Below are 144,179 nucleotides of genomic sequence, written 5' to 3' on the forward strand. Positions count from 1 at the left end.
ATGATATGTATAACATGCGAATGTAAACGATTGCAATTACGTAAACCCTGTGAAATTATGGAGTCATCGCTAACATTCAATTTACCGATATTAAAAAAAACAACTAATATTATCAGCTAAATAAAATCATTTTCAAAACAGTCTATTATATAAACGATAGTTGTCTGTGTGCCTGGCTAAAAATAATAAACTATAAACCAAAGCTTCACAAGGTTAGCATACACTTGATCGGCGTTGTCCGAGATAGATAATATCTAAAATTTAGAAAAAAAGAATTTATCATTTTATCCTAAAGTGCTGCAGATTCCATCAAGGGAGAGTTACTTTTTACACAAGGGAGGAAACTCTGTTTCATAAAGGTGTTACTTCCCTTATGCTGACCTTTTTTTAGAGGGGTCTACATAAAATAAAAGGTATCTATGTGTAAATGTATGTGTATGTTAAGAGAGAGGAATGGAATTGGCTCGGGAGAAATAGGGTTGAGAACAAAAGGAGAAAAGCAGAAGAAAGGGACAAAAGATCGAGAGGGATAATTAGATTGATGTTAAATACACAGTGGCAACACCAGGTTACCCTGCTAGTGTTGTACATCGATTATATTGGAGGAGAGTATATATTAAAACATGTCATGTGTTATTTAGTGGATGTGAGATATTGTTCTTTTAACAGACAGATAAAAAACGTATAAATCGTATGTATGTTGTTTAGCCACGAGCATATGATACTGACGTGTAAACTGAGTCATGTTGTATCAGACTTATCACACGGGATATTTTTCAGTTCATATGTAAGAAGAATAATATATGCTTCAAACCTTATTTCTTGGAGAGTTCTTCTGTATCTTCCCGCTGCTCAGAGACGAACCATGGAGCGATCACCATCCAATTGAGACATCTGTTCTTATTTGTGAAACCATAACACACCGTTTATATTTTTATAATATAAATGTATTACAGTTGTCTCAAATGATTTTCACAGGATCTGCAGTTCGTCTACATTTTCTTTTCTTACAGCTCGCTCCTTAGCTGTCTGTCCACCCCTGTCTAGACGTCTGTCCGCTTTGGTGGTCAGATCTCAACTCCCTACATCTCTCCAAAACTAACTACATCACGTGTTCTCTTATGTCACCTAATTACGTGTCTCAGCCCAACCTAATGTCCCCATCTAGTTATATGTTTATCCAAATCCAAAAGAATGTTTACATCTATTTTCTATTTTCGCATTCCTTTTGCGATTCACACGTCAATCAATTTAATTGTTTATTCTTCTAATCATAATAACTGATCCAGCGATCATCCGTCGCTCAAATCAATTAATAATAATACAATAACAATAATAATAATAATGTTTAGCTCCTTGGCCCCGATTGCCACAGTTAACAGATACTACAGCCTAAAAGGGTCATAACATTACACTAGTTTCAACATAACCAATTTTCACGTGTAGAACGCAATTTTTAAACCCCATATGAAATAGAGAGATACTTTTTTAGGTAGCATCTTTAAAAATGATATAGTGGTTAAAAAAACCATGGCAATAAACATTCCACTTTCATTTGACTAGATTTCTACCTCAAGAGTCCCGGTCCTGAATATGACCTTAAACTATATCCGATGGTGAGGCCCCAGCTTGTGGGCTTTGGGGAGTGTGGAGCCACCCTTTAATTGCCATTGCTCCCAGGTCCACTCTGATCCGGAGTCGTAGTACCTGTTAGGGTCCCAACTATGGCTTAAATAGAAACCGACTTAAAAAAACAAATATACTCTATTAAAAAACTGTTCTTCAAAATCACTGGATTTGGCAATTAATAACCCAAAAGGGTTGATATGCCGTAAAACAAAATAACCAACCAACCAACCCAAGAGTCCCATGGACATGTTCAAGCGTAATTGTAGACATGCTAAATACTGAGTTTTACAAAAATTTAAGAAATCGTGAGTAGAGTTAATAAAAGCTTTAAACAGGAGGGAGCAATTTTGAATCTTTCGTTTGACTCGAACGAGTATTGAACTCTGGTCCCTCGATCTATGACCGAACCTTTTTAAAACTGTTTTCTTTTTCAATAATGTGATATTAGTGAGGTTTCTTTACTTGTATTACTGAATGTTTAGCATTAAGACACTAGTTGTCATTTTAAAGTTCTCAATATGACTCCGCCGAGTATATAAATCTTTTTCCTGATTCATTCTCTTATTAACATGTCAATGACTTTAGTGACACAATAATTAAATTCTTATCGGTAGGAAGTGTAATTTTGAATAAGCTTCAAATTCACCGGACGATAACCCCCCGCCACAAATACTTATGCAGAGTGATATGAAGTATATCTCTATCAAAATAATCTGTATACTTGTCCTGAAGATTAATTTCAACCCAAATGTGAACGAACGGAGTTTTAAAATGTTAATAAAGTTTTTGTGAGTGACATATTTAGTGTGTGAAGGGGAGGGTAAGTCTATTATATTATTAATATTTGTAATTTAAGATTTTTAGTGGGTTATTATTAATTATCTGATATTTTTTGCAGATTTCTACCCCAAGAGCCCCATGGACATGTTCAGGTGTGACTACATCAGCGATTGCTTCTATGAAATCATGCACGATTACATGAGGTACTACCACTGGAAGAACGGAAACTTCAGGGTGAGTCTATTATTTTCAAATCCTTAAAATTCTATATTTCCGCGTATTTCTTTATTTAGAGTGGTTTTATAATTGTTCTTTTAAGAATATGAGATTGAATGTATTTTTAAGGATATTAAGACAGACTGTTTGTTTCGGTATGATTGGCCAGTCAATGTGAGTCTTCGCCTCATCTAAAATCTGGCTATACTCCTATAATTTATGTGTGTGTGTGTTGCTATTAATATTAAAACCCATTTTTTTCTATTTATCTTCTCTTCTTTCTATATAAATAAAATGAACTCATTTTTCCCCGTCTGATTTTGACATTAATAGGATTAAAAATCAAGATATTTCATGCAAATATAATATGCACAAACTGCAGAACAATATCTGAGGTGTGTTATCGGCTTATTATTTCTCAAATTCCTCGATAATCTTAGATTTCTATACTTTTTCGGCTGAGAAGTCACGGCCAAAATCGGTTAAGATCAATGGAAGTGGTAAAATATTTTCTTCTATTCTTTCTATTCTATCTGTTCTTTCTATCTTCTTCTTCTTCTATATATATTATATATATATATATATATATATATATATATATATAAATAAAATGAAATCATTTTTTCCCGACTGATTTTGACATTAATAGGATTAAAAGTCAAGATATTTCATGCAAATATAATATGCACAAACTGCAGAACAATATCTGAGGTGTGTTATCGGCTTATTATTTCTCAAATTCCTCGATAATCTTAGATTTCTATACTTTTTCTGCTGAGAAGTCACGGCCAAAATCGGTTAAGATCAATGGAAGTGGTAAAATATTTTCTCTCTAATAAATTCCTCCTCCCCCTGCCACCACTTAACACCGTTTGGGGATCGTTCACAAGGAACAGTTGAGAAGAGAACACCGGTTTGACTTCGTAGTTCTTTCATGTGAAGTTATTTAAAATCACTAAACTAACTACAGTGCTCTGTGGCGTAGTGGTTAGCGTGCTGGAGAATTCACATTATATTTTCACGTTCGCGCCGACCTACCGTAGTCGTTTTTTTTTTGTTTTTTTTCCTAAACAACTGGAATGGACTTTTCTTGGTGGCCGACCTGTTAACGTTGAAGATGTTTTTTTTTTTTTTTTCACACTTTATTTTCCTACTTTTACTCATGACTCCGGGTTTGATCCTTCCTACTTACCTACCATAACATTTTTTAAAACTCCCCCCCCGTCCCGGAAACAAACACTCGGGCAACGCCGGGTACCCCCGCTAGTTTAAAAATAAAATACAACTTTGTTATATATGGGTCGTGGATTTGCATTCACTAGCAAAAGATCTAGCTAATTTGCATATTCTCTTAAACATTCATTTTAATTAATTCCCTATTTGTTTTGGGTTTTTTTTTTCGGTTTTCTGATGGGATGATCATCTTTAGTTAATTATTACGGGTAATTATATTCATGCACATATTCTATATGATTTATACTTGCGTAATATTTGCGTAAAAAGTTTATAGTAAACACAAACCTCTTTCTATATATATTTATTTATGCGTTTATATATTTGCTTAAAAAATTTGGCCTACCAAACTCCTCTCTCAGTTTTTGGACTACAGACATGAAATTTACTATATAGGGTATTCGAACCATGCGAAACTTTATATTTGGGCTTTAGTCGGAGAAAATTGATGCAAATGTGTGAAAATTAAAAAAACTGAATTTGACAGGTGATGGTCAAACGACGGCATTACGAATATGCATGCGTAACGTAATAGCTATAGGTTCGTGCTTTGATAGCTCAGGCATTAACGTCAAAGGAAAAAGTAAATTGTAAGCTAAATGTTTTGGTTTCGATTCTCGGTGGTGGTGGACGACTCATTTATTTTTAATCGTTACTATAAATTGGGCCCAATATAATATAATAATAAATACGAAATTTGCATCAATCAAAATATCACATCTAAGCGTATTTTAAATCCGGGCAATGCTTCGCAGATTGCTAGTTTTTCTATATATTAATACCATAGTACCTTTCACTAACGTACGTGTGTCACGGGTTCCAGATTATAAATTATTCGATCGGAAGATTCTATTTATTAAAAAGGACGATAGAACTGTAATAACATACTACGAACATTAAATTATTAATATATAGATACGCTTATTTAATATTCGTCGTATGTTTTCACCTTCTATCCTCCTTTTTTAATAAATAGTATCTCCCGATCACCGAAGACGCATTGTACAAAACAGAAATTTAAATAAGAAAAAATGTATGTCGCTTTTGGACTATCGGTGGAACTAATATATACTTTCTTGGTCTTCTGTATAGCATCTAAGGTAGTATCTGTCCTGTATATTATAATGATATCGTGATGTTTCGGTTCGTGCCGGCCGTCCATACAATGGAAATATGTCACAGATTCCTATAAGAATATTGGCGATAAACTGTAATAACCAGATATGTTCGAACACAGTACGGCACGATCACGTTGACACACCGGTTCTCGCTAAATCACCGTAGTTAAGCAACGTTGAGCCTGACCAATACCAGATGAGTGACCATTTTGGAAGGCTAGGCGCTGTATGTACCTTCTGGGAAGGTTGGGCGTGGGGCCAGCACCCCACCCCGAAAAAAGAAGTCTTCGCTACAAAAGCATCTACGAAGTTTTGGATGGTCTATATCCCTCAGGGACTCAAAGCTATGGATGGATGTTCTAAGACTACATTAATCAGATTACTAAGATAAATATTTTTACAGTTTTAACAAAAGGGCTTCAATAATATCGCGGGGGTCTCCAATCATGCTGAACGTCCACAGAAAGATGCGGCTGTGCAATTTTCACAGGTCTTGCTAGTAAATAATAGTTTTTTTTTTCCTTCTTGTCCACAGTACAACATGAACGACTATGGTTTCGGAGGTGAAGGCAACTGCAGCAACTACGATGTAAGTTTGAATCTTGAGTTTCTTTTTTATTTTATCTAAATATTAGCAGGAAGAACCGACGTTGCTCAGGATTGAATGTACTTTTTCACTATGCCCATGATACAATGTTCCTTTTTGATCCCCCAGAACAGGAGGGTTTGACCTGTAAGTTTATCTTTGTCCGTTCGTCCGTTCGTCCGTTCGCCTATCCGCACTTTTCTCAATAACTACGATATCTTGGAATTTTTTGAAATTTTGCACAAACATTAAACATGATAAACAAAGAGTAACAGAACGGATTTTCCGGGAAAGATGGTGGTTCAGAAAACTTAAAGAGGCAGCACATATGAGAGGAAATAATAACATCATTAGCTTAGTGGGAGATGCCCTTTTCTCTACCCTGCAACCTCTCTCCCACAGAAGAGACGTTGCGAGCCTATCCTTGTTTTATCGTTATTTCCATGGCAGGTGCTCGTCTGAACTCTAATCTCTGGCCCCCCTCGCCAATCTTTCACGAAAAACACCCGTCTAGCTGAATCCACAGTGAAAAATTTCCCCCACTCTATATCTGTGCCTAAATCAAAACGTGGATTCCATGAACAAAGCTTCTTTCTTAGAACTGCACGCCTGTGGAACTCTGTTCCGTCTGCCTGCTTCCCACCGGACTACAACTTGGATGTCTTCAAGCCCAACGTTAACAAGTTCCTGGTGAACCGCCCCCTTAAGTAAACACGTCATCAAATCTCCACACTAACGTAATGTACTTGCAATAACCCTTATCCCTGAGTAGCTTCCGGGCCTTGATAAGTGGTGATCACTATGTAAAAAAAACATCACAGAAAAAGAAAACATGATATATGCCCATCCCAAGGAAGGTCACTTCACAATAACAAAGGAACTCTTACATCATGTTTCTTAAAAAAAAAAAAAAAAAAAAAAAAAAGTATGCATGGGTATCGATCCTCTGTTTCGTAAAAAAAACTTTTTTTCATTAATATTAACAATTAGTATAGATATTCGGAAAAATTGAGCTATAGAAAAACATTTAACAGATATCTTAGTGACTCCCGATGATTGAATCTTCTTTATGATCTACGAACCCACCCTCAAACAAACGGTTCGAATTCTTGTAATGCTGAGACAACCCTTTTTTTCATTAATAGGAAAAGAAGCATGCTCTAAAGACCCGAAGAAGGTCGCTGCGACCGAAAGTTTGTGCTAATAACACACAAGATAAGAATAATAGAAAACTTAAAGAGGCAGCCATATGATAGAAAATAATAACATCATTAGTCACCCCTGCATAGATTTAAGTTGCATTTGGACGCCTCTAATTACAAAATCATTGAAAAGGAAAACATGATATATACCTATCCCAAGGAAGGTAACTTCACAACAACAAAAAAGTCTTACATCGTGTCTCTTTTTTTTTAAATGCACATGGGCATCAATCCTCTGTTTCGTGAAACACTTCTTTCACTAATATTAACAACAAACGGTTCGAATTCTTGTAATGCAGAGACAACCCTCTTTTTCCTTACTAAGTTGCTGCGACCGAAATGTTGTGCTAATAATGCCGACGATGAGAATAATAATCGGATTAATAACACAATCATTCACGTCTTATCTCAAAAATTCAGAATTTCAAGCATTTTGACCATCTTATAATTAATTCCTTTAATTCAATTGACTTTTACAATTCTTGACAGTATCTGTTTCGTAGCGCAAAATCAATCACTTAATTATTATATCAACTAGTGAATAAATTTTGCCCTTAACTCATCAGAAGAAATAGCAACAATCAATCCATCAAAAGGAAATAAGATAGTCAACATTATGAACTTTGGAATATAGACTTTCGTCATTCATTCACCCTCTTGCTCTGTAATTACATTGAACTTCTTAAATAAGGATTGGTGTATATTATAATGAAATAAGATATATGTCCACAGATATATATATATATATATATATATATATATATATATAGTTAGTAAGTTATAAAATATATATGGCGATTAAGCTACGCTGAATATTCCGCGTTTCATCCACTCCAGGACCTTTCAGGTTTATGCGCATAAGCCTGAAGAGTCCTGGAGTGGATGGAATGCGGAATATTCAGTGTAGCTTAATCGCCATATATATTTTATAACTTACTAACTAGCTCTACCTACGGATTGAGCACTTTTGAAGTAAATAATTAAAGTTTACGCATAAATTTATACTTTCGTATATTAATTTTATGTGAGTAAATTAAGTATATATATATATATATATATATATATATATATATATATATATATTAGTGTTTTCCGTGTTAGGAGCGTTGATTGAATTTGAATATTAATTGAAAATATTTATGAAATACGTTTGAAAGTCGATTTCAACGCAATATTATATAAAAAAAAAACAATTATTTACATGTTTAAAATTAATATATTTCGGAGTTATATTCCTTCGTCAGAATTTTTTTTCCTCGCCATGATGTTAAGTTGAAGACAAAAAAAATTAATGCAAAGTCCGCATGTTGTTATTTGATGTTTTTGAAACGCCGGAAGAATTAAACTTTACATCATGGCGAGGATTAAAAGAAACAATATAAAATTCTAAGAATATAACTCCCAAATATATTCATTTTTAGCAAGTAAAAACTTCTTTCTTTTACTAGTTTATTAAAATAATTTCTAATTTGTTTCCGATGAGTATATGCACGAAAATTAAAAATATGAAATATTTGAAAAGGCTAATCTGTCAACACTGTGAAAGAATATGCGAATGACCTCCATGTGACATCATCTTTCTTTCTAATATCATTATAACAATGTATGATTATTGATGTAATGCTGTGAGAAAAGAATTCATAGTCGTTTCGGCGTGCAGTACCTATTGGATTTGAGACTCTCTTTTTGGATCCTGTCAAAGAGGGAGAGACTAGTGGTAGAAAAAAGAATCAGCAAAACGTTTCGTAAAAAAAGAGGGCATTCGAAAAGAGGGCAAAAAGAACATTGTCTACAAAGAGAATCAGTAAATTATGGAATTTTTATTTGTATTGAACTATGTAGCACAATATTACTTTCCGGCCATTTGTTAGTCCTTATCAATTTGCCTCATTTGGTTCAGTTCTATATTTAAAATACAATGGACAATGTTTTTTATAGAAATGTTAATAAATTCATAGTTGCTTCGCGTTATTGTATTTTTCTGTTCAGACAACTAATTTCTTGCATAACACAGAAAAAATATCAGCTTGGTTAAAACACATTTGTTGATTGAATATATTGCTCGTTCCGGGGACATTCCACGGGTCCTGCTAGTATGTACAATTTTAATAAATATATATATCATCATGATGTTATTGTGGTATGAGTATTTTTTTACAATGGACTCGTCGTGAAAAATATCATATACTTTAATCTTTGGTTATACAAGTTTTTATTTCTTTATGATGTAACTGTCATCTTTCTTTTTTTATTTCAGAACTACATGTACTGGAGATACATGAACACCTTCAACCGCGTTATGCCCTTCATGGAGAGAACCTTGTGCATGCGCAATAGCGGTAGCCAGTATTTCATGGGTGATCAGGTTTGTATTTCTTTTAAACAAAGCTTCTTTCTTAGAACTGCACGCCTGTGGAACTCTGTTCCGCTTGCCTGTTTCCCTCCCGACTTCAACCTGGATGTCTTCAAGTCCAACACAAACAAATTCCTGATGAACCGCCCCCCCTAATTCATAACACCTTATCTGTTCTCCAATACTATTGCTACACTATCCCATTTATTACTATACACACAATAACCCTTATCCCCGAGTGGCCATTGGGCCTTGATAAGTGGTGAACTCCATGCAAAAAAAAAAAATATATATATATATATATATAAGCTTTTCAGCCGTTTCCCTTTACTAATCCAATTTACCAAATTTTGCACTATTTACGATTCCTATGGTATTGTCCCATTGACTACTGTACACTATTTAACCCTTATCCTCGAATGGCCTCTGGGCCTTGATAAGTGGTCTCCTATGCAAAAAAGGATTCAATACACACAGCATAAAGTTTCTCTACCAACTACAACATGGTTATCTTCAAGTCTAATGTAAACAAATGATTATTGAGCAATCCTCTTGAAAAATCAGTTGCTATTAATTTATCATTTACAAATTCGATTCATTTATATAAAGCATCTAGTCGTGCCATTCATCGATTTTATCCAAAATGTCTTTAACTTTTTCGAGTAAACCTGGAATCATTAGTATACAGTGTTGCTTGAATATATTTCCAGACTTTTTTATACAGGCATTTTAAATTGTCGTACACTCTTGAAAATTCAGTATGTCATTGCTACATATCTTCTGAGATGACTGACTAACTTTTTTATAATTTCAAATTCAAAGGAACAGCTACAACAGGAATCGGAATACACCCTACTTAAGCCTGATTGTCAGTTTCACAGTGGTGAATTTCAAAAATGCAATCTAAACGTGATGTCACTTTAGAATACCGATATGCAATAAAATTTTTGTTTTAAACTTGAAAAAATTACACAGAAATGTATTCGGATTGCTTTCTGACCGCCTTCCATGAATCGAACATCAGTTTTTGAATGGTATAAAGATTCAAGGTAGGCAGTGAGTCTGTGATTGGTTGGTTGTTTTTGTTTTACGGCATATCAACCTTTTTCAGGTAATTTAATGCCGAATCTAGTTATTTTGAGGAAGGATTTTTAATGCAGTATATTTGCTTTTTAAGTCGGATTCTATTTAACCCATAGTTGGGACCCTAACAGGTACTACCATTCCGGGTCAGGAGCAATGGCAATTAAAGGGTGGCTCCACACCCCCCAAGGCCCACAAGCTGGGGCCTCACCATCGGATATAATTTTAGGTGATACCCAGGACCGTGATTCTGTGAAGAATGAGGAAAGTTGTAGGAGTAGTAAGGAAGTCAGACCACCAGAATTTATTGGCCAAATAAAGAATGTTATGGATAAAAACTGTCGTGTCTTAATAGCGACAATAAGTAGAGAGTTGGATGTCAGTGTAGGAACTGTACGCAGAATGATTCACACGGAACTGAAGATACGGAATATTTTCGTGAGGTTTGCCCCAAGGGTTCTCAGAGACAGCAAGAGGGGGTCGAGTTGCTCAATTAAGATCCCACAGTTCTTGATGCTCTGGTCATTTGCGATGAAAGCTTGATCTACTGCTATGACCCGGAGAAAAAGGGACATAGTTCTCAGTGGAAGCATGCGGGCTTTCTCAGACCCAAGAAGGCCAGACAGAGGAAATATATCCAAAAACTACATGCAGTGAGTTTCGCACTGGACACACAGTCACCAAGAAATACAATATTGAGCTTTTAAAGGAGTTCAGGAAAATATTCCGTCGGAAGAGGCCATTAATCTTCAAATCGGGTCAGCGGCATTTTCACCATGGCAATGCGCCAAGGAAATGATGAGGATAGTTGACACGCTTACAAAAGAGGACTTCCATGGGGGCTTTCCAAAAGTTGTTGAAACGATACAACAAGTGTATTGCAGCCGGAGGAGATTACTTCGAAGTGGACTAACTTCGTGTGTCTACTGCCAATAAAAGTGCCTATATCAAAAAGGTCTGGAAACTTATTTAAGTAAATTAGTACATAAAACTTTTATGCACCAACCGTTGTAAAGAATCGCTTGAATGAAACAGAATTAGTATTCACTATTCGTATAAAAATTTTTGTCTCCTTGTTATTTTTTTTTATTCTTTAGAATGAGTTTTCCACATAGTCACAACTATACTTAATGCACTTTTGCCATCGATGGAGTGGTAACTGCGCATGCACGTTTGGAGTGCGCTTTGTTAGTAACATCTCTGTCGCCACATTGAAATCGACGAACGCGTCTCCTTACTGTGCTGGTATCAACTGCATCAGCTTCGTAAATGTTCAACAAGTGCCTACTAATGTAGATCGGTTCAATTTTTTACTGCATAAAGGAATTCAGTGACGCATCTCTGCTTCTGACGTCATTCTTGAAGTTGTTGGAACGGTACAACAAGTGCATTGCAGCCGGAGGAGATTACTTCGAATGGGACTAGCGTTTCATGTGTGTACTATCAGGGGTTGCTTTCTTAGAATATCCAACCGTCAATATCCGCAACAGAGAGACGAAACGTCTATCTGTGCAAAAGCCAAGTTGGTCCAAGGATGGAGTACTGCTGCCACATCTGGGCTGGATCTGCTAAAAACAGCCTATCGTGCCTTGATCGAGTACAAAATAGGCTTCGTGGCTTAGTGGGGGGTGCTCTTTTCTCTTCCCTGCAACCTCTCTCCCACATTAGTTCTTTTAACACATAAGAGGAAGAATCATTACTTATGATGGAGGGACAGGGGACACATTGCTTAGGATGGGGTTTATACAAAGTTCATTAAAGATGCTTACATATTACCTTCAATTGTTTAGTGACGACACGAAGACAACAGTTACAAAAATCGATGATGTCCTTTATTTCATTCGACCGGTCGAAATGATGATTGCTGTCAGGAATTCAAGTTCGTTTCGACATGGTTAAATGTTCTCCCTTCGCTTCTAAAGGGACCCTCCTCTGCTTGACTGCCTTTGCTGAATACTCGAATCCGTCTACCCGATTCTCAACTCCTCGATCTGACTAAAACTAGCTCTTATATTGAGAATTCTTTTTGCTATGACGTCAGATGTGTGGTTCAAAACGTGACAAACTCACATTTTTAAGCATACGTTTCCAAAACACACTTCTGCAACAAAGAATTCTCACTAACCTATTTTCAAACTAACCTATTTTTCAATATATTTTTAAATTGTATTGTTCATTATTTTTAGATGACCTTTTTAATTCAACTTCCATAAAAGAATAAACAATTAATTCTTTTTACAAACAAACTATCTAAACTATTTTATATGAAATGTAACAATAGCGAAATTCTAACATTCCATTTTCTGAATCTATCTCAGAACCTTGCTTACCAGGTTCGAGTCTCGGCTTATCCTAATCTTATTTTCCACTTATCTAATGTTTTTTTTATTTACAAAAAAAGGGGACAGCATTTCTTGTAACAGTGGCAAACGCCTTTTTGAAATAAGTTCTTTATTTTCTCTTCTTCCAGATGATGTGGTGCGACATGATGTTCTATTGTTGCATGGAAAACATGTTCAGAGATTTCCCCAACATGTTCAGCAGCTACCCCAAGATGATGGGTCTGTACAACCGTTTTGCCACCCACCCCAAGATCTGCAGTTACTTGAAGAGCCGTTGCAACTCACCCTGGTAAAGCCGATACTAGCACCAAAGTACCCGCCACAGTTAGAAAGAAATGGTACTTAAATAGATAACTAAATCGGGAAGATGGAAATCTTTATCAGGAAATATGACTCAATTGTGTTTGATGATATTTTCTTTTAAACCCTGTACGATTTTACTTTGAATAAAAATTTATTTTACGAAATACGAGTTTTTTTTCTCTCTTTTTTTTTTTGAACACTATGGACTTCTCTGGCGTTGTCCGGGTTTCGGTGGATATTTTTTAATCTCTGTACACCCCCCCCCAAAAAAAAATATATATTGTAAATCATCATCATCATCAGAAGCAGCAGCAGCATCTCTTACTCCTTCTCATATGAATTCGAAGATTTTGTTGTTGGCATTTGTTTCCACGATATTTTTTCTAGTCAGAACTCCTCCTATTTAGTTGATGCGAACATAATGTTGTATTTCAACGTTTAACATGTAAAAAAACGCCATTATTTTGGCACCAATCAAATAGGAGGAGTTCTGACTAGAAAAAAAAAACATTATTTTGGCACCAATCAAATAGGAGTTCTGACTAGAAAAAAAAAACGACATTAATTTGGCACCAACTTAATGCAAAAATATCAGGCGACCAAGGGAGAGACAAGGTGAATGTGGCCAACATTCTAAGTGAAATTTTTGTGGAACAAATTCTGTTTGAACTTGGAACACCCAGGTTGTCAGTCAGTGTCGTTAACCACTTGACCGTCTTCACCTCTTATATTGCCAATGAAGCGTAAAAAAGTTAGAATAAAAGGGGTCTGAGTTATTAGAGGCCACCTGGACGGAGAGCAACAACCTAATTTCCTGATATACTTGGTTTCTAATTCGCAAGGCGGACATTTTTTACATTCATTGTTGTTATTAATTTCATTTTTTTTTTTTTGCAAATATAATTTGTATATTTGATAAGAAAAGAATAAACACAATATATTTTGGCGGAAAAAATCTTGATAAATGTGAGTTTTCCAATTCACCAACGTCTTTAAAACAGGAAACTAATTAAATATCCCTTTCAGCACATGCCAAGTGCATTTCTGGACTTTCTATAACAAAACTAAACAACATTGAACAACAATAAACGAATTTTTACCATCTTTCCACGAAGTGAAAACACTGTTCGTTGCAACTCTACTTTCAACAGAGTCGTTGTTTGTCTCGTTCACCACACTCTTTTCTTCTACCTCTTCTTTTACACACGTCCGTTCGCTTTAGTGACTAAAAATCGTCTGTCCTCCCGCTTTCCTTTCCTCGTTATTTATGGAACCAAGGTACGAGATTACCCGAGATTCCACGAGACTTTTTTCCACATAAAAGCCTGCGGGCGCCATCTTGATTCTCAATTTGTGCTCTGCAGGCACAAACGCGCAGCCGCTTTAACGGTAAGCCACTTCTTTCTCCACAACCACCATGTGGCGTGAGAGAAAAAATCTTGATGAGAGCAAGTTTTCACCGAAATATATCGATAAACATTCCTTCAAACGAGTTTATCCTTTACGTTGGATAGCTTTTGAAACGTATTTTACATGTTTCTGTCTTAATTTCTAATTCACTAACGTCTTTCAAACAGAAAACTAATAAAATATTTCTTTCAGCACATGCTCAGTGCATTCCTGGACGTTATAAAAAAAATATTTTTTGTGTTGGATGACTTTCTAAACGTATTTTTACGTATGTGTTTCTATTTAAGTTTTTTTTTACATAGGCATCACCACTTATCAAGGCCGATAGGCCACCAAGGATAAGCGTTAAAGAGTGTACAGTAGTCAAAAGGACAATATAGTAATCGATAGTAATCGAAATTCGGTAAATTTGTTAACTTAAGTGGAACGGCTCATCAGAAACTTGTTCACGTTGGACTTGAAGACAACCATATTATAGACAGCTGGAAAGCACGAAAACGGAAGACAATTCCACAGGCGTGCAGTTCTAAGAAAGAAGTTTTGATCGTGGAATCTATGTTAAGGTTTAGGCACAGATAAAGAGTGGGGGGAATTATTGATAGTGTTTTCAGCTAGTCGAATGTTTCTTGTGAAAGTTTGGCGAGGGGGGACCGTAGATTGAAGCTCAGTCGAACACTTTCCATGAAAATAAAGATAAAGCAGAGACAAACTCGCAACATCTCTTCTGTGAGATAGAGGTTGCAGCGAAGAGAAAAGGACATCTCCCACCAGGTCACGAAGTCTATTTTTCACCCTATCAAGGCAGGACAAGTCTTTTCTAGCAGCTCCTGCCCATATTTGGCAACAGAATTCCATCCTTGGACGTATCTTGCTCTTATATAGATAGAGAATTGCATCAGCAGTGAGATATCTACTGGATCGATAGAAGGATCCGACCATTTTTCCAGCGGCCTTGGCAACAGATTTGAGATACGTATTCACTTTAAGATCAGGAATAAATGTCAAGCCCAGAAGCTTGTCAAAACTTGAGGCCTCCCCAAGACGAGAGCCATTCATTTTAATTGATGCCAGATGGGGATCAGAACGTTGATGATGTAAAAATAGAAGCTTGGTTTTAGATGCATTAAAAGTAACCAGCCACTCCTTTCCCCATAAATTGGTATAATTTTCAATCTCGAATTTATGTACAGTAATTCCTTAGTATCTCGGAATAAAAACGAATTCCAAAATAATTATTTCTATTTGAATTAGAAAACGCATAATAAATTCGTCTGAAGGGTAAGAAATTTATTTAAGCCAAATTACCAATTATCAAGAAAGACTGGTAAATACAAAGTAATGAATACAATAATAGTGGTAATTAAAAAGGGTAAGATTATGCCCAAGTAAAAATGTTGTGACTTAAAGATGTGACAAAAGAACGGATGAATATAAAGACGAAAACAAGTGAAGCATGCATGGTCCGCTGTGAATGCTAAGTGAAAGAGGTATAAAAAATATGACGAAGTTCAGCATTTCTCCACCCCCTATCTATTTAGCCCCAAAAGTCTCCAGGGGACGTCAAATCCTGATGAAAATAAACAAACAGTGCACTTTTAAGTCTTAATATATGTAAATTGAGATTTGCGCCCTAAAAGTATATGAGTAAAAGTATATATATATATATATATATATATAAAGTTATATATATATATATATATATATACATACATAAAGTTATGAACAGTACATAGGGCCCGAGCAAAGCCGGGCTGAACTGCTAGTATATATATAAGTATGTATATAGTAATATACAAATTACCTTTAGCATATGAAGCGATGTTCTTGGTGCAATCAAATAGAGCTTAGGTACTTTGGACAATGTCAAAACTTTGTTAATTCACTGCCCGCATAGCATCAGCCGTATAGCGCAACGGTTAGAGTCTTGGGGTAATTGGTTTTCTAGCCGTTCTTATGATCTGTGACAAATCGAAACAGTACTGTATGTGGTGACAATATATATATATATATATATATATATATATATATATAATGAGTAAATGACAAAAGGTTGTATTCCAAATTTCATGATAACCCCCTTCTTACAATTTATTCCCTTACTTCAGTTGACACAATCCTTGAGAGTATCTATTTTGTAGCACACAATCATTCACTTAATTAAACACACACACATACACACACACACACACATATATATATATATATATATATATATATATATATATATATATATATATATATATATACTTTTTCTTCTTTTTTGCACGATCTCGTTTGACTTCTCTTTGAGCTGTTGCAATGTCCGGAAAAAAAAAACAATTTCCATTACTTCAGCTGTTTTGAAAGCTTTCCAATCGGATTATATGCATCGTCGGTCTGGACTTAATTTTGGACTCCATTCTCTCTAAAGAACTAATTTCGCAGTTCGCATCAACTTGAGAGAATTTTCCCGCAAGCTAAAACATTATGCGCGGTTTGTTTATATATATATATATATATATATATATATATATATATATATATATATATATATATATATATATATATATTACGTATCCAGCATTTTTTTCTCTTCTTTTCTTGGCAATTTATAACTAAAATAAATTGCGGTTTGACTTAATGTCATAACCAGCAAATTCTTGCATTGGTACAAATATAATTTGCTGATTTTTTTATTTCCTCTGACGAGAAGAATAGCAAGAATAGTATTCTTTGAAACTCCGCGGAATAACGACTTTGTAAATGATTTTTGGAGTATTCAGTCGAACAATAAATTTTGATTGTAAAGTTCAACTTACAGTCTTAATATTCTTTCTCTTATAATAAGCTCTATTCTCTATTGCGTATTGAGCGTTTTTATTCGGTTGGGATTAAATTTTCTATATATAGATATTGGTATTTATATCAAATACTGTTATTTATATTAGTTTGAAGTTTACCATTGGGTATCTCAGGTAAACACTACATCCCTTTGATTTCGTTAAATATATATATATATATATATATATATATATATGACTACTTCATTTAATCACATAAATTAATGTACAAAAGTATACATTTATGCGTAAACTTTAAGTATTTACTTCAACAGTGCTCAATACATAGGTAGAGCAAGGTAGTAAGTTATGACATATATAGGTGCGAACTGGAGGTCAACTGGGCCTTTGTCCTGTAAGTGTCTGCTCATTGGCTGATTAGGAAGGGTGCTGTTGAAACTAGAAACTGATTGGCTAACTAAAAACTCAATAGAATGTGCGTATATAAAAACGCGAGACAACCACAACTCCTCGCATAAGCTGATACGCGGAATATTCTGTGTAGCTTAATTGCCATATATATATTATAACTTTATATATATATATATATATATATATATATATATATATATATATATATATTATTGGGGACGCACCCCAATTAGGGGGAATAATGAACTATTCCATGACGTCATTTACGTCCATGACGTCACTTTCGGGCACGAACAGCGGTTTACGAGAGTTTCGAACCACGACCACCGAGATATAGAAGGCCTGTTAACTAAAAAGAAATGCCTTCTGGCGATTTAGATAAGTTTTTTCAAACTATCACTACCGATACTATATGAGGGCTTTTTTTTAAAAAGAGCATTAAAACATATTAAAAAAGAAAAGAAAGGAACCCAATTCGATTAATGATGAAACTGAACTTTATTCAATATAAAATATAAACATTATGTAAAATTACGTAATTTTAAAGCAGTATACAATCTAATAATGATAAAACTGAATTATGAATTTAGGGAACAAACAATTAAAGAAACATATTAACCACAAACATTTCTTGGCCTTCGGAACAAGATCACAGTGAAGTATCTGCTTCGATGCTACACTTCATCTTTTCTGTCCTCGGTAGGTGGAGGTAAGATCTTTAATGACTGAGATTATTTTTGTTCCTATCCAGAGTGTCCCTTATTAGGAAGCTGGATTTTCTCCACAAGATTATATGTTGAAATATTTAAATAACTTTTACTTTAAATACAAAAATTATATTTAAAGTTATAGATTTCTGTTCTTCTGTGTACATTTTTCTCTCGTGGTTTTCATTAAAATGTGTAGCATATTTTAATCAATTACATGGTTAGGAATCCTATACTCCGCTATAGTCTTCAATAACTCATGTCCACTACCGATCCAAGTTATGACAATAAGACCATTGCAAAAATGCAAATGCGGACGGTTCAACGCTTGAAAACACAGCTCAACAAAGGTTTTGGTCACCATCAAAGTGTACCTGGATGTGCTGAAGAATCGTCTGGTGTAATCAGGTGACCGCTGGCAAACTCTGGGTTTGGCAGTAGGACTCGGCGTCGGCCCACAAATCCAAAGAGACCCAGAAGAAGGAGTGCTACGACTTTGTAGCTTTCTCTCACTGGTATCGCTCTTCTCCTCCGACCTGAACCCGCTGGACAACTTCGTTTGGTCAAACGTCGAGAAAATCACCAACATGACTTCCCACAACACCAAAGGCAGACTGATCACAGTCATGCGCCGAGTATTCGCTGAGTTTCCGCAGGCGCTTGTAGAAAGCATGCTCCCAGTTCCGGACCCGTATCGAGGCGGTGATTAAGGCTGGAGGCGGCTACATTGAAAAGATGTCAGCTCTACCACATAATCAAGTTACCTTAATTGATTTTTCAATAAAATTTTAAAATAAACGTTTTCGAAATCGTTGTATTATTATAACTTTATATTTTATATAGAATATTATATGAATATTTGTTTTTATGCTGAGAACAAATAGTTCGTAGTATCTCGTTATGCAGCAGTTTTTTCACAAGTGAAGAAATCAGCGAAACGTAACGCAAAAAAGAGAACATTCGTAAAAAAAACCGGCAAAAAGAGGAAACTGTCAACCAACAGGTGCTTTTTTTTTCTTTAGCGCGTCAAATTTTTCGTTCCATCCCAAACTCCGATAGAGCCACTGCTTTAATATGATATTTGTTCAGATTTAGTATATATAATTATAATGTCGTGATTTCAAAAGAAAAAAAAGTATTTAGGTGCCACTAGCTTGAATCAAAACTATAACATTCAAAGGTGGTAACGTTACCACTGTAACACCTGTTTTAAAATCAAAAATTAAAAATATTCTAAGATGAATGGTAGAAAATGCATGAGGATTTTTTTAAATTTTGATCCATATTTTTCCCCTTAAAAACAATTTTAAAACTCGTCTAAAGACACATAAAAGAACGGTCTGAAAATTTCAATCATTTGAGGCCTTGAACGCCGCTCTGCGACTTTTAGTTACGAGGGGGATAGAGTTTGAAAATATGGAGACAGACAGACAGACAGACATATAGTCGTTTATATATTAGATTTATCAAATGTTTTTTAAGTACACAAATAGTATTTATGAACACGTGTTTCTGGGTATCACACACACACACACACACACACGCACACACACACACACACGCACACACACACACACACACATATATATATATATATATATATATATATATATATATATATATATATATATATATAGGAAATTTATTACTGTGAGTCCAGAATGAGTTTACATATTGTTTCAACTAGAGGAAGATCCTCAAAGAGAGGAAATATCCAACTAGCATCGTCAGAATTCATAGATGGACTAAATTATAAAATCAAATAAGAATGGAAAAATCGTAGATGAAGGGAAGTTAGAAAAGAAGGGGGAGTGGAGGGGAGAGGACGTTGGAATTTAAAGTAGTAGGAGTGTATACGATAAGAGAGGGGTTTATAATTAAATATTAATTATGTGTTAATACTTATAAAAGTTTTTTTAGTTTATAACGGTTTAAAATTAAAAGACGCTATTCATATCTATAACGGCATAAGTAACAGTTAGTTTAAAGGATCATCATGGCAACAGGTTGGAGAGTTAATGTTAGTGGACATGGTGGGAGAAGGAAGGAACGGGTTGAAAATGGGGTTTAAATTGATTTAGCCGGGCGGGGAGAGATTGAAAGATATTTATTGTTTATAAAAAAGGAAAGAAAAAGAAACGGAAAAATAGAATGATAAATTAATGAATTATACGTTACAGGTTTATTTTGATGGTATAATGATAGGTAAGAGTATCAGTAAGTAAATAAAATAAATTAAAAATGAATAAAAAATTAAAATATTAATAAGTAATTGTTTATGATAAGTAAATAAAACACACACACACACATGTGCCTCCGTACGTTATACTGGTGTACGCGTGTATGTGTATTTATGTGCATAATTTCGTATACTAATTCGTGTGATTTAATGAAGTGGTCATATATATATATATATATATATATATATATATATATATATATATATATATATATATATATATATATACGAGCAAACAGTTAATAAAACATGTTAAAAAACAACTAGCATGTCGCCCGACGTTACAGATTGTAAAATTGGCAATCTGGCAATCCTGGATGAGAATATGTCAGTGCTCTCCCTTTGATGTAATAACGTTTTCGAAATTATTATGTTACTAGCGGGGGTACCCGGCGTTGCCCGGGTGTTTGGAGGTGTGTGTTGGTAGGGGGTAGATTAAAACAACCCTGTGAAAAAAAAAAACGTTGGCCGGTTGTTTGGGGGTGTAAAAGAAAAAAAAATAGTTTTAGTAAAAAGGTAGGCTTGAACCCCGAACGTTTGACACGGAGGTGGAAAGGAAATGTAAAATAAAACCATGCGACCTAATCATCTCGACCACGGGAACAGATGACTTGATAAGTGTGTGAAGTTGACGTTTATAAACCGAAATTAGAAGTGCGACAACGTCAAGTTGCGGAAGCCAGTTTCTGTTTTCCCCGCTACTAGGCGATCAAACAATAAGAAAAAACACAAAAAATAACGTAAGGCAAACGAACGATGAAAACAGTAACGAATACGTAGAAAATGGCTTAGATAAGCGTGTTTCGATATTAAAATTTAAAAAATCGGTGGGTACCCGGGTGTTTTTGGGTGTCGCTAAGAATAAGCGAAGTAAAAAAGAAAAAGCAGAAAAACGACCGTTACGTGAAAATGGCTTAAATAACATTGGTTCAATATTTAAATTTAAAAAATCGAAAAAAAAAACCATCTCACCACGATTCGAACCCAAAACGTTCCGATAATGAACCAAGGTATTAACCAACTGAGCTAACGTGACGTACATGAAATTTGTTCGGTTTTCCACCAACTTAAAGTAAATCAAGTCACATATGCTGGCCATTTTGTGGACGTTCAGCTTGAATGGGGAACCCAGGATATTATTTAAGATATTTTTTTTTTAATTGTAAAATTATTTATCGAATTAATCTGGGCATTCATGTTTATCTGTAATATCCTTATAGGACTCTGTGACATATTTCCATTGTATGAACGCCCGGCGCGAACAGAAACCCAACGATATCATTATACTTTCTCTAGACAGAAAAGATACTACACTTTGACTCTAGTCAGAAGAGCCAGACGACATATTTTAGTTTTACGTATAGACAAAAAGCGATATCATTTTATTTTATTTATTTATTTATTCACTCATTCATTTATGTTTACATTTATTTATTTATTTATTTTTACATTTATTTATTTATTTATTCATTCATTTATTTATTTCTACATTTATTTATTTATTTATTTTTACATTTTTTATTTATTTATTTTTACATTTATTTATCTATCCATTCATTTATATTGATATTTATTTATCATTTCATTATTTTTTACGTTTATTTATTCATTCATTTATTTTTACATTTATTTATTCATTCATTTATTTTTACATTTATTTATTTATTTTTACGATTATTTATCTATTTATTTTTACATTTATTTATTTATGCATTAATTTATTTGTACATTTGTTTATTTAGTTTTACGTTTATTTGTTTATTTATTTTTACATTTATTTATTTATTTATTCATTTATTTATTTTTACATTTATTTATTTATTTATTTATTTTTACATTTATTTATTTATTTATTTTTACATTTATTTATTTATTTTTACATTTATTTATTTATTTTTACATATTTTTATTTATTTATTTTTACATTTATTCATTCATTTATTTTTACATTTATGTATTTTTTAATTTATTTATTTATTCATTTATTTATTTATTTTTACATTTATTTATTTATTTTTACATTTATTTATTTATTTTTACATATTTTTATTTATTTATTTTTACATTTATTCATTCATTTATTTTTACATTTATGTATTTTTTTTATTTATTTATTTATTCATTTATTTATTTTTACATTTATTCATTCATTTATTTTTCATTTATTCATTCATTTATTTTTACATTTATTTATTTATTTTTCATTTATGTATTTATTCATTCATTTATTTTTACATTTATTTATTTATTAATTTATTTATTTATTTTTTATTTATTTATTTATTTATTTTATATTTATTTGTTTATTTATTTATTTTTACATTGCGTCTTTTGTAACCGGGAGATCCTATTTACTAAAACAGAAAAAAGGATGGTGATAACATACTACGAACATAAAATTATCGTATCGATATTTTAATATATTTTAATATATTAAAATATATGTTAATATATTATATGTTTGTGTTGTGTTATCACCTTCTATCCTCCTTTTTAATAAATAAGATCTCCCGATCAAATAAGTTATAATATGGAAACAGTGACACACGTAATTACGTTAATGGTACTATGATATTAATATATAAACACTATTTTATTTAATTTGTGTCCATTCTATGTTTAAAATACACACTATTTTGATAGAAATGTTTATAAACACTTATTGGATTCGTATTTTGTTTCTTTTTTTTTATGTCCTGAAAAATTATATTTGGTGCTATCCAGAAAAATAACAGATTTATCATAACATATCTGTTGGTTCAATATATTTTTCATCCCGTGAAATTAATATGTGTTCTGCTGGTTAAAAGTAATTTACTTTGTCCTGTGAAGTCGATAATCTTAAGGCTTTGTCCAAATTCCTTAATATCTCTATCTCTAGAGGGTTAGGGTTAGGGTTAGGGTTAGGGTCGAATGATAAAAGTGTCCTCTTTAAGAAAACAATATTTCAGCTTTATTTTAAAATTTTATTGAAAAAATCAATTCAGGTACTTTTATTATGTAGCAGAGCTGACATCTATTCAATGTAACCGCCTTAAGCCTCCATCACCGCCTCGATAAACGTCCGGAACTATGAGCATACTTTTTCACAAGCGGCGGAGAGAGCTCGGTGATTATTTGGCGATCAGGCTGGCTTTGGTTTTGTGAGAGATCATCTTAGCGATGTTCTCGACGTATGACTAAACGGAATAGTCCAGCGGTTCATGTCGGGGGAGGAGGGGACCAGAAAGTTGTAGGACTCTTTCTAAAGCCAAGCCCGGGTCTCTTTGAAATTGTGGTCTGGCGCCTAGTCCAGCTGCACACACCCAGGTTTTGCTAGCAGCCATCTGATTGCACCAGGGGTTCACTACACTCTTAAACACATCCAGGTACTCTTTGGTGTTGACTTTCAAACCGATTTCGAAGATGTGAGGTGGCACGATATGGCCCTCACTTGAAACCACACCTAAGACTATAACCGATGCCGGAAACTGTTTTCATCACTATGGGCACGTCCCTGTTATTCGTCGCAATCGAGCGATGCATATTGAAGGTGTTGGTAACGGTCCTGTTTTCACAACTTTGATCGGTAGAGAGCATTAGTTGTACAGTGGCGCATCTTCGATCTTGGTCGTTGGACATGATTGAAGACTCCTGTCGCTCTTTGGATTTGTACACAACTGGTCAACTAATAGATGGTTTGCAATAAAAAAAGTAAATCGGTTGTCAGAAAACAGAAATGGAACCATGTCTTCTTTTTTAGGGCGACAATTTTATTGGCCATCTTGCACAATTATATACTTAATAGGAACTCTCTGTGTGTGTGTGTGTGTGTGTGTGTGTGTGTGTGTGTGTGTGTGTGTGTGTGTGTGTGTGTGTGTGTGTGTGTGTGAGAGAGTGAGACTTCTCTATGGGCTCGAAAACGGCAGAGCCGATTTTTATGAAATTTCACACAACGGTACTTCATGTGTCTGGCAGTGTTCTTGGATAGGTTTTATATCGGAATGTTTTCGAAAAGTATCGATAATCGATAATCAAAATAATCCGATGAATAAAGGAACAGGCGATATTGACCAAAGTTAACACCTTACACAGCCTAACATCGCAAATGCATTTGAGAAGTTTTATTACCACACAAGCCGAAAGGCCCGACATATAAAATCAACAGTTGGTTCTTTGATATGACAGGGGCGCGTTCGAAATGAATGCGCCCGTCTAAATCACACTCGCACCATGATACATGAGTTTTTCAGCCATTATTGCCACACAAGCAGTAAAGTCATGCATATAAAATAAACATATGTTCTTTAATATGACAGGGGCGCGTTCAAAATGAATGTTTCTCTTTAGAGCACAATTGAAGAACGATACTTGGCTTTTGGATTTTAAACTTTAATGCAAACAACTGTAGGTTTTCTGCAGTGCACCACGATGTGTCCCTAACCAGAGCAGGAAACTAATCGATTTGATTGAATAATAGGAGATTTCGATGACAATAAAGATATGGGAGTGTCAAACATTTGTTGATTATCATTCAATGCCGTGCAATGTCGGGTCTCCCTGCTATTCTTTTGATAAATACAGCGTTCTTTATAGATCTTGCCAAATTCGAGTCTTTGAACAATACCGTGATTTCTATATAAAATAAAATCTTGGCTAAATGCAGTAGTTTTTCCGAAGAGTAATTGGAGCACCAAATTTCAGCAGACAATAATTATTTCGGGGAACTTGTACTCTTAGACAACGTGAAAAGTGCCAACAAAATTTACTCTCACAAACGATAAAAAAAAAATAAACTTAAAAGCAATATTGGAAACATTCCCGTTTTCCTATTAATGAGTACAAAGAGCTTGATTAAGCTGAGAGTATAAATACGCGTGGGTTTTCCTTCCTTGGACGTCAGAGAAGATTCGTCGTCAAACGAACCACAACAGCTCCTTCTCCGTTTTTGGTTATTTAGAATCAGAAAACCCCTCCACCATGCCTAACTACACCCTCCATTACTTCAACGGCCGCGGACGTGCCGAGATCCTTCGTATGATGTTCCATATGGCCGGCGTCAAATACATGGACAAGAGATACGAATTCTCTGACTGGGATCGTTGCAGGAATGGTAAGGAACCTTAACATTCTCTCTTTTTCTCCGTTTGTTACTAATATGCCCTGAAAAGAGATATATTTGTTCGAAGTTGCTGAGTGGTTTTGGCTACTGTAATTAAGCAGAGTAGAAAGTGGGTCTTGGGTTTACTTTCGACGTAACTTTCGCTTCCCTTACTTTGTCCTTTAGTTCTTATATTCCAAGAGCGATCTTCCTGACAAAGGGGGAAGACTTGCTTTTTTTGGAGATCAGTATCTATTCCTCTAACACTTATCGTTAAATTTGAAATACTGTTTTTGTTTGGCTCCTTACGTCAATGAAGCCTGGGCACTTTTGGACTTGTGTACTGGCGCCGAGTTTTGCTGCCACACCTAGGATCTGCTGGCGGCCACCTGACTGCATAAGAGGATCACCATATTCTTCAGCACATACAAGTACACTTTGATGCTGACTTTCAAGCCGAATTCGAAGATGGGAAGTAGAATGATCTGACCCTTAGTTAAAACTACAGGAAAACCATAATTGTTTTGGGCACATCCCTGTTATTCGTGAGAATCCAGCGACGCATTTTGAGGGTGCTGTCAATGGTCCTGTTGTCATAATTTGGATCGGTAGATAGTATGAGTTCTACAGCGGCGCATCTCCAATCCCGCTCATTTAACATTTGTCACTTTCAGATATGATAGAAGCTTCCTATCGCTCTTGGGATTTGTACATAACTAGCCAGCTGGTAGATGGTCGGCAACAAAAAAAAACAGTTTTCATCAAACGGAAATGGAATCATGTCTTTTATATATATATATATATATATATATATATATATATTATTTTCAGAGCGTTAGAGATGATATAATTATTTCCGCAGTATATCAACATCGCAGCTCACAAGAACCATGAAAACCAACAAACCGGAAGTCTAAGAATCGAGTTTACGAAGTGCCTTAAATAAGATTCCAGCCCTGTTTTGTACAGGCATTTAAATTTTTCGTAGACCCTTGAAATTCCGTAGATTATAGCTATACATCTGATTAGATGACTGGCCAATTTTTTTAATTTCATGTGCAAATGAACAGCTACACCAGTAATTGGAATATAGTCTACTAAAAACTGAAAACACTCTACAAAAACAGCTGCTGAATTTCAAAAGTGCAATGTGGGCATGAGGACACTTTAGAAGAAAGATATGGAATAAAATTCCATTTTAAATTCCATATGGAATGCTTCAGACTGCTTTTAGATACTCTTAAATGAATCCAGAATCAGTTTTTGAGTGGAATAAGGGATCCAAGGAAGGCACGGAGTTTGTGTGGAATGATGAGAGATGTGTGAGGAGAAAGGACGTCAGAACACATTACCTTAAAAATAGTTTTATATGAGCTTAGCAATTATATATGTATTCATATACAAAAACACATTACCTTAAAAATAGTTTCATATGAGCTTAGCAATTATATATGTATTCATATACAAAAACACATTACCTTAAAAATAGTTTTATATGAGCTTAGCAATTATATATGTATTCATATACAAAAACACATTACCTTAAAAATAGTTTTATATGAGCTTAGCAATTATATATGTATTCATATACAAAAACACATCACCTTAAAAATAGTTTCATATGAGCTTAGCAATTATATATGAATTCATATACAAAAACACATTACCTTAAAAATAGTTTCATATGAGCTTAGCAATTATATATGTATTCATATACAAAAACACATTACCTTAAAAATAGTTTTATATGAGCTTAGCAATTATATATGTATTCATATACAAAAACACATTACCTTAAAAATAGTTTTATATGAGCTTAGCAATTATATATGTATTCATATACAAAAACACATTACCTTAAAAATAGTGTTATATGAGCTTAGCAATTATATATGTATTCATATACAAAAACACATTACCTTAAAAATAGTTTTATATGAGCTTAGCAATTATATATGTATTCATATACAAAAACACATTACCTTAAAAATAGTTTTATATGAGCTTAGCAATTATATATGTATTCATATACAAAAACACATTACCTTAAAAATAGTTTTATATGAGCTTAGCAATTATATATGTATTCATATACAAAAACACATTACCTTAAAAATAGTTTTATATGAGCTTAGCAATTATATATGTATTCATATACAAAAACACATTACCTTAAAAATAGTTTTATATGAGCTTAGCAATTATATATGTATTCATATACAAAAACACATTACCTTAAAAATAGTTTTATATGAGCTTAGCAATTATATATGTATTCATATACAAAAACACATTACCTTAAAAATAGTTTTATATGAGCTTAGCAATTATATATGTATTCATATACAAAAACACATTACCTTAAAAATAGTTTTATATGAGCTTAGTAATTATATATGTATTCATATACAAAAACACATTACCTTAAAAATAGTTTTACATGAGCTTAGCAATTATATATGTATTCATATACAAAAACACATTACCTTAAAAATAGTTTTATATCAGCTTAGCAATTATATATGTATTCATATACAAAAACACATTACCTTAAAAAGAGTTTCATATGAGCTTAGCAATTATATATGTATTCATATACAAAAACACATTACCTTAAAAATAGTTTCATATGAGCTTAGCAAGTATATATATATTCATATAAAAAAACACATTACCTTAAAAATAGTTTTATATGAGCTTAGCAATTATATATGTATTCATATACAAAAACACATTACCTTAAAAATAGTTTTATAACAGCTTAGCAATTATATATATATTCATGTACAAAAAGAGTTGAAACATAAAATACTGTCATTATTTATTTTAGTTTCCCAAATTCAAGACTAATTACAAAGATTATACGTACGTTCATTTCCGAGACGATAAAGAAGGTTTATTTTTTTCATTTTTAGTTTTTTTTAATTCTCGGAACTGAAGCAAATAATACATATTTCAACGTATTCTGATTTTAAATGTATTAGATTGGCGCAAAAACAATGTCGTTTTTAATAAATATATATATATATATATATATATATATATATATATATATATATATATATATGATAAAAAAACGACATTATTTTTGCACCAACTTAATAAATCACTTTGCGGTGTTCTTTTCAAACTCAACTAATCACTTAGCATATATTCTTCTAAATTGTCTACTTTATTCCTTGTTTCCTATATGTCAACTTGTGCGACTCGTTTATCTAGTGGTCTCCGTTCATTTTCTGTTTTCATACGGCATTATAATACAGCTTCCGATTCCAGTAGCTTCAAGAACTGCAAACTTATTGAACTGTTGACTGTTTTCCTCCTGTCTATAACTTTGAGCTTTTCAAGATTACAGACAATAAGCATTTTCTGTCTTTCCGATAATCATATTTTGGTCTTGTGAATTCCTTACATAAACTGGCTTCACGTCTTGTCTGGAGTGATTTCCATAGAAAATACTGATATTATTACACTTAAAATCCAATTGATAAAACAAATTGTCGCTAATTGTCGATTGGTGCCAAAAATGTTGTCATAATATTTTGTAGCAACTTTATTTACATTTTTTGTCACTTGCAGATTTTCCTTGCAATTAACTACCCATAATTTATCATGCTTATTCGTCATATTCCAAAAATTCACATACATTATTTATGCATATTTGTCATATTCCGAAAATCACGTTAATTTGACTGTAGTAGTGCTCTTCCATACATCATTATTATTATACAGCTTCCGATTCCCGTAGCTTCTTTCCAAGAACTGCAGGCTGTTGGAACTCTCTTCCTGCTGACTGTTTTCCTCTTGCCTATAACTTTGATCTCTGGAAGATTTCAGACAATAGGCATCGTCTGTCTTTACTATAAGCATGTTTCGTTTTTGTTAATTCCTTATATAAAGTGGCTTCACATCTTATCAGGAAAGATTTCCATAAAAATAATAAATAAATTATTTACATGAAAATGAAGTTAACGAAACGAATACTGCTAATCACCGTCTAACGCCAAAGTTGATGTCATAATACGAACCCTTGTTTTTTGTTGTTTTTTTTTTGTTTTTTTTGTTTATTTTTTGTTTGTTTTTTGTTTGTTTGTTTTTTTATAGCAACCTTATTCATTTACTATTTTGTCTCTTGCAGATTTCCCTTGCAATTACCTCCCCTGTATGCAGATGGACAATGGCGACATGATGCCTGAGACTATGGCCATTTGCAGGTACTTGGCCCGCGAATACAGTGAGTATCTTATCACTTATATTACTATATAAAACAAATTCAGATAATCTGTTTCTCCGGAGTAAATATAACGTCTCTATTAAAATAAACTATGAAATGCATTAAATGTTTGAATTCCCAATTTTGCAAATAAGTGAATTTTTGTATTTTCACTGATTTGATCGTGACTATTCTAATTTATCATCAACAGATTTCTACCCCAAGAGCCCCATAGACATGTTCAGGTGTGACTACATCAGCGATTGCTTCTATGAAATCATGCACGATTACATGAGGTACTACCACTGGAAGAACGGACGCTTCAGGGTGAGTAAAACATTTTAGATAAGTCAATACACCACCCTTAATTTCCCATTCAAAATTCTTACCTTGCAACACAAGTTGACTCTTAATTATTTAAAAAATTAGAAAAGAAAACTCAAAAGTTGGAAATGAGGCTATTGTTCAGATACTGATTAGGTTAATTGGTTGTTTTTGTTTTACGGCATATCAACCCTTTTCAGGTTATTTAATGTCGAATCCAGTGATTTTGAAGAACAATATTTTAATAGAGTATATTTGTTTTTTGTTTGTTTTTTTTTTAAGTCGGTTTCTATTTAACCCATAGGTGGGACCCTAACAGGTATTACCACTCCGGGTCAGGGTGGACCTGGGAGCAATGGCAATTAAAGGGTGACTTCACACTACACAAAGCCCGCAAGCTGGGGTCTCACTACTGGATATAGTTTAAGGTCATATATATTTTCTTAGTCATTTGGGTGTTTCGTTCTTAAATCCTCGAGATAATTCTTCATGGTAAACACCTGATGATCCGTACAATAATATTAAGACTAGCGTAAATTCTTGCAGGAAACTAATGCAATGATTGCGAGTGAGTAATTGATTTGACAAAGCTTTTTTCATATACAGTTTAAAAGAGTGAAAAACCTTTCATGACCATAGCAATGTTTAATTACTGTAATTTCGCATTCTAATCTTAGCATTTTTTTATATAGAGGATGTATATATATATATATATATATATATATATATATATAGTGTTATGTAATGAATGGCTGGAACCATCATACATAACTGAAAAGAAAAAACTTTAATAAAAGATTTAAAAGAGTGGGCATCGAATAATCGATTGTCTACCTGTTGAAAAGAGGAAGGGCTTACGTCATAAACAGAGAAATCGGACGACGATTTTTTTGTTTACAAAACAAATAAACGTGACATTCCTCGTAAGCTCTGGAATTACAGATATTGGCATGAGTGGGTAATTCACGTGTCGCTGTGTGAAGACAAAATCGAATGATTTTTTGAGGTCAAAACGTGACTTAAGAACACATGTATCAACCGATTGACAGAACGCGTGGATAGAAAAAAACAAAGAGACAAAATGCCAATAAAAACGGTGAATCAGCAGAACAGAGATAGAGGAGAGAGAGAGAGAAACACGGAAAAGCATGTGTTGCTGAAGACCGTCTTGTCGAAGCGTCATTTTTCCCTCCTCAGAGCACTGTGAGAAAAACTGCTAACTGTGAACTTCAGAACCACCAAAAGAAAAAAGACGATTTGTTTTAAATTGTAACTATATTGTAAAATATAATTTTATACAAAAACAAACACAATTGTGACTTACGTCTTTTAATGCATGTTTTTAAGTTACAGCTGATCGTTCTAAGTCGTCAACCGCTTTGTTTTCAGGTTCAACGTTGTTATGACATTTTTGACAATTGACGAGAGGCAAGATAAAGAAAAAGTGCCAGTCTAAGGTGAGATAACTCACTAGTCTTAACTCGTTGTCATCACAACCGCCTAGTAAACAAATGAACCTACGGACGATCGACGTAACTAAAACTGCTATGTACCATTGTCAGGGAGTCCTACGCACTATTACGATTTCCCAACCTGGGAGCCACACCATAATACAACAATAGTACATATACATATGATATAATTTAATATATATATATATATATATACATATATATATATATATATATATATATATATATATATCTTTTACAGCAGTCGGATACGAGTATATATTTTTGCTCAGTAGGATTGAGCTAACCCAAACTACGATATGAAAGGTATATTGCAGCAGGTTTCCAGTACATTATTACGTGGAATACCACCTTGTCATCTACCCACTATATATATATGCTCATTGTGTAAACAAATAGAACTTAGGAATTTGGACGATGTCAAAACACTGTAAATTCACTACGCGTACAGCCGCCTCCGATTAGCGTAATGGTTATAAGCCTTGACTGTCGTGCGGGCGGTCGGGTTTCGATCCTGGTTTATGGTAATTGCCTGTCTAGCCGCACTGATGATGTATGTATGTATATATATATATATATATACACATATATATATATATATATATGTAGATAGATAGACAGCCGCACTGATTATATATATTACATATATCTTCTTTTATTATAAATTTTCCTAATGTCTGTCTGTGGGGGGGTGTATGTGTGCGACGCGGTTAATCTCAGCCTACAGGACATCTACCCAGGTAAGAAAGGTACCGAAATGAAGTTTATGTCTCAGCGGATATTTTAGTGATATTTATATCCATGTTTAGTGTATGGAAATGCAAAAAAATGCAAAAAAATACAAAAAATAACGACTTACTAAACAACGTTTTATTTACTGGATATTTTTCCGGTACAAGGACTCAAATTTGCCCAGCTGGGCAAACGTGGGTTCTTGTCAATAAAATAAGATATAATTGTATGCGTAAATTTTCAGTATTTAGTTCAACAGTGCTCAATACATAAGTAGAGCTAGGCAGTAAATTATGAAAATATATATGCCAATTAAGCGACAAAGAATATTCCGCATTTCATCCTCGTGAGAATTAAGCCTGATTAATATATATATATATATATATATATATATATATATATATATATATAGAGAGAGAGAGAGAGAGAGAGAGAGAGAGAGAGAGAGAGAGAGAGCAGACCCCTGGCATACGAACTTAAAAATTAGTAACAAAATACAGTACAGTATATATTACACTTGTATATAATCAAGTAACGTTATAAATAACACCGTAAGGCGAGGTAAATACAGTAACCGGGGCCGAAAAAACATCGCATTCCACATGGTAACCTGAAAAAACCATATCTTAGGGTAACCATATCCTAGAGTTCTACTGTATATATATATATATATATATATATATATATATATATATATATATATATATATATATATATATACAGAGAGAGAGAGAGAGAGAGAGAGAGAGAGATACTAGCTCTCATTTTTTTCTAAAGTTTTTTTTTCTTTTTCCTCCACAGTACAACATGAACGACTACGGTTTCGGCGGTGAAGGCAACTGCAAGAACTACGATGTAAGTAATTCGCCATTCCAATAACTTCCAACCAAATTCCATCTCTATTTTAATTATATATATTTAAAAAATAGATCGAAACATTTTTAAAACCGCTGGAAAGATCGAATGCTAGTTTCATTAAAGACTTTCATAAATTATGAATCCAGAACTATATTCATGTCTCCTTCTTTTCCAGAACTACATGTATTGGAGATACATGAACACCTTCAACCGCGTGATGCCCTTCATGGAGAGGTGTCTGTGTATGCGTAATGGTGGTAGCCAGTGGTTCATGGGTGATCAGGTTCGTAGCATATTATTTAGTCACCTATATACCGCGTATTTAATCTTGTCAATGTTTGAACATTTACACATTTATTTTTACTTCTATACAACCAAAACAAGGAATACTGCCACTTAAACATAAATGGCCACTGTTTGGGACCATATCTTCCGGGACACTATGTAAAGAGTTGAGCAGTAAGATGTCTGTTCACATTACATTTAAATTTCTGTACGTTGGTACAGACAGGATAGCAAAAGACCTGGAGGGAATTTCAAAACTTCGAGGGGATAAACTATTAGGGTATAAGGCTTCCCGGCAGCTAGGCATTTACATACACTAAAGGGGTGGGATTTTGCTGCTTGGTTTCGTTATTAGTATTAGTGATTACATCATAAGGGTACAGGTATTACGAATTTGTAAATAATTGCAAAATAATAAGGCACAAAGATTATGAAGAAAAACGAAAAAAAAATAGTTTCAAGAATTCATTTTTATTAATCCTGATCTGTTTAGGTTTTTGCTTCACGACGTTTCAGCCAACTATTCTTCTGGCCTTCGTCGGGTGGTAACCGCGACGGGAAAGGAAATGCGAATCTCTTAACTGCATCGTCAGCAATTACTGCCTTCCATAGTTGTCATCTCAACACGTTTTGGCCAAGTAAGCCTCTGGCCGACTTTGAGGATTGAAACCGCTATCTTCAGGCAATGCTCACTTGGAACCGTAGAGATGCAACGTCTCTATCCACTGTGCCACGGGCTCCGAATGGCAAAGGAATTCTTCTTCTTCTTTTTCTTCTTCTTCTTCTTCTTCTTCTTCTTCTTCTTCTTCTTCTTCTTGTATCGTGGCATGTCCATGCCGTAGATGAAATCATGGTTAGTGTTCTCCATAGGCTTCGGTCCATTGCTTTTAATTGGGGTCCCATGGTACTGTTGACACCCATTGCCCTGCACATCCAGTCTAATACCTCTATTCTTTGCCTACCTCTGTCTCTCTTTCCGTCAATTTTGTTCTTCAAGATGTGCCGTCCGATGCTCTCTTTTTCGCGGAATAGGTGCTCAAGAAAGCGGCGTTGCCTTTCCTTTAAAGTCCGCATCAACAAGCAATCGACCTCCATTCTTTTAGTTACGTATATAAAAAGAGGTTGCAATACAAATTAAGAGTTAATAAAAATAATCGATGCGTAATTGACTCGTGATTCTTGTATCGTGGCATGTTCATGCCGTACATGAAATCATGCTTAGTGTTCTCCGTAGGCATCGGTCCATTATTCGTCCGATTCCTCTGAAGACATTATATGATTTGAACTTAGCAGAATACATGGAGTTGGTTGCGATTACCTTTTGCAGCAAAGTGACATCTGACTTGTGGGCCGGCGCCGAGTCCTTCTGCCAAATTTAGGATCTACCAGCGACCGCCTGATTGCACTAGGGAATCACCACACTCTTCAGCAAATCCAGGTACATTTTGGTGTTGACTTTCAATCTGATTTCGAAGATGTGATATGGCATGATGTAGTTCTCACTTAAAACTATAAAACTATAACCGCGACCGGAAACTGTGTTTTCATCATGAGCACGTCCCTGTTATTCGTAGCAACCCAGCTATGCTTTGAGGGTGCTGACAATGGTCCTGTTGTCAGACATTTGATTGGTAGAGAGCATGAGTTGTACAGCGGCACATCCCCGATTTCGCTCGGTGAGCATTGTGTTATTTTAAGACATGATAGAAGCCTCCTATCGCTCGTGGGATTTATATACAACAAGGCAACTAGTAGATGGTTTTCATAAAATGGAAATGGAATCCTGTCGTCTTTTCTAAGGCGACAACTTTATCTTCTTACCCATAATGTAGTATATCATCATTTGTCATTATACCACCCTCCCAGGTATTACATCCACCTCTGTAAATGTGAGCATGTAGTGTAATTTTATTCGCTGTGGCACCATTCTATCACGACTATAAAAGTATACAACCGAAAGCGAAATGTACTTGATAACTATCATTGTACTAGAGAAGCTGACGCTGACAGAATCTACATAATGATATGCAAATGACCAAGCCGGCTGCGGAAAGTTCCATAACAACAAAGGCAAAAGGACACATGTGTTTGGAGAAGTGATGTTAGAGACTTGATGTGGGAAGCAAGCGTTCGAGATGGGACCAGTGTTCAGGGAAGAACGTGTTCGAGACACGTGCGTGACGTTATAGACGAGACGAAAAGCCGCACGCGGCCGGAGGACAAATAAGCTGTTTAAATATTTTTAAAAATTGTGTTGTTAGAAATATCAGATATAAAGGCTTTTTTTTAAGAAACGAGTCAAGTTATTTTACTTTCATCTATTTACTGGCGAGGAAGTCTACAACGTGTTGGAACCGTTAAAATATAACAATACAGCTAAGAAAAGGTAGGCAACATTACTTTATAAACATTTATCAAATATTAAAACCTTGTAAATAATTTTGCCTAGTACATGGTACATTCTTAAACTAAAATGTTTCCTGATAAATTCACGAGAAACACCCGTCTGGCTGAAACTACTGTCAATAATTTTCCCCACTCTTTATCTGTTCCTAAATCCAAATGTAGATGCCATGAGCAAAGCTTCTTTCTTAGAACTGCACGCCAGTGGAACTCTCTGCCGCTTGCCTGTTTCCCACCTGACTACAACTTGGACGTCTTCAAGTCCAACATAAACAAACTCCTGACAAACCGCCCCCTTAAGTAAGACACTCTATCAAAACCCCAATACTAATGATTACTACAATACTATCTCATTGATTAATGTACACGCAATAACCCTTATCCCTGAGTGGCCGTCGGGCCTTGATAAGTGGTGACCCCCATGTAAAAAAAAAATCACATGAGCATATTATAGTTGTACAATTTGTAGTTGTTTGTAAACAAAAATAACATTTCTCTTAATTATGTGGCACTTTTTATTCTTGTTTCAGATGATGTGGTGCGACATGATGTTCTACTGTTGCATGGAGAACATGTTCAGGGACTTCCCCAACATGTTCAGCAGCTACCCCAAGATGATGGGTCTCTATAGCCGATTCTCAAAACATCCCAAGATCTGTGGTTACCTGAAAAGCCGGTGCAATTCTACCTGGTAGACATCCACTCAGTGAAAAAAAAACACCGTCATCTTTATATTTGGCATGTAAACTACCAGACCTATTTTATGTTAAATAAACAAAAGGGATATTTCACATGATTCTTATTTGTTTCTTTTTTTCTTCGCCCTTTTTCATCTGTTATAGACACATATATATAAAGCTGAACGTCTGTCTGTGTGTGTGTGTCTGGTCAGGAATAGGCTCCTATATGGTTGACTATTATAGAAAACTGATCACATATAATGATATATATTACAACCCTTCCTTTTCATAACCTAGCCCTAGCATACTTTCATAAATCAAAGTCCATTTTCTGTAGGCTATTTTTGAACCCAGTTAACTACGGATACTTTTGCTATTATATATATATATATATATATATATATATATATATATATATATATATATATATATATATATATATACATACTCGGGGTTTTTTTATTCAAAAGTAATGGACTAGTGAATTCAACGAAGTTGTTAGATATTGCTCAATAAAAAGAGCTGATAATACTTGTTTAATAATAATAATAATAATAATAATAATAATAATAATAATAATAATAATAATAGATTATTCAATGAACATTTGAATAGTCAAGTCGCTGCCTGATGATATCTGTTGTTTGATTGAAGCAAGTAGCTGTTTGTAGCAGCGGGATGTGAGCATGTTTATATAACAATAAACAAGTATATATATATATATATATATATATATATATATATATATATATATATAATCTGGGGTATTTTTTTGTTTATTTCCGTTAGAAGCGCTGAGTAAAATTTGAAGAATAAAATACGTATTAAATACGTTTGAATCCAAAACTGCAACGCGATTTTTTTTTATAAAATAAACGAGTGTTTAGTTTTTAAGAAATATATTTCGGAGTAAGACGCCTTTGTCAATCTTTTTTTTCTCTTTTTCTTCGACATGATATCGAGTGGAAGATAGTTATACTTGCAAAGTGACGCAAAATCTCGCTGCGTTTTTATTACAGTAGAAGACCAGGATACGCATTAAAAATTACTAACAAAATACAGTACAGTATATAATAAACATGTATATGATCAAATATCATTATAAATGAAACCGTAAGGCGGGAAAATACCGTAACCAGGGACCGGAAACATCGTAACCCGAAAAAACGTATCCTAGAGCAACCGCATTCCGGGGTTCTGCTATACTTTTTCCTTCCTTTTTGTGTTATACTCATTATTAGAACGATGTATATAACAAAACATAAAAATACTCCTGCATATATATATCTTCATACACACACACACACACACACACACACACACACACACACACACACACATATATATATATATATGTATGTATAAATATATTTTCTTATAATATATATCAATCAATCCTTATTTAAGATGCTCAATATAATTACAGAGCAATATAGAGAATAAAAGAGAAAAAGGTATATTCCAAAATTCATGATGTTGGCCATCTTATAATTCATTCCTTTAATTCAGTTTACCTATACAATTATTGGCAGTATCTGTTTCGTAGCGCAAAAGCAATCACTTAATTATTACATCAATCAGTGAATCTATTATGCCCTTAACTCATCAGAAGAAATAGCAACAATTAATCCGTCAAAAGGAAATGAAGTGTGATTTGACTTCATTAAAATCCGAAAATTGGAAGAGAAGCTGCAAATACCTATACATTTTTCTATTACGCCATATTGATTTTTTATCAAAAAGAAGACATTAAACCCAACTATTGGTACTAACAATTTTAATTAATTTATGAATCTTCTACCAAAATGTTTATTTAATAATTAGTAAATTTATTAATTCTAATTTGTGTATACATACTTATGAAAATAATATCAATAAAGTATAAACATTAATACATGTTTGTATATATGATACTCAAGTAAGCTAAAAAAAAATCGATTGATCATTTCAGTTATTATAAATAATCAATTGATTTGAATTGAAAACCATACATAATTCAATTCTGTTAGCTATTATAATCAAGCTTATTAATCCTTACAATTATAATTTTTAAAATGATACAATTCAAAAACTATATTTACCTTTTGTTAAGTTTGAAATTAATCTGAAAACTCCTTTATATGGTAAGTGTACATAATTAAATTTACTTAATTAAATTGGGGCAGAGTTACCTCCCTTGGGACAAATCTAACTAAATATTAACTTTACTTATATTTATTTATTTTCACAACGCATAGACACACATATTCAGCTAATAAGTGATTTTAATATAGTTTTAATGTCTTTCACTTAATATTATTTTTTTTAAATTAGATCGATTTATATTATAAATTAATTCACTAATTAATCCAATTTAAAATGTTAGTATTAAAAATTAGTTCAATCGATGGTCATAAGTTATACTTCATATCTGCTAATGTTGAATTGTAAATTAATTAGTTACATATGCTTTCATTTTTATTTATTTATATATTTATTCATATTATTATCAATATCAGCACCATCAATTATTATTTATATTGAAATTAATATTTTCATTTTTACATTTTACAAAGTTTACTCAATTCTACATATGACAATCTAGTTTTAATTCCATGAACAAAGCTTCTTTCTTAGAACTGCACGCCTGTGAAACTCTGTTCCGTCTACCTGCTTCCCACCTGACTACAACTTGGATGTCTTCAAGTCCAACGTTAACAAATTCCTAATGAACCGCTCCCTTAAGTAAACACTTCATCAGATCTCCACACTAACAAATGTACTTGCAATAACCCTTATCCCTGAGTGGCTTCCGGGCCTTGATAAGTGGTGATCACTGTGTAAAAAAAAATGAAAAAAATAAACATTTTTCGAACTTGTTCCTTATTTAAGTATAATTTTTGTTTATCATTGTGTATATCCTGATTCTCTAAGTATGTTTCAGAGTTTCTTACTCTGATAACATGCTATATTAATTATAATTAAATAAATAAATTCTAATTTTAATTCAACTTAATAAGATTTATAAATATTGTTTGGACCTCCAAATTATAGACCATACCCAACTCAGATTTTCCTTATACGTTAAACCCTCGCTCCTATGTACTTTAATTATTTTTTTATATTTTATTTATATTTATTTATTTTATTAAATTTAACTAATAATTCCGAAATGAATTAATAAACGTTTAGTTAATGAATATATATATATATATTAAAAAATATATACTTTATCTTAATAGATGTTCAATATATATATATATATCTTATTATAACTATAACCTTGATTTTTACATTGATTCTAACAAGTAAACCATTTGTCTCATACCTTTGAAACCACTTATCAATCAATTAATAATAACTTGTTGCATCATATACATTTTATTTTTAGATCCATATTTGGAGTCTGATTACTATAAATACATTTTGAATATTATGATTATTACCATTTAGCTTTTCTAATCAAGAAATTACTTTACTTAACAAACTAAACTTTAGGATTTTTTTTACACGGTGGTCACCACTTATCAAGGCCTGGAAGCCACTCAGGGATAAGGGTTATTGCAAGTACATCCATGTTGTAGTCAGGTGGGAAGCAGGCAGACGGAACAGAGTTCCACAGGCGTGCAGTTCTAAAAAAGAAGCTTTGTTCATGGAAACTACGTTTTTATTTAGGCACAGATAAAGATTGGGGAAATTTTTTCACAGTGGATTCAGCTAGACGGGTGTTTTTCGTGAAAAATTGGCGAGTGGGGGGGTAGAGATTGGAGTTCAGACGAGCACCTGCCATGGAAATAACGATAAAACAAGGATAGGCTCGCAACGTCTCTTCTGTGGGAGAGGTTGCAGGGTAGAGAAAAGGGCGTCCCCCAATAAGCCACGAAGTCTATTTTGTACTCTGTCAAGGCAGGATACGTTGTTTTTAGCAGCTCCTGCCCAGATATGGCAGCAGTATTCCATCCTTGGACGTACTTGGCTTTTATATAGATAGAGCATTGCATCAGTAGTGAGATATCTTCTGGAGCGTTAGAAGGATCCCACCATCTTTCCAGCGACCTTGGCAACAGACTTGATGTACGTGTTCTATTTCAGATCAGGAGTAAAGGACAAACCCAGAAGCTTGTCAAAACATGGGGCTTCTCCTAGACGAGAGCCATCCATTTCAATTGATTGCAGATGGGGATCAGAGCGTTGATGATGTAAAGATAGGAGTTTTGGTTTTAGATGCATTAAAGGAAACCAGCCATTACTATTAAACTAAGTAATAATATCAAGAGCCATTTCTATTCCCTATACTAATTTAATATTTAATTCTTCCTCCACTCCTAATTGTATAATATAGATGTACGCTTGTTTTATCACTCCACAGTAAAACAATATATTATGTGTAAGATATTAACATACTTACCTTCATTGTTCATATTAAACGTTATCATTATCTAAATTATAGGTTATAAAGTTTTATTTATTCTGTTTATTTTCATTAGTAAATTATATATAATTATATATATATATATATGTGTGTGTGTGTGTGTTTGTGTGTTTGTGTGTGTGTGTGTGTGTGTGTGTGTGTGTGTGTGTGTGTGTGTGTGTGTGTAAAAGAGATTTAGAAGGCTGCCACAATGCGATGCGAGGAATGAATTATAGTCGCTGTTGGTAAGAGGAGACGAGAAAAAGTGGCGATTTACAAATCAATAAGTACATAAATATATATTTTTTTTTCTTTTATATATATATTTATTCAGTTGTCTTGCTTGTAAGCCTATGCGACGTATTCCATTATTAATTTCGGAAAAATTTTCCCTTTTCAAATGGTGTGCGTAACAGGTCGATTCAAAGCATGCTGGATGAAGGACCTATCCCGCACAATGCTTCAAGCAAACTACATATCAACCATATATATATATATATATATATATATATATATAAATATATTCCTAATCTATTTTCCGAATCTTGTTTCATTGTAGTCCATTAGTTACTAATTACATCTAATTAAACCACTTATAAATTACTTTTATAGAATCTAATACTATTTATATTATATTCTAACATGATAATTTGAAATCATACTAAATAGTACAGCCTAAACATTCATATCCTTTCCTTTTTATTTACTGTTTAAATTATCTTTAAAATCATTGTTATATTTAATTTATATTTAATTGTTTACGAAACCTTTATTATTACTTTAAATTTATTATTTTCATTTTTATTCTCAACTTAATTTATTTATATTTTAGTCTCAATAAATCAAAATTAACTTTACTTGCTAAGTACGTTAATTCAATTACAACTTAATAATTTTGCTAGTCAGGTTTTAGTCACGATAATGCATATTTTGATTTATGTAAACAGTTTAGAATTACTTCCTGGTTTTCTTTAGATATTAAATATATATGTATATATATATATATATGTGTGTGTGTGTGTGTGTGTGTGTGTGTGTTTGTGTGTGTGTGTACATTTTACTTGCAGACATTTTGACACATATAAACAAGGGAATAAACTATTTTTAAGGCTTTTTCTTGTGTTTATATTTTCCAGGGTCTGGATTTGTTATTAATACAAATATACTGATCCAGTTTAATGTTATTTAAATTATTACTCTTTTCATATATATGTGCGAATAAGCTTTTTTCATCCTTTATTCAACGTTCTGAAAAGAGGACAATTGTTTTAAAACGAATGTAATTTAAAAGATTAGATAGAGCAGAAAACGCTATTTAAAATCATATAAAGTAAATTCCACAATACCTTTTTCAACTTAATATATATATATTAAAACGAAAACGTATTTGAAAATACATCAGTTGAAATTAAACTGAACAATTTCACAAGAACTTTCTTCTCAAATTAATACAAATTAGACAGATTTAACAAGGAATCCTCGAGTACAATGAAAATTTATTTAAAATATACATCATTTGTAAATTCAAATTCAAAATTCCGCAATAGCATTTAACACTTTATATATATATATATATATATATATATATATATATATATATATATACATATATATATATATATATATCGATGCCTCCGTTTAGTCTCGAAAGACAAGGAATACCCCTATAGGAGTAGGTGCGCGTGTAATTGTTAGGCTAGGGTTGAGCAATCACAAACCACACCTCTCCTGGATCGGCACTGCTTAAGTTCAGTGGCAGAAATCCAGGATGACTGAAAACAATGCCGATATAAGCAGAGAGCACATATAGTACCTGGAAGTCCCAAATGGTCATCCATTTTGTACTGACCAGGTTCGGTGATCCAACGGGAACCGGTGTGCCAACGTGATTATGCCGTGTGTTTGTGTGTGTGTCTATCTGTATATATATATGATGATTGCAACGTCTTGTCAGACGAGTGCCACTCCCTAAGATATTTAAAATCCATGAGCCCAAATGTCTGAGGGAGTATCTATACAAATATGATGTTACAGAGTCTTAGCTTTGTACGACAGCTAAGTCTCTCTCTCGGTTCAAAATGTTGACATCCAGCAACAAGCAAGAGCAAGATAGCCAGCAACAAATTAAACTGCAGACCAGCTTAATGCGGGTACAGGTCTTCCGCTTTATGGTTTTTTTTAAATCAGAGATTTGCTTCTCCTAGATAGGTTGCCTTCACCACGGCTTACGGGAGCCCTCTCTACCCCAATACACACACACAAATATGCACGGTGCTAGTTGGCCGTTGACCCAGAAAAAGAGTTCATTCGCCCTTTGAAAGGTCTTGTTTTTGATCCTTCAGGGAGACTAGCCGCCCTCCTCACCAAACAAGTCTGGTGGTGAACCAGTTTAGTCGCCGGTGACCCGACCATGAGGCAGGTAGTACTGGGTTACATGGTACCAGTAGCATATGACATGACCTGATATATATATATATTATATATATATATATATATATATATATATATATATATAATATATTTGTAGTCATCGACATACAGTCCTGTTTCCGAATGTCTATTTAAATAAACATCCGTCCGCTACTTGTAAAGTGCTCAAACGATTGTTTGTAAACAAACCGCGAGCTTCGCATTTTTCATATATATATATATATATTATTTAATGCGGACCATTATCATTCTTAGCTGTTTTACGACGTTTCAGCCAACTGTTCCTCTGAACTTCGTCAGGTTGTAACCGAACGTGATAGGAACTCTGAATCTCCTGACTGCATCCACTGCTATTACTTCCTTCCGTAGTTATCTTAATAATGAATTCCAATTAAATACATATCAATTATATACATATATATATATATATATATATATATATATATATATATAAATTAGACAGATTTAAAAGTATTTATAAAAACATAAAATAACGATCGACCTTGTTGTCAAAATTAACATGGAATCCTTGAGTACATCCAGTTGAAAATTTTTAAGAAAGTAAGTATGTTTGGTCTAATTGTATCGGTGCATGAGCCTACGAAGGGTGCTCTCGTGTCTTCAATGGAGCAAAACTATTATTTTTATTATATTTTCTTTTGTTTTGTTCCGACACGATTTTAATGATTTACGCTCTGGAGTTGAGTTCTAATTTTGCACAAGTGGTAGTCTTTTAAACAATCAACGATTCAAAGCTAAAACCAAGGTTCGACCGAGGATCACTCCTGATATATTCGCAGATGAAGCTGGCTCGTTGCAACATCTCTGGAAGAAGCTCAGGAACCGATGAATTAGCATAAATAAAAAAACATTTTCAAAGAGGGGAGATTTAGAATAGTTGACAGAAATCCCTCCTAATGTTAAGAATGCTTTTTTAATTAATACGTATGTAGACATATGATGCGCTTTCTCAACTATTCTCTCTTACACTGCTTTCTTATGTTTCATACGAATTCTTTTTTTGGACGCCAGCACGCCAGAAAGACCGGACGCCAGTACCCCAGATTTCAATTTGCCATTTTGGTTCACCAAAAAGTACGCCAGTGCACCAAATTCCATTCCGTCATAAAAACAAATTTCTACAAGAAAAAACAACTTATTTTTGCATTTTTATCTCCCAATACACGATAAATACAATACGATAAATGTAATACACGATAAATACAATACGATAAATGTATACACAATAATACACGATAAATACAATACGATAAATGTATATATAAAAAGCCCCGTTTATTCTATTAAAATAATCCAACAACGGAGCTGAAGTTGATGTTTTGCTTCTAAAACAAAATTAACTTTTTTTCATAAATCGCTTTGTGGCGTACGGGGAAAATATTTTTCCTAAAGAATAAATTCAATAAAGTTTATTTTTACAAGAATCTTTATACATTTATCTGCAAATAATCATAAAAGTATATGTGAAAACCCAGATTTATTATTTTGAAAAATTCAACTTATGCAACGAAGCCTAAGTTGATGTTTTCGATTCTAAAATAAACTAATTTTTTGATAACTCTCTGTATGGTGTTGAAGAAATGCGAATTCAATCAAATGAGAAAAGGTTCGAATCAGGCAGCGAATTAGCAACGATGACCGATGAATATATGATAGCCCGAAAGAGAAATAAAAGCAAACCAAATGAAATGCCTATGAAGAGAGATGACTGGAATAATGGCTGATGGACGCTATTACAGAAGGCAAATCCAGTTACGTTCTATAAGTGCGGGAAGGCGAGCCATATAGCAATACAATGCCGACTAACCCGAGGAATAAAACAGGCACGACGCTGCAAGGAGTAATATCGTCACAAGGGAAGGAGTAATTATGAACGGAACGGGAATCGAGATACCAGTGAAAATACTGAGAGATAAAGAGTCATTAATTCTGAGAAAGAAGGTGCCAATAAGTTGAATAATGCGGGAAGGCGAACCGTGTAGCAATACAATGCCGACTAACCCGAGGGTCCGATTGGAATAAAACAGGCACGACGCTGCAAGGAGTAATATCGTCAACACAGGATAGCAAAATTTATAAAGCTTTCACAAGGGAAGGGGTAATTATGAACGGAACGGGAAGCGAGATACCAGTGAAAATACTGAGAGATGCAGGGGCCGCTCAGTCATTAATTCTGAGAAAGAAGGCACCGAGAAGTCGAATAATGGGGCACATATCGATCGAGGGAGTAGGATGAGGAGTAATGATAAAGGTAGACCTGTAAGCGGGCAGGGTAAGAAAGAGAATAGAAGTCGGAATCGTGGAAAAACTTCCCATAAATGGTTATAGATTTTCCTCCTATGGAAACGAAGTCGATATTGAACTGACCGACATAGATGCAATTCAGTGTAAAGAAAAAACTTGGAAGTGTGCAGCAGAAGCTATACTCGGTTATTGAGAAGGAAACTCTGGCGATTATATTGGCCGTGGAAATTTTCGAAATATATATTACGTCAGGGACGGCTCCTGCGGATATATATAGCGATTATAAGCCATTAGCATTTTTGAACAGAAGGGGGAATAAAATCGCTGGTTGCAAAATTGGTTTCTTATGCTGCAAAGGTTGTGCCTTACAAATGAAACATATGGTGGCAGATACGCTTTTTCGATGTAAGATGACAAACGTGCAAGAATAGAAAATTCTCGCTTTAGTAACAGAGCGGAAGCGATTAAAAACAATCTAGGGTCTGGATTTAAAAAAAAAAGTAAGATAATTATTTTCTCTTGAAAGTGACGATCCAAGATCGTTATCACCCAAAATGGGTACACAGCAGAACATTCTAATGAAGGAGGGCCAGAGATTAATAAGCGCAAAAGATAAAAGCAACCATTATTTTGGGCATTAGTCAGTCAGTCACCTAGTTGCTGGTAAGATTCCGTCCCGCCTACACCTGTTGATTGGTTTGGGACTCTGTTATCAACAAGCAAGTGTTAACGTAGACATTAGAAGAAAATAAATTACGAAATTCTTTGGATGGATGGGCTTTAGTGTGTTCGTACATACATTGCATGAACCATCTTGAAAAAGACAGTCACCTTCTTCATGCTTTTCTAGGGTTTGTCATTGGAAGTTGAATTGTCATATATATATATATATATATATATATATATATATATATATATATATATATAACTACTTAATTTACTCACATAAAATTAATACACGAAAGTATAGATTTATGCGTAAACTTTAAGTATTTACTTCAAAAGTGCTCAATACGTAGGTAGAGCTAGTTAGCAATTTATAAAATATATATGGCGATTAAGCTACACTGAATATTCGGCGTTTCATCCACTCTAGGACTCCTCAGGCTTAGGCGCATAAGCCTGAGCAGTCCTAGAGTGGATGAAACGTCGAATATTCAGTGTAGCTTAATCGCCATATATATTTTATAAATTACTATATATATATATATATATATATATATATATATATATATATATATATATATATATATATTACGAGTTTCAAAAAGAATAGGATTATGTTAACGTTTCTTTTTCAACCAAAGGTGTCGTCTTTACTTTCTCTAGTAAGATATTGTTATGCAAACTCTATTTTAAATGCACCGATAATTGACCTATTCTACAAGTATTTTAATGGTGAATGATCTGACGATCTACAAGCACTCATCGACGTAAATACCCCTGAGAAAACCGACAAACAGCTAAATCCCACACCTACACTGTAGAGAACCATAGGTGTAAGAAAACCTTCTACTCCAATAGATTCTTCTCCAGAACTGATAGACTTTGGGACTCCCTTCCGAGATTCTGCTTTCCCAACTATACTGACATGCAGAAATTCAAGTTTAATGTGAACAAATATCTTGCTGGTCATCTCCCTTTATAATATTCCTGCAACTTATGTCCCCGATAGTAGTCCCCTACTTCAAAGTGGCAGTGTACTTTGTTGTGGTTGATAATAAAAAAGACTATATGTTGAATCCTTCTTCCTATAATGTGTGACACAATCATGTTGACACACCGGTTCTCACTAGATCACTGAAGTTAAGCAACGTTGAGTCTGGCCAGTACCAGATAGGTGACCATTTGGGAAGGCTAGGCGCTGTATGTATCTACTGGGAAGGTTGGACCTGGGGCAGCACGCTCACCTCGCTTCAAAAGCATCTACAAAGTTGTGGATTGCAGATGTCCCTCCAGCGGCTCAATCTATGGTTGATTGTTCCTGTGATAAAAATTTAAAAAAATACAACGACAACAGTAAATAGTAATCAACTCGGACACAACGTTTGTATATTTGTGACCTTTTGATGATCCCCTAATGAGGATTCTCTTGTCAGATACGCGACAATCCTTGGTCACGGACCCCAATGTGACCAGGGGAATAAGTCGATCTGACCGGAATCACTTCACCTTCGGGTTGATAGGCCGCTGCCTCGTCGATCTGTTACACTGGAAATGAATCGATTTCATGCACATAAAAGAAAAACAGACTCCAATATATCTATTCTACTGGTTAATTCAAGATATATGTACAAAAATATAAACTTATATCCAATTTTTAATTACATTTTTACCCCAAACAAGGCACATTGCCACTTTGATATAGGGGGCTACTATTAGGGGCATAAGCTACAGGGGTACTATGTGGGGAGTTTGGAAGCAAGACGTCGGTTCACGTTACACTTGAACTTCTGCAATTAAGTACAGTTGAGGAAGCAGGAACACGGAAGGGAATTCCAAAGTCTAGCGGTTCTGGGAAAGAAACTACTGGAGTAGAAGGCTATCTTACATTTAGGGATCTCAACCGTGAAGGGGTGGGATTTTGTTGCTTGTCGGGTTTGTCGGGGGTATTTACGTCGAGGGGGTACAAGTGCTTGCAGTTCATCGAAACATTCACCGTTAAAGTACTTGTAGAACAGGCAGAGAGATGCTACATTTCGTCGATGGGACAGAGGCTGAAGGTTGGATGACAGTTCAGGACCTATCAGGTTGGCGACTCTCTTTTGAACCTTGTCTAGGAGTGAGAGACTAGAAGCAGATGCACCAGCCCAAATGTGACAACAATACTCCATACATGGGCGAATGGTGGCCTTATAGAGGTACAGGATACTTTCGGGCGTTAGTAGCTTTCTAGCACGGTAGAGAGAACCTACTTTTTTCGCAGCGGTCCTGGCAATATTCTCAATATAATTGTTCCAACTCATGTTTCCTGTGAACGTAAGGCCGAGGAGTTTGAAAGATGTGCTTTCAGATAAAGAGAGTCGTTGCCATTGCTATTGGTGATAGAGAAGGTTTCTTGTAATTATTGAAGGAAACAAGTTTAGTCTTGGCAGCATTGAATGTGACCATCCATTTTTGTCCCAATTCCACTACAGATTGGAGGTCTTCCTCTAGTGTTTCTGCCATTTCTTTAGATATGTGTTCATTTGTTTTCATGTCGTGTCTGTTATAAAGCGTGGTGTCATCAGCATATATACCCATCTCACAGACAATTTTGTCAGGGAGGTCATTTATGAATATCAGGAATAATAGAGGCACTCCCGCATTTATATCATATTGTTTAGATGTACGACTATCGAGGACAACCTGGATTTTTCTCTTTTCTAAGAAGGATTTAATTATGTTAAGTATTCTTCCAGTGATACCGTATGATCTGATTTTCCTGAGAAGACCTTTATGCCATACCCTGTCAAAAGCCTTAGATATATGTAGAGCTACCGCTCTACCATCCCCTGCTTTGTCAAGTGAATGGTGTATATACGCTCGGAGATTACAGTTACGATGTCTGCTCTGGAACGGGCTTGCCTAAATTCATATTGTTGGTCGGTAAGAAGTTTAGCATCTGTAAGGTGATGGACTAGAGCTTGGTTAATTATGGTCTCAAATATTTTTGCCAAACGTTGGAAGAGACTAATGGGGCGGTAATTTACTGGGTCAGTTCTTTCGCCAGAATTCTTGAAAACTTATACCACAGAAGCAGTTTTCCAGCAGGCAGAATGCAAGATTCATTAAGACATTTGTTATAATGTTTGGAGAGGATTGGAGCTACTTCGGCTAAGCACTTTTTAATAGCACGGCCGGGATGAGATCAGGTCCACATGCTTTTGAATGTCAATATTTTTTATGATAGCAGGCACCTGAGAAGGGGTGATTTTCATATCGTCTAGTGTGGCATCTGTCCGCAAAGAAAAGTCCGGGAAATGGTGGTTAGCAGGGTCCAGTGTGGAGTTGGAGGCAAACCGACTGGCAAGCATGTTAGCTTTCTCGGTTACTGAGCAAACAACCTCATGATTGTTGGATAGTGGGGGAATTGTTGACTGACCATTATTTATTGTAAATTTTCCAGAAGTCACGGGTTCCTAATTTTTGTGCTCTATGCGTTTTTGATGGTTTCAGTAAATTCTCTCTCAGCTGTCGCTATTTCTTTCTTACAGTTACTTCTGGCTGCTATATACTTCAGTCTGTTTGAACTGGATGTATGTCGGTTATACACTGTACGCATGCTGCCTTTGCGCGATGGCAGCTGCAGATGTAGAAGTAAATCACTGGGGAGAGTGGGGCTTGCTATAAAATTTACTCGTGGGAACATGTGTTTCAATTGCTGTTTTGAACCATTCAGTGGTCTCATTTGCACACTGTTCAGCAGGAAGTGAAAAGGTTTTTGGCCATGGGGCGTCTCTGATGGGATCTCTGATGGCTTCACAGTCAGCCTTTTTATAATATCTTATAGTTTTGACCAATGGCGCATCCGTTTTGACTCTAGAGTTTAGGGCGATTTCAACTATTATCACTACATGATCAGCATTTCCAAATGGGCTGTGGGCGTTCGTAACACAATTATCAAGAACAGTGGCCAGAAACATATCTAAAAGTGATGCGTGTTGTTCTTGCTGGTCAGGGAAACAGGTTGGAAACGTAACCACCTGTGATAGGAAATTGTTCGGATGTTGATATTGACAAACCTCTAGTGAGTCTCAATTAGATTTAATTACTCTCAGTTTTGCGGGGGTAACGGTTCGGGTAGAGAGGAGTGACTTTCAAATCCCAGCTCCAACTTCCGATTTGGGCGCGGGGGGTCGCTTATGTAGTTAGATAATAGGGTAGGTCGGGCTACCGCCTGGACCAATCGTTACTAATTACGTTACCTCAGGGAAATCCCTTATTCTCCATGTGAGTGCTTGCGGTCTTCAGCTTTCTCAGGTCCCAAAAGGTCAAACTCATAACCTCGATTTCCGTTACCTATTCGCAAAGTGACATAAGTTGCCAGTTTTTCACTAACAATAAAATTTATCTTCTTTCAGTAGGGTTGGATGCCGTTGCTCGGGCATACAACATTACTTAGTAAATAAAACAAGCATATCTGCCCGGTATTCTCCAGTGTTTCGGGAGTTTCAGCCTCCCCCCCAATGAGGATCCCTACCACTCCCGGAGACGGTCAGGTCATATAATAAAATAATATTTTTTATTTAACCAAAGTAGATTCATGTAACGTATATATAGAGAGAGATGTGGTATATTGATTACGTTTTTTGTTACTTGTGACCCCCTGTGATCATATAATTTAATTCAATTAAAAGCATTTTGGATATTTTAAGCAAGATAGTTCATAGAGTAAATGTGGTATTGTGGTGATTTCTGATGTGAAAATGATCGATAAATTGTGAAAGAATTGAAAGAAAATGCTTATCGGAACGAATCGAAATGTGTCACATTGAAGAGATAGATAGGATGATTGTACAAGTAACCGCTGGATTAGAATCAGTGGAATAGCTGCGAAAATACAACGACTAACGATAATAAAAACGGCTGAAATATTAAGGAACACCTTGAATGCGGAGAATAATACAAGAATACAATATAATGAAGAAGCGTTACAAGGGAATGAAGACCACTGAAGCTGCATATCTACAAGCTCTACACCCCCAAGACGCATAACCGCCCCCCCCCCAAGAGAAAAGTGATACCAAAGAGCCTAGAAGGATCAAGGAGGATGGAAAGACACAGTAGAGAGCGTTGACCAGACCTCCGCTCGAAAAGCGCGAAGAGAACTGGAACCTTGGGAAGGCTTAGTGCCACTCAAATTTCAGTATAGACAAATGGACACTTCTAGGCATAAATTAATGGTAAGAGGCTGTTGCGATGACACAAATTTATTTGCAAATGCTATCGAAGGAGGTGGAGAGAGGTGGACGTCTGAGGAGACTTGTTGTCACTCAGCTTCCAGAAAGCACCGCAAGTTTCCAATCACATCGTTTGTTGACTTGTTTGAAGGCTCTATGTGAGCCAATAATAATAATGATATTATTATTATTAATGATAAAGATAATAATAATTGTAATGATAATAATGATGATGATAATAATAATGATGATGATAATAATAATAACAATAATAATAAAGATAATAATGGTTGTAATAAGTAATAGTTATGATGATAATAATGACTATAGTAATAATAAATAGGCTAAATCTTCAAGCTTATATATCCATTAAAATGAAAAAAATTGTATATAGGGTATTCAGACATGTGAAAAACTTTTCAATCGGTTTTCATCCAGATAAAAAAGGGCTGCTATGAGGGTCAAATTTAAAAATTGATACTTCGGGATCATTGAGTTTTTATTTAGTTTCCAACTGTTTCACGGATGCGCATGCGCGAATCGTTTATATGACAGTTTCCTTATGTTAAGAATAAGTTTGGTTGAAAAGAATTTTTAAAGCTGGCCTAATGGTTATCCTACTTGACTTACTGTATTTAGGTTTTGGTTTCGAGCTAAGTTCGAGTAATTTTTTTTTTTTTTACTTACAAAAAAAAACAATAGTCGCTTGCACACGTCTCATTTTTTTTTTTTTCGTTTACTTCATTTTTTAAAGCAATTAAACGTTGCGTTTAATAACAGGCAACACCGGATACGGCTGCTAGTTTTGTATAAAAATCGAAATAATTATTTAAAAATGAACTTGTATAATTTAAATGAAAAACAATTGTTGAATATTGTGAAGAATATGACGCAAACAGCAATTATTCTGAATATTGTTTTACTCTTTTAAAAAGTGCAACCGAAATTAAGTTCCGCCAGCTGAAGAACATTGAATAAACCTTCTTGGACAGGTTCCCGTTAACCTATTCATTCGTGCTAAAGACTCGATTATCACGAGAGTATAAATACGCGGCTGATTTCTCTCTTCTTCGTTAGACGAGACTTTTCGTCAAACGCACCACAGCAGCTCGTTCTCCGTTTTGGTTATTAAGAATCAGAAAAATACTCCACCATGCCTAACTACACCCTCCATTACTTCAATGGCCGCGGACGCGCCGAGATTCTTCGTATGATGTTCCATATGGCCGGCGTCAAATACATGGACAAGAGATACGAATTCTCTGACTGGGATCGTTGCAGAAATGGTAATTCTAAAAAAATATTTTCTTTTATTTGGAAGTAACCATTTATCAAGGCTTGCAGGCCACTCTACGTAAGGGTTAAGTGTTACATTAGCGGTGCGACAATATGATCGGTTATGGTAGAACCTGGGTAGGACTAGATTATTTAGAAAGAAAGGGTTCAGTAGAAATTTATTCACATTATATTTGAAAATGACATGGTTATAAACGGGAGGCAGATACACGGTATTGAGTTCCACAGACGGACAGTTCGAGAAAAGAAACTCCATTTATGGAATCTCCGTTTAATTTTAGGCACAGATAGAGTGTGATCGAAGTTGTTGACGATTGTAGTAGTTAGGCGAGTATTTGTTGTAAACGTCTTACAGGGACAAGTCATAGATTGGAGCTGAGTCGAGCACTTACTGTAAATGAAATGATAGGGGGAGAAGGAAGGGAAAAGGTGCTTTCACAGACTGTTCTCAATCATGTCAAGGCAGAAAAGGGTATTCTTAGGAGCACCAGCCCAGATGTGGCAAAAGACTCTATTTTAGGGCGTATTGGACTCTTGTACAGGTAAAGGCTGTTATAAAATATGTATTACGTATATCAAATCGCCGTTGCCCGAGATGCGGTGAATTTTTTTCTCTTTTTTTTTTTAAATGGTGGTCGCCACTTATCAAGGCCCGGAGGCCACTCGAGGATGAGTGTTATTGCGTATACATTAATCAATGTGATAGTATCGTCGTAATCTTTAGTATAGGAGATTTGATAAAGTGTCTTACTTAAGGGGGCGATTCGTCAGGAATTTGTTTATGTTTGACTTGAAGAAATCCAAGCTGTAGTCAGGTGGGAAGCAGGCAGACGGAAGAGAGTTTCACAGGCGTGCACTTCTAAGAAAGAAGCTTTGCTCATGGAATCTACGTTTGGATTCAGGCACAGATAAAGAGTGGGGAAAATGATTGACAGTGGTTTCAGCTAGACAGGTGTTTATCGTGAAAGATTGGCGAGTGGGGACCAGAGATTGGAGCTCAGACGAGCACTTGCCATGGAAGTAACGATAAAACAAAGACGGGCTCGCAGCGCCTCTTCTGTGGGAGAGAGGCTGCAGGGAAGAGAAAAGGGCATGCCCCACTAAGCCACGAAGTCTATTTTGTACTCTGTCAAGGAAGGATAGGCTGCTTTCAGCAGCTCCTGCCCAGATGTGGCAGTAATACTCCATCCTTGGACTTACTTGGCTTTTATATAGATAGAGATTTTTTTTCTTTTTCGTTTTTATGATTAATGTACAAAACTGGTTCAGACGAACGTATTATTTTTCAGTGCTAAATTAAAGTTTAATATAATAGGTTGGTGCAAAAATAATGTTTAACGTTAACAAGCGACATTATTTTTGACCAACCCAATACAAGCAGGGATACACAACGTTGCCAGGGATTGAATGATGATCATCGAATATTTCACACTCCCATATTTTTTGGTCATCGAAATCAGTGAAATCGCCCATTTTCTAATAAAATCGATTGAATGCTTTAGTTGAGGACCCATCGTGGTTCTCCGGGAGACCCATCGTGACCATCAGTGACTTTGATTAAAATACATTGTAGTCTACATTGCACTGTAAACAAGTTACTGTTGATTTTATAAAATTATATTTTTATATAAAATGGCTTGAATTCAAGTTAATGATCGTGACCATCAGTGACTTTGATTAAAATACATTGTAGTCTACATTGCACTGTAAACAAGTTACTGTTGATTTTATAAAATTATATTTTTATATGCAATGGCTTGAATTCAAGTTAAAAATGAATAATTCAAGTATCATGCTTCAATTGTGCTCTAAACAGAAACATTCATTTCGAACCCGCCCCATCTTATCAAAAAATCTACTGGTGATTTTATATGTCTGGTCTTACTGCTTGTGCGCTAATAATGGCTTCAATGTAATTATAAAATGAAAAGGTAAAACGTCACTGATCAATCGTTCTTTAAACAGAAACATTCATTTCAAATGCATCCCTGTCATATCATAAACCTGCTGTTGATTTATTCTTAACTTTCGGTTTCTGTGGTAATGAAACCTCTCAAATGCACTTATGATGTTAGGTTTTGAAAGTTGGTAACTTTGGTCAAAATCGCCTGTTTCTACTTTCATCGGATTATTTCGATTATTGATTATCGATACTTATTAAAGACATGCAAAACCTATCTAAGAAAAATGCATGGTGCATAACTTACTTTCAAGCAAAATGTCATAAAACAAAAAATTGGCTGAGCCGTTTCCGAGTACATAGGGAACTTACTCACACACACACACACACACACACACACACACACACACACACAAAGTTCCTCTTATAAAATCGTAGATGGTCTGTTGTGTTAAAACTCTCTTCCCGGGTATTACAACCCTCTTTAAAGGAGCAGAATATCTCTATAGAGTTGTTGTGTTGAGGTTATTCTTCTTGTAACGGTTCAGAATCATCGTTCGTAACATCTAGACGCAACACGTTGTAGATAGAAGTTTGGCAAAAGGGCTTTATTCGTAGTATATCCAATAACGCATTACCTCTGCTTCCGTACTAAACTTCTGATTTTGATACAATTAACGATTCCAATTCTTTATAAATCCCAAAATATTTAACTATAGATTTGTTGTTGTTTTTTTTTTCCTGGTCACCATAAAAACACATGTTAAATGTGCGTAGATTTTCTCAAACGTAAAAGGACACTTGTGTGAGAGGGGGGTGATCTTTATATTTTAGTTTTACTTGCCTGTTGTTTTAAACAATCCATTTCTCGCATCGACATGTCTTTTTAAGATGCACCCTGCACCCACGTGTCGCTCCCTGTTACTGTCCGGCCATTTCTCCAACACGTGCTCCTCTGAAAATCGCTTCCCCGTCCACGTGTTATTTTCGTTCTTCTGTGATATCACTTAGCGCAGCCGGCTTGGTCATTTGAATGAGTTAGCTGTCACACAGCTGCTGCTGCTGCTGCTGCTGCTGCTGCTGCTAACAGCGCTAGTGGCTCTGTTGCATTTCCGACATTTGTGTGATATGTTAGCTGTTGTCATCATCCGATTATCTTCTCATATATTTCTTCTAGCTGTGGGGATAGGGTAGTATCTGTTCTGTTATAATGAGACGATTCTTCTAGGCCCTATCCTCTCCTTTGTTCGATAGTGTGCTATGTCTTTTCTTGTGTTGCGGCCATATTTCCAGCAATTGCCTTCACCTGTAAAGGTAGTATAATATTTGTTATGATTCAATCCTCCTAGGCATTACCTCTTCCTTTGGAATCTGTTGTTATAAGACTATCTTCTCAGACATTTATTATTCCTTTTTACAAGGCAGTCACCACTTATCAAGACCCGAAGGCCACTCGAGGACAAGGGTTTATGAATGTAACGTGATACTGTAGATTGGTTAGAATTTTGATTATTTAAGCGGACGGCTCAACAAGAATTTCTTTAAATTAAACTTGAACGTTACGATATTGTAATCGGCCGGGAAGCGGGCAAGTGGAAGAGTATTTCACGTGCGGCCAATGGTGAGGAACCAGTTTGTGGGCTTTGAGGAGTGTTGAGCCAGCCCTTAATAACAATTGCTTCAGGTCTATTCTAACCCGGAGTGGTAATACGTGTTAGGGTCTAAACTATGGGTTACATAGAAAGGTACTCATGCAGAGAGTGATCCATGCTGAAATAATAACGTTATTATTTAAAAAGCCATTCTTAACATGGGGGAGGGTGTTATGCACCTATTCTGTAATTTAAAATTTACAATTGAATAAAAGAAACCTATCATAAAAGTTTAATTAAACGTGGAAATACGATTTAAAAAATAGTGCGGATCACTCTCTGCATTAGCACCGGAAAAAAATTCTATCAAAGAGATTTTCTCTTCAAAATAACTTGACTCGGAATTAACTAACTTAAAAAGGGTTGATATGCCGTAAAACTAAACTAAATATAGACAGAAAAAAATGAGTAATTAACTTGAATATTTGCTTTTATTTTTTCCTCTTCCAGATTTTCCTTGTAACTATTTACCCTGTATGCAGATGGACAATGGTGACATGATGCCCGAAACCATGGCCATTTGCAGGTACTTGGCCCGCGAATACAGTAAGTAACTTTTATCACTTTACGAAGAAAGTTCAATCACGCTTCTTTTATAAGATATTATTTATTTAGAAAGAAAAATAAAACTTAATAAAATGTTAACAACTGATCTCTATAATGAAAAGAAAGTAGTTTTTATGCAGGAAGTGAAGTAATTATCCGATATAAAGAAGAAAGTTGATTTATTTTTATTACACGAAACAAAAACAATAGCAAAGTTCTATTCTAATGCATTTTGTATTACTTTTTGATACGAGATTTATATATATCTATATATATATATATATATATATATATATATATATATTTGTCTATATATACTTTGTCTTGCTTAGAATAATAAAAATTCTTTGATATGAAACTCAACCACTTCATTTCATTTCAATGTGAGTTTTTTGAAATTCATTGAATTACAATTTAATTTATTTGATCTATCTTGCATATCGAGCAATTCCTGTTTAGATGGGATAACTTATAGAATATTACTGCCAGTAATATTTTTGTAAACCTACAATCTCACGTGTCCATAACAACTGATTGTTAAATAAAAACTATTCTGAAGTATATATATATATATATATATATATGTGTGTGTGTGTGTGTGTGTGTGTGTGTGTGTGTGTGTGTAGGATGAGTTCCGTTTTGTTTGCTGTTATTTGTGTACTTTTACCTAAATTATGTTTTAGTTAGTATTCGAAGAGTTTTGTTTTCCATTAAAAACATCCGTTTCCCGTGACTCACCCTACATATATATATATATAGCAAAAATGGTAATTAGTAAAAACCTGAAGAGATTGCCGAATACTATTGCAGAGCAGAGCAAATATGCGTTATATATATATATATATATATATATATATATATATATATATATATATATATATATATATATCGGACTACTGTTCTCATCTTGATTTTCACAACGTTTCGGTCGATGTAACCTCCGACCTTCTTCATATGTATCTTTTTGCACTCGGGAATGTTTCTGCCAAACTCGGGAAATTGGACGGAATTATTTATTTACTTCACGGAGGTAGCACGATCTTCTTCCGTCAGCCATGACTGTATAGAGGTCCTGATTAATTCGGAATTGTATTTTTCGGTCGCCCACACTGAGGATTGAACCTTCAACCTTCAGGAGAATATCACTTTTTGCAATGGATTTTTCCAATTGATTGAGATTGTCGGACTGACTTCCTCATCTTGGTTGTTATTGTCACAACGTTTCGGCCGTTTTGCCCTCCGGCCTTCGTCAGGTGAACGGTTTGTTAGGAGTCTCGAACCCAACCCTTTATTATTATTACGGGGGTACCGTGTTCGGACTCCAGTTAGGCTTTGGGACATAGTCGCTGATTCTCTGTTTTTCAATGTTACTTTTTCACTGCCTTCGTTCAAAAGAATACAGACAATTACTACTGATTTTTCCAAGTACTCTAACCACTGCGCCACGAGATACACCTGAAGAAGGTCGAACGTTACATCGACCGAGACGTTATGAAAATCACACTCAAGATGAGAACAGCAGTCCGACGAATCCAAATAATACGAATAACCAATCCTCATCTCAAAAATTAAGAAATATTATATTACTTTTCTTTGTACCTATATCACCAGATTTCTATCCCAAAAGCCCAATGGACATGTTCAGGTGTGACTACATTGCTGATTGCTTCTATGAAATCATGCACGATTACATGAGGTACTACCACTGGAAGAACGGACGCTTCAGGGTGAGTTTTTTATACGTTTAACTATAGTTAATATTATTAATATTATTAATGATTCTTGTTGAGTACTCATATCGTATCATAATCTAAGTCACATGGACGGGCTGACTAAAACTTGTTGTCTTCAAGTCCAACATAAACAAATTCTTGATGAACCGCCCTTTTAAGTAATCCAGTTTACCAAATTCCCATTACTAACGATTACAATATTATCTCATTGATTTCTGCACGCTCTATAACCCTTATCCTCGAGTGACCTCCAGGCCTTGATAAGTGGTGATTCTTATGTAAAAAAAAACACATACACACACACACTATGCTTCTGTTAAATTGATGTTTTATTACCTTGAAGATAGATTAGCAGTTCGGTTTAAAATAGTATTTATATTAGCAACCGTACTCCTCTCTTCGCATGTCGCTGTAATAATTCATTAATAATAAGACGAAAAAATGCTAAAAACAGCTCATTTATGTTTGTACTAGCGGATGGGGCGCCCGGCGTTGCCCGGGCGTAAAATACGCTTAAATAGATTTTACTTTGTTCAGATTTCGTGTATATTATTATAGAGTCGTGATTGCAAAAGTTTTTAAAAATGTATTTGGGTTCCATCAGCTAGAATCGAAACCGAAACTGTAGCATTCCAAGCTGGTGATGTTACCACTGTACCAACATTATATGTAAATTAACTGATTAAAAATTAAAAATAAAATTAAGATGAATGTACAAAATGTTTAAGGATTTTTTTTCAATTTTGACACATTGTTGACTCTTTAAAAACTATTTTAACCAACTGAAGATCCATAGAAGAAATATAATAATGTGAGGCCTATAGATGAGATAATTGCCTGTTATTATGGTTGACGATGCCATCCTCTGTTTGTTATGTAAGAGATTGAAGAATACTACCGCATGGCCTCCTGTGCCAAGTAATGAAGACACGAAAAATGCCGATATGCAATAAAAACCAAAATCAATTTATTTGCAGCAAACACAAGAGTAAGAGTTGTTGTTTTTTGTTTTGTATTGTTTTTTACACAGTGGTCACCACTTATCAAGGCCCGAAGACCACTCAGGGATAAGGGTTATTGCAAGTACATTACGTTAGTGTGGAGATTTGATGAAGTGTTTACTTAAGGGGGCGGTTCATTAGGAATTTGATAACGTTGGACTTGAACACATCCAAGTTGTAGTCCGGTGGGAAGCAGGCAGACGGAACAGAGTTCCACAGGCGTGCAGTTCTAAGAAAGAAGCTTTGTTCATGGAATCCGCGTTTTGATTTAGGCACAGATATAGAGTGGGGGAAATGTTTCACAGTGGATTCAGCTAGACGGGTGTTTTTCGTGAAATATTGGCGAGGGGGGATCAGAGATTGGAGTTCAGACGAGCACCTGCCATGGAAATAACGATAAAACAAGGATAGGCTCGCAACGTCGCTTCTGTGGGAGAGAGGTTGCAGGGTAGAGAAAAGGGCATCCCCCACTAAGCCACGAAGTCTATTTTGTACTCTGTCAAGGCAGGATAGGCTGTTTTTAGCGGCTCCTGCCCAGATATGGCAGCAGTATTCCATCATTGTTACATGAGAGATTATGAGTAACGTTACTTGCGTTGAAGTATTTGATGAGGGGTCGACGGCATAGTCAGGGGTGAGGGACTGGCGTTCGCCAGACCGGAGAACATTATCGTCACATCTTGATTCTTTGATATCCAACGAAAAAAAGAGAGTGAAAGATTCAAACCGGAAGTGAAGGTGGCTGTATCGCCTCATTGTGGCAAAGAATTATATTGCCAGAGTTAAAGGGCGATAACCGTGTTTCCCTTAAAATCATCTGTTTGTGTCTGTGTGTCTGCGTGTGGAGAAGTCGATTCCCATAGGCCCCTAGCGCCGCACTGCGACTTCTAGTTTCGGAGGAGATAGTTTGAAAATATGGAGACAGACAGACATATTGTCTTTTATATATAAGATTACTTACGGAACTGTAGATGTCTATATTCCTAATTTCTTCTGCTTACATTTCACAATAATATTAAGATAAATCCTGTTAAAAAAGATAATAGTTTAAAAAGATTTAATATATATATATATATATATATATTTACATGGGGGTCACCACTTATCAAGGCCCGAAGGCCACTCAGGGATAAGGGTTATTGCGTGTACAGTAATCAATGAGATTGTATTCTAGTAATCATTAGTATTGGGGGTTTGGATAGAGTGACTTACTTAAGGGGGCGGTTTGTCAGGAGTTTGTTTATGTTGGACTTGAAGACGTCCAAGTTGTAGTCAGGTGGAAAACAGGCAAGCGGCAGAGAGTTCCACTGGCGTGCAGTTCTAAGAAAGAAGCTTTGTTCATGGAATCTACGTTTGGATTTAGGCACAGATAGAGAGTTGGGAAAATTATTGACAGTAGTTTCAGCCAGACGGGTGTTTCTCGTGAAAGATTGGCAAGGGGGGGAGGGATTGGAGCTCAGACGAGCACCTGCCATGGAAATAACAATAAAACAAAGACAGGCTCGCAACGTCTCTTCTGTGGGAGAGAGGTTGCAGGGAAGAGAAAAGGGCATCCCCCACTAAACCACGAAGTCTATTTTGTACTCTGTCAAGGCAGATAGGCTGTTTTTAGCAGTATATACCACTTACCAAATGTACTGCTGTAATATTGTATTTGTTGATCCTGTACGACATCCGTTAGAAGAAATCGCCTCTTAAATTCTAGTCCCTCAACATTTCACAGTGACAAGTGAAGATCGAACAAAGAAAAGTTACGGAAAAATGAGAGGATCTGCTTAATTCGCTTAAAACTCTTTTATAAAACACCGTAATTAATAACTAGCTAACATACCGACCTCCAGTTGGGAAAACATGAACAGGAAGGGAATTCCAGAGTCTAGCAGTTCTGGGGAAAAAACCTATTAGAGTAGAAGGCCTTCTTACTGTCTAAGGGTGAGAAAGTATCGAAGAAGAAATCTTTGTGATCGATATATGACTGAATTGCATTACGTTATATTTTGTTTTCTGAAATTAATTGCGTGTTCAAATTAATTGCTTATCGCAAATTCAAGCACAATTAAACAGCGTGTAGGTTTTTATAACATAGCGCCATTAATAAGTAAACATTTATTAAAAGAACATAATTTAACTGTAGACACATGTTAACCCTCACACCATTCAAACATCCCCTATAATAATTAATACATATAATCTCAATCAATAAATTACATAACACTCATTTTATTTCTGATACAAACATATTTTTGAATTTCAACAGATATATTTCTCGCCGGTAAGAATTTTAACTGCGTTCATCTTTTAAAATTACATTAACGACTATACGACGTCACTAAAATGTCCCTCTCTTTAACAGCGTAAGCCCCCCCTCCTTTTTGAATTTCCCACGTTTTTTTTTTCTGAAATAGAACAGCGTCACACTTTGCACGTGAAACATTTTCAAATATTTTGTACTGGTATTTTTTTTTTTTGTTTCTTAATCCCATTCATCCAGAGGAAGTCTCGAAATAAAGACGAAACGTTGATGAATGCATAATACGATTTGTTCCTTTTTATTTCTCTCTCTCTCTCTCTCTCTCGCTCTCTCTCTCTCTCATATATATATATATGTATGTATATATATATATATATATATATATATATATATATATATATATATATAACTACCACTACAGCGGAATGAATATATATATATATATATATATATATATATATATATATATTATATATATATATATAACTACCACTACAGCGGAAAGAATATATATATATATATATATATATATATACCACTTGTTTTCTGAAATTAATTGCTTGTTCCTATTTACTTGCCTCCCCACGAGGGCAGAGTTAGACACAAGGTCGGTTTTTAATGTGAGCAAAAATCCAGCTCCTCAACACGGGGCACTCTGGATAGGAACAAAAATTTTTAAAAAATTGGCTCAATCTAGAATGATTTCTCCTCCACAGATCGAGTTTAGAAAGGGTGAAGTGGGATATCAGAACAGATATTACACTTTGCTCCAAGCAAGTATTAATCACTTTATGTTAGATATGAATCCATACGACTTTTTCACAATTTTTAGATATCCTTTTATTCAGACAATGAACGTTATAAATTTTGATAATATCTGCTAATATATTATCCTTTTTTTACAATTTCTTAATTTTTCACATGTTCTGCTGGGTAATCATTAAATGATCTTTTAAAGACAGTTTTAAAATGGTTCTATTTCTCCTTTTTCCAACAGTACAACATGAACGATTACGGTTTCGGTGGTGAAGGAAATTGCAAGAACTATGACGTAAGTAACAGTTTATTATTATTATTAGTTCCCCCCCCTTTCTCGCAGCTTTTATAAATGTAAATTAAATTGACGAATTTCCGGAATTAGTTTAATTGTCTAAGGAAGGTTTTGTAAAAACAGGACTTAATTCGTACCTTTTCCAATTTTACCAGAACTACATGTACTGGCGATACATGAACACCTTCAACAGGATCATGCCGTTCATGGAGAGGACACTGTGTATGCGCAATGGTGGAAGCCAATGGTTCATGGGTGACCAGGTTCGTATTGATTAAAGGTTCTATCATAAACGAAAGTAGTTAACACACGTATAACATAAACACACTCATTAACACTCATACACACACATATATAACTATGAATATATGCATATATATGTATATATATAAATGTATTTTTATACATATACACATATATATATATACAAATACATTATATATGTATATATAATATATTTATATATACATATACATATATATATACATATATATATATACAAATACATTATATGTGTGTGTGTATGTGTGTGTGTAAGAACATTTTCATCGATGCCAAAAAGTATCATCATCATGTGTTTGGATCGATATATATATATATATATATATATATATATAGAGAGAGAGAGAGAGAGAGAGAGAGAGAGAGAGAGAGAGAGAGAGAGAGAGAGCGATACATACATACATATATATAGAGAGAGATATATACACACATATATATCTATCTATATATATGCACCTTCTTCTCCTGCTTTTAGCCCTGCACACGTTTCCCGCCCTATTCACACGTGTTTCTGTCATTCAAATTGAAGAAGACCGAACGATCGATCAAAAATATGTGTTTTTGAAAAAAAAACAGTTTTGTTTGTTTCAAAACAGCTTTTTTATTCCGTCAAAAAATAGGAAATAAATACAGAACAGATATAAACAATTATAAAATATACAATTATAAAATAAAGGAAAAATAATATATATATATATATATACATATATTATTTTTCCTTTATTTTATACAAAATTGTATAATTTATTATTATTATTATTATTATTATTATTATTACTGTTATTGCTATTGTTATTATTATTATTATTATTGTTGTTATTGTTGTTATTATTATGAGGACAAGGGGCTTCATTCTTTATAATAATAGTATCGCAGTGAAGATTCACGTGACCTGTTGTGTTAGGGGGGTAGAATATAACAGTTTAAGACCTTATTTTATCTCTTAAGATGTATTATTATTATATATATATATATATATATATATATATATATATATATATCCGGTCTTTCCCCGCATTGTCTTTGGCTTTAAAAAAAAAAAATTCTATATATTTTTTTACCAACAATGCTTCAAGCAAACTACTACATACTCTTATATAAGAGTAGGTAGTAGTTTGCTTGAAGCATTGTTGGTAAAAAAATATATAGAATTTTTTTTTTGAAGCCAAAGACAATGCGGGGAAAGACCGGAGATATATATATATATATATATATATATATATATATATATATATATATATATATATATATATAGTAAGTTATAAAATATACATGGTGATTAAGCTACACGTAATATTCCGCGTTTCATCCACTGTAGGACTCTTCAGGCTATATATATATATATATTTATATATATATATATATATATATGAAGGGTGCCTGCGCGTGAAATTGTTGTAGCAATAGTTGCACAATCTTTTACCACACCTCTCCTGATTCGGCACTGATTTAAATCCAGTTGCAATTATATATAAGTTAAGGGGGACTGGAAACAATGCCGAGATAAGCGGAGAGCATATACAGCAGCTAGATTTCCCAAACGGTTAGCTATCTGATACTGATTAGACTCACTGTTGCTTAGCACACACACACATACACGCACACACGCACACACACACATATATATATGTTGTGGTGGCACACATTCATTTGCATATGTGGATAGTAATTACACATAAATAGGAAGACTCAGTTAGTCTGAGTGTGTGTTCACCAGAAGCCACCGAAGGCCGCCGAGAGCAGATATGTTTCTCCAGCAAAGCCTCTCTTATTTGACGCCATTATGTAAATATCCTGTAAATATACCTTTTCCTAATACACTTCTTATTTGATCTACTTTTGTTTGTTGAGTCGTCATTTGTATTGTTTTCTACGTTACTTGTTTCAACCTGCAAACTTAACAATATATATATATATATATATATATGGAGAGAGAGAAAAAGAGCGAGAGAGATAGAGAAAGAGAGAGAGGCTTTCATTCATTCATGTATCAATGCAACCTAAAAAAATTTATTTTTTTCTTTCTATTCCAGATGATGTGGTGCGACATGATGTTCTATTGTTGCATGGAGAACATGTTCAGGGACTTCCCAAAGATGTTCAGCAGTTACCCTAAGATGATGGGTCTCTACAACCGATTCTCAAGTCACCCTAAGATTTGCAGTTACCTGAAGAGCCGTTGCAACTCCACCTGGTAAACATCCATTAAAGGAAAAGAAAGATTTATTTGTTGGATATGCAAAACGTGTGCTTTTTTAATGAAAATGATCAATATTACCGGCCGGGGTGCAAGTTGCTTCATAACTTCCCAAGAAAGTTAAAGTCAGCCGTGTATTAATAAATAAAGGATAATCTATACAAATTTTTCTTTGTTTACTTTTTTTATCAATGCTGACGTATGTGTTATTGCAACTTCCTTCAAAAATAGCTAATTACATATATAAACTGTAAAAAAGTAACATTGCAACTTTTCTTGAAACAAAAATAGCTAATTATATATATAAACTGTAAAAAAGTAACATTGCAACGTTTCTTGAAACAAAAATAGCTAATTACATATATAAACTGTAAAAAAGTAACATTGCAACTTTTCTTGAAACAAAAATAGCTAATTACATATATGAACTGTAAAAAAGTAACATTGCAACTTTTCTTGAAACAAAAATAGCTAATTACATATATAAACTGTAAAAAAGTAACATTGCAACTTTTCTTGAAACAAAAATAGCTAATTACATATATAAACTGTAAAAAAGTAACATTGCAACTTTTCTTGAAACAAAAATAGCTAATTACATATATAAACTGTAAAAAAGTAACATTGCAACTTTTCTTGAAACAAAAATAGCTAATTACACATATAAACTGTAAAAAAGTAACATAACAACTTTTCCTGAAACAAAAATAGCAAATTATATATATAAACTGTAAAAAAGTAACATTGCAACTTTTCTTAAAACAAAAATAGCTAATTACATATATAAACTGTAAAAAAGTAACATTGCAACTTTTCTTGAAACAAAAATAGCTAATTACATATATAAACTATAAAAAAGTAACATTGTAACTTTTCTTGACACAAATTTGGCTATTTACATATATAAACTGTAAAAAAGTACAATTGCAACTTTTCTTGAAACAAAAATAGCTAATTACATATATAAACTGTAAAAAAGTAACATTGCAACTTTTCTTGAAACAAAAATAGCTAATTACATATATAAACTGTAAAAAAATAATATAAACTTTCATAAAAATTAAACAAACAGTGAAACTTTTCTTGAAAAAAAACTAAAACTAAAAAATATTGAAAATGTTCTTGTGAAAAAAACTATTGAAACTAAATATAAAAAAAAAATTTAAAAATATTGAAACTTTTCTTGTGAAAAAAAAATGAAACTGAATATAAAAATAAAAATAAAAAATATGGAAATTTTTCTGTAAAGTAAATATAAAAAGTTAAATAAAAATCATTGCAACTTTTCTTGAAACTTAATATAAAAAATAAAACTAAAAAAATATTGAACCTCTGCTTAGAAAATGTTTTTCAAAATAAACAATGCAAGACACGCTTATATTTGTACTACACAAATTGGTATGCATGGCTGTCGCTCCATGAAGAAGCCTCTTCTGAAGCCAATGCACAAGAAAGCTCGCAAAAAGTTTGCTGAAGACATGCCAACAAAGCCCATAGACCACTGGAACCATGCCGTATGGTTTAATGAGACGTAAATTAGTCTGTTTTGGTTCCGATGGCCTAAAGCATGTGTTGCGGTGACCAGGTGGGAAGTATAATAAATGTGTCATGCATACAGTCAAGTAGGTTGGTTGGAATGTCATGGTCTGGGGCTGCATGAGTTCTGCAGGTATTGGAGAGTTACATTTCATTAAGGGAAACATGAACTCCAACATGTACTGTCAAATACTGCAGCAGAGCATGATCCTCTTCCTCCAGAAACTGGGTTACAGAGCAGTGTTCCAGCATGACATATTGATATTAAGAAAACTATTTATTTTAATCTCTCTCTCTATATATATATGTATATATACATATATATATATATACATATATATATATATATACATATATATATATATATATATATATATATATATATATATATATATATATATACTGTATAAACAAAACCAAGACTTCAGAAAAGGGGTTGATAGCTACAGTAACTGTATTTCATTTTAAGTTACAATTGTTTGACAATTTGACAATTTCAAGTATTATGGCGTCTGAAAATTTTCACAACTAGCATTTCTTCAGACTTCTTGACTAAAAACACTTTTGACAATAGAACATTTTTTAAAGAAAATTCCCTTAACAGAAGGGCATGTGAAAAAAAAAACATTTACCCTGGACGCATCCTCCGTGAAAAACAGCTAATCATTGAGTTTTTTTGTTTTCACGGAGGATGCCTCCAGGTTAAATGTTTTTTTTTTCACATGCCCCTTTTCCGTTAAGGGAATTTTCTTTAAACAATGTTCTATTGTCAAGAGTGTTTTTATTCAAGAAGTCTTAAGAAATACTGGTTGTGAAAATTTTCAGACGCCATAATGCTTGAAATTGTCGGACTGGTATGGAAACAATTGTAACTTAAAATACAGTTTCTGTTGCTATCAACACCTTTTTTGAAATCTTGGTTTTGTTTATACAGTATATATATATATATATATATATATATATATATATATATATACTTTCAGTCGAATTAAAGTCGGTCAATTTAGCTCTTATGCATAGATCATCGTATAACGATTACATCACTGTCTGACAGACGTAAAGAACATTTAAAATTAAAATGTTTAAATTCAACGTTATTTCACGCGGTTAATGGTAGCCGAATAGATACGGTCTTTGTTAATCGAGCCAGCGATGTCTCATTTTGCCGAGTTCGAATCGTTCGACTGGTGTTAATCGTGACACTCTGCACTGAAGATTCCCGAAAGGATGAAACACTTGTGTCTGTAGGTATTTAATTATTATAGTAAAAAAATAATTATATATATATATATATATATATATATATATATATATATATATATATATATATATATATATATGGAGTTATTCATGTTACGGAGTCAATCCCGGAAATGTTCGAAGCAGTTTACCATATAAAAATCATTTTATTTCATATACAGTTTTCTGAAGAGTTGGTTTATAGTTTGGGGGGGAAGTACCAGTTTTTATGGAGTCAGTCTTGTAATGGCTGAAGAAGGTAACGATATAACATTTTCTTACTTCATATATATTTTTGGAAGATAGAGTGGTTAATTACTTTATTAAAATTACTTTATTATATGCTAGCATTTCAGCCCGGCGTTACTCGGGTGTTTGGATGTGTATGCTGAGCAAAAAAAAAAAAGTGGTAGTAGGAAGGCAGGCTCGAACCTGTACCGTGAAAGAGGAAAAGAACGGGGAAAAAAACTGTCGTCCTTGCTGTTTCGACCACCGCCAAATCGGAAGTTACTTATGTTTAAATTAAGGCTAGACAATCGAAAGGAGAGGGTAACTTTCAAAAATATCGGCGAAAAAAAGCACCCCGATCCTGTAGAAAGGTGCCTAGTTGAAGGTGAAGATATTAATGTTTTTGGCCAATTTTTCGATATTTGTTGTCGGAAAGGTCGAACTTCAAAACGCTGTTGATCTAGGTGAAATCCGCCGCATCTGTCGAAAGTTTTAGGCAGACATGCAAACATACATACATACATACATAAATTTATATATTGGTAACTAACAATTTTTGACCCGAACCGATTAAAATGCTTGCCCTATCTCTGAATACACTTCATTTAAAATTTCAAATGTTCAGACCAGAAATTGTCTGAGTAATTTGATAGAGATCACAGAGGTCATTTTTTTTTAACTTTGACTCCTATTATGACCCCTTAACATTTATTATTTTGGGCTCAAATCAAGTTACTAAGTTAGATCCATGTCCAAGGAACCTATATCTGAAATTTCAAGTGTAAATACCCCAAATTGTCGGAGGAGTTTGGTAGAGATCTCAAAGGTTAAATCGTTGAACTTTGAGCTATTAATAGCCAAATTTCTGGCTGACAATGAATTACGCAGATTTTCCCAAATCTGAGTACCCTTTATATGAACTTTCGAGTCTGTAGACTAAAAATTGACAGAGTTATTGCGTAGTGAAATGTACACACACAGTCACACACACACAGCCACGTTCACTTTTATTTATATACTAGCATGGGTGCCCGGCGTTGCCCGAGTATTTGGAAATGTATGTTAAGCAAAAAAAAAGTGGTCAATTTTTTTAACCTTGACCCCTTAAAATTTATTGTTTTCGGCTCTAATTGAGTTATTAAGTTATATCCATGTCAAATGAACCTATATCTAAAATTTCAAGTGTTCAGACCGAAAATTGTCGGAGAAGTTTGGTAGAGTTCTCAAAGGTCAAATCGTAAAACTTTGACCCCTTAATAGCCTAATTTCTGGCGGAAAACCAATCACATCGATTTTCCCAAATCTCAGTACCCTGTATATCAAATTTCGAGTCTGTAGACTAAAAATTGACACAGTTATTGCATAGGACAATGTACACACACAGACACACAGATACACAGACAGACACTTTCACTTATATATATATATATATATATATATATATATATATACAACATGTTATAAAGTCAGTCCGGAAGTTGTTGAAGCATTTTACGGTATAAAAAAAACTTTATCTCATATTGTATTGGAGTCGGAAAGGGTGAAAATAGGAACACGACGACTTGGTGAAAATAAGAAGAACATTTATATCAAGCAAGGGTTAAGTGTACAGAAAAGGTTATTAAGTCCGTGGGGAATCGTCTCCGTACGACATCCGGGATAGCTCTTATTTAACGGTCTAGACTTGCTGGTTATATGCCTAATGTTCCGGGGGATAAAATATTTCTTCCTTTTTGGATCGATGATAAGGGATTCAGTAACCTTTCTCTTCCTTGTTGATCGGCGCTGTTCTTGGTTTGCTTGGGGGGTCGATATCGAACATATATAACGTATCGCTAGCTTCTTTCTTGACTTGAGATGTGTCTTTGCCATCGTCACGACAACGTGCTTCTTGTGAGTGGTGGTAGGGCCCAGAACGATGTAGGTAGTGGTTCCAATTCTTTAGTCAGTTGTTCCCTATTCCCAAAACGATGTATTGTTTCCGTATGTTTTAAAGAAAACTTTTTCTCCTGGGTTATACTTTTTTGCGGGAACGGTAGTGGTCCTAGCAGAATTTGCTTGTTTTGGCGGTAGTTTTTCTTACACTAGTCGTATTTTTCGCACAAACATCGTCTCTGCAGGAGACTTGCTTCAGAGGTATTTGGGTTTGGTGTGATCCTGTAAACCTGTAAGAACTGTTGTACGGCCTTATCTGAAGGTGTTCCAGAAGCTTTCTTCAGTGCTCTTTTTAACGTGTTTATGAAACTTTCTGCCTGTTTATTAGATCCTGGATGATATGGAGGTAGAGTTATGTGTTTTATTTGAAAACTGTCGCAGAATTCTTTAAAGTCAGTTGATGTGAACTGTGTCCCGTTGTCACTGACTAAGCAATCGACAAAGCCAAATCGGACAAATAGTTCATAGAGGAAAGAGATAGTGACCCCTGTGGTGGGTCTCTTACACCTGAGTACTTCTGGCCATTTTGAATAGCAACAACCTATAATCAAGTAGTAGACATCCTCCACTAGTCCTGCGAAATCTACATGTATTCTCGACCAAGGTTGGTCTGTCTTTGGCCATGGTTTTAGGTCATTGGTGGTGCTTTAGCTGCCAGAGAACAACCCTTGCAAGAATCCACTAAATTTCAGATGTATAAATAAATATTTGTCCAGTATACATAACTCTGCATAAGGCTTTTCATCCTATTCTTTCCTGGATGACTTGTGTGAAAATCTCTTAGTGTTCGTTTCTGTAAAGTCTTGAGTATAACCACCCTTTCACTATATACTAGTACGTTGTCACGCAAGGAGAAAATGTCCGCTATCTGTCGATGTTTTTCCATGATCTTCTGTTTTGTGGAGCAAAGAAATTCGCCTTCTTGGGCTTCGCATTTTATTTCATGTAGGGTAACTGGTATTACTTTAATCAAGTCAAGCATCAGATTCTTTATCTCGCTGTCCTTTTTTAAAGAAGCGATCACGGCGTCTTCTAGTGGTTCGCTTGTACTTAACCTCGACAATCCGTCAGCATGACGAATTTTTTGTGAGGGGAGGTATTCTAATTTAAATTTATAGTTAAGTAAGATCGTATCCCATCTCAGCAATCTCTTTTCTGTATACATAGGTAGTCCTTTCTTTGATCCGAAGATAGTTAGGAGCGGTTTATGGTCAGTTTGCAAATTGAAAAATCTTCCATACAAATAACAATGGTACTTTGTTACTGCGAATATTATTGCGACCTGCGAGCAATTTTTTCCGAAGGTAATAAAGTTCGTGCCACCGGTTTCTTGCTTCCATCTGGCATTCTGTGTAGGATGCAAGCGCCAGTGCGACGAAAGCTGCGTCATTGGCAACTATGATATCTAATTCTGGATTGTAATGTGTAAGAGATAGGTCGGACGTCAGTGCAGTTTTAATTTTGTTGAATACCTCCTGGCATTCAGATATCTATTCCCAAGTACTGTCTTTCTTCAAAAGTTTGTTTAGTGGGGCCCGAAGATTATGCATGTTGGGAATAAATGACTGGTAATAGTTGGCCAGTCCTAGAAAGCTTTGTAGTTCGGTGACGTTCCCGGGAGTTGGCATGTTCTTTATTTCAGATGTCCTGTCAGGATCTGTACTGCTTTCTTCTTTGTCAATTATGTATCCTAGGTATTTAATTTCTTCTAGGAAAAAATCGCACTTTCCTTCCTTGACTTTGAAACCGAAATCCTGTATCCGTGAAAATACTTTTTGCATGTGCTCTCTATGTTGTTGCTTGGATTTGCTGATGATAATTATATCGTCCAAATTTGCAGTTGAGGAATCGACTCCGTCTAGCATAGTATCCATTATTTCTTGAAAAATCGCTGGAGCGACCTTGACCCGAAATGCTAGTCTCTCAAATTTTTATAAACCCCTGTAGGTATTTATGCAAAGTAGCTTTGAGCTATTTTCCTTAACCGGAATCTAAATGAATGCCTCACTGATCTTACCTCCGTTCAGTTTCGCGAAAATCTCCTCGGGACTAGGCAGTGGGTAATGGTAGTCTTTCAAGGCGGCGTTTAGCCAATAGCCCAGTAGAAAAATCAGCGCAAACGCGGATTTCTTTCGATTTATTTTTGTCTGAATTCCACTTTTGATAAGATGCCGGTCTTGACTAGTCTGTCAAGTTCCTCATTGATTTTCTCTAGCGTTCCTTTTTTCATAAAAACTGGTTCTGTATTGGTTTCAGTTCCAATTTGGTTGTTGCTGTAAAAATTTCAGGAAGAAGCTTTTGTTTTCCTGTAGAAAACGATTCTACTTTATGGCAAAAAGTGTTGTTCGGTACATCCCACTGATTGAATTCCTGAAACCAGTCGGTCCCAAATAAATTTTCTGTGTTCTTGAGCACAAATAATTTCATTTTTTTTTTTTTCGTTGTACCATTAAAAGTGACATTTGTAGTGAGTTCTCCTTCAAAATTTATTTTTTCTCCAGTTACCGTTTTTGCTGACTTGCCTGTTTTATGCATAGTCGGTCTATTTAAATTTCTCCACGTCTGTAAATTTATTATCGGTAAGTCCGACCCTGAGTCTTATTGCAATTTAACTTCTTTGTCTAAAATTCTAACTATAACGTATTTTTTTCATCTTTCTTATTCATTCTCGTCTGTTGAACCCGAATCTTATTTTTCGTCTGCCGTTTGCAGTGTGAGCTTTTGTGTCCTAGTTTCTTGCAATTAAAACATTCTTTGGTACGAAAAAGGCAATCCTTTGATCAATGCAAGTTTCCGCAGCGAAAACAGGGATTGAAGGCTTCTGGGTACCTTGTCTTTCGTGCTTGAGTGGAAGATAGCGTCTAGTTTCCGTTTTGTTTTTTGGAGAATACCCCTTAGTTCTTCTCTGTATGTTCTTCATATGTGCAATACCAGCCTCTTCGATGTTCTTTGAGTCCTTCTTGATACTAATGATCCTTTGACAATCTTCCGCCAGCTTTTGTACAGTTAAGCCTGGTTCACTTTCCAGTTTTGACAAAACTCTTCGACGGATCTCAGAGTCTCTTGTCGAAGTTAACCCCTGGACAAATATGAGGCACTTGTAATCATTGGCACACAATTCTGACAATTTTAAATGGTCACGGCGTTTGTTGACAATCGAGGCGTCTTTTTTGTAAGGTTCAAGCATTTCCACCGTCTGTGAAACAACGACGTCTGCGAACTAAATAGTTCAGTTAGTCATTTAACGGTTTCTGTAAACGTCAGATCGCTAGTATTTTTGGCAAGATATAGTCGACGAATTTGTCGTGTTCCGTAGCCCCTAATTTGCTGAGTAGCAAACGGACTTTTCTTTTTTTGGGGGGGGGGGAGCTGCCCAATTTTCACAGTCGATATTGTACAGATCTTCATACCCTGTAAAATACGTTTCAAATGTTTAAACAAAATAAATGGTGAGGGAAAAGAAATAAGAAAAAAAAATTTCAAATCATCAAAAAAAACAAATGGCTTCCCAGCGCGTAAAAAGAATATTTGCCTTGTTATCACACTGTCTCTATTTCTTTCCCTCCTCTCGGTAAACAATAACCACTTTGTCATAAAACAAAAATTCATTTCACAAATTTTCAGTAAAACAACAAAAAATCTTCCAACATAAAGTCCATGTGTAATTTGCATAAGCAATTGGGTCGGCACGTTCTACGACAAATTAAAACAATATTACTTTTTTTTCTTTTTTTTTTTACCAAGCGTGAAAAAAGAAATTCTGCTTACAATTTCTTTGAGTAGATAAATTTAAGTGTTGTAGACTTCTTTTTTTACACTGCCATTTTCCGTCGTTGAACTATGGTGGTTTTGTGTGGTAACTTATAAAGTTTGCAATTGACCATTTCGTACGTTTGAAAGTAGAAAGGTTTTGCTCGTTAGTTCTTTTTAAATTTATTTTTCTTTTTTTTTTTGTTTTTTACATTCTTGTTGCTATTGCAGTGGAGTCGGAAAGGGTGAAAGCAGGAACACGACGACTTGGTGAAAATAAGAACATTTATATCAAGCAAGGGTTAGTGGTACAGAAAAGGTTAGTAAGTCCGTGAGGAGTCTTCTTGCTGGTTATATGCATAATGGACAAATTCATCTTAGCAGTTATACGACATCCGGGATAGCTCTCATTGAGCGGTCTAGACTTGTTGGTTATATGTCTAATATTCCGGGAAAAGGGCGTTAATATTTCTTCCTTTTTGGATCGATGATAAGGGGTTCGGTAACCTTTCTCTTCCTTGTCGATCGGCGCTGTTCTTGGTTTGCTTGGGGGGGGTCGATATCGAAAATATCATAGTGGTACAGAAAGGGTTAGTATGTCCGTGGGGAGTCATCTCTGTACGATATCCGGGATAGCTCTCATTGAGCGGTCTAGACTTGCTAGTTTTATGCCTCATATTCCGGGAAAAGGGCGTTAATATTTCTCCCTTTTTTGGATCGATGATAAGGGGTTCGGTAACCTTTCTCTTCCTTGTCGATCGGCGCTGTTCTTGGTTTGCTTGGGGGGGGTCGATATCGAAAATATCATAGTGGTACAGAAAGGGTTAGTATGTCCGTGGGGGGTCGTCTCTGTACGACATCCGGGATAGCTCTCATTGAGCGGTCTAGACTTGTCTAGTTATATGCCTCATATTCCGGGAAAAATGCGTTAATATTTCTTCCTTTTTGGATCGATGATAAGGGGTTCGGTAACCTTTCTCTTCCTTGTCGATCGGCGCTGTTCTTGGTTTGCTTGGGGGGGTCGATATCGAAAATATCATAGTGGTACAGAAAGGGTTAGTATGTCCGTGGGGGGTCGTCTCTGTACGACATCCGGGATAGCTCTCATTGAGCGGTCTAGACTTGCTGGTTATATGCCTCATATTCCGGGAAAAGGGCGTTAATATTTCTTCCTTTTTGGATCGATGATAAGGGGTTCGGTAACCTTTCTCTTCCTTGTCGATCGGCGCTGTTCTTGGTTTGCTTGGGGGGGTCGATATCGAAAATATCATAGTGGTACAGAAAGGGTTAGTATGTCCGTGGGGAGTCGTCTCTGTACGACATCCGGGATAGCTCTCATTGAGCGGTCTAGACTTGCTAGTTTTATGCCTCATATTCCGGGAAAAGGGCGTTAATATTTCTTCCTTTTTGGATCGATGATAAGGGGTTCGGTAACCTTTCTCTTCCTTGTCGATCGGCGCTTTTCTTGGTTTGCTTGGGAGGGGGGTCGATATCGAAAATATCATAGTGGTACAGAAAGGGTTAGTATGTCCGTGGGGAGTCGTCTCTGTACGACATCCGGGATAGCTCTCATTGAGCGGTCTAGACTTGCTAGTTATATGCCTCATATTCCGGGAAAAGGGCGTTAATATTTCTTCCTTTTTGGATCGATGATAAGGGGTTCGGTAACCTTTCTCTTCCTTATCGATCGGCGCTTTTCTTGGTTTGCTTGGGAGGGGGGTCGATATCGAAAATATCATAGTGGTACAGAAAGGGTTAGTATGTCCGTGGGGAGTCGTCTCTGTACGACATCCGGGATAGCTCTCATTGAGCGGTCTGGACTTGCTAGTTATATGCCTCATATTCCGGGAAAAGGGCGTTAATATTTCTTCCTTTTTGGATCGATGATAAGGGGTTCGGTAACCTTTCTCTTCCTTGTAGATCGGCGCTGTTCTTGGTTTGCTTGGGAGGGGGGTCGATATCGAAAATTATCATAGTGGTACAGAAAGGGTTAGTAAGTCCGTGGGGGGGTCGTCTCTGTACGACATCCGGGATAGCTCTCATTGAGCGGTCCTGACTTGCTAGTTATATGCCTCATATTCCGGGAAAAGGGCGTTAATATTTCTTCCTTTTTGGATCGATGATAAGGGGTTCGGTAACCTTTCTCTTCCTTGTCGATTGGCGCTGTTCTTGGTTTGCTTGGGGGGGTCGATATCGAAAATATCATAGTGGTACAGAAAGGGTTAGTATGTCCGTGGGGGGTCGTCTCTGTACGACATCCGGGATAGCTCTCATTGAGCGGTCTAGACTTGCTAGTTATATGCCTCATATTCCGGGAAAAGGGCGTTAATATTTCTTCCTTTTTGGATCGATGATAAGGGGTTCGGTAACCTTTCTCTTCCTTGTCGATCGGCGCTGTTCTTGGTTTGCTTGGGGGGGGGTCGATATCGAAAATATCATAGTGGTACAGAAAGGGTTAGTATGTCCGTGGGGGGGTCGTCTCTGTACGACATCCGGGACAGCTCTCATTGAGCGGTCTAGACTTGCTGGTTATATGCCTCATATTCCGGGAAAAGGCCGTTAATATTTCTTCCTTTTTGGATCGATGATAAGGGGTTCGGTAACCTTTCTCTTCCTTGTCGATCGGCGCTGTTCTTGGTTTGCTTGGGGGGGTCGATATCGAAAATATAATAGTGGTACAGAAAGGGTTAGTATGTCCGTGGAGAGTAGTCTCTGTACGACATCCGGGATAGCTCTCATTGAGCGGTCTAGACTTGCTAGTTATATGCCTCATATTCCGGGAAAAGGGCGTTAATATTTCTTCCTTTTTCGGTCGATGATAAGGGATTCAGTAAGCTTTCTCTTCCCTGTCGATTTGTGCTGTTCTTGGTTTGCTTGGGGGGTCGATATCGAAAATATCATAGTGGTACAGAAAGGGTTAGTAAGTCCGTGGGGGGGTCGTCTCTGTACGACATCCGGGATAGCTCTCATTGATCGGCCTAGACTTGCTGGTTATATGCCTAATGGCCAAGTCCATCTTAGCAATTATAAGGGTGGGTATGTCCCCACAACGCATATATATTTTTTGAAGAACGAGGCATTTACGGTATTAAATAGCAAAAGGTGTAAAAAAAAAAAAATTTAATATTTATGAGTTCTTTTCTATACGAGTCTCATTTTTGCTTCACTTGTTTTCTAATATATCTCCTTGCCAGTAATTACATAAACAAGAAAGCAGCTTAATACACAAGATGGTGCTCATCCAACACCTGACCGAAAGCTGTTTCGTTGTTTCCTGCCAGTTTATGGTAAGCATCCGGGAAAGTAGCCAGTAAAACTTACTTGATTAGCCAATCACTATTCAGCATTCACCAAAGAATTTTTTCTTTACTGAGAAAAATAACTTCATTTATACTAATATTAAAAATTTTAATGTTTTCGATCATAGTTGTTTCTATGAAACAACATTGTTTTTTCCCGACACAAATAAAAGTTCATTTTTTTGTCAAAACCACGAAACTCCATATATACTTTCCATAATTAAGAAAGGAAATATTTTGATTTTCTTTCATAGTTGTTTTCATGTCAGCTCTAAAGATGTTATAGTCCGAAGTTAAGAAGAAATATTTCAAGTTTAAAAAGAAAAAAAAGAGAGGCAAAAAGAAAAAAATTAAATTATTATTTTTTTTTTTACGTTAATAAAATTTTTGCATCTTAATGTGTTCTAAAAACAGTTTCCATATTTTTGCTTTTGTTTTCATATTTCATGAGCAATATTTCTTGCTGTAAATAGCGCTAGTAATTCCAACACCTGTGGGAGAGGTGCGACTGCACTTCAACTGCTAGCCGAGTGCCTAGAAGATATACACGCTTTCCTATCTTTGTATATTATGTTAATACACTTGTTCCTTAACCGAACCTCGACTTGATTGTTCTTATTTTCACTGTTCTTCCACGACACAACAGATTGGCGACAAGGAATCAAAACTACCATCACTGCAGAGAATCACAAAAAGTTATTGAAATAAAGATTCGTAAAATCTTTACGGCAGAACACCTTCGTCATTTCAACAGATATTTGAATACGCAAGGATTAACAGCGAATTAATTACTACAATAGTAATTTGGCAACGGGAAAAACTTTCTACCAAAATCTACAGCGAAAACGCAAATGTTGTCAATTATTTAATAATTGAACACACTTGCTAAGTGTTTTAGAAAGGGAAAAGGGTTCATTTCTTTCTTCGCCAAAAGCCATTTTTTCTATGGTAAGAATTTTCTCCTGCAAAATTAAATGCCCAAAACCAACTAGCAAATACCGTGTAAGCTTATCGTTATTTCGATAACATCTGGGATTTTAAAAAAAACACGCTTGACTTTGTCAAGAGAAAAAGAGACATACCGTGAAAAATAATTATTCGCGTACGTCATTTGTGCTTAGCAAACACGTAAAGAATCAAGTCATTTTTTGCAAAAGGCAAAGAAGGTAAAAAAAAAAAACTAAAAGTTTCTCGTGCGAATTCGTCGGCTATTTTAAGCGACGGATTTTATTTTTGCTACGTAAAAACGCATGTATATAAAAAATGTTAAACAAATGTTATTTCGCTGGATTGTTTCTAGTAAGAATAGAAATATAGCGTTCAACAACTTAAGTTATAAAAGAATTGCTAAACTGTTGTTCTTCAAACAAAAGAATTGGAAAAGAAAAATTGGATTATTTTTTTTTTTTTACTGAGGAATATTTCATTAATACAAGCGTAAATTGTAAACTGAATTCGTATGATGGATGCGAAATTCAAAAGTTCACTGTTGGAATTGTTCCAATTCCAGGTAGAGCAAAATCTCACGTTGCAAAAGCAGTAAATTCAACGAGTAGGAAGAGAAGAGACATTTAAACAAGCATTTGAAGAAAAATGCTTCAACAACACAAACGATTCGAGGAAATATTGATGAAAACACAGGAGGAACAAAGAAAAATTCTGGAGACGCAGAAAGCAGACGATAATCATAACGCATTTTCTCAAAGAACTGTGTGGGTCGCTATTGAAAATTTCAATTATAATCCAGAAGATGATGTCACTTTCGTCCAGTACCATAGACGATATGCGGATATTTTTATATCGGGTTGTAGTACCTGATCAGACGCGAAAAAAGTTAGGCTTTTGCTAAGGAAATTGGGAACAGCTGAGCATAAAAAGTTGGTGAAATTTATTCTCCCAAAAAAGACCAGTGAGTTGAGCTTCCAAGAAATAGCTACGCTACTTACAGAACTGTTTTCTGCAAAAACATTTCTTTTCCATAGGCGATATAAATGTATGGATGTTACTAGAAGAGAGGAAGACGACTACACTACTTATGCAAGTATAGTGAACAAGCATTGCGACGTTTTTAAACCGGAGGAATTATCATCAGATAATTTTAAATGTTTAATATTTGTGTAAGGGCTGGTCTTAAATAAAGACGCTGAAATCAGGCGTCGTGTTTTAAATAAACTCGAAAACGAACCGAATTTAAAACTACAAAACTTAGCGGAAGACTGTGAACGGTTTATTGCGTTGAAACGAGACAGTCGTGACATAGAGGAAAGCGGAGTGTTGCATATTAAAAAGATCCATCAAAAGAAAACTTTGACTTCAAAAAATAACCAGAGAAAGAAATAGGGAAAAGATACACCTTTTTGTGAGGAGCATCTAATCGAGCATATAACCATTCCGATATACCACCCAAGAAGCAATGGACAAGCAGAGAAATTCGTTGACACATTCAACGGTGTTCAGGAAGATATTCCGTCGGAAGAATTCAGTAGCATTTCCACCGGGAGAATACACTAGTCCATAACTCCATACTTGTCAAAGACTATTTGACCAAGATGAGAATCAAGACAGTTCCTTATCTTCGCTATAGCTCAGACCTTGCTCCCTGTGACTTTTGGTTATTCCCTAAGCTCAAGGAAAACCTTAGAGGCTGTCGTTACGAGATAATTGAGAAGACTTTCTTGGGGGCCTTCCAGAAGTTGTCGGAACGATGAAACAATTGTATTGCAGCCGGAGGAGATTACTTCAAAGGGGACTAGTGATTCATGTGTGTACTATGAACAAAAGTGCATACGCAAAAAGTCTGGAAACTTATTGAAGCGATATGATCTAGTCTTGGTTTTCCTCGGGGAGAGATGAACTTGGATAATCATATAGGCTACACATCGGAGAGAGGTATGTTCTTTGTGCTACACACACTGATGTTAATGAACTGCTTTATTATATGTGTTGCACACCCACACAGGCATTGCACAAGATTTTGCTGATACTCACATATAAAGATTTAATCACACACACGTCTATATAACATCTACATTATCGTTATTTCCACGGAAAGTGTTCACCTGAGCTCCAATGATCTTTTAAACCCGTGCTCAGCCTCTTTTAATCATAGGATTTGCCGCTAGTTTCTCTTTTACTTACTGCTATTTTCATGGAAGGTGCTCGACTGGGCTCCAATCTATAGTTTCTCCGTTTTAAGACATTTACAATACGATTTCATATTGCTACAATAACGGAAAATAATATTCCATTTTTCCTGTGCAGCTAGGGTCGTGCGTAATTTCCATGGCAAACGCTTCTTTGCAAAGGTTTCCAGCGTGTAGAACACATTACCGCAGAAATGCTTTTCTGCTCATTGCAAATCGATCCTCTTCACATATAGCGTTGCAAAAATCATTGTTCTAACACCGCTTTAATACGTAATCAAAAACAGTTTATGCATTTCAAGTGTCCTGATGGATGTATATAACAGAAACATGGATCTTTTGTTTTTTGGTGGCGCTCAGTAATAAGCTGCACAGACACATCTGTCTGTGCAGCTTATTACTGAGCGCCACCAAAAAACAAAAGATCCATGTTTCTGTTATATACATCCATCAGGAGAGATCACCACTGGTTACGTCATGTCCAGGGAAGATCATTCCTAGTTTATTCATGTCTGGGAGAGACTATTCCTGGTTATTTTGTGTCAAGAGAAAATAATCCCTGATTACTTTGTGGGAAAATCACCATTGGTTACTTCTTGTCAAACAGAGATGATCCATAGTTAGTTCCTGTCCAAGAGAGATCATCCCTGGTTATTTCCTTCCAGGTTATATCATCCCTGGTTGCTTCTTGTACAAGGGCAATCATCTCTGGTTATTCCCTGTCCAGGGTAGATCACTTCTGGTTACTCCTTGTCTAGGGGAGGTCACTCCTCTTTACTTCTTGTTACAGGAATAGACAACTCTTGTTCTCATACCATACAATTTATCAACGTTGAGTATCGTCAGTACTAAAAACAGGTGATCATTTGGATATTCCAGGCACAGTGTGTACTCTCCGTTTATCTCAGTATTGTTTGCTGTCAGTCTTTGGCCTCTTTTTGATAATGGACCCAACCAGTGCCGATTCAGAGAAGGTGTGGTTGTAGATTGCGCAACCCTTGTTTCACACTTATACGCGCAACTACTCTTACAGAAGTGCTAATTGTTTCTTGAGATTGAACGGAGGCATCGCATGTATCAATGTTAGTACTCCAATAATGTTTTTAAACTCTCATCTGATAATCATCCGGTTTTATAGGTGCGTGCAATTTAATGGCGGAAACTGATAGGGGAACATTATTTTGAAATGCGGCTTATCATAATTTTTTATAGGTTTCCGATTACATTTTGATTGTGTTTGAACGATTAAAACCTTAAAGTTCATCTCTAATAGGAATAAAACATTTTTACTCGTAAAAAAAAATAATAATGAACATTGTTTGGACGACGGCGACAGAAACTGAAAAGTTAAACTAAATTTGAAAGTTAAATAAATTAATCACAAAAAAATACGTGAAAGACAAATATTAGGGGGTTTTTTTCTGGGACTATTTCAAATATAATTATTAAAGTAAAGTCTTAAGATTTAAATTTAAACAAAAAAAAAACACCTCGTTTTGTAAAAAAAAAAAAATAGCTTAATTAATTCCCAGGCGAAGCGAGAGTTCAGGAACTTATTTTCGTGTAATATAAATAAATCAACTTTTTTTTTATATAAACTAACATTAAAAAAAACCTATATTTAAAACAGATCAAGAAACTAAATATCCAGGCTAAATAGAGCACACACAAAGGAGCAGGTCAACCAGAGGTCAAATAGGCCTTTGTCCGATAAATGCATGCTCATTGGCTGATAGGAAGGGCGCGGTGGATACTAGAAATCTGATTGGCCAACTAAAATCTCAATAGAAGATGCGCATATAAAAACGACAAACAACCACAGAATTCGCGCATAAGCATGAAGAGTGGGTGAAACGCGGAATATTCAGTGTAGCTTAATCGCCGTATACATTTTATAACTTATTAACTAGCTCCACCTACGTATTGGGCACTTTTTAAGTAAATACTTAAAGTTTACGCATAAATCTCTACTTTCGTATATTAATTTTATGTGAGTAAATTAAGTATATATATATATATATATATATATATATATATATATATATTCTCTTGCCTTTTATGCCCTTGTTTTTTTCTGAAAGTGGCGTAATTTTTTTTCCAGCTCGGTATTTGCATATGGTGCTATGTGCGATTTGATCCATTGTGCCGCGGCGGATCATCGAGTAGTGCAGGCAATCAATTGATTTGGTTGAAAAATAGGCGATTACAGTAAAGTATTGAAAGTTTTCAACAGGCGCTGTATGTGTTCTCCGTTTAGCTCGGCACTAGGTGTGTCAGAAATTTCGTGAAAAATAGTGAATAATTCTACCCCGTTTTTCCAAGCTTATAACTCCTCGAAAAATGTAATTCAAGCCCTAATTTTTTTTTCAATTAAAGGAGCAAGGACCAAGGTTTCATTTTAATAAAAAACAAAAAAAAACAAACAACCTGTTTTTGTTTTTTTTTAGGTTTTAAACTTCGGACTTTACAGGTAAATTTCTAAAAAACACTACTTTTTTTGTTTTAAATTTGAATATATTATTTATAGACCTTTTCTCTTCAATTTGTGATATATAACACTTTGGTGAGTAAATTAATTATTTACTTTTTAATAGACATTTCAAAATGGGAGGCGTGAATTATTCGACCATCTGTCTTTCGAAGCTTATAGCTACTCGAAAAATGTAATTCAAGCCCTAATTTGCTTTTCAATTACAGGAGCAAGGACCAAGGTTTCATTTAAAAAAAAAAACAACGTGGTTTAAAAACAAAGTTTTATACTTCGAACTTTAAAGGTAAATTTCTAAAAAAAAGCACTACTTTTTTTTTTAAATTTGAATATATTATTTATTGCCCTTTTCTCTTTGGTGAGTAAATCAATTATTTACTTTTTAATAGACACTTGAAAATGGGGGGCGTGAATTTAAAAAAAAGTATGTCTAAAATATTATATTCGGTTTATTAGAAAAATCATAAAATTACACATTGACCCTGAAAATATCGTAAAAATAGAATTCATAGCAAAATTTTGATAGATTTTTAAAGTTTAAAAATTGAAAAATATTGAGTTCGTAAAATTCATTACTGTTTTTTAAATAATAAAAAAAATATTTCTATTACGTTTAAAACAAGCTTAATAGTTTATTTTGGAAGTATAATCCATAAAGAAAATAAACAATCCACTTTTAAATGTGAAATTACGAGTTTTTTATATTTTATTCGCAGTTTTGTGTTAGGGGTGTCAAAAATTCCTACAAAAATTCTGATACACTTAGCTCGGCACTGTTTCCTGCCGTTCTGAAATTTCACTTGCAACTGGTTCTTTAAAATGTCAACTCAGAAAAAAATATGGTTGGTAATTGCGCAACTCTTGCTACAAAGAAGTCCATGCACCGGCACCCTTATGGTGGGTATCCATAGTCTGTCAAGACTGAAGGAAGCTCCCATCCACATGTATATATATATATATATATATATATATATATATATATATATATACATATATATATATATATATATATATATAAGAAGAAGAAGAAGAAGAAGAAGAAGAAGAAGAAGAAGAAAATTACAACTGTAAATTAATTAAAATTCAAAATTAAATTTATTGTTCAACAGAATACTCCAAAAGCAATTTTCTAAAATCCTTATTCCGCAGAGTTTCAAAGAATGCTATTCTTGTTATTCTTCTCATCAGAGGAAAGAAAGAAATTAGCAATTTTTTTAATAGCAAATCTAAAATTTGCTGGTTAACGCATGAATTGAATTTATGATATTCAATTGCAAAAAAAAATGGGTTCATGTAAGTTAAAAACACGTAAAAAAAATGGAGGAAATTGGAAAAAAGAATAAAAAGAAACCGAGTGTAAAAAATTCCAGGATGCATGAACACTTACTCGATGGTAAATCCAAAAAAGCGAAGGAAATTTATATATATACTAGCATTTCAGCCCGGCGTTGCCCGGGTGTTTGGAGGTGTATGCTGAGCAAAAAAAAAAAAAGAGTAATTTTTTTTTTTAATTTTACCCCTATTATGACCCCTAAAAATTTATAGTTTCGGGCTCAAATCACTTTATTAAGTTAGATCTAGGTTCAAGGAACCTATATCTAAAATTTCAAGTGTCTAGACCCAAAATTGTCGGAGGAGTTTGGTAGAGTTCTTAAAGGTCAAATCGTTGAAATTTGACCCCTTAACAGCGAAATTTCTGGCTGACACCCGTCACATCGATTTTCCCAAATCTCAGTACCCGGTATTTCAAATTTCGAGTCTATAGACTAAAAATTGACAGAGTTATTGCGTAGGAAAATGTACACAGACAGACAGACAGACACACAGACACGTTCACTTTTATAGATATATAGATATAAATATATATATACATACATACACACACACATATATATATACATACACACACACACACACACACATATATATATATATATATATATATATATATATATATATATATATATATATATATATATATATAAAGCTGAACGTCTGTGTGTGTGTCTGGTCACGAATAGGCTCCTATATGGTTGACTATTATAGAAAACCGATCACATATAATGATAGAAGATATATCGAGACACAGGAATGGGTATGTTTGATCTGGCATAATGATGATTCATTAAAATTGTGGGGTCTGCGTACGCGCCTCGTCCACAAAGTATGGAAATAAAAAAAATTAAAAATTAAAAAAATCCGTTACAAGTGTTTTTGATATAGATGTACAGAATAATACTTTGATAAGTATGCTTTATCTTAAATAGGGATGGTATAATAAAATTGTGGGGTTGTGCGTTCGCGCCTGGTCTCCATAGAATGGAAATAGGCACAAACTTTAATAAAGACTTTTTATATCTATCTGCGTAAGTATACTTTGATAATTATGTTTCATTTTGAAGAAATATGGTATAATAAAATTATGGGGTATTCGTTCGCGCCTGACCTCCATAGAATGGAAATATATCACAAAGTTTAACAAGGTGTTTTTAATATAGATCCACAGAATATTGTGATAAGTGTTTCAGTGTGAACAAGTATGATATAATAAATCATGGGGTTTATCTATTTTACTTTTTACTGTCATCATATTTTGCTTTGGTTTTGATATCCCCAAATTCAAAGCTATCTCTTTACAACACTTCCTTTTCATAACCTATCATCTATAAATATAAAAGCGAAAATGTATGCATGTATGTATGTGTGTTCGCTTTTTCTGTATGTCTACAAAAGGCTTCTTTCAGAGAAGCGGTCGGTCGGTTCACAACTTTTTAAAACTTTTTATATCACATATAAATCGTAATATCTCACAGTTAACAACGAAGCTCGCCTGTCTATTTAATTTGCTCGGAAGGTAAATATTCAACATTTGTCGGTCGCCGCATGTGGGTTAGCCTTTTCCTATAACATCTTGGGAAAATAAAAATAAAAAAGCGTTCCGCAGTAAATGAATACTATCCCGCAGTCAAACTTGACCTCATTAACTCATTAAAATGGGCACCTGTCAAATCCAAGTAATCAAATAAATTAAAACGTGTTTCCGTTAGCATCTCGCGGTGGGGCACTTTTTTTCACACTTTAATTCACAACTTTGCCTCAACGGTTCGGGTTCGATCCTCATACTGACTTTTTTTAACTCCCACCCCCATCCCCGGAGTTTCCACCCACACCTCCAAACACCCGGGCAACCCCGGGTACCCCTCGCTAGTCTATATATATAAAAGCGAAAATGTGTGTATGTTTATATGTATGTATGTATGTATGTATGTATGGATTGATGGATGGATGGATGTATGTATGTATGTTTGTGTGTCCGCTAAAAACTTTCGCGACAAAAATTCACAAACTTCTTGTTATCATAATGAAGCCCCATCCTTCGCCCGAAAAGTATCGAAAAATTTGCCAAAAACGTTAATTTTTTCACTCCGAAATCGACAATTTTCGACGGTTTTCTCGAACGTTTGGGTTCGAATTGTGGTGAGATATCTTTTTTTTTTCGATTTTTTTTAATTTAAATATTGAACCAGTGTTATTTAAGCCATTTCTCACGTAACGTTCATTTTTCTGTTTTTTTTTTTTTTTTTTACTTTGCTTATCCACCCCCGACCACACACCAAAAAACACCCGGGTACCCACCGATTTTTTTAAATTTTAATATCGAAACAGGCTTATTCGTTTTTCGTTTTTCTGTATTCTTTTTTGTTTTTTTCGATTTTTACACTTAACATCGTTCGTTTGCCTTACGTTAGTTTTTTTGTGTTTTTTTCGATATTTTGATTGCCCCCCCACTTAAGTTTTAACGTTCGTTTTTTTTCTTTTTTTACTTCGCTTATAACAAACAAACCTGGTCATTGACCTCATTTGCTGAATAGCTATTGCTTACGTCGTCGTCGTCGTCGTCGTCGTCGTCGTCGTCGTCGTCGTAACGTTTTATGACTTCAGTGCAGGCACCTGTCAATTTGGTTCTTACTTAAATAAATTCAAACATCTTTCAGTAACTCATTCTGGCTGGCCGAACGGTTCATGTTTTTTTTCACATTTTATTTTCAAACTTCGCTTCATGGCTTCGGGTTCGATCCTATCCCCCCCCCGGTTTCTTTTTTATTTAAGAGAACACACACCTCCAAACACCCGGGCAACGCCGGGTACCTCCGCTAGTCTATATATATAAGCGAAAATGTGTGTATGTTTGTATGCATGTGTGTTTTTATGTCTCGCAAAAACTTTCGATAGCGGTTACGGATTTTCACGAGATTGGTATCATTTTAAAGCGCTTACCTTCCCCCGACAAATATCGAAAAATTGGCCAAAAACATTAATTTCTTTGCCCTAAAATCATCAGTTTTCTACAGGGAGGGGTAAGCAAAAACCGTCCTCTCATGACAGGTTCGCTTCTACGCATGCGCAAATGACGTCGGAACATGATTTAGTTTAAATTAAAAAAACGATTCAGTTTCGTCGATATCGTCTTAACTCAGTTGCTTAGTATGCGACCCCATTTTTTAAACGTCTTGGGTTCAAATCGTGAGGTGTCTTTTTTTTATTTTTTAATTTTTAATATTGAAAAAGGGTTATTTCAGCCATTTTTCACGTGTTTTTTTTTTTATTTTTTGTTTTTTTCAGATTTTTTAAAGAAGTTTTAACGTTCGTTTTTCTGTTTTATTTTCCCATCACATTCGCGTTTTCTTTTTTGTTTTTCCCATTTTTACATTTAACCTCGTTCGTTTGCCTTACGTTGGGGTGTTTGGGTGTTTTTTTTTCGATTTTTTAAAGTTTTAACATTTATTTATTTTAAATATTTACTTCCATTATTCTTATGTTTTGATTACCCCCCTCCCCGCCCGAGCACACACACCTCTAAATACCCGGGTAGATTCCATTTTCTGTAGGCTGTTTTTGAACCCAGACAACGACGGCTACTTTTGCTAGTATATATATAGAGACAGACAGACAGACAGACAGACAGACAGAGACAGACAGCCAGAAGGATATACAGACAGAGACAGACATACAGGCAGTCAGACAGACAGACAGACAGACAGAAAAAAAAGATAGATAGATAGATAGATAGATAGTTTTTTTTAAGACAGAGAACTGATAATTGAGACTTTTGTTTTCTTTAATTGCAAACTTCGCAACTATCTGTGATTTTGAGTTCAGCTTGGTTTGGCAATTCATCATGTGATTTTAGCAGAACGGAGCTACATGCCGCACACCGCGGGATGAGATCATTTTACTAAGAGAAACATTTAGTGAACGAATAATTTCACGAAATGTACGTCTCAACTGGCACCATCGTTTGTGCGATTTAACCCCATTATTATTATATCAATTGTTTTATTAATTTATTTATTTATATTATTTTCTTTGTAAAGCCTTATGTCTACGCTGATAAAGCAGACATAACAGACAACTTGGAAGACCACATTCAATGGATTATTGCCGAAATAAAGCTTAATTTAAGGTGTAGTGTTACTATTTATAATGCTTCCTCAGGTGACAGAGTTAGACATCAAGGTCGTGTTTTAACGTGGAGAAAAAGAACATAAATAGAAATTGAGGTGTAGCATCTGAAGAACAGATACTACACTTTGATCTTGGCCCGAAGGCCAAGAACGTCTGCTCTTATGGTACAAGTCGCGTTTATGGAGCGAATCGCCTTTAAATTTTTAATCTATACTATTAATAAAATTCTAAATGTTTATTTATTTATGTATGTGTATATATATATACCAATAAAACTTTTGGACGGATGCACTGAATTTAAAAATTCATTTTTCTCTGAAAGGTGTGAGTCCCTAGATTGTCCTTATCTACATATGGTCCGTAACGAACAATGGCGAGCTACACAAAAAGTCCGAAATAGGGTTTTAGGGCCGTTTCGTGCAATTGTTAGAAAGTTACCTGCTCATGTCAACGGAATTTAGCACTGTTAGTATACAGTCGCAGTAATATCGTTTAGCATACGAACAGGACTTGTGGCGCAATGGATAACGCGTCTGACTACGGATCAGAAGATTCCAGGTTCGAATCCTGGCAAGTTCGTAATAATGTTAACCATCATTTTATCCAACGTTTACTCATTATCCTTACCCTTAGGTATTTTTGAAGACGATGTTGAGTGTACTTGATGTTGAGTGTACTCGATTTTGTGTTTGACTCGGCTTTGTGTGTGCAGACGCGGTGCAGCCGTTAGTATATAATAATACTTTTGGAAATAAATATATAATTTTACAATAGAAATATTTTTCTGTCGTTTATTTTAATGTAAAGTTAACCACCACTAAAATTAAAACCCTATGCAATGCTTTTTATGTCAACAAAGAAGTTTATTTAAACAAAGCCGCATTTGTTTAAAGAATAGTTAATCTTGGCATAATCCACCTTTTTTTTTCGAAAATAACTAATTTATCTAAATTAGTCTTACAACGCGTAAAAGTGCAAACGAAATTAAGATTTACAAAATGGTGAGTATAGAATAATTGTCTCTTGAATAATTGATGTCTAGAGATTCAATGGAACGAAGACCTTACTTTGCAAGTATAAATACGAGCCAGCTTGGAGTCTTCGGCGTCAGAGAAGACTAACATACTCTGGAACCACAACAGTCTGTTCTCTTTCTTGGTAGTGCACAAGCCGAAAACACCTCCACCATGCCTAACTACACCCTCCATTACTTCAATGGCCGCGGACGTGCCGAGATCCTTCGTATGATGATGGCCATGGCCGGCGTCAAATATATGGACAAGAGATATGAATTCTCCGATTGGGATCGTTGCAGGAATGGTAAGATATGTTCTTTTAAAGTTTAAAATTCATGATAGAAATTAACTTTAAGTTGGGAAATAATAAACTACTAGTACTAAAACTGTGTAAGTTATCGACCATACTATAAAATCCTCTGTGTCTTCCTCCTCTCCTCCTTCTCTGTGTATATATATATATATATATATATATATATATATCCTTGGAAGTTTTTTAACCTTTGAAACTATATGAAAAACAAACTTATTTTTATATTTTTTGTCATTTGTTAGAAAACTATTTAGTCCGTAAGTAATTTAATCACATGCAATCAATGCATCAATTTGGTCTCTCAAATTCACTATAGTACTAATATTAATTTAAGGGATCGTCAGTTGGTTACCATGAAACACTGTTAAAAAGCAAAACAGTATATTAAACATTGGCTCCCCAGCAGTGTTGATCAAACACCACCTACCTTAATCTTAAGAAAAAATGTTACAGACATTAGATCTAGTTTCCTATTTTTAATTAATTTGGCTATCCTATTCACTTTATATTTACAAATGAAATATTGAGATTTAAAATATATTTTCTCCCTATGAAACGGATTGATAATTTCACAATTGTTAATCTTTAATCATATCTCTCTCTCTCTCTCTCTCTCTCTCTCTCTCTCTCTCTCTCTGCCTGTCTTTCTCTGTCTCTCTGTCTCTCTGTCTCTCTCTCTCTCTCTCTCTCTCTCTCTATATATATATATATATATATATATATATATATATATCAATTATTTCACGTGCGCAACTTATATTTGCCTTTAATGACAAAAGATTGTGTCAAAGAAAATTGTCAGTCATGTTTTATATTGCTTGCAAATTTTCACATTATTAAAATTTTATAAGTTGTTTTTTACTGTTAGAATATAGATCTGTATAACACACATACTAACAAATATTATCGTTTATATATAGAAAAGCTAATAATAGAAAGGGAAAATAAAAATTCAACTCCACCAAGATATGAATTAATTTTTTGTTTTCATAAATCATGCACATTTGTTTCATCTCTCTTCCAGATTTCCCTTGCAACTACCTTCCCTGTATGCAGTTTGACAACGGCGACATGATGCCCGAAACTATGGCCATTTGCAGATACTTGGCCCGCGAATACAGTGAGTCAATTACATTCACTTTAATTCATTATTCAAAAATTGCAAAAAGACTTTTTTTTTCTAAAAGATCGATATTAATCAAAATATATAAAATAATAATTCAATAGAAAAAATATTGTTATGTTGGACGTTCTTCTTCGTCGCCAACTGTTATGTTTACAGGTTGAACCAAATAACGTATAAGGCAATACAAATGAATACTCAACAAACAAACGTAGATAAATAAGAAGTGTATTAGGAAAAGTATATTTGCAGTATATTTACATAATGGTTGTCAAGTAAGAGACTCTTGGCTGGAGAACATTTACAGGATATTTACATAATTGTGTCAAATAAGAGAGGCTTTGCTGGAGAAACATATCTGCTCTCGGCGGCCTTCGGTGGCTTCTGGTTAACACACACTCAGACTAACAGAGTCTTGCTATTTATGTGTAATATTATCCACATATGTAAATGAGTGGGTGCCACCACAACAGACATGAAGATCATCATCATCATCATCATCATCCTCATCATCATCATCATCATCATCATCATAAACTCAAAACAATCTATTAAATATATTTTAATTACATTGTCACCCCAAATAAGGCACATTGCCAATTTGATGTAAGGGTCTACTATTAAGGACATAATCTACAGGGGTACTATGTAGGAATTTAAGTAGCAAGATGTCAGTTCACGTTACACTTGAACTTATGCATGTCAGTGCAGTTGGGGAATCAGGGACCCGGAATGGATTTCCAAAGTCTAGTCGTTCTGGGGAAGAAACTACTGGAGTAGAAAGCTTTCTTACACCTAGGGATCTCTACTGTGTAGGGTGGGATTTTGCTGCTTGTCGGGTTTGTTGGGGGTATTCACGTCGAGGGGGTACAAGTGCTTGCACTTCATCAGAGCATTCACTATTAAACTACTTGTAGAATAGGCAGAGGGATGAAACATTTCGTCGGTGGGATAGAGGCTGAAGCTTAGATGACAGTTCACGACCTGTCAGGTTGGCGACTCTCTTTTGAATCTTGTCCAGGAGCAAGAGACTAGTAGCAGATGCATCAGCCCAAATATGAAAACAATACTTCATACATAGGCGAATATACAGATATACAGAATACTTTGGGCGTTAGTAGCTTTCTAGCACGGTAGAGAGAGGCTACCTTTTTCGCAGCGGTCCTAGCAATGCTCTCTATGTAATTGCTTCAACTTATATTTCCTGTGAACGTTAGGCCAAGGAGTTTAAAAGACATATTTTTAGATAATGATTCTTTGGCCATTGCTATTGGTGGTAGAGAAGGTTTCTTGTAATTATTGAAGGAAACCAGTTTAGTCTTGCAGCATTTAATGTGACCATCCAATTTTGTCCCCATTCCACTACAGATTGAAGGTCGTACTCTAGTTTTACTTCCATTTCCTTAGATATGTGTTCATTTGTTTTCCTGTCGTGTCTTTTATAGAGCGTGGTGTCATCAGCATGTATACCCATCTCAGAGACAATTTTGTCAGGGAGGTCATTTATGAATATTAGGAATAGTAAAGGTCCAAGGATAGACCCCTGAAACGAAAAAAAAAACGTTTATTATTTAGTATACCCGAATTTTATCATGGAATATTAACTATTGCAAGTCAACTTAGCTTTGACACAACATTATGTTGAGTATTGCAGGTCTTTGCTAGACTTATGACAATAAAAATGTATATGCTTTCACTTGCGAACTTCAAACTTTATGAGGAGCAAATAATATAACATAATACTTTTCTGATTAGGAAATTTAGAAATTATATCATAATATTAATGCTGAAATCTAGATCATACATACTTTAAAGTCGCATCGACAAGAAACTTGATAGGAGAAAACAAGGCATGATAGATTGTCAAAAAATAAAATAACACCGTAAACAAAATAAAAAAGACATCATTATATATTTCACATATAAGTGTGTCGATATTATTTTGATACAGCAATAATACAACACTGTTATCTTACTAGCAAGGCGGGTTTGTTTGTTTGTTTGTTTGTTTGTTTTTATTTTTCAGCATATCAACCCTTTTCAGGTTATTTAATGCCGAATCCAATGATTTTGAAGAACAATATTTTAATAGAGTATATTTGTTTTTAAAGTCGGTTTCTATTTAACCCATAGTTGTGTCCCTAACAGGTACTACCATTCCGGGTCAGAGTGGACCTGGGAGCAATGGTAATTAAAGGGTGGCTCCACATTCCCCAAAGCTTACAAGCTGGGGCCTTGCCATCGGATATAAACATGCGGAAATTCCACAGAATAGGAAATAATATTTAATCAAAAAATACGTTTTCATAAAGCTAGTTTCGGTTTCGATCCTAGCTGGTGACATCCAATTTTATTTACTTGTGAAATCACGACTCTGTAATAATATATACGAAGTTTAGACGAATTAAAATATCATATTTAAGCGTATTTTACACCCCCACTAGTATATCAAAAGATAATTGGACTGATATATTGTTTTTATCTTGCGTCTTATTTTCACACCGTCTCGTTTATATGTAATCTCCAATCTTCTTTATTGTTGTACCGAATTTGAAATAAACCCCTCTTATATTATACAATCATGGTTAAATATCAGAAAAAAATAATGTGATCGATTGACAACAAATAAAATAATTGTTGATTGTAATCAAGTTATTAGTTGGAATCTTCAGACTATTGATAACTAATTCTTTTTTTCTTGTTTTTTCTATATAATTTTTAAAAATAAAAAAATTATTTAAAAATTAAAGATTTATAAATATTTAAAATTTCAATTATTTCATATAGAATCACAGATATTGTGATCTTCATTGAATAAAAAACATTTTATTGCTTTCAATGAATTTATATAGTCAACAAAGGGTCTGTTAGTACCTTCTTCGTGTTAAAGAACCTCGGATGAAGGGCTGCACAAGAGCAACTGACTGTTGGACCATCAAAAATTTCCTTCGTGATCTCATCATGCGAACAGCAGATTCGATTACAAGAGCAGCATCGCGCTCTAGTTTCAACTGGGTGAATGCACGTTGAGCTAAGAATTGTCTTACGTGACACTGTAAAGAGGCAGAAAATAGAAAATCAAAGCACATAATAAAATTTAATCAAAGAAGGTCATCTCAAATTGGAAAAACGGAGAAGGAGATTGCTACCTGAATCTTCAGAGCTGCAGCTTTCTGCTTGATGAAATTCTGACGGTCTAATAAAGCTTTAATGCATCGTTGAATTGTAATCACTCTACCCATAATGGCTCTGTGTAAGGCCTCATCAAGTTTTACCGATATATTATTGAACTCGTAAACCTGTATGGAATTTCAAGTAAACCAGTAAGTCAATTATAATCTTGTTTGAGACAAATTTAGGTGAACGTATTTTTTAATGATAACAATGTTTTTTTTTCCTTTATTGAAATAAGTTCATGTTAAAAATACAATAAAGAAATAAATTTCATAATAATTCTCGGATAATCCAGATTCGTTTCTTCAATAAACTGCTATTCAAAGTCAAACAGCGAGCAGAAACGAATCGCAATAGACGTAAAAAAACGTTCTCTTGATTAAAAATAAGTTATACAAGTAACGTTAGAATATTTCTTTCTGTTGTACGCCATAATCACGTTGACAACGGTTCTAGCTGGATCACCAAAGTTAAGCAACGTTGATCCTGGTAAGTACTAAATGGGTGACCATTTGGGGCTTCCAGGTACTGTATGTTCTCTCCGCTTATCTCGACATTGTTTCCAGTCGTCCTGGGCTTATTCCTGCCACTGGGCTAAAACAGTGCCGGTTCAGGAGAGGTGTTGTTTAAGATTGCGCAACCCTTACCTCATAATTACACGCGCATCTGCCCTACAAAGGGTATCCTTTGTCTTTCGAAACTGAACGGAGTCATCGGATTTCTTTCACTGTGTCAATTACGAGAGTTGTTCCAAAAAACTAAAACGTTGACGAGCCAGAAAGACGGAAGTGGTACTATTTAAACGAGCAACATTTTTGTACCGAAGTGTATTTTGCTACATAAACACCACCATTTTCAATGCACTTTTTGCAAGCCTCTATTGATAGCTCGATCGTAAAGTCTGGATATCTCTGTGGCCATTCTGAAACCGACGAACCCAGTTCCTAACTATAATGACATAAACGTAGTTGACGTAAAAAAATGTGCTCTTAATTTAAAGTCAGTCGAGATTGTGTCTTTTTAATCTTAACTCTGTCAGTCAATCAGATTCAGAATATTCGGACTCTCTCCCGAATCCCAGAGAAAGATTCCCGAGTTCGACAAGATACACCTGAAGAAGGTCATTGAACACAATTTTTTGGAGGCTTAAAGTTTCATCATCAGAGCAGGCGATACTAAGAATACGATTGTGAATTACTTACAACTTCTACACGACCATGGCTGACAGAACGAGAGCATACTACTCCCTGGATTAAATGAAGGGTTCTGTTCGAAATTCCGTGAAAATTCTCGAGTTCTACACAAAGATTCCCGAGTTCAACAAGTTACACGTGAAAGAAAATCAGAGGTCACATTGACCACAACGTTGTGAAAATAACACTCAAGATGAAAACGGTAGTTCGACGAATCCAAATAATACGAATAACCAAACCTCATCTCAAAAATTAAAAAATATGAAACAAACACACATATGTTACTTTTACATATCTTATTCCGTCCTCGAAATAATTTACTCGACATAAAACTGGTAGAAGACAGAGGACATTCATTAAACTTGATCTTTCTTTCTGAATGATTAATTAGTGCATGGACAGAAAAAAATCACTGTTTAATCACTTATTGTCAGCCCGTATCACTTCTTCACCAGACCCTTTATTTTGCTATATCCATTCTCTTCAAAGATCCAGATGCTGTAATATCCTACCAAACTTTACCTCACTCCTTGTTATATACGCGATTTTCATAATAGGATGAGTTCCATCGAAGATATGTTTTACAAGTATTTTAATGCGGGATGCTCTGACGAACTACAAGCCCTTGTGCCTCCTCGACGAAAATACCCACGACAAACCCGACAAGCAGCAAAGTCCCCTACATAGTAGAGATCCCGAGATGTATGAAGGCCTTCTACTCTAATAGCGTCTTCCCCAGAACTGCTAGACTTTGGAATTCTCTTCCGGTTTCCTGTTTCCCCAACTGTACTGACATGCAGAAGTTCAAGTGTAATTTGAACAGACGTCTTGCTACTCAACTCCCTACATAGTACCCCTGCAACTTAGGTCCCTGATAGTAGCCCCCTACATTAAAGTGACAATATGGCTTGTGTGGGGTGAAAGTGTAATATATATTTTTTTAATCTTATAATATTTATTGTGCAGCTATACTGATAGAGTTCGGTTTCAGTTTTGATTATATGACTTCTATGATATAATTTTCCTCATTCAATATCAACAGATTTCTACCCCAAGAGCCCCATGGACATGTTCAGGTGTGACTACATCAGCGATTGTTTCTATGAAATCATGCATGATTACATGAGGTACTTCCACTGGAAGAATGGACGCTTTAGGGTGAGTCAATCATTGTAGAATGTTATTCATGATTCATGTATATATGTCGTCCGAGATCTGTATATGTTGTATAATTTCATAATATATTCAGTGGCTGGCACGTCTCGTCTTCATCGATTAAGTCACATTGACGACACATTAGGCTTGTTTTAAATGGAGGTTTTATTGTATTGAAGATAGAGTAAAAGTTCGGTAATAAAAATCAGAGAATTACACAAAGTTCGTTACAAAAGTAAAACTCTCTTTTTTTTATTACTCAAATGTTTAAGAATACGAGGACGGGAATGATACCATTAAAACGAGAGACCGTTTGTACTCCAGAATTTATTTTTCTACGTAGACACCATCATTCTCAATACACTTTTGTCAGGAATTCAATGACGCATTTCTGCTTCTGACAGACATCCATGAAGAGCTTGTTCTTTTTTTTTAGTCTCACGCAGACAAGATATGCAACAGAGAGATGACATTTTCAGAAAAAAAAAATTCTGTACTAGAAAATTAAATCTTGAAGCATAAAAGTTAGCTTATTTTAATAGTACTACTCCTGTCTTTGGAGCTCTTCAACTATTCGTGTTAAAATTAAATGGCTTTACATTTGGGTATACACATACAAATATATATATATATATGTGTGTGTGTGTGTCTGTGTGTATGTATGCGTGCGTGTGTCTTATAAACGGTAATATATATATATATATATATACTTGTTTATTGTTATATAAACATGTTTACATCCCGCTGCTACAAACAGCCACTTGTTTCAATCAAACAACAGATATCATCAGGCAGCGACTTAACTATTCAAATGTTCAATGAATAAGTTTATATAACAATAAACAAGTATTATCAGCTCTTTTTATTGAGCACTATCTAACAATCTCATTGAATTCACTAGTCCATTACTTTTGAATAAAAAAAAACCCGAGTATATATATATATATATGTGTATGTATGTATGTATGTATGTATGTATGTATGCGTGCGTGTGTCTTATAAACGGTACAAAAACTATACAGCGCTTTGAAAATAATATACGAAAACCTGTAGGGGCCTCTTTTCATCAACAAACTCACTAGGAGTAAATCGTTGTCCATCAAAAGAAGCAAAAAAGCGAATTAAATTGTCACACAAGAGCAAACAAAGCGAAGGTTTGCGTGAAAAAATTGAAACTGACTCCAAAATCTTGAAATCATTTTAAGAGTCAGCCCGGTGCAATATTCAGAAATAGTCCATTGCCAATACTTATAACATAGACTCTTTCAGAAGATTGCACCAGGCTGACTCTCAAAATGATTTAAAGACTTTTCATTTTTTTCAGGCCAGCCTAATTATTTTATTGTCTCTTATACAGGTTTTTTTACAAAAAATCCCATTCGCCTTTTTATTCATTTATCTTCGAGTATTTCTCTTGTACCGTAATTTTATTCGTTTTTTTTTTTTTTTTTTTTTTTGCATTTTTGATAACCAACGATTAACTCCTGATGAGTTTGTTGGTGAAAAACATTGCTAGGGTTTCTCGTATATTATTTTCAAAGCGATATTTATATATATATATATATATATATATATATATATATATATATATATATATATATATATATATATGGGGGGTGTACTATGTTTATTTGTACAAAGTTTATTGGTCTCCATATGTTTCAGCAACTTCTTTTTTTTCAGAAACACTACGTCTTCAAGTCGACTCAAAAAGTATTTTATCTAATTTTACTAATAGAGGGAGAAACGACAAAGAAACAATGTATACAGAAAAGAAGGGGAAACAAATACGAGAAGGGGGATAGGGGAGAAGAGAGGAGAGATGAAAAAAAGGTTTATGCGTGTGTTGGTCAGTTTTAAATTAGACATATATTTTTAATTCCTATTTTTATTTTCTTTTATCTTTTGATAATAAAGAGAATTTTGTCTTTATTTTCATACTAGCAGGGGTGCCCGGCGTTGCTCGGGTGTTTGGAGGTGTATGCTGTGCAAAAAAGCAAAAAAAAAAAAAAAAAAAAATGTTTAATTTTTTAAAACTTTGACCGCTATTATGACCCCTTAAAATTTATAGTTTCGGGCTCAAATCACTTTATTAAGTTAGATCCAGGTTCAAGGAACCTATATCTAAAATTTCAAGTGTCTAGACCCAAAATTGTCGGAGAAGTTTGGTAGAGTTCTTAAAGGTCAAATCGTTGAAATTTGACCCCTTAACAGCCAAATTTCTGGCTGACACCCGTCACATCGATTTTCCCAAATCTCAGTACCCGGTATTTCAAATTTCGAGTCTATAGACTAAAAATTGACAGAGTTATTGCGTAGGAAAATGTACACAGACAGACACACAGACACACAGACAGACAGACACACAGACAGACAGACACGTTCACTTTTACAGATATATAGATTACTTGGGATCATTTGCATTAGCCACAACGACATTTAAAGCAAAATAGTTTATGCTGCGGTTAAATGTTTTTCTTTATTATTATTCCTTGTTTTAATTATTGATAGATTTATAAATTGTTTTTATCATCAATTTTATTCGTTTTCTAGGTCTAACCTTTGCTTCTTACCTGAAATTAAAGACTAACATCAAATCTGTTTCCAATGTTGCCGAAAAAAATGCTTATATATGTATAAAAAAAATTCTTAGCAAGTCGCACTCTCTTTACCATCTCAAACTCTAGAAACTATATATATTAAGACTCTGAGACCTTCTCTTTGCAAACAAAAAGAGAATCTCTTAGGGCTTAATCTAGTTTCTATTTAATAATTAATTCATCCCCCTTTTTATATACATATATTCCCCCCTACCTTTTCCATCTCCGATTCATTGTTCCCCCCTTTTCTTTTTAAAACGTAATTAAGCTCGATTTTAGCTCTGTTGAGCGAGCTTCGAAACCGGTCAGCTGACGCATTCATTTTTATTTTTTAATTTCACAATCTAAAATAAATAACGTTTTCGAACAAGTTTAGATTTAGTCTTTACATAGACATAACAAAATTTTGTACCCCGCAAAAAAAAAAAAAATATATATATATATATATATATATATATATATATATATATATATATATATATATATAGTAATTTATAAAATATATATGGCGATTAAGCTACACTGAATATTCTGCGTTTCATCCACTATAGGATTCGTCGGGCTTATGCGCGAATTCTGTGGTTGTTTCCCGTTTTTATATATGTTAAGGATTTTAGTTAGCCAATCAGCTTTCTAGTATCCACCACGCCCCTTCCTATCAGCCAATGGGCATGCATTTTATCGAACAAAGGAACTGTTTTAGAATTAGGTTAGTGGTTTAAGGAAAACGATTTTCCTCCTTTCTTTCTTTTTTTTTTATATATATATACATATACATATGTGTACACACATACATGCACACATTTATACATATATATATATATATATATATATATACATATATGTGTGATCGTTTATGTATATTCATGTTTACTAACTAGCTCTACCTACGTATTGAGCACTTTTGAGGTAAATACTTAAAGTTTACGCATAAATCTATACTTTCGTATATTAATTTTATGTGAGTAAATGAAGTAGTTATATATATATATATATATATATATATATATATATATATATATATATATATATATATATATATATACAAAAACCTTTTTGTACTTTTCTATAATGAGAGAGAAATTCTAAACTTTCTCTTATTTTAAATGTTTCCTTTCTTATCAACAGTACAACATGAACGACTATGGTTTCGGTGGTGAAGGCAACTGCAAGAACTATGACGTAAGACAATTTTTACTTTTCTGTATTCTTCACTATTCAAACTGTATATGTTATTGCAAAGGCGGAAATATTTAACGCCAGTGCCTTAAAATTAAATAACTCTCTTCCTATCAAAAAAATATCAATTCCTATTTCATTTCAGAACTATATGTACTGGAGATACATGAACACTTTCAACCGCGTGATGCCCTTCATGGAGAGGAGCCTGTGTATGCGCAATGGCGGCAGCCAGTATTTTATGGGTGATCAGGTTTGTACAAACTTTAATCTACGTTCACATTTACACAGACATGACAGAGAAACAGACACCCATAGAAACAGTTTATTTCAATAAACATATAATTTATAGAATAAAATAAAAAATAAACGGTCACTAATTTAATAACTACTAGACTATCCGTTATATGTTATATTAGCTATGGGATTAATGCATTGGTGTGACCCTTGTGACGTAAAGAAAATAGGGTTTTTTTTTATATAACAAACATTTCTATGAAAGTATATTAAAATGAAAAATGCACTGAACAGATACCGTAATACTTAAAGTTAAATTCAAATTTTGATATATATATTTAATTTAAACGCAAAAAAAACAATTTGGACGCTGAAAACGCACACTGTAAAACAATACGTTTTATTGTCGCGTTGATTATCTATTTGTAACGCAAATTAAAAAAAACATATTTTCGGCGTTATTTATTTATGTTGGTAGTGTAGAGAAAATGTATGAATGTTTTTTTAAGAAATGTGTATTAAAAATGTAGAATAATTTTTTTTTTAAATGAAGGCGGTGGAGACATCGCCGCTGTCAAATGCTCTTATGGTTGTCAACGGGTTAAAGTAGATTTATTTGTAAGAAAATTGCGTTAAAATAACTTAAACGTAATACGCAAATGAACGATGTAAAAAAAATATAGAAATTATTAACAATTGTTTATTTGAATAATTTAAACGCGAAAAAAAAAACAATTGGGACGCTGAAAACGCTTGGGACGCTGAAAACGTACATAGTAAAACAATACGTTTTATTGTCGCGTTGGTTATTTGTTTATTATTTGTTTATGTACACTTGCACAACCGGAAGTTGTAAACCGGATTTTGGGTTACAACAGCCGTTACAAGGTCATTTGAGTTTTATATTTATATAGATTACTTGGTTGACATTCCCTTTGCTGTTTTAATGCTAGGACCCTTCTACGCATGGCATGGATCAGTTGATGAATATCATCTTGAGTAATTTCTAGCCATGGATGACGCAATAACGCGAAAAGTTCAGGTTTAGAATATGGTTTCCTATTTTTTTTACGGAGGTTCCGGTTTAATATGCCTTAAAGGTTTTCAATCGGGTTCATGTTACGATACAGACTTGGCCATGGAAGTTTATTAATCCCATTTTGACTCTACAGATGTTGTCCCACCCGGGCAGAGTGACAAGGAGCTCCGTCTTCCATGAATAGGGAGTTAAATTTGTTCGTTTCACTAATTGAGATATTGGTAGGAGTCCTTCATGTAATATTGAAACCTATTTAGCAGAATTGATGTTTGGTTCGAACTCCACCAGCGACCATCACTTCAAATTGCATTCCATACCATAACAAAGAAACGCCCACGTTTCAGTGTTGGTTACAGTCTTTTAAAATCTTACTCTTGCTTATAGAGCCTGTATCCCCATACCCTTCCACAGTCGGGAAATAATGTAAATCGTGACTCATCAGAGAAAATGACATGGTTTCAAAATGCCATTGGTCTCTCTTCCATTGCACGAGCCCAATCTTTTCTGCGCTTGATATTGGCAGAACGAAGAAGGTGTTTCCTTTCCGTAGCTCTACCATAGTAGCCCAGCTTAAGAAGATACCTGCCAGCTGGTCTGATACTGACACTAGCTTGTGATGCAATTTCAGAGGATCTGCACCGAGGATCCTCTTCAACATTTCTTTTCGTAAGATTCAAGGTTTAATCAGAGGGTCTGTAGGTGCTCTCCACTCATTTCGGCATTGTTTTCAGTCGTCCTAGACTTCTTCTTGCCACTGGCAGTGCCGATTCAGGAGATGTGTGGTGGGAGACTGCAGAACCCTTGCCACACAATTGCAGGCGTAGCTGCTCCTACAGGGGGTATCCTTTGTCTTTCGCGACTGAACGGTGGCATCGATCGAAACTAAAGCCTATAAATGATTCCCACAATGTATTTTTACGTTTGAGAAAAGGTCTGTATATTTGACATCTGTTTTTATGGTGATGGGTTAAAAGATAACAATTTCATAGTGAAATGTTTACAGATTTTTAAAGTATCGGAATCAGAATCAGTAAGTGTATCGGAATCGGGTATTTTTACAGAATCAGTAATTGTATTGGAATCGGGTATTTTTACAGAATCAGTAATTGTATCGGAATTGGGAAGAATGTTAGAATCGTCCCATCACTAATATATATATATGTGTGTGTGTGTGTGTGTGTGTGTGTGTGCATGTGAGTGTGTGTGTGTGTCTGTGTGTGTGTCTGTGTGTGTGTCTGTGTGTGTGTGTGTCTGTGTGTGTGTGTCTGTCTGTGTGTCTGTGTGTATGTGTGTGTGTGTCTGTGTGTATGTGTGTGTGTCTGTGTGTATGTGTGTGTGTCTGTGTGTGTGTCTGTGTGTGTGTCTGTGTGTGTATGTATGTGTGTGTATGTGAGTGTGTGTATGTGAGTGTGTGTGTGTGTGCACTGATGATTCCCGAAATGATAAAACACTAGTGTATGTAGGCTTTTGAATCAAAAATAAAATATCTAATTATAGTAAATAATTCTTATCGTTGAACATAAAGTCGGCCAATTTCGCTCATATGCTCAGGATTATATCACTAAAAAACATTTTTAAAAATAATATGCATGTGTAATGTAATAGCTACTGCTTCTTATCTTAATTTTTAGCTTTGCAGCAAACATATCTTTATAGCTCAGGCATTAACGTCAAAGAAAAAAGTAAATTCTAAGTTAAACATTTTGGTATCAATTCTCGGTGTTGGCACACGCATCATTATTTTTTAAAACTTTTTAAAGCATTACTATACATTGGGTCCAATATAACATAATAATAAATATGAAATCTGCATTAATTAAAATATCATATCTAGACGTATTTTACGAACGTGCAATGCTGGGCGATCTGCTAGTATATATAGATTTGGAGGTGTATGTTGAAAAAAAAAAGCTGTCAATTTTTTTAACTTTTACCCCTATTATGACCTCTTAACATTTGTTGTTTTGGGCTTAAATCAAGTTATTTAGTTAGATCCATGTCTAAGGAACCTATATTCAAAATTTCAAGTGTGCAGACTTTAAATTGTCGGAGGAGTTTGGTAGAGTTCTAAAAAGTCAAATCATTGAATTTTGATCGCCAAATTTTTGGCTGAAAACCGATCACATGGATTTTCCCAAATCTCAGTACCCTGTATATCAAATCTAGAGTCTGTAGGCTAAAAATTGACAGAGTTATTGCGTAGGGAAAATGTACACATGCAGACAGACACACAAACACTTTTATAGATATATAGATATATGCGTGATACACTTGAGTGGAAGATTTTAGTGATATTTTAGACTCCAGATATAGAAAGAGATAGGGGGAAGAAAACGTCAAGACTTAACAGGATAAAAAAAGAGAAATAGAAGGGAAAAGAAAACAAAAAAGAAAAACAAAAAGACAAAGAAAGAACAGAGAAACGTAAGAAGGAAAAAGGGTTAGTGTCATTCCATTGTCAGAAGATATGGCATAGGGGGACACATTTGACATGAAGTAGTTGGGAGGGAAAATGTCAAAACATGAATTTTTTCTGTCGTAGAACAAACATTAAGAAGGAAGGATGATGATAAGGACAAATTAAGGCAACATGAAGAAACATTAAGAAGGCGACATGATGGCTCAAGGAGTGGGGGGGATAAAGGACACATTAAAAAGGCGACATGGAAGATAAAGGACAAATTAAGGCGACATGAAGAAACATTAAAAAGGCGACATGATGGTTCAAGTGGTGGGAGGATAAAAGACAAATTAGCATATAGGCTTCCAGCCAGGTATATACTGTAATGATCAGTTAATTAGTTAAGAAACAAATCATGTCCATATATATATATATGTATATATATATATATATATATATATATATATATATATATATATGATGAGAAATGTGGAAATAGTATTCCGACGTTGATGAACACATAATACGGTTTGTTCCTTTTTATTTCTCTCTCTCTCTCTCTCACTCTCTCTCTCTCTCTATCTCTCTCTCTCTCTCTCTATATATATATATATATATATATATATATATATATATATATATACGAGTCGCATCTTCCTCTTGGCACGGATTGTGGATCCACGTGACTTATATTTCCCCATTCCTTCCGATCCAGGGCAAGTTAGTTGATAGCCGCCCAACTGTTGAGAGATGTCCAATCAAAAGCATTTTTTCTCCACCTTCTCCCTTGCCTTTCCTCTGCCTCTTCTGCCTTCTAACATATCCTTAAAGCATAACGTAGGCAGGCCAGTAGTTGATCGTTTGACATGGCCAAAAAGTTTTACGGTTTTACTTTTGATTTTATCAAGTTGAACGAGTAGGGAAATAGTTTGGCTGAGGGTGTATATTTTTGTTTTTCGATGAGGCGATGTACCGTAATGAGACGCATTGCCTGATACATATATACATATATATTCTAACACCACTTATCGGACTCAAAGTACATCTCTAGAAGCATACGCGGAATACCAAACTAGTCTATTATTATCTATGTTCCTTTCTCCCTCTCCCTCTATCTTTTTTCTTGATATACATGTATATATATATATATATATATATATAAAAATTATAACACGGAAATTACATAATTGTCGATGCAATAATTTATTTCAACCTTATGGTATTTTCAAGCATCTAAATCAGACAATTACATTTTTGATACTGAAAAAGAAAAGAAAAATCGTGCTTCGACCCTCAAAAAACCAAAGGTGGTGGTAGTAGCAATCCACTTAATACATTTATAGAGAGGGTGGTAGGGATTTAAAAAAATAAAAATTAAAAATTAAAAATAACAAAATAAAAAAATTAGATTAGACACTTATAAGCGGCAGCTCGATGTAACCATAGATACACACACACACACACACACACTCACACACACACACACGCAACACATACACATACACACACACACGCCTCTAAGATGTACGTTCTGACATGTAAATGCCTTGACACGCGTTTACTAACCTAGGAAGGGGGGGCCGAAAGTATACGGATATATAGTGAAAGAAATAGAACAGCGCGTAATGGAAAAAAGAAGAAAAAAAAGAGGAAGAAAAGAAGAGGATACAGTGATTGAGTCATGGAAAGTAGGTCTATTAAAAGATAAATAAATTAATAAAAAATATAACTAAAAAAATAAATAAATAAAAATAAGAAAATAAAAATAAAAAGAATATTATATATAAAGTTTTAAAACTATCTGTATGTTATTATGTAAAAATTAATATTATCTTATAATTCATTTAAATATTTTATGTAATATAATACTATGAATTTAGAAATTGAGTCTATATATTTAATATTTTATATATTTTCATGTAAATAATTTTATTGGTGATTATAGCGGTCGTTGTAATTAATATTTCAATTCTTAATTGATTAAGAAGTGGGAAAATGTAATATTGATCGCCCCCAATTCGATAGGACGTATCTAGTTTCGGTTAATATATACTTTTATTCCCTCCGTACAACAAAATTATTCTCATGCACGCATAAAGAAATAAGTAAAATAATTAAATTTTTGTGTTGATTTGTATCAAATCTAATAATATCTAGTTTTAGTATTTGGTCTTTTTGACTTAACTCAGTTTAATAACTAATGTATTATCTGCAGAGAAAAATTATTATCTTAAGGCTATCTCATTTATTTATAAGTAATTTGGACAAGCCAGGTACTTCGGGGAAAATATATATATATATATATATATATATATATATATATATATATATATATATATACATATATATATATATATATATATATATATATATATATATATATGCCTAGCTTAGATTTCGGACAACAAATCGTAAAGTAGTTATTATCGAGTATATACCGGACAACACTATAATTGCCGGTGGGGTGGGGTAGGATTGTTTATCGTAATTAATCTAGTGGTGTTAGATTCGGTGTCTTTACCATTATAGAATTCTCTGTTCGTCGGATCTAGAGTTATTGGTTATTTTAAATTTACATTTATGTCTACATCTGGCCATCAGTTCATCTCGTTTGTTTAGGAGATTACTGTGTTGGTACTTCAGGATTCTTATTTTTTCCTCAAGGCATAAACTGCATCTCTGCCTAAAGCCGTTTGGAACGTCCGAATGACATAGGATTGACCATGAAATCACTGGGGATCGATTCTCATTTTTTAATAACCACCATTGTTTAGCTAACTCGGTTTTATTCTTAAGTGCTGGGTTATTGAAAGAATGTTTGTGGTCATAAAAACGTTGTTTCCAGCTTCCGGCGGAGATACCGAAGTAAACTTTTTTGTCCCTGTTATTATCTTCTGGGTGGATAGTGGCCTTATAAACCACGCACTCAACTTTACAATTACCGTCCAGTGGGCAGTTATTTTTCACTTGGCAGTTACATTTGTCTACTGTCGCCTTATTTCTATTAGAGTTGTTTAATATTTTATTATTATGATATTATGATATTATATATATATATATATATAATTTTCCAATATTAATATCAGATGATTTCAACATATTCTACACCAAAGCGTCCGTGTTTCATCTCCCGAATAAGAAAGTTTATTTTACAAAAACTCATATTTCCGTGTCTTCTTGTTTCAGATGATGTGGTGCGACATGATGTTCTACTGCTGCATGGAGAACATGTACAGGGATTATCCCAACATGTTTAGCAGCTACCCCAAGATGATGGCATTGTACAACCGATTCTCCAGACACCCGAAAATATGTAGTTACCTGAAGAGCCGTTGCAATTCCACCTGGTAAAGATGATCTACGGATTTCAAAACCATTTCAATTAGGAAAAATGTTTAACTGAGCTGTTTTATTAATTTAATGTAATTCTTTTGAGTTTGGTAGTATTTGCTTTGAAATTTCTGCATTATTTTCAATAAACATGTAAAATAAAACTTTGTTTTGTCATTTCTTATAATCTTACTTTACTACCGGTGTAGAGGGACACAGCAATAAGCGTCCACGGTTAGCGTGTATCCTCTGTTGAGCAGCATTGACACTCGAACCTGGAACGCGTTCGATAAAAAAAAATAATACGAAAATCTAATATACAAACGGCTACATGTCTGCCTGTCTTTCTCCATATTTTTAAACTCTATCTCCCCCGAAACTAAAAGTCGCAGCGGCGCTAGGGGCCTCAAATGATTGGATTTTTTACGGACCCTCCTTTTATGGGCTTTAGTCGGTTAAAAAATCTTTTAAGATGTCAAGAATGGGTCAAAATTTAAAAAATCCATTTTGAACATTCATCTAAGTTTATTTTTAATTTTTAATCAGTTTTTAAGCGTGTCACGCTGGTACAGTGGTAACGTCACCAGCTTTGAATGCTGCAGTTTCGGTTTCGATTCTAGCTGATGGCATCCAAATACTTCTTTTTTGCTCATTTGAAATCACGACTCTATAAAAATAATATACTAAATCTGAATAAATAAAAAATATAATATTTCAGCGTATTTTACGCCCGGTAAAAAGAAGATAGGTGTAATTTTAGGCGTTATCGGGGTTCGGGCTCGAATTAGCAGCATAAAAAACTTTTTGGACGGGTGGGGGTCACGTAAGATTGTTGCCAATTGGGAAGAATACAGAAATAAAAATAGGACGGCTTGGACCAAGAGTCCAGTACAACGCAAAAAGTTATGAAGATATCCCAGCATTTTTTTTTTTTTTTTAATTTTCTGCTTTCGGCGCAATCACGTTGACACCCCAGATCACCGAAGTTAAGCAACGATGAACCGGGCCAGTACTAGATTGGTGACCATTTTGGGAAGGCTAGGGGCTGTAGATATCGAGTCGTAGAAATGTTCAAGTTGGTATCTGGGAGTGCGTTTAACACACGGGGGGAGATACCCACGAATGAAGACGAAAAGCAACGGGAAACTACCGTCTTTAGTTGTCTTTTCGAAATTACTATAGCTCTGCAATTTGGAGTGTCGTAGTCGCCGACGCTGTTAAAACAGCGAACGTTTCGTACTGGGAGAAACAAGAACACAGCTTGGACGCCGTTTGTTCTAAACTCGAAAGAATTTACATGACTCAACTAAGAATTAATTCCGAAGAAAAATATCGCTCGGTTACGAAAAACTACAGATAAGCTTTCAATTGCATATAAGGTCATTTTGAACGATTTTTAATTGGCAATTACAATCAGATTAATATATCGATACTTGATTCAGGATAGCCTATTTTTGTGTATTTCTTCTGTTATGCAATTGGAATAAAGCTAAGTGACCGAAAATGGTCGAGGATGACTAAAAGGACTCCTTTTTCATAGCTACTACACGTGGGCGTAGGTTAAGGCGCAACTTTATTTCAAGGATTACTCCACTTGCCATCGATCCTCTTACAATGATACATGTTAAGTAAGAAGGCATCAAGTACTATATTTTAAGTTAATGATGTGACTGTATAACATAGTGTATATGCGGGCGTTGGAAAGTATTAGCAGCGGCGCTGGATAGCTGGCTTGTGATGAGACTATCAACAGCAGCAGCAGTGGCCGAAAAAATGCGCTTATGCAAATTAGGAAATATGCGCGAGAAGAACAAGGAACAAAATGAGAAAAACTCACTACGTGCTCGGGGCAGAAGCAAAGTAAATGTCAAAGAAAATGAATGTGGAAATATTGTCTAAAATTAAGTAAGAAACTATATCTGATAAACGCGCCTCCTCCCTTAAATGAATTAGAAAAAAAAAATAAAAAGCCTACCATCATAAAACGATAGAAATAATTCATTATTTAATTAAGGTATCAGCACTTCTCAACGCCGAAAGACAACGTGAGGATAAGAGTTAAGTGAATGCCAGATAAATGGTGAGACAATACTGTGATGATTAGTAATGATACACTTTCCATTAACGATATAACTAACCCTAAGGCCTAGTGGCAATAATGAAAACAAATAATACCCGAACACAAACACAATTCATTTACAAGAAATAAAAAAAAATTATTTTACAAATATTATAAGGTGCTCTGATGAACTTGTAGCCCGTATGCCCCCTCGACGTAAATGCCCCCTCGACGTAAATGCCCCCTCGACGTAAATGCCACTAAACTCTGAGAATCAACCAAATCTGTAGAGATCTCTACATGATTGGAATGCTATATCCTCTAGAATGCAAGACTTTGGAATTCCATCCCGGTCCCTTGTTTCCCTTACCATACTGACATGCAGAAGTTTAAATGTAACGCACATTTTTTTACAATTATCAAGGCCCGGAAGCCATTCATGGATAAGGGTTATTGCAAGTACAGTACGTTAGTGTGGAGATTTGATGAAGTGTTTACTTAAGGGGGCGGTTCATTAGGAATTTGTTAACATTGGACTTGAAGACATCCGAGTTGTAGTCAGGTGGGAAACAGGCAGACGGAACAGAGTTCAACAGGCGTGCAGTTGTAAGGAAGAAGCTTTGTTCATGGAAAACACGTTTTGATTTAGGCACAGATAAAGAGTGGGGGAAATGTTTCACAGTGGATTCAGCTAGACGGGTGTTTTTCGTGGAAGATTGGCGAGGAGGGACCAGAGATTGGAGTTCAGACGAGCACCTGCCATGGAAATAACGATAAAACAAGGATAGGCTCGCAACGTCTCTTCTGTGGGAGAGAGGTTGCAGGGTAGAGAAAAGGGCATCCCCCACTAAGCCACGAAGTCTATTATGTACTCTGTCAAGGCAGGATTGGCTGTTTTTAGCAGCTCCTGCCCAGATATGGCAACAGTATTCCATCCTTGGACGTACTTGGCTTTTATATAGATAAAGAATTGCACCAGTAGTGAGATATCTTCTGGAGCAGTAGAAGGATCCCACCATTTTTCACAGTGGATTCAGCTAGACGACATATGTACAAATGAATGAATTAGAACGAATTCTAGAAAAAAAGGAAGTCGGTTGTTTGGCAGAGAGGAAAAGATATTTCAATATAAAAAGTCCTGCGAATAACTTTTTGTTTACTAAACCCTGTGTATCGCTTTATTTTATTATTTTTAAAATTGCAGGTCAATATTTTTTTTAATTTTGAAATTGCTATGTTACTGCAGAAAAGTGAAATTTGGTATAACACTGGAAGATCATAACAAGGTGCCTTATTTTCCTGGTTTTTGTGGAATTTGAATGAAGATTTTGAAAGTTATAATAATTTTTCTATTTTTTGTTAATTTTAAGTGTGTATGACTTTATTGCAGATCTCCCAAAAATGCCCAGAAAGGGTCGATTGACAGCTAGTGAAAAGGAACGTGTTGTTTCAAGCTTTGCAGAAGGTTTATTGCTTGTAGATCTAGCCAGGGAGCTTAGAAGATATCGAAGAACATTGTCTTCATCCGTTGAAAATCCAAATATCAAACCAAAGCAGAATAAAAACACAAGAAGTTGGTTTCTGCTCGTGATGTTAGAAAGATTGGCCGTCAACTTATTAAGCAGCCGGGCAGTAACAGTGCTGCTATATTTGACAGGGTGGAATACCTTCCTTGTCCAGAAAGACACGCTGCAATGTCTTAACCGAAATTGCAAGAAACATTACACCAATAGCAAGACCTGTCCCTATTAACAATGTCTCCCCACGGGATAGAGTAAGACACCAGGGTCGTTTTTTTATGTAGAAAAAAGGAACAAAAATAAAAATTGTCTCAGTTGTGAAGGATTTCCCTTCCACTGATAGAGAACAAGAAATTGAAGTGCAGCATCTAAAGAAGATGGTATTTATTTGCTCCCCCACCGAGCAAATTAGGCACAATGCCGATTTTTAATGTGAGGAATGAAGGGAGGGGGAAGGGAAAAAGGGGACCAGCTCCCGAGAGGTGGGAAATGGGAGCTGGTTAAAGGTCAGGCATGTGGGGTTGCCCCCACATCTGGTCTTTGCTAGTCATAGCTAGTCATAGCTAGTCATAGCTTGCAGCATTTGAAGAACAGATGGTATTTATTTGTCCCCCACCGAGCAAATCAGGCACAAGGCCGATTTTTAATGTAAGGAGTGAATGGAGGGGGAAGGGAAAAAGCGGAACACGCTCCCGAGAGGTGGGAAATGGGAGCTGGTTAATGGTCAGGCATGTGGGGTTGCCCCCACATCTGGTCTTTGCTAGTCATAGCTTGCAGTATCTGCCGGAACAGATGGTATTTATTTGCTCCCCCACCGAGCAAATTAGGCACAAGGCCAATTTTTAATGTGAGGAGTGAAGGGAGGGGGAAGGGAAAAAGGGGACCAGCTCCCGAGAGGTGGGAAATGGGAGCTGGTTAAAGGTCAGGCAAGTGGGGTTGCCCCCACATCTGGTCTTTGCTTGCAGTATCTGCCGGAACAGATGGTATTTATTTGCTCCCCCACCGAGCAAATTAGGCACAAGGCCGATTTTTAATGTGAGGAGTGAAGGGAGGGGGAAGGGGAAAAGGAGACCAGCTCCCGAGAGGTGGGAAATGGGAGCTGGTTAAAGGTCAGGCATGTGGGGTTGCCCCCACATCTGGTCTTTGCTAGTCATAGCTTACAGTATCTGCCGAAACAGATGGTATTTATTTGCTCCCCCACCGAGCAAATAAGGCACAAGGCCAATTTGTAATGTGAGGAGTGAAGGGAGGGGGAAGAGGAAAAGGGGACCAGCTCCCGAGAGGTGAGAAATGGGAGCTGGTTAAAGGTAAGGCATGTGGGGTTGCCCCCACATCTGGTCTTTGCTAGTCATAGCTAGTCATAGCTTGCAGCATCTGCCGGAACAGATGGTATTTATTTGCTCCCCCACTGAGCAAATTAGGCACAAGGCCAATTTTTAATCTGAGGAGTGAAGGGAGGGGGAAGGGAAAAAGGGGACCAGCTCCCGAGAGGAGGGAAATGGGAGCTGGTTAAGGGTCAAGCATGTGGGGTTGCCCCCACATCTGGTCTTTGCTAGTCATAGCTAGTCATAGCTAGTCATAGCTTGCAGCATCTTCCGGAACAGATGGTATTTTTTTGCTCCCCCACCGAGCAAATTAGGCACAAGGCCGATTTTTAATGTGAGGAGTGAAGGGAGGGGGAAGGGAAAAAGGGGACCAGCTCCCGAGAGGTGGGAATTGGGAACTGGTTAAAGGTCAGGCATGTGGGGTTGCCCCCACATCTGGTCTTTGCTAGTCATAGCTAGTCATAGCTAGTCATAGCTTGCAGTATCTGCCGGAACAGATGGTATTTATTTGCTCCCCCACCGAGCAAATTAGGCACAAGGCCAATTTTTAATGTGAGGAGTGAAGGGAGGGGGAAGGGAAAAGGGGACCAGCTCCCGAGAGGTGGGAAATGGGAGCTGGTTAAAGGTCAGGCATGTGGGGTTGCCCCCACATCTGGTCTTTGCTTGCAGTATCTGCCGGAACGGATGGTGTTTATTTGCTCCCCCACTGAGCAAATTAGGCACAAGGCCGTTTTTAATGTGAGGTAAAAACCAGCTCCCCTAAAAGTAGGCAAAAAGGGGTCACTCTGGTTACCAAAAATAATAATTGTCCCAGTATAGAGGGTTTCCCCTCCATTGACTGGTACAAATTATCTTAAGTGCAGTATCTGCCGGAACAGATGGTATTTATTTGCTCCCCCACCGAGCAAATTAGGCACAAGGCCGATTTTTAATGTGAGGAGTGAAGAGAGGGGGAAGGGAAAAAGGGGACCAGCTCCCGAGAGGTGGGAAATGGGAGCTGGTTAATGGTCAGGCATGTGGGGTTGCCCCCACATCTGGTCTTGGCTAGTCATAGCTTGTCATAGCTTGCACTATCTGCCGGAACAGATGGTATTTATTTGCTCCCCCACCGAGCAAATTAGGCACAAGGCCAATTTTTTATGTGAGGAGTGAAGGGAGGGGGAAGGGGAAAAGGGGACCAGCTCCCGAGAGGTGGGAAATGGGAGCTGGTTAAAGGTCAGGCATGTGGGGTTGCCCCCACATCTGGTCTTTGCTAGTCATAGCTAGTCATAGCTTGCAGCATCTGCCGGAACAGATGGTGTTTATTTGCTCCCCCACTGAGCAAATTAGGCACAAGGCCGTTTTTAATGTGAGGTAAAAACCAGCTCCCCTAAAAGTAGGCAAAAAGGGGTCACTCTGGTTACTAAAAATAATAAATGTCCCAGTATAGGGGGTTTCCCCTCCATTGACTGGTACAAATTATCTTAAGTGCAGCATCTGCCGGAACAGATGATATATATTTGCTCCCCCCACCGAGCAAATTAGGCACAAGGCCAATTTTTAATGTGAGGAGTGAAGGGAGGGGGAAGGGGAAAAGGGGACCAGCTCCCGAGAGGTGGGAAATGGGAGCTGGTTAAAGGTCAGGCATGTGGGGTTGCCCCCACATCTGGTCTTTGCTTGCAGTATCTGCCGGAACAGATGGTGTTTATTTGCTCCCCCACCGAGCAAATTAGGCACAAGGCCAATTTTTTATGTGAGGAGTGAAGGGAGGGGGGAGGGAAGAAGGGGACCAGCTCCCGAGAGGTGGGAAATGGGAGCTGGTTAATGGTCAGGTATGTGGGGTTGCCCCCACATCTGGTCTTTGCTAGTCATAGCTAGTCATAGCTTGCAGTATCTGCCGGAACAGATGGTATTTATTTGCTCCCCCACTGAGCAAATTAGGCACAAGGCCGTTTTTAATGTGAGGTAAAAACCAGCTCCCCTAAAAGTAGGCAAAAAGGGGGCACTCTGGTTACCAAAAATAATAATTGTCCCAGTATAGAGGGTTTGCCCTCCATTGACTGGTACAAATTATCTTAAGTGCAGCATCTGCCGGAACAGATGGTATTTATTTGCTCCCCCACTGAGCAAATAAGGCACAAGGCCGTTTTTAATGTGAGGTAAAAACCAGCTCCCCTAAAAGGGGTCACTCTGGTTACCAAAAATAATAATTGTCCCAGTATAGAGGGTTTCCCCTCCATTGACTGCTACAAATTATCTTAAGTGCAGTATCTGCCGGAACAGATGGTGTTTATTTGCTCCCCCACTGAGCAAATTAGGCACAAGGCCGTTTTTAATGTGAGGTAAAAACCAGCTCCCCTAAAAGGGGTCACTCTGGTTACCAAAAATAATAATTGTCCCAGTATAGAGTGTTTCCCCTCCATTGACTGGTACAAATTATCTTAAGTGCAGTATCTGCCGGAACAGATGGTATTTATTTGCTCCCCCACTGAGCAAATTAGGCACAAGGCCGTTGTTAATGTGAGGTAAAAACCAGCTCCCCTAAAAGGGGTCACTCTGGTTACCAAAAATAATAATTGTCCCAGTATAGAGGGTTTCCCTTCCATTGACTGGTACAAATTATCTTAAGTGCAGTATCTGCCGGAACAGATGGTGTTTATTTGCTCCCCCACTGAGCAAATTAGGCACAAGGCCGATTTTTAATGTGAGGAGTGAAGGGAGGGGGAAGGGAAAAAGGGGACCAGCTCCCGAGAGGTGGGAAATGGGAACTGGTTAATGGTCAGGCATGTGGGGTTGCCCCCACATCTGGTCTTTGCTAGTCATAGCTAGTCATAGCTTGCAGTATCTGCCGGACAGATACTACACTTTGATCTTGGCCAAAAGGCCAAGAACTGTTTTCAACAAAACTCATGAAAAAACTATTGGCTTGGTCTTAAGATATACATGAAAACCCAGCTGTGAAAATGTTCTTTTCATTGATGAGGCCAGAGCAACCCTGGATAGACCAGATGGGTGAGGCAAAGTTTGGAGTTCTCTTGGATTCCCTACCTCAAATCGATTCCGTCGTCCACAGGGAGTTGGACGTGTTACGTTTTGGGCTGGAATAATCTTCTATGAACTAAATGAACCATTTCGAGTGCCAGAATGTGTCAAATTGACAAGCCAGTCTTATATTTTATTTTTAAATGAGCATTTGTCACCATGGCGTGATGACCTTCCACTGGCGCGTCACCGCAAATTGATTTTTATGCACGTCAATGAGCTATGCCATTCAGCTAAGGCTACTACATCCTACTTTACGTCATTAGGCATTAGTTGGGAAATTTTGATGACATAGCCACCTTGTTCTACAAATATAAACCCAACTGAGAAGCTCTGGTCATTTTAAAACTTTTTTCAATACGAGGTGCCTTCAATAAGTTTCAAGACTTTTTTCGGTAAATTTTTAGTTTACCGACCCTTCGGCATTTTCCTTGTATTTGTCGACTTTTAAACGTTTTCGGGTAAGCTGAGGACGAATATCGCATTCATTTTTAGCGCAAATAAGTAGCTATCCGTTTTTGAAGACATTCAGTATCTAACGTAATCTCTATCATGTTTAATTGCGCCATCTTGTTTTCCAATAACGAAAAAACGGCGTTTTTTCGTTATTGGAAAACAAGATGGCCGCCAGCAAAACCAATGGCGATTACGTTGGATACTGAATGCCTTCCAATATGGATAATTACTTGTTTGCGCAAAAAATGAATGCGATATTCGTTCTCCACGTACCCGAAAACTTATAAAAGTCGACAAATTAAAGGTGAATGCCGAGGGGGTCGGTAAACTAAAAAAAAAAATACCCTTTTTTCGTATAGGCACTTTTTATTGATAGTACACACATAAAATTCTGGTCCCCTTCGAAGTAATCTCCTCCGGCTGTAATGCACTTATTGTACTGTCGCAATAACTTCTGGAAGACAACATCGAAATCATATTGATTTAATGACAGATCACACGTCAACTTCCGGTCAGCTGTTCAGATACCTTCCGGTGCAAACTTGATCAGATCACAGTTTGACATGTTTTGAAAACCTATCAAAAGATGGATTCTCATCTCTTATTTGCTGGCCAGTTAGATAGATAGATAGATAGATAGATAGATAACTTACAGCTTCCGCTATATAACATTCATTCCCTTCCTTTTTGGGCAAAATGTATACATAATGGATACATTTTCACTCTTCCTCTATTAACAAGGATTTTTACAACTGCGACTAATAAAAAGATCAGATACGGACTCTAATATACATTATTTCCGTTTTATTCACCTCTTCTTTCGTTTTATTCACCATTTTTTGTAAGTAATGGTAGTGTTGACATCCTCCTACCATCAGCGCCTGGTATTCCGAAGCGTTTACCCATCTGATATTGAACAAGCTCAACGTTGCTTGACTTCAGTAATCTAACTGGAACCGCGATTATGTTGTATCAACACATTATGTGGCAATCGCTTCACAGGATGAATATATGCCAGTTGAGCAGTTGGATTTTATAGCAGGCCACATAGCTGACATACTATCCACACAATCGTAAGTTGTTGCGTGTCTGGAGATGTTGGCTAAAGACAATGTGCTCGCGAAACTAATGAAGCGACGTCAGAGGAAGGAATCTTGCATGGACAAACGGATTAGTCAAGTTAACGTTAAATGACAGACGTGGTAATAACACCAGATAACGGGGACAGGACGAAATGATGCGTTGGAAACATAAGAGATTTTTTTACATTGTCGTTATAAATGGAAGGGAGGACAATTATAAACTGACAGAAAAAAACGGCATTTAATGTTCGTGAGTCCCACTTTGACGGCCTCTAATATATTATAAACAGAAACTCGCGAACTTCTTTTTTAGTTCCTCATTGCCGCAACACAGAAGGATATTAGGGTTTGGAATCCAGCATCTGAATTTTTAAATCTGCTTTTTGTTTAGATGATAATTAGTTGTTCGAATTATTTTTTAGATGATAATTAGTTGTTCGATTTTTTTAGATGATAATTAGTTGTTCGAATTTCTTTTGTATGATAATTAGTTGTTTGATTTTTTTAGATGATAATTAGTTGTTCAAATTTCTTTTGTATGAAAATTAGTTGCTCGAATTTTTTTTAGACGATAATTAGTTGTTCGAATTATTTTTTAGATGATACTTAGTTGTTCGAATTTTTTTAGATGATAATTAGTTGTTCGAATTATTTTTTAGATGATAATTAGTTGTTCGATTTTTTTAGATGATAATTAGTTGTTCGAATTTCTTTTGTATGATAATTAGTTGTTCGAATTTTTTTTTAGATGATAATTAGTTGTTCGAATTTTTTTTTAGATTGTAATTAGTTGTCCGAATTTTTTTAGATGATAATTAGTTGTTCGAATTATTTTTTAGATTATAATTAGTTGTTCGAATTATTTTTAGAGGATAATTAGTTATCGATTTTTTTAGCTGATAATTATTTGTTCGAATAATTTTTGTATGATAATTAGTTGTTCGAATTATGTTTTAGATGATAATTAGTTGTTCGAATTAATTTTGTAGATGATAATCAGTTGTTCGAATTATTTTTAGATGATAATTAGTTGTTCGAATTATTTTTAGATGATAATAAGTTGTTCGATTTTCTTAGATGATAATTAGTTGTTCGAATTATTTTTAGATGATGATTAGTTGTTAGAATTATTTTTTAGATGATAATTAGTTATCGATTTTTTTAGATGATAATTATTTGTTCGAATAATTTTTGTATGATAATTAGTTGTTCGAATTATTTTTTAGATGATAATTAGTTGTTCGAATTAATTTTTTAGATGATAATTAGTTGTTCGAATTATTTTTAGATGATAATTAGTTGTTCGAATTATTTTTAGATGATAATAAGTTGTTCGATTTTTTTAGATGATAATTAGTTGTTCGAATTATTTTTGAGATGATAATTAGTTGTTCGATTTTTTAGATGATAATTAGTTGTTCGAATTTTTTTTAGATGATAATTAGTTGTTCGAATTATTTTTTAGATGATAATTCGTTGTTTGAATTATTTTTTGTATGATAATTAGTTGTTCGCATTTTTTTAGATGATAATTAGTTGTTCGAATTTTTTTTTTAGATGATAATTAGTTGTTCGAATTTTTTTAGATGATAATTAGTTGTTTGAATTATTTTGTATATGAATATTTGTTGTTCGAATTTTTTTAGATGATAATTAGTTGTTCGAATTTTTTATGATGATAATTAGTTGTGTATTTTTTAAGATGATAATACGTTGTTCGAATTATTTTTAGATGATAATTAGTTGTTCGAATTATTTTTAGATGATAATTAGTTGTTCGAATTATTTTTAGATGATAATTAGTTGTTCGAATTATTTGTTAGATGAAAATGAGTTGTTCGAATTTTTTATTATGATAATTAGTTGTCCGAATAATTTTTTAGATTATAATTAATTGTTCCAATTATTTTTTAGATGAACATTAGTTGTTCGATTTTTAAGATGATAATTAGTTGTTCGAATTATTTGTTAGATGAAAATGAGTTGTTCGAATTTTTTTTTTATGATAATTAGTTGTTCGAATTATTTTTTAGATGATTGTTCGAATTATTTTTAGATGATAATTAGTTGTTCGAATTTTTTTGTATGATAATTAGTTATTCGAATTATTTTAAGATGATAACTAGTTGTTCGAATTTTTTTTAGATTATAATTAGTTGTTCGAAGTTTTTTAGATGATAATGAGTTGTTCGATTGTTTTTATATGATAATTATTGTGGCTGAATTTTTTTAGATGATAATTAGTTGTTCGAATTATTTTTAGATGATAATTAGTTGTTCGAATTATGTTTTAGATGATAATGAGTTGTTCGAATTTTTTATTATGATAATTAGTTGTTCGAATTATTTTTTAGATGATAACTAGTTGTTCGAATTATTTTTAGATGATAATTAGTTGTTCGAATTTTTTTAGATGATAATTAGTTGTTCGAATTTTTTTAGATGATAATTAGGGTTTCGAATTATTTTTTAGATTATAAATATTTGTTCGAATTTTTTTAGATGATAATTAGTTGTTCATATTTTTTTAGATGATAATTAGTTGTTCGGATTATTTTTTAGATGATAATTAGTTGTTTGAATTATGTTTTATATGATAATTAGTTGTTGCAATTATTTTTAGATGATAACTAGTTGTTCGAATTATTTTTTAGATGATAATTAGTTGTTCGATTTTTTTTAGATGATAATTAGTTGTTCGATTTTGTTATATAATAATTAGTTTTTCGAATTTTTTTTTAGATGATAATTAGTTGTTCGAATTTTTTATGATAATTAGTTGTTCGAATTATTTTTAGATGATAATTACTTGTTCGAATTATTTTTTAGATGATAATTAGTTGTTCGAATTATTTTTTAGATGATAATTAGTATTTCGAATTTTGTTTATATGATAATTAGTTGTTTAAATTTTCTTTAGATTAAAATTAGTTGTTCGAATTTTTGTTTAGATGATAATTAGTTGTGTTTTAGATGATAATTAGTTTTTCGAATTTTTTTTATATGATAATTTGTGTTCGAATTATTTTTTAGCTTTTAATTAGTTGTTTGAATTATTCTTTAGATGATAATTAGTTGTTCGCATTTTTTTAGATGATAATTAGTTGTTCTATTTTTTTAGATGATAATTAGTTGTTCGAATAATTTTTTAGATGATAATTAGTTGTTCGAATTATTTTTTAGATGATAATTAGTTGTTCTAAATTATTTTTTAGATGATAATTAGTTGTTTCTTTAGATGATAATTAGTTGTTAGAATTATTTTTAGATGATAATTAGTTGTTAGAATTTTTTTAGATGACAATTAGTTGTTCTGAATTATGTTTTAGATGATAAGTAGTTGTTCGAATTGTTTTTAAATGATAATTAGTTTTTCGAAATGTTTTTTAGATTATAAATATTTGTTCGAATTTTTTTAGATGATAATTAGTTGTTCATATTTTTTAGATGATAATTAGTTGTTCGAATTATTTCTTATATGATAATTAGTTGTTTGAATTATGTTTTATATGATAATTAGTTGTTCGAATTATTTTTAGATGATAATTAATTGTTCGAATTATTTTTTAGATGATAATTAGTTGTTCGATTTTTTAGATGATAATTAGTTGTTCGAATTTTTTTAGATGATAATTAGTTGTTTGAATTATTTTTTATATGATAATTTGTTGTTCGAATTATTTTTTAGATGAAAATTAGTTGTTCGAATTTTTTATGATGATAATTAGTTGTGTATTTTTTAAGATGATAATACGTTGTTCGAATTATTTTTAGATGATAATTAGTTGTTCGAATTATTTTTAGATGATAATTAGTTGTTCGAATTATTTGTTAGATGATAATTAGTTGTTCGAATTATTTGTTAGATGAAAATGAGTTGTTCGAATTTTTTATTATGATAATTAGTTGTTCGAATTATTTTTTAGATGATTGTTCGATTTATTTTTAGATGATAATTAGTTGTTCGAATTTTTTTGTATGATAATTAGTTATTCGAATTTTTTTAAGATGATAACTAGTTGTTCGAATTTTTTTTAGATTATAATTAGTTGTTCGAAGTTTTTTAGATGATAATGAGTTGTTCGATTGTTTTTATATGATAATTATTGTGGCTGAATTTTTTTAGATGATAATTACTTGTTCGAATTATTTTTAGATGATAATTAGTTGTTCGAATTATGTTTTAGATGATAATTAGTTGTTCGAATTTTTTATTATGATAATTAGTTGTTCGAATTATTTTTTAGATGATAACTAGTTGTTCGAATTATTTTTAGATGATAATTAGTTGTTCGAATTTTTTTAGATGATAATTAGTTGTTCGAATTTTTTTAGATGATAATAAGGTTTTCGAATTATTTTTTAGATTATAAATATTTGTTCGAATTTTTTTAGATGATAATTAGTTGTTCATATTTTTAGATGATAATTAGTTGTTCGAATTATTTTTAGATGATAATTAGTTGTTCGAATTATGTTTTAGATGATAATGAGTTGTTCGAATTTTTTATTATGATAATTAGTTGTTCGAATTATTTTTTAGATGATAACTAGTTGTTCGAATTATTTTTAGATGATAATTAGTTGTTCGAATTTTTTTAGATGATAATTAGTTGTTCGAATTTTTTTAGATGATAATAAGGGTTTCGAATTATTTTTTAGATTATAAATATTTGTTCGAATTTTTTTAGATGATAATTAGTTGTTCATATTTTTTTAGATGATAATTAGTTGTTCGGATTATTTTTTATATGATAATTAGTTGTTTGAATTATGTTTTATATGATAATTAGTTGTTGCAATTATTTTTTAGATGATAACTAGTTGTTCGAATTATTTTTTAGATGATAATTAGTTGTTCGATTTTTTTCAGATGATAATTAGTTGTTCGATTTTGTTATATAATAATTAGTTTTTCGAATTTTTTTTAGATGATAATTAGTTGTTCGAATTTTTTTTATGATAATTAGTTGTTCGAATTATTTTTAGATGATAATTAGTTGTTCGAATTATTTTTAGATGATAATTAGTTGTTCGAATTATTTTTTAGATGATAATTAGTATTTCGAATTTTGTTTATATGATAATTAGTTGTTTAAATTTTTTTTAGATTAAAATTAGTTGTTCGAATTTTTGTTTAGATGATAATTAGTTGTGTTTTAGATGATAATTAGTTTTTCGAATTTTTTTTATATGATAATTTGTGTTCGAATTATTTTTTAGCTTTTAATTAGTTGTTTGAATTATTCTTTAGATGATAATTAGTTGTTCGAATTTTTTTAGATGATAATTAGTTGGTATATTTTTTTAGATGATAATTAGTTGTTCGAATAATTTTTTAGATGATAATTAGTTGTTCGAATTATTTTTTAGATGATAATTAGTTGTTCTAAATTATTGTTTAGATTATAATTAGTTGTTCGAATTATTTTTAGATGATAATTAGTTGTTAGAATTTTTTTAGATGACAATTAGTTGTTCTGAATTATGTTTTAGATGATAAGTAGTTGTTCGAATTGTTTTTAAATGATAATTAGTTTTTCGAAATGTTTTTTAGATTATAAATATTTGTTCGAATTTTTTTAGATGATAATTAGTTGTTCATATTTTTTTAGATGATAATTAGTTGTTCGAATTATTTCTTATATGATAATTAGTTGTTTGAATTATGTTTTATATGATAATTAGTTGTTCGAATTATTTTTTAGATGATAATTAATTGTTCGAATTATTTTTTAGATGATAATTAGTTGTTCGATTTTTTAGATGATAATTAGTTGTTCGAATTTTTTTAGATGATAATTAGTTGTTTGAATTATTTTTTATATGATAATTTGTTGTTCGAATTTTTTTTAGATGATAATTAGTTGTTCGAATTTTTTATGATGATAATTAGTTGTGTATTTTTAAGATGATAATACGTTGTTCGAATTATTTTTAGATGATAATTAGTTGTTCGAATTATTTTTAGATGATAATTAGTTGTTCGAATTATTTTTAGATGATAATTAGTTGTTCGAATTATTTGTTAGATGAAAATGAGTTGTTCGAATTTTTTATTATGATAATTAGTTGTCCGAATAATTTTTTAGATTATAATTAATTGTTCCAATTATTTTTTAGATGAACATTAGTTGTTCGATTTTTAAGATGATAATTAGTTGTTCGAATTATTTGTTAGATGAAAATGAGTTGTTCGAATTTTTTTTTATGATAATTAGTTGTTCGAATTATTTTTTAGATGATTGTTCGAATTATTTTTAGATGATAATTAGTTGTTCGAATTTTTTTGTATGATAATTAGTTATTCGAATTATTTTAAGATGATAACTAGTTGTTCGAATTTTTTTTAGATTATAATTAGTTGTTCGAAGTTTTTTAGATGATAATGAGTTGTTCGATTGTTTTTATATGATAATTATTGTGGCTGAATTTTTTTAGATGATAATTAGTTGTTCGAATTATTTTTAGATGATAATTAGTTGTTCGAATTATGTTTTAGATGATAATGAGTTGTTCGAATTTTTTATTATGATAATTAGTTGTTCGAATTATTTTTTAGATGATAACTAGTTGTTCGAATTATTTTTAGATGATAATTAGTTGTTCGAATTTTTTTAGATGATAATTAGTTGTTCGAATTTTTTTAGATGATAATTAGGGTTTCGAATTATTTTTTAGATTATAAATATTTGTTCGAATTTTTTTAGATGATAATTAGTTGTTCATATTTTTTTAGATGATAATTAGTTGTTCGGATTATTTTTTAGATGATAATTAGTTGTTTGAATTATGTTTTATATGATAATTAGTTGTTGCAATTATTTTTAGATGATAACTAGTTGTTCGAATTATTTTTTAGATGATAATTAGTTGTTCGATTTTTTTTAGATGATAATTAGTTGTTCGATTTTGTTATATAATAATTAGTTTTTCGAATTTTTTTTTAGATGATAATTAGTTGTTCGAATTTTTTATGATAATTAGTTGTTCGAATTATTTTTAGATGATAATTACTTGTTCGAATTATTTTTTAGATGATAATTAGTTGTTCGAATTATTTTTTAGATGATAATTAGTATTTCGAATTTTGTTTATATGATAATTAGTTGTTTAAATTTTCTTTAGATTAAAATTAGTTGTTCGAATTTTTGTTTAGATGATAATTAGTTGTGTTTTAGATGATAATTAGTTTTTCGAATTTTTTTTATATGATAATTTGTGTTCGAATTATTTTTTAGCTTTTAATTAGTTGTTTGAATTATTCTTTAGATGATAATTAGTTGTTCGCATTTTTTTAGATGATAATTAGTTGTTCTATTTTTTTAGATGATAATTAGTTGTTCGAATAATTTTTTAGATGATAATTAGTTGTTCGAATTATTTTTTAGATGATAATTAGTTGTTCTAAATTATTTTTTAGATGATAATTAGTTGTTTCTTTAGATGATAATTAGTTGTTAGAATTATTTTTAGATGATAATTAGTTGTTAGAATTTTTTTAGATGACAATTAGTTGTTCTGAATTATGTTTTAGATGATAAGTAGTTGTTCGAATTGTTTTTAAATGATAATTAGTTTTTCGAAATGTTTTTTAGATTATAAATATTTGTTCGAATTTTTTTAGATGATAATTAGTTGTTCATATTTTTTAGATGATAATTAGTTGTTCGAATTATTTCTTATATGATAATTAGTTGTTTGAATTATGTTTTATATGATAATTAGTTGTTCGAATTATTTTAAGATGATAATTAATTGTTCGAATTATTTTTTAGATGATAATTAGTTGTTCGATTTTTTAGATGATAATTAGTTGTTCGAATTTTTTTAGATGATAATTAGTTGTTTGAATTATTTTTTATATGATAATTTGTTGTTCGAATTATTTTTTAGATGAAAATTAGTTGTTCGAATTTTTTATGATGATAATTAGTTGTGTATTTTTTAAGATGATAATACGTTGTTCGAATTATTTTTAGATGATAATTAGTTGTTCGAATTATTTTTAGATGATAATTAGTTGTTCGAATTATTTTTAGATGATAATTAGTTGTTCGAATTATTTGTTAGATGAAAATGAGTTGTTCGAATTTTTTATTATGATAATTAGTTGTTCGAATTATTTTTTAGATGATTGTTCGATTTATTTTTAGATGATAATTAGTTGTTCGAATTTTTTTGTATGATAATTAGTTATTCGAATTTTTTTAAGATGATAACTAGTTGTTCGAATTTTTTTTAGATTATAATTAGTTGTTCGAAGTTTTTTAGATGATAATGAGTTGTTCGATTGTTTTTATATGATAATTATTGTGGCTGAATTTTTTTAGATGATAATTACTTGTTCGAATTATTTTTAGATGATAATTAGTTGTTCGAATTATGTTTTAGATGATAATTAGTTGTTCGAATTTTTTATTATGATAATTAGTTGTTCGAATTATTTTTTAGATGATAACTAGTTGTTCGAATTATTTTTAGATGATAATTAGTTGTTCGAATTTTTTTAGATGATAATTAGTTGTTCGAATTTTTTTAGATGATAATAAGGTTTTCGAATTATTTTTTAGATTATAAATATTTGTTCGAATTTTTTTAGATGATAATTAGTTGTTCATATTTTTTAGATGATAATTAGTTGTTCGAATTATTTTTAGATGATAATTAGTTGTTCGAATTATGTTTTAGATGATAATGAGTTGTTCGAATTTTTTATTATGATAATTAGTTGTTCGAATTATTTTTTAGATGATAACTAGTTGTTCGAATTATTTTTAGATGATAATTAGTTGTTCGAATTTTTTTAGATGATAATTAGTTGTTCGAATTTTTTTAGATGATAATAAGGGTTTCGAATTATTTTTTAGATTATAAATATTTGTTCGAATTTTTTTAGATGATAATTAGTTGTTCATATTTTTTTAGATGATAATTAGTTGTTCGGATTATTTTTTATATGATAATTAGTTGTTTGAATTATGTTTTATATGATAATTAGTTGTTGCAATTATTTTTTAGATGATAACTAGTTGTTCGAATTATTTTTTAGATGATAATTAGTTGTTCGATTTTTTTCAGATGATAATTAGTTGTTCGATTTTGTTATATAATAATTAGTTTTTCGAATTTTTTTTAGATGATAATTAGTTGTTCGAATTTTTTTTATGATAATTAGTTGTTCGAATTATTTTTAGATGATAATTAGTTGTTCGAATTATTTTTAGATGATAATTAGTTGTTCGAATTATTTTTTAGATGATAATTAGTATTTCGAATTTTGTTTATATGATAATTAGTTGTTTAAATTTTTTTTAGATTAAAATTAGTTGTTCGAATTTTTGTTTAGATGATAATTAGTTGTGTTTTAGATGATAATTAGTTTTTCGAATTTTTTTTATATGATAATTTGTGTTCGAATTATTTTTTAGCTTTTAATTAGTTGTTTGAATTATTCTTTAGATGATAATTAGTTGTTCGAATTTTTTTAGATGATAATTAGTTGTTATATTTTTTTAGATGATAATTAGTTGTTCGAATAATTTTTTAGATGATAATTAGTTGTTCGAATTATTTTTTAGATGATAATTAGTTGTTCTAAATTATTGTTTAGATTATAATTAGTTGTTCGAATTATTTTTAGATGATAATTAGTTGTTAGAATTTTTTTTAGATGACAATTAGTTGTTCTGAATTATGTTTTAGATGATAAGTAGTTGTTCGAATTGTTTTTAAATGATAATTAGTTTTTCGAAATGTTTTTTAGATTATAAATATTTGTTCGAATTTTTTTAGATGATAATTAGTTGTTCATATTTTTTTAGATGATAATTAGTTGTTCGAATTATTTCTTATATGATAATTAGTTGTTTGAATTATGTTTTATATGATAATTAGTTGTTCGAATTATTTTTTAGATGATAATTAATTGTTCGAATTATTTTTTAGATGATAATTAGTTGTTCGATTTTTTAGATGATAATTAGTTGTTCGAATTTTTTTAGATGATAATTAGTTGTTTGAATTATTTTTTATATGATAATTTGTTGTTCGAATTTTTTTTAGATGATAATTAGTTGTTCGAATTTTTTATGATGATAATTAGTTGTGTATTTTTTAAGATGATAATACGTTGTTCGAATTATTTTTAGATGATAATTAGTTGTTCGAATTATTTTTAGATGATAATTAGTTGTTCGAATTATTTTTAGATGATAATTAGTTGTTCGAATTATTTGTTAGATGAAAATGAGTTGTTCGAATTTTTTATTATGATAATTAGTTGTTCGAATTATTTTTTAGATGATTGTTCGATTTATTTTTAGATGATAATTAGTTGTTCGAATTTTTTTGTATGATAATTAGTTATTCGAATTTTTTTAAGATGATAATTAGTTGTTCGAATTTTTTTTAGATTATAATTAGTTGTTCGAAGTTTTTTAGATGATAATGAGTTGTTCGATTGTTTTTATATGATAATTATTGTGGCTGAATTTTTTTAGATGATAATTAGTTGTTCGAATTATTTTTAGATGATAATTAGTTGTTCGAATTATGTTTTAGATGATAATGAGTTGTTCGAATTTTTTATTATGATAATTAGTTGTTCGAATTATTTTTAGATGATAACTAGTTGTTCGAATTATTTTTAGATGATAATTAGTTGTTCGAATTTTTTTAGATGATAATTAGTTGTTCGAAATTTTTTTAGATGATAATTAGGTTTTTGAATTATTTTTTAGATTATAAATATTTGTTCGAATTTTTTTAGATGATAATTAGTTGTTCATATTTTTTAGATGATAATTAGTTGTTCGAATTATTTTTTATATGATAATTAGTTGTTTGAATTATGTTTTATATGATAATTAGTTGTTCGAATTATTTTTTAGATGATAACTAGTTGTTCGAATTATTTTTTAGATGATAATTAGTTGTTCGATTTTTTTCAGATGATAATTAGTTGTTCGATTTTGTTATATAATAATTAGTTTTTCGAATTTTTTTTAGATGATTCTTAGTTGTTCGAATTTTTTTTATGATAATTAGTTGTTCGAATTATTTTTAGATGATAATTACTTGTTCGAATTATTTTTTAGATGATAATTAGTTGTTCATATTTTTTTAGATGATAATTAGTATTTCGAATTTTGTTTATATGATAATTAGTTGTTTAATTTTTTTTTAGATTAAAATTAGTTGTTCGAATTTTTTTTAGATGATAATTAGTTGTGTTTTAGATGATAATTAGTTTTTCGAATTTTTTTTATATGATAATTTGTGTTCGAATTATTTTTTAGCTTTTAATTAGTTGTTTGGATTCTTTAGATGATAATTAGTTGTTCGAATTTTTTTAGATGATAATTAGTTGTTCGATTTTTTTAGATGATAATTAGTTGTTCGAATTATTTTTTAGATGATAATTAGTTGTTCGAATTATTTTTTAGATGATAATTAGTTGTTCTAAATTATTTTTTAGATGATAATTAGTTGTTTCTTTAGATGATAATTAGTTGTTCGAATTATTTTTAGATGATAATTAGTTGTTATAATTTTTTTAGATGACAATTAGTTGTTCTGAATTATTTTTTAGATGATAAGTAGTTGTTCGAATTGTTTTTAAATGATAATTAGTTTTTCGAAATGTTTTTTAGGTTATAATTAGTTGTTCAAATTTTTTTGGATGATAATGTGTTGATCGAATTTTTTCAGATGCTAATTAGTTGTTCTAATTTTTTTTATATGATAATTAGTTGTTCAAATTTTTTTAGATGATAATTAGTTGTTCGAATTATTTTTTAGATTATAATTAGTTGTTCGAATTTTTTTTTACTTTTTTCTATATATAAAGTTTTACATCTGTGTGTCTGTATGTCTTCCTTTTCTTTCTTCGTGAAAAGGTTGTACGTGTGTATTGCTTTCCTTTTTTTTCTTAATTATTTTTCATATTCGCCTAGTGTTTTAATTGACCCTACGTTGTGTGTGTGTTGATTTGTATTTTTTTCTACTGTTCTTTCTTTTTCTTTTTTTTTTCCCGTACATTTTATTGTTTTTCTTGTCCTTTTTTCCCCCCCGTGGAAACCGAAGTCCTTTTTTTTCTTCTTTTTTTTTCTTTTAAACCCACCCTTGCTAGGTGGTCTGGTCAGTTACGGCACCAAATTGAATGTTTGTTACATATCGTTATTTTCGAGGGGCTCATTTACGTTTGGTGTATAACATAAGAAGGATTCCGTGTGCGTATGATTGTCTCTAATATAAATGGTTGTGTGTTTGATTATCATAAAGGGAATCGTGTGTGTGACATGTAATTTTCAGAACCTACCTCTGCTTCTTCGATGTTGGACCATCTGGAAATTTCTCATCCTGGAGGGAGACTTGATACCTGTTTGACGAATATTTATCACTCCAAGACGATGAATGGGTTTTATAGTTTTTATTTCACTTTCCCCAGAGGTCCTGCAGAAGGTGGAAGTGAAATCGGCCTGTGTGGGTTCTTCTACTACACACGTCAGCGTTCGCCCCCCCCCCCGTTGAGAGGAGGAGACAACGGGAAGCCGTCTGTCTTCTTCAAAGCCCAAATCAAATCTCACAGATCTAGCCAACCTGACCACGTCACTCATACGTAATCTGGTCAGCTGACCTTCGGTTCTGGTAAACGTGTCTACCTCCACGTTTACTCACCTCTCTCTCTCTCTCTCTCTCTCTCTTTCTCTCTCTCTCTGTAACACTTCCCCATTGTACCACGTACTCAAGATCAGCGGAGAGAGAATTAGAGAGAACTTTGTCATTTACGGCCTTTGATGTGTTGCCATAGATGGTCGTGTCATCGTCATATCAACCCTTTTCAGGTTATTTAATGCCGAATCCAGTTATTTTGAAGAAAATTTTTTTAATAGAATATATTTGTTTAGTTTGTTTGTTTTTTTCAAGTCGGTTTCTATTTAACACATAGTTGGGACCCTCACACGTACTACCACTCCGGGTCAGAATGGACCTGGGAGCAATGGTAATCAAGGAATGGTTTTACACTGGGGCTTCTGCATCGGATATAGTTTAAGGTCATATCCGAGACCTAGAAACAAGTTGATATTCTGTACCTATTTACTATGCCTCCCCACGGGACAGAGTTAGACACCAGGGTCGTTTTTTAACGTGGAGAAAAGGTACAAAAATAAAAATTGTCTCAGTCGTGAAGGATTTCTCCTCCACCGAAAGAGAACAAGAAATAGAAGTGCAGCATCTGAAGAACAGATGGTATTTATTTGCTCCCCCACCGAGCAAATTAGGCACAAGGCCGATTTTTAATGTGAGGAGTGAAGGGAGGGGGAAGGGAAAAAGGGGACCAGCTCCCGAGAGGTGGGAAATGGAAGCTGATTAAAGGTCAGGCATGTGGGGTTGCCCCCACATCTGGTCTTTGCTAGTCATAGCTAGTCATAGCTTGCAGTATCTGCCGGAACAGATGGTATTTATTTGCTCCCCCACTGAGCAAATTAGGCACACGGCCGTTTTTAATGTGAGGTAAAAACCAGCTCCCCTAAAAGTAGGCAAAAAGGGGGCACTCTGGTTACCAAAAATAATAATTGTCCCAGTATAGAGGGTTTCCCCTCCATTGACTGGTACAAATTATCTTAAGTGCAGCATCTGCCGGAACAGATGGTATTTATTTGCTCCCCCACCGAGCAAATTAGGCACAAGGCCGATTTTTAATGTGAGGAGTGAAGGGAGGGGAAAGGGAAAAAGGGGACCAGCTCCCGAGAGATGGGAAATGGGAGCTGGTTAATGGTCAGGCATGTGGGGCCGGCCCCACATCTGGTCTTTGCTAGTCATAGCTAGTCATAGCCTGCAGTATCTGCCGGAACAGATACTACACTTTGATCTTGTCCCGAAAGTAGTAGTCGATTATCAGCAATAGGAAAATAAACAAAAAAACAAACGAGAGAAATAGAGAGTGGGGCAGGGAAGGGTGCGAGGAAGGAGGAGAGATATAACCAGCACAAAAAGATTAATTTTTATTTATTTTTTTTTATTGTTTTTTAATTCAACTGATTTTGCAAACTCATTTTTACTGTTTCGAGAAATCTAACCGGAGTTCAATTGACGACCGACCGAGACACATTTTTTTTCTAACATATATACATATACTAGCTGGACGGTCGGCGTTGCCCGGTCGTACAGTACGCTTAAACATGATATTTTAATTTATGCCGATTGCGTATGTATTATTATAGAACCAATCCTCTATTAAAGATATATCATAAAGAAATAATAATTTGCCTGGTAGACTAATTTGGTAAAAATTTTTAAAAAATAAAAACAATCAAACCAAAGACGTTGAATAAATGTTTGAAAATATAAAGAATTTGAACCATAAATAATTTTACCGAATGACAATTTAACATTGCACAACGTGGCAAAGAATTGATATGCTCTAAAAAAAACAACCGGCCAAAGACTATGGATAATATTTTTTTTTACATAGTCGTCACCACTTATCAAGGCCGATCGGCCACTCAAGGATAAGGGTTAAAGAGTGTAGAGTAGTCAAAAGGACAATATAGTAATCAATAGTAATGGAAGTTCGGTAAATTTGTTAACTTATATGGAACAGCTCATCAGAAATTTGTTCACGTTGGACTTGAAGACAACCATATAATAGACAGCTGGAAAGCAGGAAAACGGAAGACAATTTCACAGGCGTGCAGTTCTAAGAAAGAAGCTTTGATCATGGAATCTATGTTTAGGTTTAGGCACAGATAAAGAGTGGGGAAAATTATTGATAGTGTTTTCAGCTAGTCTAGTGTTTCTTGTGAAAGTTTGGCGAGGGGGGACCATAGACTGAAGCTCAGTCGAACACTTTCCATGAAAATAACGATAAAGCAGAGACAAACTCGCAACATATCTTCTGTGAGATAGAGGTTGCAGCGAAGAGAAAAGGACATCTCCCACCAGGCCACGAAGTCTATTTTGAACCCTATCAAGGCAGGACAAGTCTTTTCTAGCAGCTCCTGCCCATATGTGGCAACATTACTCCATCCTTGGACGTATCTGGCTCTTATATAGATAGAGAATTGCATCAGCAGTGATGTTAAAAACTTGAAGCGTTGAGACCTTTACCAAAACTAACGGAATTGTAATTAAATAATCAAAAAAGGGTCGATATGACGTAAAACAAAACAACTAAACCAAACACAATGAATAAGTATTTGGCAATATTAAAAACTCGAAACATTAAAACTTTTTACCAAAACTAACGGATTTGTCATTAAATAATCCAAAAAGGGTTGATATGCCGTAAAAATAAACAACCACATCAAATGAATAAATATTTGTTATGTAAGAAAACATGAACGTCAAAAGCGTGTACGATAATTACAAGATTTGGCATTAAAAGAAGATATAAAGAACTTTTAGCAAAAATACCAAAATGTCAGAATTTGGCATTAAAATAACCCGAAAATAATTGATTTGCTCTAAAACAAAACAAAACAAAAAACAAGCAAAACAACAATATTAAAACCGTATCCACAATCTTAAAGAGATTGATTATAGTTTACTTTGTATATCTTGATAAAAAGAATTCTTTTTAAAAAAAATCCGCATATCCTAATTTGAAAGGACATCTTGGCATAGTGCAACCGCTTTCGCCAAAACAATTAGTCTATATGAATTAGTCAAACAGCGCGTAAAGTACAAACGAAATTAAATCCAAACAAATGAAGAATAATGAATAGGTGTCCTTGTCCGATTTGGAACCAAACTCTGAGACTATAAATAAGAAGTTTCCTTACATCTTGTCGTCAGAGAAGATTTACAGACACTCGAACCGCAACAGTTCGTTCTCTTTTTGGTAGTCAACAAGCCGAAAACCACTCCACCATGCCTAACTACACCCTCCATTATTTCAATGGCCGCGGACGTGCCGAGATCCTTCGAATGATGATGGCCATGGCTGGCGTCAAATACATGGACAAGAGATATGAATTCTCTGACTGGGATCGTTGCAGGAATGGTAAGTCAGTGTTGCTATCTTAATTTTCCGAACTTGATTATAGAAATCGATCAGAAAGTGACATTTTTAGTGTCTTTACATCATAATGCGAAATTCTTAGGCTAAATTGAATCCATGTGTTTGTATTACAATAGACTGTGCTCCGAAGAACTTGTTGAACGTGTGTACCCTCAGCGACTATGTCGGAAAACAGCAAAACCCAACAGTTTTCATCCTAATTAGCATGCAACGCAGAACTATTATGATGTAAGGTATATATATATATATATATATATATATATATATATATATATATATATATATATATATATATATATATAAGAGCAAATAGTTAATAAAACATGTTAAAAACACTTTGAAAAAGAGTTAAAAACATATTTAATCTTAAAAGGAAACACTTAATCCGCGGAGTTTCGAAGAAATACTTTCCTTCTCATCAGAGGGTAGGAATTAGCAAAATGCGGGATCGGATTTTGCATACAAAAGTATTTGATGAAACTGCACGTAAGTCAAAGATCTTATTTGATAACAAAAAGTGAAGCAATATATATATATATATATATATATATATATATATATATATATATATATATATATATATCATTCGAACACGGTAGTGTTTGAATATATGGATAAGTGGCAGTTTTAGTCATTTAGAACTGCTTTAAAGCTTTACCGCTTGCTCATTTTTCGACCAAATTCCAAACAATTATTACAGTTTATAGACCACCTTCCCAGCTACATTGTGAAAAAAAAATTACAATTTTCGGTCAGTAAAACAAAATTTATAATGAATATACTGGTATTCAAAATCGTAAAAATTCGTAAGGACGTGAGCGACGGTTTTTATGACCGACTAGTGTTGCTACTAATTCACTGCTGTCGCAAAAAGAGAAGTAGCAAGTGAAACAGAGAGAATGAAAGCAGACGAGTGCCGTACATTGTTATTACATATGTGTATGTTATGTTTATAGGAGCAAAAAAAAAATAAGACTCTATTTAAACAAATGATTAATTAATTTACTGGAAGCCGGGAAAAATCATGGATTACAATAGCAAAATGCAAGCATAATAAATAATATGGTTAAAATTTAAACATGGAAAAGTAAAGGACTTGTTGTTAAAACTGGAAAAGTAAAGGACAAGATATTCTAGTAAAAATATAATAAGTTTATTACTTAAAATATTGCAACATTAAACCTCCTTTGAGATGAGTAATTTGTATAATTATTTGTTTATTTGCGAGCTGTTATCGTCATTTTCATAGTTGCTGTTTCAAGACGTTTCGGCCAACTATTCCTCTGCCCTTCGTCAGGTGGTTAATCTCAACAGGATAGGAATGCTGAGTTCTTAACTAAGTACTGCCTTCCTTAGTTGTTGTATCACCACGTTTTGCCCAACTAATCCTCTGGCCGGCTTTGGGTAAGTTTGAAACCGTAATCTTCAGACAATGCTCACCTGGAACCGTAGAGAATCAACGCCTCTATCCATTGTGCCATGAAAGGGCGATCAAGGTTATAATTTTTTGGTCTTAAAAATCTAGTTTTTCATTTTTACCTGGTCTTCCGTCGTGGAGTCAGTAGTAAATTGACATTATTTTATTATCGGAAGGCCAGAGAAATAGTTGGACAAAACATCGTAAAACAACCACTATGAAGATTAGGATAACAGTCCGCAAATAAAAGAAATGTATAAGTTGTTGATTAAACTTGAACTGAAAATGAATCAACCGGTGTCAGTGTATACCATTCATATTTCTACCAGCAAGGGCCGCTTAAGCACCGGGAGAGTGGGAAACATTAACAAAATATGAAGAAAAAACGTCATAAGAAGCTCCTGGGTTTGACCTTTACTCCTGATCTGAAATGGAACACGTATATAAAGTATGTTGCCCGGGCCGCTTGGAAAATGGTAGGATCCTTCTACCGCTCCAGAATATATCTCACTACTTATGCAATTCTCTATCTCTATAAAAGCCAAGTACGTCCAAAGATGGAGTACTACTGTCACATCTGGGCTGGAGCTTCAAAAACCAGCCTATCCTGCCTTGACAAAGTACAAAATAGACTTCGTGGCTTATTGGGAGATGCTCTCTTCTCTTCCCTGCAACCTCGCTCCAACAGAAGAGACGTTGTGTGCCTGTCTTTGTTTTATCGTTATTTCCATAGCAAGTGCTCGTCCGAGCTCCAATCTCTGGTCCCCCCTCGCCAATCCTTCATGATAAACACCCGTCTAGCTAAAACCACTGTCAGTAATTTCCCCCACTCTTTATCCGTGCCTAAATCAAAACGTAGATTCCATGAACATAGCTTTTTTTCTGAGAAGTGCACGCCTGTGGAATTCTCTTCCGTTTGCCTGTTTCCCACGTGACTACAACTTTGACGTCTTCAAGTCCAACATAAACAAATTCCTGATTAATCGCCCCCTTAAGTAAGACGCTTTATCAAATCTCCAATACCAACTATTACTACGATATTATCCCATTGATTATTGTACACAAAATAACCCTTATCCCCGAGTGGCTTACGGGCCTTGATAAGTGGTGATCCCCATGTAAAAAAAATTATATCAAAATAAAATCTAACTGTACATTTCCTTGTTTCATACTTCGTATACTTTACTGTCTTGCTATTTGCGTTCCGATATAAGCCATAGGATCTTTGCTTTATTTTTTAATCTTATAAAATGATAGAATATCGATAAGGATTAAATATTAAAATCGACAAGAAACACAATTTTCTATCTTTATACCTTCATGATATTGATAAGGATGAGTTTCCTTGGTGCTTCGGTTGTTTTGAGATCTTAGTCGTTACCGTTTGAGCTATCGTCAGCTGAATATAAAATCGCTAAAAATGAACTAACGTTAACGTGTATATATATATATATATATATATATATATATATATATATATATATATATATATAGTTTTTTGTTTAAATTTCATTCAGATAAACATCTATTTTCAGAGCAGAAATTCATTCTTTGAATAAAGAATACAGTTTCGATTTTTATTTCTTAATCCATGGATTTTCGATGTAGATCATCTCCTCAGAAGTCATTAGCAAATATTACAACTAATTCGAAATAATATTATCATTTAGCACAGAAAAGAAAATATATTTAAAATTCATTGTATCTTTTAGGGGTCATAGATGACATAAATGAAGATAAAATGAAATGAGATGAATTCATGGTATCCGGATGTCTTGGCGGTCCTTGTATAGAGTGGTATACTCTGGTCATATACACACACACACGCACATACGCACACACACGCACGCATATACACATCCTCATACATACACCCACATGTACGCACGCACATACGCACAGACACGTATATATATTCACGTTCACGTATATACACTCACATTCACGTGCACACACACACACATGCTAACGTACACACATATACGCACACATACGCGCACATGTACGCACACATGGGAAACGTCACTTCCCCTGAAAGGAATTCTAGACATGCGTAGTGAGAACACTCACCCCGATATAAAAGTCCACTTCCTCTTTCTTCCCTTTTTGCCTGGGTTCGTCAACCAGGCAAGTTCAGCGTCCATAGCTCTTGGCTTGAAGACTTTTCCACGTGGACGACTGCTATCATGAACGCACTGTTTTGCTGAGGCCAACACTCCCTTTCTATTTCCCTTTCTACAATCGGAATGGCCATTTCTCGTCCTCGACTTCATCCCATTCTTTTCCACGCATGTAGTCGTCAACGCCTGAATGAACACGTGTTACACCTAAACTATTTAATTTTGACAGAAAATAAACGACATGTTTATTTTATTCAGCAATTGAGTTGTTTTTTTGTTTTTTTTCCTTCATTCGTTTCATTATTTTCTTTTGTAGCGAGTTAGGATATTTATATTCTGGTCCGCAACAAATGATGATGATCCCGTTATTTTAAAATGAAATGAATGAGTTTGAACGAAACACGCGGTAAACTAAACTCTCACACACAAGTCCACGGCACGCACGAAAAATAATTTTTCTCTAAAAAAAACAAACTTGTCGACCACGAGGAGGAACATTTTCAAACCGCGCACAAGAAATTAAAATATAAAAGTTTCAACAAAAGAAAGAAAAAATGGAACTTCAACGTCATTTGACCTGCCACGCGCTGCTCCGCATCTAGGAGGAGATGAAGTTTAAAAAATGGAGACTGACAGAAAGACAGACAGAAGATTTATATACAATTTTTGCAAAAAAAAAAAAATGTTATTCCATTTTTAATCAAATGGAGACAGACAGAAAGACATACAGAAGATTTATATACAATTTTTGCAAAAAAAAAAAATTTTATTCCATTTTTAATCAAATGGAGACTGACAGAAAGACAGACAGAAGATTTATATACAATTTTTGCAAAAAAAAAAATTATTTTATTCCATTTTTAATCTCTCTTTCAGATTTTCCCTGTAACTACTTGCCCTGTATGCAGTTTGACAATGGCGATATGATGCCCGAAACCATGGCCATTTGCAGGTACTTGGCCCGTGAATACAGTAAGTCAATTCAATTGCTTTATAAAAAAAATTTTACAAACGAGTGTTACATTGTAAATAATATTGTTATATGGTTTTCTGTTCCAAACGCATTCCATCTTAATGCTGTTTGAATATATGGTTAAGTGGCACTTTTAGTCATTTAGAACTGCGTTAAACTTCACCGCTCGCTTATTTAAGCGACTATTGTTGCTACTAATTCACTGCTGTCTCGAAAAGAAAAGTAATAAGTGAAACAGAGAGAATGAAAGGATGAAAGTTGTATAATTGGGGGGTATTGAAAGCAGGCTAGTGCCGTACATATGTGTTTAGGGGGGGGGCAAAAAATTTAATTAAACAAAGAAAAAATGAATTCATTGGAAACCTGGAAAACCCATGGATTACAATAGAAAATGCGAACATGAAAAGTAATATGGCTAAAATTTAAACATGGAAAAGTAAAGGACAAGTTCTTCAAACTGGTAAATTGAATTTAAAATTTCTTAATGCTGCAATATTTTAAGTTATAAATTTATGATATTTTTTACTAGAATATCTTGTCCTTTTCTTTTCCAATTTTAACAACCAGTCCTTTACTTTTCCATGTTTAAGCTTAACCATATTACTTTTAATCGATTATATTATGGTATATTTAGTGAAAAAAAACAACTTTTAAAGCTAAATTGCGATTTCTAATCGTTATAATATTTCCTCGTTAATAGTAAGTATCCCAAATTAATATCAACAGATTTCTACCCCAAGAGCCCCATGGACATGTTCAGGTGTGACTACATCGCTGATTGCTTCTATGAAATCATGCACGATTACATGAGGTACTACCACTGGAAAAACGGACGTTTCAGGGTGAGTTATTAATTTTAAATCAACGTTTCCTATCAAGCATTAGGTTGCAAAATTAATGTATTTTTTTCTTTGACGTTCAACTATATATAAAAACAACATCATTTTTGCACCAACCTTATATTTCAACAATTATATAAGGAAATAGATTAGCCTAAGTGCACCAAGTCCGGAATAATTGCGCCAACTAGCTAAAAGAGCTCTTTTGACAACCACACATATAAAGAGCAATTTTTTAGTTGACGAAATTACCTCCAGATTTGGCGCAATCACCCCAAAGTACGTTGATATATATATATATATATATATATATATATATATATATATATATATATATATATATATATATATATATAATTGGATCTTTATCATATGATATCCTTTTTTACCCTTTTCCCCATTTCTTGCTTTCCCAAACTCTTGGAATCCCTAACAGTTGTCTAAAAACTGTTAAATGACTTTTTGTTTGCAAATATGAAAAATTTCATATTGCTTGTTTGCTGTGACGCATTAACCTGCAATATTTATTTTATATTTTGAAAACCTTCCCCCTCTGATGAGAAGTATTGCTTTCTTCGAAACTCCATGTATTAAGGTTTTTCTTGTTTTATTTGTACTCCTTGTTGAAGAATTAAAATGGTGTATACCTTCCTTAAATTTGACAAATTTAAAATATCAAGATTTTAATTATATATACATATATATATATATATATATATATATATATATATATACAGTACTGTTTCGTTGTATCAAAACTCGTCAGTGCGGCTAGATAAACAAACGTCTTTTCCTAGCCAAGGATTGAACCTACGACCATCGCTTTGATATCGGCAGTTCTACTCACTGGCCCTTGGGAGCGGTGCTCGCAAATGATCTCATCAAATGTCCATTTAGATAAATACTTGCCCACTGCTTTTACGGTGCTCGAACTGCTTGTTTATTTACAAACAAACAAACAACGAACTTCGCTTTCCAGCCATTTAAGTGGCAGGTGAAATACATTTACGACAGTGCTCTACCATAAGAGGAGGGGCTTAAATATATAGTAATCCATATATAGTACTGTTCCGTTGTTTCACATCTCGTCAGTGCGGCTAGACTAGCAGCTTTCCCTAACCTACGACCATCACGTTGATAGTCGGCAGTTCTACCGACTAGCCCATAGGAGCGGTGCTCGCAAATGATCTCAACAAACAAACAAACAATCAAACAACAGCGAGCCTCGCTTTATAGTCATTTAAGTGGCGGGCGGGATACATTTACGGCAGTGCTCAATATATATTGCGTACAAAATATGAATAACGTTTACATACATTTTATACACACACACACACACACACATATATATATAACTACTTATTTTACTCACATAAAATTAATATACGAAACTATAGATTTATGCGTAAACTTTAAGTATTTGCTTCAAAAGTGCTCAATACGTAGGTAGAGCTAGTTAGTAAGTTATAAAATGTATATGGCGATTAAGCTACACTGAATATTCCGCGTTTCATCCACTCTATGATTCTTCAAAAAACGACAAACAACCACAGAATTCGCGCATAAGCCTGAAGAATCCTAGAGTGGGTGAAACGCGGAATATTCAGTGTGGCTTAATCGCCATATACATTTAATAACTTACTATGTATATATAACTACTTCATTTACTCACATAAAATTTATATACGAAAGTATAAATTTATGCGTAAACTTGAAGTATTTACTTCAAAAGTGCTCAATACGTAGGTAGAGCTAGTTAGTAAGTTATAAAATATATATGGCGATTAAGCTACACTGAATATTCCGCGTTTCATCCACTCTAGGATTCTTCAGGTTATGCGCATAAGCCTGAAGAATCCTAGAGTGGATGAAATGCGGAATATTCAGTGTAGCTTAATCGCCATATATATTTTATAACTTACTATATATATATATATATATATATATATATATATATATATATATATATATATGTTTTACTTTAACTTTAAATTTTTTGCATGATTGGATATAGTCCGAGAAAATCAATTCAGATAGCAAGAAGGGTTGTTAGATGCAGTTAATTTGAAGTGTAAAGCTGTAAGGGAAAAACAGTCTTACGTCTGCTGTAATATTTCTTCTGGTCTGTTTATTAACGTTTTGCGATTACGAATGCAGTAAGTTCGTCGGAGTATTTGAATACAAATAGGTTGTAATGGCTCCATGTATATTTATACAAATATTGTAATAAATTTATAAATTGTTTCTCTTTTTTCCCACAGTACAACATGAACGACTACGGTTTCGGCGGTGAAGGCAACTGCAAGAACTACGATGTAAGTAACCGGTTATTATAGAATATTCATTATTAATTGAAACTTTGTTTTTTATTTCTAAGTAGTTTATATTAAACTAGCGAGGGGTACCAGGCGTTTCCCGGGTGTTTGCAGGTGTGTCGGGGGGGGGGGGTTAAAAAAGTAAGTATAAGAATCGAACCCGAACCGTGGAGGCAAATTTGTAAATTAAAGTGTGAAAAAAAAACGTGCGACGTTACCCATTGCCTCACCGCGAGATGCTAACGGAAACACGTTTGAATTTATTTAATTACTTGGATTTAGCAGGTGCCCGTTTTAATAAGTTAATGAGGTCAAGTTTGACTGCGGGATTTAATCTACTGCTGAACGCTCCCCCCCCCCCAAGATGTTATAGGAAAAATACTAACCCACATGCGCCGAGCGACAAATGTTGAATATTTATATTCCCGAATCGAGCAAATTAAATAGACAGGCGAGCTTCGTTGTTAACTGTGAGATATTACGATTTTTATGTGATATAAAAAGTTTTAAAAAGTTGTGAAGCGAGCGACCGCTTCTCTGAAAGAAGCCTTTTGTAGACACACAGAAAAAGCGAACACACACACATACATACATACATACATACATACATACATGCATACATACATTTTCGCTTTTATATTTATAGATTATTTCAAATTTTATTGATTGTTGAATAGAAGCTTTGTCATAGTGCCACAGGTCCGCAAGTTCTAAGTAAAACTTTTCTGTGAGCTGAAGGTTCGATCCTAAGTGCAAACGATACTAAATTTTACTCTAGATAATAACCAAACATAGTCGGTGATTTTTATTACATTTCCGTACTTTTTTTCGTCATTTTTAAAAGGGGTAATCAAAACATGGACACATACAAACACTCTCATATATATGTTTATATACATAAATATATGTACATAAGTTTACATATATATGTGCGTGTGTGTGTGCTCGTGTGTGTCTGTTTGTTTGTGTGTGTGTGTCTGTGTATTTGTTTTCATCATTGGAATGGGTAATTAAAACACGGACACATACGCACACACTCGCATAGGTATATATATATATATATATATATATATATATATATATATATATATATATATATATGTGTGTGTGTGTGTGTGTATGTGTGTGTGTGTGTGTGTGTGTATGTGTGTTTTTTTCTATCATTAGAAGCGGTAATCAAGATGCATACACACACTCGCATATATATATGTTTATCTACATATATGTGTGTGTGTGTGTGTGTGTGTGTGTGTGTGTATTTATATATATATAATATTCTAAGAATTATAAACCTTTGTCAAAGAAAACATCGCGCATGTCCAAATAAAACAATATTGTACCATGTATAAATATTCATTAAAACAAATGAAACTCTTAAATGAATCAGCATATTTCTATTATTCTTCGTTTATTAATTGTTTTCCTAAATCAAAAATAGATAGTAAACATTTAAACCCTGATATGTTTGTCTTACACGTGTTTCATTTAATACTAAAATTCACTAAATATTTTTCCTTGAATTGAAAAAATAAATGATAGCATATACACAACTCACACATATTTATATATATAAATATATATATATGAAATTTCTTTATTCACTTATATTTTCCATTTTATATATACCAATCCTTATTTACAAAACGCAATGTAATTACAGAGCACATAATGATTAAATGACAATATATATATACATATATATATATATATATATATATATAATTATTTTTTATTATAATAATTTAATACCTACAGACACTAGTGTTTCATCCTTTCGGGAGTCTTCGGTACAGGGTGTCACGATTAATACCAGTCGAACGATTCGAACCCCGCAACACCTCTGTCTCGGTTAGCGAAGACCTAATCCATTCGGCTACCATTATCCGCGTGAAATAACGTTGAATTTAAACATTTTAATTGTAAATGTACTTTACGTCAGTCAGAGAGTGATCTAATACTTATACGATGATCTATGCATAAGAGCTGAATTGACCGACTTTAATTCAACTGAAAGTGCTCAACGATACGAAACGAGTTTCTTAAAGGGCTGTCATAATTATTTTTTATTATAATAATTAAATACCTACAGACACTAGTGTTTCATCCTTTCGGGAATCTTCAGTGCAGTTTTAGGTACATGTTCCCCACCCCCAATTCTTGAATAAAATTAAGACATCAACCCGATAATGGCTAACAGTACAAAAACAAAGATAAATAATGGTTCTGTTGAAATTTCGTGCAGTTTACCGAATTTTAGAATAGAGTTTTTTAGTTACATCATCTAATAATCCAAAAAATTCAATATTAAACCAATTCCTATTTTTATCAAAATTCTTATTTATTATAAACAGAAATGCCGCAGGTATTAATCCTAACGCCAAATTCGTTTTAAAAATTGACCTACCAAAAACAGAAAGTAACTGAGGCATGTTCTTGCGAGTATTATGTTCATTTCTTGTAAGTAAATAAAAACACTCAGGCTGAGATCGAAAACAAAACCTAAAGACAGTGAGTCAAGTACAATAACCATTAGACCAGCTTGCCACGATCTATAAAAAGCGTTTTCAAACCTCGTTAAAAAGTGGTCAAAAGTCCGATAACTCTCATGTACCAATTTTTCAATTTCGACCCCTTAGCAGCCTTTTTTTTTCAGGATGAAAACGGATGAAATTTTTTCCATGTGTCTGAATACCCTATATACCAAAGTTCAAGTCTATACCTAAAAAATTATTTGGGTATATAGGTTAAGAAGTGGTTTTCACACATATATTCTCACTTTTATAGACAAATAGATATATAGATAGATAGATAGACAAATAGATATATATATATATAGATAGATAGATAGATAGATAGATAGATAGATAGATAGATAGGAATTAGGCTTGCGGTTTTACAGCGATCAGTGTACAGGGCGCCTATCCAATTAATGATCGGATTTCTTTTTTGATCACTTACTGATCAAGTTTCGGCATAATATTTTTAAATCAAAAAAATAATAATAATTTTGTTCATTCAAATTGTCTTTTTCAACGTAGTAACCGGGATTTATATATAGAATTGAAACTGACCAATTTGGAAGACTCAGAACGGAAATATATATTGTTTCTTTTTCCTCAGAACTACATGTACTGGAGATACATGAACACATTCAACCGCGTCATGCCCTTCATGGAGAGGAGCCTGTGCATGCGCAATGGAGGCAGTCAGTACTTCATGGGTGATCAGGTGCGTATAAACTTTATTCTCTCGCACCACTTTATGTTAAGTCCACACATCCAACCACGTAGATATAAACACAAAATAAATGCATATATATGTGTGTGTGTGTGTGTGTATGTGTGTGTGTGTGTGTGTGTGTGTGTGTGTGTGTGTGTGTGTGTGTGTGTGTTTATGTACAGCGTGGTCGCTAAAAAAGAGGGAAATTTGTCAAAGGACGATTTATTTTTACAAAGAATAATTTTTACAAAGTTTTTCAAAGGCAAATGTTATCTTATACTCATAGATACTCAAAATATCGTCCGTGTATTTCACTGCAGCGTCAAATGATCTATTTTTACGACACTCACACGGCACAAAAATAGCAATCACGTATTTTATTCATGAACTAAGCTGACCTTCAAATTTCCCGCTTTTCTAGCGACCACCCAGTATATGGATTTATTAACGACTTAAATGTTTGCCAAGCCACATTGAGTGGGTGCAATAAGTATTCGATACAAAGCAAAAAAGTAATTAATTTTATTACATGAAAACAAAAATAATAACAAAGTGCTATTCTAATGTATTTTTGTATGATTTTGATACGAGATTTGTATATCTATATATCTATAAAAGTGAACGTGTCTGTCTGTCTGTGTACATTT

The 144,179-nt window shown here is 34.0% G+C and overlaps 5 protein-coding genes and 1 non-coding gene across 6 annotated transcripts in view; all 6 read left to right on the forward strand.

Moving 5' to 3' along the window:
* The window catches only part of LOC145265289 (S-crystallin SL20-1-like), a 15,238-nt gene extending 2,403 nt beyond the window's left edge, over positions 1-12,835 (forward strand). The window contains exons 3-6 of the mRNA XM_080121067.1: positions 2,528-2,643; positions 5,512-5,565; positions 9,022-9,129; positions 12,671-12,835. Of these exons, the coding sequence (XP_079977193.1) occupies positions 2,528-2,643; positions 5,512-5,565; positions 9,022-9,129; positions 12,671-12,835 (443 nt within the window). The remainder of the gene's footprint in view (positions 1-2,527; positions 2,644-5,511; positions 5,566-9,021; positions 9,130-12,670) is intronic.
* Positions 12,836-25,351: 12,516 nt separating this feature from the next.
* Positions 25,352-36,454, forward strand: LOC145265290 (S-crystallin SL20-1-like). The gene is made up of 6 exons (XM_080121068.1): positions 25,352-25,484; positions 29,611-29,706; positions 29,897-30,012; positions 33,015-33,068; positions 33,247-33,354; positions 36,290-36,454. Exons 1-6 carry the CDS (start codon positions 25,352-25,354, stop codon positions 36,452-36,454), a joined length of 672 nt encoding a protein of 223 aa, XP_079977194.1.
* A 16,105-nt stretch (positions 36,455-52,559) lies between these two features.
* Positions 52,560-65,316, forward strand: LOC145265291 (S-crystallin SL20-1-like). Its single transcript, XM_080121069.1, has 6 exons — positions 52,560-52,692; positions 56,705-56,800; positions 58,412-58,527; positions 62,783-62,836; positions 62,992-63,099; positions 65,152-65,316. The coding sequence occupies exons 1-6, from the start codon at positions 52,560-52,562 to the stop codon at positions 65,314-65,316; spliced, it is 672 nt and encodes a 223-aa protein (XP_079977195.1).
* Positions 65,317-88,905: 23,589 nt separating this feature from the next.
* On the forward strand, positions 88,906-88,978 carry Trnar-acg (transfer RNA arginine (anticodon ACG)). Its single transcript has one exon. It is a non-coding gene; the product is annotated as a tRNA-Arg (tRNA).
* A 608-nt stretch (positions 88,979-89,586) lies between these two features.
* Positions 89,587-107,180, forward strand: LOC145265293 (S-crystallin SL20-1-like). Its single transcript, XM_080121070.1, has 6 exons — positions 89,587-89,719; positions 90,753-90,848; positions 96,261-96,376; positions 100,102-100,155; positions 100,298-100,405; positions 107,016-107,180. The coding sequence occupies exons 1-6, from the start codon at positions 89,587-89,589 to the stop codon at positions 107,178-107,180; spliced, it is 672 nt and encodes a 223-aa protein (XP_079977196.1).
* A 25,318-nt stretch (positions 107,181-132,498) lies between these two features.
* Positions 132,499-144,179, forward strand: part of LOC145265294 (S-crystallin SL20-1-like) — a 14,855-nt gene continuing 3,174 nt past the window's right edge. Inside the window, exons 1-5 of the mRNA XM_080121071.1 lie at positions 132,499-132,631; positions 137,063-137,158; positions 137,886-138,001; positions 140,260-140,313; positions 143,434-143,541. Coding sequence (XP_079977197.1) covers positions 132,499-132,631; positions 137,063-137,158; positions 137,886-138,001; positions 140,260-140,313; positions 143,434-143,541 — 507 coding nt within the window. The remainder of the gene's footprint in view (positions 132,632-137,062; positions 137,159-137,885; positions 138,002-140,259; positions 140,314-143,433; positions 143,542-144,179) is intronic.

The sequence above is a fragment of the Euprymna scolopes genome, chromosome 40, assembly GCF_053919585.1.
Source record: "Euprymna scolopes isolate OS-2025 chromosome 40, ASM5391958v1, whole genome shotgun sequence".
In the NCBI taxonomy this organism is placed as follows: Eukaryota; Metazoa; Mollusca; class Cephalopoda; order Sepiida; family Sepiolidae; genus Euprymna; species Euprymna scolopes.

Coding starts and splice junctions, on each gene's coding strand:
- LOC145265293 (XM_080121070.1), top strand. CDS start 89,587: ATGCCTAACTACACCCTCCATTACTTCAATGGCCGCGGACGTGCCGAG. Junction 100,156..100,297: donor GCAACTGCAAGAACTATGAC/GTAAGACAATTT, acceptor ATTTCATTTCAG/AACTATATGTACTGGAGATA. Junction 100,406..107,015: donor AGTATTTTATGGGTGATCAG/GTTTGTACAAAC, acceptor TTCTTGTTTCAG/ATGATGTGGTGCGACATGAT.
- LOC145265290 (XM_080121068.1), top strand. CDS start 25,352: ATGCCTAACTACACCCTCCATTACTTCAACGGCCGCGGACGTGCCGAG. Junction 29,707..29,896: donor GTACTTGGCCCGCGAATACA/GTGAGTATCTTA, acceptor TATCATCAACAG/ATTTCTACCCCAAGAGCCCC. Junction 30,013..33,014: donor GGAAGAACGGACGCTTCAGG/GTGAGTAAAACA, acceptor TTTCCTCCACAG/TACAACATGAACGACTACGG.
- LOC145265291 (XM_080121069.1), top strand. CDS start 52,560: ATGCCTAACTACACCCTCCATTACTTCAATGGCCGCGGACGCGCCGAG. Junction 56,801..58,411: donor GTACTTGGCCCGCGAATACA/GTAAGTAACTTT, acceptor CTATATCACCAG/ATTTCTATCCCAAAAGCCCA. Junction 63,100..65,151: donor AATGGTTCATGGGTGACCAG/GTTCGTATTGAT, acceptor TTTCTATTCCAG/ATGATGTGGTGCGACATGAT.